This window comes from Lithobates pipiens, unplaced genomic scaffold, assembly GCF_037356315.1.
Source record: "Lithobates pipiens isolate NorthernLeopardFrog02 unplaced genomic scaffold, aLitPip1_a1.2 Scaffold_19, whole genome shotgun sequence".
Lineage (NCBI taxonomy): Eukaryota > Metazoa > Chordata > Amphibia > Anura > Ranidae > Lithobates > Lithobates pipiens.
Genome location: NW_027507764.1, coordinates 593,721,778 through 593,843,673, shown reverse-complemented (window position 1 = coordinate 593,843,673; position 121,896 = coordinate 593,721,778). Strand labels below are relative to the sequence as shown.

Genomic DNA, 121,896 nt, shown 5'->3' with positions numbered 1-121,896 from the left:
TTAAGTAACCAAATGTCGACCTTCAAGGGCACGGAAACAATGGAAAGGTAGCACAAATAGTATTTATTGAAAAAAGTTCTTCATATATAACAGTGTACAAAGAAGATAAAAAAACATGAGAATGATACAGTTTGTACAATGAGCCCTTGTGTGTCTACGCGTTTCGCCGAAGGCTTCTTCAGGACGTGACCAAGGTTCAAAAGCATAACAAAAGAGAAAAAAAAAAGAGGGAATCTCACTATCTGAAATGAGATATATTCTAATTACAATCAAAAGTATTACATATACATATTATATGGTATTGCATTAAAAAGCATTAAAAAGCATACGCGACACTATCCAAGAGAGACCAAAAGAATCAGAGAGACGCCAACAAAAAGAAGAAGAGAGAAGATGATTGGTCCTCTTTGTAGTGTAGATATGATGTCATCTCCAAACTTTCTTAAAGGAGAAGTTCACCTTTAGTTACTAACTGAGCACCTCCCCCCCCACCCCTCTCAGTGATCTGGGGATCCTCTCCCCGCACCCGCTGTCACCCTGTGAAGAATGTGGCTGTCCTCTACGCCCCCGTCATTCATTCGCAGAGTCGGGAGAACTACAAGTACGGTGCGTCTTTGCCGCTGTCGGCTGATAGTTGTGAATGAAGTATGGGGGAGGGGATGAGCGCCGGCGTCTGCAGGAGATTACACCCGCCGCTGTCGGCTGGTCCCGGGTGCGACGCTCTGCCCCCCTACTAATAGAAAAATAAAAAAAATAAACGTGTTTTATCTGCACAAATATCTCCTTTGTTTATTTATTTGATGAAGGTGAACGCCTCCTTTGGGCGGGGCCACAGCACCGCTCTGCCAATCACGTCGGCTTCTGAGTGCGATCGTAAGAGAAATGTCGCGGCGCAGGGAAGTCTACGCGGGGCGATGGGGAATCGCATTGATGTGAACGGATATCAGAGGATAAAAATCACATCGGTCGTACACGGAGCGAGAATTGGTCGCAGTAGGCGGGGACTGAGCTGCAGCCAATAGCTGATCTGTTTATGGTGAGGGGGGCGGGGTGTGAAGAGGGGAAACCATTTTTATATGACTCCTCCCCCCACCAGGAGGGCGGCCTGTTATCATTGAGGACACACCCCCTGCCCCGCCCCCACCCCCCAACACATGCAGGATGAATACTGAGAGATGATTGGTCAGTCCCACAAATGTTACTTTTTCCTTCTGTAGAGGATGTAGAAATGTAACAAAGTATTCAGCAGAGAGGATTGGTGAGATCTGTGCTGGTCTATAGGGGCGGGGCCTCTGTGTGTCCCCTCCCCCTGATCGCCAATCTCACCCGTCTGTGTGCCCTGAGGAGTGCGCGGAACCCGGAGAGCGGAGATCCCCCCGGGGGACACACATCAGCGCTGCACACACACCACTTCCGGGGGGCGGGGCCGCGGGCGCCGACGGGAGATGTAGTCTGTGCCAGGCCCCGCCCCCTCCAGGCTCTGCTCCTCCCGGCGGACGGCGGGTGACCCGGAGCGGAGAAGACGGAGGACCCGGAGGTGGGCGTGACAGAGGGAGCGTCCCCGCCCACTTCCTGCCCGACCAACAACACAGAAACCCACCGAGGAGGCATGACGGGTGAGACCACCGACCGACCGGGTCACTTCTCCCCTCCCCCCCATCACCGACCGGGTCACCCCCTCCCCCATCACTGTACGATCCTGATTTGTGATTGTATGGCTGAAATAGGAGAACCCCCCCCCACACAGCTTTCCATCACATCACCCCCCTCCCCCGATACACCCATGATCGCCCCCCAACCTGACTAATCCCCCCCATCATCACCCCCCAACCTGACTAATCCCCCCCATCATCGCCCCCCAACCTGACTAATCCCCCCCATCATCACCCCCAAAATATCCTCAACCCCTCCAATTATTCCCATCATCTGACCCCTCCCCCGTCATCACCCCCCAAATATCCCCATAATCACCCCCTGATCCCCCAACCTGACCCCTCCCCCATCATCACCCCCCAAATATACCCATAATTACCCCCTGATCCCCCAACCTGACCCCTCCCCCATAATCACCCCCTGCTTACCCATCATTATGCCCACCCCCAAACCTGACCAATCCCCCCCCCCCATCACCACCACCACCATCACCCCTTCAAATATCCTCATCATCACAGATCCCCAACCCCCACCCCAAATATCCTCATTACCTCCAAAAAATCCCCATCACCCCCCCCCCCCCCCTTCATCATACCACCTAAACTCCAACACTCTACCGCCAACATCCCATCATCTCACCTCCAACTCTCCACCACCAAGTTCCATCACCATACCGCCAACATCCCATCATCTCACCTCCAACTCTCCACCACCAAGTTCCATCACCATACCACCAACATCCCATCATCTCACCTCCAACTCTCCACCACCAAGTTCCATCACCATACCGCCAACATCTCACCTCCAACTCTCCACCACCAAGTTCCATCACCATACCGCCAACATCCCAACATCTCACCTCCAACTCTCCACCACCAAGTTCCATCACCATACCGCCAACATCCCAACATCTCACCTCCAACTCTCCACCACCAAGTTCCATCACCATACCGCCAACATCCCAACATCTCACCTCCAACTCTCCACCACCAAGTTCCATCACCATACCGCCAACATCCCAACATCTCACCTCCAACTCTCCACCACCAAGTTCCATCACCATACCGCCAACATCCCAACATCTCACCTCCAACTCTCCACCACCAAGTTCCATCACCATACCACCAACATCCCAACATCTCACCTCCAACTCTCCACCACCAAGTTCCATCACCATACCGCCAACATCCCATCATCTCACCTCCAACTCTCCACCACCAAGTTCCATCACCATACCACCAACATCCCAACATCTCACCTCCAACTCTCCACCACCAAGTTCCATCACCATACCGCCAACATCCCATCATCTCACCATTCCAACTCTCCACCACCAAGTTCCATCACCATACCTCCAACGTCCCAACATCTCACCTCCAACTCTCCACCACCAAGTTCCATCACCATACCGCCAACATCCCATCATCTCACCACCAACTCTCCACCACCAAGTTCCATCACCATACCGCCAACATCCCATCATCTCACCACCAACTCTCCACCACCAAGTTCCATCACCATACCGCCAACATCCCATCATCTCACCTCCAACTCTCCACCACCAAGTTCCATCACCATACCGCCAACATCCCATCATCTCACTATTCCAACTCTCCACCACCAAGTTCCATCACCATACCGCCAACATCCCATCATCTCACCTCCAACTCTCCACCACCAAGTTCCATCACCATACCGCCAACATCCCATCATCTCACCATTCCAACTCTCCACCACCAAGTTCCATCACCATACCGCCAACATCCCAACATCTCACCTCCAACTCTCCACCACCAAGTTCCATCACCATACCGCCAACATCCCAACATCTCACCTCCAACTCTCCACCACCAAGTTCCATCACCATACCGCCAACATCCCATCATCTCACCATCTCACCATTCCAACTCTCCACCACCAAGTTCCATCACCATACCGCCAACATCCCATCATCTCACCTCCAACTCTCCACCACCAAGTTCCATCACCATACCGCCAACATCCCAACATCTCACCTCCAACTCTCCACCACCAAGTTCCATCACCATACCGCCAACATCCCATCATCTCACCTCCAACTCTCCACCACCAAGTTCCATCACCATACCACCAACATCCCAACATCTCACCTCCAACTCTCCACCACCAAGTTCCATCACCATACCGCCAACATCCCAACATCTCACCTCCAACTCTCCACCACCAAGTTCCATCACCATACCGCCAACATCCCATCATCTCACCTCCAACTCTCCACCACCAAGTTCCATCACCATACCACCACATCCCAACATCTCACCTCCAACTCTCCACCACCAAGTTCCATCACCATACCGCCAACATCCCAACATCTCACCTCCAACTCTCCACCACCAAGTTCCATCACCATACCGCCAACATCCCAACATCTCACCTCCAACTCTCCACCACCAAGTTCCATCACCATACCACCAACATCCCATCATCTCACCTCCAACTCTCCACCACCAAGTTCCATCACCATACCGCCAACATGCCATCATCTCACCTCCAACTCTCCACCACCAAGTTCCATCACCATACCACCAACATCTCACCTCCAACTCTCCACCACCAAGTTCCATCACCATACCGCCAACATCCCAACATCTCACCTCCAACTCTCCACCACCAAGTTCCATCACCATACCACCAACATCCCATCATCTCACCTCCAACTCTCCACCACCAAGTTCCATCACCATACCACCAACATCCCATCATCTCACCTCTAACTCTCCACCACCAAGTTCCATCACCATACCACCAACATCCCATCATCTCACCTCCAACTCTCCACCACCAAGTTCCATCACCATACCACCAACATCCCATCATCTCACCTCCAACTCTCCACCACCAAGTTCCATCACCATACCACCAACATCCCAACTCTCCACCACCAAGTTCCATCACCATACCGCCAACATCCCATCATCTCACCATCTCACCTCCAACTCTCCACCACCAAGTTCCATCACCATACCGCCAACATCCCATCATCTCACCATCTCACCTCCAACTCTCCACACCAAGTTCCATCACCATACCGCCAACATCCCATCATCTCACCGTCTCACCTCCAACTCTCCACCACCAAGTTCCTTCACCATACCGCCAACATCCCATCATCTCACCATTCCAACTCTCCACCACCAAGTTCCATCACCATACCGCCAACATCCCATCATCTCAACCTCCAACTCTCCACCACCAAGTTCCATCACCATACGCCAACATCCCAACTTCTCACCTCCAACTCACCACCACCAAGTTCCCTCACCATACCGCCAACATACCATCATCTCACCTCCAACTCTCCACCACCAAGTTCCATCATCATACCGCCAACATCCCATCATCTCACCTCCAACTCTCCACCACCAAGTTCCATCACCATACCGCCAACATCCCAACATCTCACCTCCAACTCTCCACCACCAAGTTCCATCACCATACCGCCAACATCCCATCATCTCACCTCCAACTCTCCACCACCAAGTTCCATCACCATACCGCCAACATCCCAACATCTCACCTCCAACTCTCCACCACCAAGTTCCATCACCATACCGCCAACATCCCAACATCTCACCTCCAACTCTCCACCACCAAGTTCCATCACCATACCGCCAACATCCCAACATCTCACCTCCAACTCTCCACCACCAAGTTCCATCACCATACCGCCAACATCCCAACATCTCACCTCCAACTCTCCACCACCAAGTTCCATCACCATACCGCCAACATCCCATCATCTCACCTCCAACTCTCCACCACCAAGTTCCATCGCCATACCGCCAACATCCCAACATCTCACCTCCAACTCTCCACCACCAAGTTCCATCACCATACCGCCAACATCCCAACATCTCACCTCCAACTCTCCACCACCAAGTTCCATCACCATACCGCCAACATCCCAACATCTCACCTCCAACTCTCCACCACCAAGTTCCATCACCATACCGCCAACATCCCAACATCTCACCTCCAACTCTCCACCACCAAGTTCCATCACCATACCGCCAACATCCCAACATCTCACCTCCAACTCTCCACCACCAAGTTCCATCACCATACCGCCAACATCCCAACATCTCACCTCCAACTCTCCACCACCAAGTTCCATCACCATACCGCCAACATCCCATCATCTCACCATTCCAACTCTCCACCACCAAGTTCCATCACCATACCACCAACATCCCATCATCTCACCATTCCAACTCTCCACCACCAAGTTCCATCACCATACCGCCAACATCCCATCATCTCACTATTCCAACTCTCCACCACCAAGTTCCATCATCATACCGCCAACATCTCACCTCCAACTCTCCACCACCAAGTTCCATCACCATACCGCCAACATCCCATCATCTCACTATTCCAACTCTCCACCACCAAGTTCCATCATCATACCGCCAACATCCCAACATCTCACCATTCCAACTCTCCACCACCAAGTTCCATCGCCATACCTCCAACGTCCCAACATCTCACCATCTCACCTCCAACTCTCCACCACCAAGTTCCATCACCATACCGCCAACATCCCATCATCTCATCATTCCAACTCTCCACCACCAAGTTCCATCGCCATACCTCCAACGTCCCAACATCTCATCATTCCAACTCTCCACCACCAAGTTCCATCACCATACCGCCAACATCCCATCATCTCACCATTCCAACTCTCCACCACCAAGTTCCATCACCATACCGCCAACATCCCATCATCTCACTATTCCAACTCTCCACCACCAAGTTCCATCACCATACCGCCAACATCCCATCATCTCACCTCCAACTCTCCACCACCAAGTTCCATCACCATACCGCCAACATCTCACCATCTCACCTCCAACGTTCCATCATCAACACTCCAGCACCAACATTTCAACACTCCATGCCTCCTCCACATTACCACCAATGATACCATACCACTAATACCCCATGATTCCACCACCAATAGCTTACAACAAAGACTTTACCACCAAACCTCACAAGTCTACAACCGGCACCTCAACAATAACATGCCACAAACACCCCACCACCCACAAATGCTGCAATTTACTGCGCCTTGAAAAAGTATTCATACCCCTTGAAATTCCCCACATTTTCTCATGATACAGCCAGAAAAACATAAATGTATTTTATTGGGATTTTATGTGATGGACCAACACAAAGTGTCACATAATTGTGAAGTGGAAGGAAAATGATAAATGATACAAATAGATATGTGAAAAGTGTGGGGGAGGGGCATTTGTATGGCGCCCCCCGGAGTCAATACTTTGTAGAACCCCCTTTCTCTACAAGTCTTTTTGGGGGTGTCTCTACCAGCTTTGCCCATCTAGAGAGGACATTTCTGCCCATTCTTCTTCTTTGTAAAATATCTCAAGCTCTGTCAGATTGGATGGAGAGCGTCTGTGATCAGCAATTTTCAAGTCTTGCCACAGATTCTCAATGGGATTTAGGTCTGGACTGTGACTGGGCCATTCTAACACATGAATATGCTTTGATGTAAACCATTCCATTGTAGCTCTGGCTGGATGTTTCGGGTCGTTGTCCTGCTGGAAGGGGTATCAGAGTAAAGGGGGCGCCATACAAATACCCCTCCCCCACACTTTTCACATATTTATTTGTATCATTTTCCTTCCACTTCACAATTATGTGACACTTTGTGTTGGTCCATCACATAAAATCCCCAATAAAATACATTTGTTTTCTGGTTGTAACACGACAAAAATGTGGAGAATGTCAAGGGGTATGAATACTTTTTCAATGCACTGTATAATAATAATAATGTGTGATTGTGGGGGAGGGGACATTAGAGTGTAAGCTCCTCTGTACAGAGACTGATGTGACTGTGGGGGGAGGGGACATTAGAGTGTAAGCTCTTCTGTACAGAGACTGATGTGACTGTGGGGGAGGGGAAATTAGAGTGTAAGCTCCTCTGTACAGAGACTGATGTGATGTGGGGGAGGGGACATTAGAGTGTAAGCTCCTCTGTACAGAGACTGATGTGACTGTGGGGGGGAGGGGACATTAGAGTGTAAGCTCTTCTGTACAGAGACTGATGTGACTGTGGGGGGAGGGGACATTAGAGCGTAAGCTCCTCTGTACAGAGACTGATGTGATGTGGGGGAGGGGACATTAGAGTGTAAGCTCTTCTGTACAGAGACTGATGTGACTGTGGGGGGAGGGGACATTAGAGTGTAAGCTCCTCTGTACAGAGACTGATGTGATGTGGGGGAGGGGACATTAGAGTGTAAGCTCCTCTGTACAGAGACTGATGTGATTGGGGGGGGAGGGGACATTAGAGTGTAAGCTCCTCTGTACAGAGATTGATGTAATTGGGGGGGAGGGGACATTAGAGTGTAAGCTCCTCTGTACAGAGACTGATGTGGGGGGGGGGGGGGGGCATTAGAGTGTAAGCTCCTCTGTACAGAGACTGATGTGACTGTGGGGGGAGGGGACATTAGAGTGTAAGCTCCTCTGTACAGAGACTGATGTGACTGTGGGGGAGGGGACATTAGAGTGTAAGCTCCTCTGTACAGAGACTGATGTGACTGTGGGGGAGGGGACATTAGAGTGTAAGCTCCTCTGTACAGAGACTGATGTGACTGTGGGGGAGGGGACATTAGAGTGTAAGCTCCTCTGTACAGAGACTGATGTGACTGTGGGGGGAGGGGACATTAGAGTGTAAGCTCCTCTGTACAGAGACTGATGTGACTGTGGGGGGAGGGGACATTAGAGTGTAAGCTCCTCTGTACAGAGACTGATGTGACTGTGGGGGAGGGGACATTAGAGTGTAAGCTCCTCTGTACAGAGACTGATGTGACTGTGGGGGGAGGGGACATTAGAGTGTAAGCTCCTCTGTACAGAGACTGATGTGACTGTGGGGGGAGGGGACATTAGAGTGTAAGCTCCTCTGTACAGAGACTGATGTGATTGGCTCAGTGATCTCTCTACAGCTCTGCGGTATATGTCAGAGCTATATAAATGTATAATAATAATAGAGTTGGGGGGGGGGGGGGGTGTCAGTCTTGTTGCCCCTCTAGAAGGGCGGTGTGGAGTAGATGAAGTGGGTGGTTGCGGAGTGAAGGATTGTGGGTCGGATTCTCGGCATTGTTCTAGAAGGATCCACATTCTTGTCAGTCCTGACATCTGTCAGCAGAGATCCCATCCATCATGGCAGTGCGGAGCGCGGGATGTCATTGTGCCGCTCCGCTGATTGATGACTGCGAGACTCGGACGTTCTAATGAAACGTGACTTCTATTGTGAGCGTTATATAATCTGATAATGTATACGGCGTATACAGTGCGGAGTATATACAATCAGACCGACAATTCCTGGGGGGGCCACTGCTATTGTTAGCGCCATTCCACTTCCTTCGCCATTTTCTTCTACCAACACAATTCTATAAAGATTTTATTTATATAGCTCTGACATATACCGCAGAGCTGTACTGACATCACTGAGCCAATCACATCAGTCTCTGTACAGAGGAGCTTACACTCTAATGTCCCCTCCCCCCCACAGTCACATCAGTCTCTGTACAGAGGAGCTTACACTCTAATGTCCCCTCCCCCCACAGTCACATCAGTCTCTGTACAGAGGAGCTTACACTCTAATGTCCCCTCCCCCACAGTCACATCAGTCTCTGTACCAGAGGAGCTTACACTCTAATGTCCCCTCCCCCACAGTCACATCAGTATCTGTACAGAGGAGCTTACACTCTAATGTCCCCTCCCCCCACAGTCACATCAGTATCTGTACAGAGGAGCTTACACTCTAATGTCCCCTCCCCCCACAGTCACATCAGTCTCTGTACCAGAGGAGCTTACACTCTAATGTCCCCTCCCCCACAGTCACATCAGTCTCTGTACAGAGGAGCTTACACTCTAATGTCCCCTCCCCCCCACAGTCACATCAGTCTCTGTACAGAGGAGCTTACACTCTAACGTCCCCTCCCCCCACAGTCACATCAGTCTCTGTACCAGAGGAGCTTACACTCTAATGTCCCCTCCCCCACAGTCACATCAGTCTCTGTACCAGAGGAGCTTACACTCTAATGTCCCCTCCCCCACAGTCGCACACTATTATTATTCTACATTTATATAGCTCTGACATATACTGCAGTGCTGTACAGACATATGACGACGACGTCCCATGAAGCCCTGACTCCTCTCTCCCCTCCCCCGCAGGTCCATGATGCCTCAGTGCCCGGCGGCCGGCAGCAGCAGTAATGACCCCGAAGTGACGGGCGGCTCCCGGGACAGATGGGTCGGTCTGTGTGATGGGACCCGGCCGGAACGCACTCTGCTCATTGATCACACAGAACATGGGACCGCCTCCCGCCACCCTGAGGAGGGGTCAGAGGGCACCGGGGGCGGGCCCAGCGAGAGCCGCCCTGTACAGGACGCAGCGCCGTCTCCGTTCCAGAGGAGCCCAGAACGGGGCGAGACCCGACACCATGAAACTCAGGTGAGAGGAAACTTCTGTCACTTTTTGTTCAGTCTATGAGCTCCTCAGGGGAGGGGTCTGTGGGACAGCTTCCTCCTCTGTACTCCTCCCACTGAGGTCAGCTGACTCCTGATGTGTTTCTTCCTCCTCCCCCTGGGAGCCCGGGGTCAGTCATATTGTTCTCGTAGGTCTCTGGTCAGTTTTCCCTGGAGGTCCTCTCTTGGATCTCCTGTAGGAGATGTTCATATGTGGAGTGAGTGTAGCCGAAAAGGGCCGTACAGATGGGAGGACATCGTCCAATCACATGGCCAGAAGACAATGTGCTTTGGTGACCAGTTCACTTTAAACCGGCTGTACACACCCCCTAGTCTCAGCTTTGGACTTCCTGGTCCCCCAACAAATAAATGTTTCCAGTTTTCCTGGTTCCTTAACAGGACATCTTTTCCAGTTTTCCCCATTTCCAGTCTTCAGGACACCCAATAGAACTTGTTTCCAGTCTTCCCGGAACCTTGTATAGAGTTCTTGTGTGTGTTTGTCACGTTTTTATGTTTGTGACTTTCACTGTGTGACGAGTAGGGTCGCAGGTCCCCGGGCTTTCACTGTGTGACGAGTAGGGTCGCAGGTCCCCGGGCTTTCACTGTGTGACGAGTAGGGTCGCAGGTCCTCGGGCTTTCACTGTGTGACGAGTAGGGTCGCAGGTCCCCGGGCTTACACTATGTGACGAGTAGGGTCGCAGGTCCCCGGGCTTACACTGTGTGACGAGTAGGGTCGCAGGTCCTCGGGCTTTCGCTGTGTGACGAGTAGGGTCGCAGGTCCTCGGGCTTTCGCTGTGTGACGAGTAGGGTCGCAGGTCCTCGGGCTTACACTGTGTGACGAGTAGGGTCGCAGGTCCTCGGGCTTTCGCTGTGTGACGAGTAGGGTCGCAGGTCCTCGGGCTTACACTGTGTGACGAGCTCGGGCTTACACTGTGTGACGAGCTCGGGCTTACACTGTGTGACGAGCTCGGGCTTACACTGTGTGACGAGCTCGGGCTTACACTGTGTGACGAGTAGGGTCGCAGGTCCCCGGGCTTACACTGTGTGACGAGTAGGGTCGCAGGTCCTCGGGCTTTCACTGTGTGATGAGTAGGGTCGCAGGTCCTCGGGCCTTCACTGTGTGACGAGTAGGGTCGCAGGTCCCCGGGCTTACACTGTGTGACGAGTAGGGTCGCAGGTCCTCGGGCCTTTACTGTGTGACGAGTAGGGGCGCAGGTCCTCGGGCCTTTACTGTGTGACGAGTAGGGGCGCAGGTCCTCGGGCCTTTACTGTGTGACGAGTAGGGGCGCAGGTCCTCGGGCCTTTACTGTGTGACGAGTAGGGGCGCAGGTCCTCGGGCTTTCACTGTGTGACGAGTAGGGTCGCAGGTCCTCGGGCTCCCACTGTGTGACAAGTAGGGTCGCAGGTCCTCGGGCTTTCACTGTGATGAGTAGGGTCGCAGGTCCTCGGGCTCCCACTGTGTGACAAGTAGGGTCGCAGGTCCTCGGGCCTTCGCTGTGTGACGAGTAGGGTCGCAGGTCCTCGGGCTTTCGCTGTGTGACAAGTAGGGTTGCAGGTCCTCGGGCCTTCACTGTGTGACGAGTAGGGTCGCAGGTCCCCGGGCTTACACTGTGTGACGAGTAGGGTCGCAGGTCCTCGGGCCTTTACTGTGTGACGAGTAGGGGCGCAGGTCCTCGGGCCTTTACTGTGTGACGAGTAGGGGCGCAGGTCCTCGGGCCTTTACTGTGTGACGAGTAGGGGCGCAGGTCCTCGGGCCTTTACTGTGTGACGAGTAGGGGCGCAGGTCCTCGGGCTTTCACTGTGTGACGAGTAGGGTCGCAGGTCCTCGGGCTCCCACTGTGTGACAAGTAGGGTCGCAGGTCCTCGGGCTTTCACTGTGATGAGTAGGGTCGCAGGTCCTCGGGCTCCCACTGTGTGACAAGTAGGGTCGCAGGTCCTCGGGCCTTCGCTGTGTGACGAGTAGGGTCGCAGGTCCTCGGGCTTTCGCTGTGTGACAAGTAGGGTTGCAGGTCCTCGGGCCTTCACTGTGTGACGAGTAGGGTCGCAGGTCCTCGGGCCTTCGCTGTGTGACGAGTAGGGTCGCAGGTCCTCGGGCCTTCACTGTGTGGCGAGTAGGGTCGCAGGTCCTCGGGCCTTCACTGTGTGATGAGTAGGGTCGCAGGTCCTCGGGCCTTCACTGTGTGATGAGTAGGGTCGCAGGTCCTCGGGCCTTCACTGTGTGATGAGTAGGGTCGCAGGTCCCAGGGCCTGTCCTAAAAACGCCTGGGGAGGGGGTGGACGTGGCCTTCTGGCTTAGTTCGCCCTCTCTCTTAGGGTTGGGGGTCTCCCTTCGAGGGGAGCCTCACCTAGTATTTGGGTGGGTCTGTTTCGGCAGACCTTCCAAAGAACGGGGTCTGCCTGGTTTCGGCCAGATGAACCAAGTTTTAACTGTCCTTGTCCCTGTCTGGAGCCCGAGGCCCTCTGATTTCAGAGGGCTTATGTACCCATCTGCACTTTTTTGTGTCACTCTTTATGTGTTTGCACATTTTTTTATGCACCGGGTGAAGTTTTTGAGTGTGTTTTGCACGCCGCAGGCTTTAAAAAAAAAACAGTCTGATATTTTGGGGGTATGAAGCTCACATGACCCTCCACATCTCCATTCCCAAAGCATCAAGCAAGAACCCATCATTGTGTGAGATTGGGGGGGGGGTCATGTGAGCTTTAGACCCCCAAAATATCAGACTGGTACCCCAGCTCTGCGGGAGGGTCATGTGATCTTCATACCTGGAAGTGTCCGGCTAGAACCCAGCAGTGCAGTGTTGGAGGCATGGAAGGGTCATGGGATTCCCACACCTGGAAATATCAGAAGGGTACCCTGCACTGCATTGCGGGAGGTGGGGGAAGAGTCACGTGATCTTCAGACCTGTACTCAGCACTGCATTGCAGGAGGAAAAGAAGGGTCATGTGATCTTCATACCTGGAAGTGTCCGGCTAGAACCCAGCACTGCATTGCGGGAGGAGCGGGAGGGTCATGTGATCTTCATACCTTGAAGTGTCCGGCTAGAACCCAGCACTGTATTGTGGGAGGAAAAGAAGGGTCATGTGATCTTCATACCTGGAAGTGTCCGGCTAGAACCCAGCACTGTATTGTGGGAGGAGCAGGAGGGTCATGTGATCTTCATACCTGGAAGTGTCCGGCTAGAACCCAGCACTGTATTGTGGGAGGAGCAGGAGGGTCATGTGATCTTCATACCTGGAAGTATCAAGCTAGAATCCAGCACTGCATTGTGGGAGGAGCAGGAGGGTCATGTGATCTTCATACCTGGAAGTATCAAGCTAGAACCCAGCACTGTATTGTGGGAGGAGCAGGAGGGTCTCCCACAATGCAGTGCTGGGTTCTAGCTTGATACTTCCGAGTATGAAGATCACATGACCCTCCCGCTCCTCCCACAATGCGGTGCTGGGTTAACATGCGTTGTGCCATCTTGTAAAACACAAATGCGTCACCTTGGTGCGTTGCGGTGGCGCTCACAATGCCGGGCTTGTTCCTGCAGTGCGGACATTAGATGGGCTCTTCCATTACATTTTTGATTTGTGTCAATCATATAAGGCTGTCACACCAAAGGTCTTGACTTTTTTATTTATTTATTTTTATTTATTTTTTTAGTAACACACCACAACCCCTGAGGGTCCATTTAGACTTCCACATTGTGGTAACATGTGCGTTACTCAACTTTTAGACCCCTCCCCCCCCCCAGCACAGTAGTGCCCCCCCCTCAGCAGGTCCCTGGCTCAGTGGTACCCCTAGCTCTTCTAACGCATCGGGGTGTTCAGCATGAATGAGTAGCACAGCAACGCATGTGATGTGTGTTGCCGTGCGTTAACACGTGCATTACGACCACGCAAGGATGTCGGGGGACCCGACATTCTACGGGGGGGCGACATTCTAGGGGGGTCCCCGACATTCTATGGGGGTCCCTGACATTCTACAGGGGGCAACATTCTGAGGGGGCCCCGACATTCTACGGGGGGTGACATTCTATGAGGGGGCCCCAACATTCTACGGGGGGTGACATTCTATGAGGGGGCCCCGACATTCTACGGGGGGTGACATTCTATGAGGGGGCCCCAACATTCTACGGGGGGGGGGGTGGTGGCTGCAACATAAAACACTTGGATTGCTGCTTGCAACTCAGAAACTTCCTCCAGGCGTACCGATTGCCCCCAACCTGCGCACCCCACCGCCCTTCTCCAGCCGACCTCTGCGTGTCATTGGAGAGACGCTGATAAATGGGCTCCATGATGGATGTGGTCACATGACCTCGGATAACAAAGAGGACCCGACTGACACCGACAGATGATGACGAATGACGCGGCCAGGTGTCGTCCGCCAGTCTGAGAGCGATGAAGAAAAACGTTTGGTGCATGCCTGACGGGTGGGTGTTGGGGGATGCTCGTTTAATCTTCACTCTCAGGAAAGTGACTCTTAAGATTTTCTGTATTCTGTGTTTCTTTTGTAGGATTTTATGGTTTTTGTGTTTGTGTTTATGTATGTGGTTTTTCTTTTTATTTATATTTAATGTATTTGATTTTGTTTTATATTTTTATGTTTTTTTATTTATACTTTTATGGCTTTTTTGTTTTGTTTTATATTTATTTTATATTTATATTGGGTTCTTAAATATTTTTATGAGAAGGGGGGGGGGGTATATATTATCCTTTTTTTAGTACACATGTATGGAACACTTTCAGATTAGTTCAAAACCTAGGGGACAAGGGTAGTGCTGTATAAAAGTATTTTTATTATATATATATATATATATATATATATATATATATATATATATATATATATATATATATATATATATATATATATATATATATATATATATATATACATATATATATATATAATATTTTAATTTCTTATGGCTTTTTTTGTTTTATATCTTGTGTGTTTATTTTTTTTATTGTATTTTTTTATTTTTTGTTTTTTTTAATGATTTTATATTTGTTTTGTTCTTTTGTATAATTTTTATGGCTTTTTGTTTTGGATTTTTGGTTACATTTTTTATTTTGTTTTTTAAATATGTTTTTCTGTTTTTTTGCTTTACCTATCGCCTGGGTTCACACTGTTGTGTTGCGGGAACCAGCGCGATTCCAGTACGGGTTCCTGCATCGCATCTCCCTGGCAGGCAGTTCACGCCGCCCTCTGCGAACTGTTGCGGGTGTCAATTCAAAGTTAAAGCGGAGGTCCACCCTAAAATGGACCTCCGCTCATCTGATCCCTCCCCCCCTCCGGCGCCACAATCGGCACCTTTCAGGGGGGAGGGGGGTGCAGTTACCTGGATAATCCAGGTAACTGCACCCACTTCCGGGCTAGCTGCCTGCGGAACGAGCGTAGGTTACGCCCCCGTTCCGCAAGCGCCCGCCCCCTTCAGGAAGTGCCCCGCTGCCTGCTGGGAAACACACAGCTCCCAGAGGCAGCGGGGACCGTCCGGATTGCGCCGCGCGGCTCGCGCATGCGCAGTAGGGAACCGGGAAATGAAGCCGAAAGGCTCCATTTCCTGATTCCCATACCCAAGATGGCGGCGGGACCCGGCCGCCGAGCGAGCGATCGGCTTCGGGTGCCGACATCGCGGGCGCGCTGGACAGGTAAGTGTCACTATTTAAAAGTCAGCAGCTGCAGTATTTGTAGCTGCTGGCTTTTAAAAAAAAAAAAAAAAAACGCGGAGTCCCGGTGGACTCCCGCTTTAATGACACCCACCCCCCGATCGATTTATTGTTTTTATTGTTTTTATTGTTTTATGTATTTTATATATCTTAGTTTATGTAAATTTATATAATAAAATATATAAATTAAAATAAAATACATACAATAAAATGAAATAAAAATAAAATACATTCAAAATGAAACACAAAATATTAAATAAAAAAACATATAAAAATTTAAATTAAAATGTATGTTTTTTTTTTTTAAATTTTAGATTGTCTTTTATTATTAATGTACTTTATTTTCATTTTCATTTTTTATGTATTTTATTTTAATTTGTATATTTTTATGTTTTTTTAATTTAATATTTTCGTATTTTATTTATTGATTTTATTGTATGGGGGTTATATTTTCAGTCCGGAGTTTATCTTTGCACTGGTTATGTGTGTGATGATGGGGTGGGGAGCGGATTTAAAAAGCGTGCTGCGCGTCCTGGAAATAAGCATCATCCAATCGGGTGCTCGCCTGCCTGCGACCATGGACTGATGCCGGGTGGGGGGGGATGGGAATATTTCCCAGCATCCTCCTGGCTGTGGATGATCCCGTTGGGTGAGTGAGAAGTCAGCGTTCGCCGTCTCCTCTCATCATTTCATCCTGCCTCTCTTGTTTCCATGGCGACCATCGGCCAGCCATCTTCCCCCGTATGACGGGACATGTCAGTGGCAGGCTGGTCACATTAGTGTCAGCGTCTCACAGCGGAGAGTGCGCCATGCTCGTCCCTGAACTCCCGTGTGCGCCGCCTCCACCGCGCCGCGCTGGGGTGAGACCGGCTGTCCGGGGAGGTGATCCCTGTGTGTGTGTCATGTTTATACAACGTGCTTCTGTCTTACAGGACGATGTCCCGTCAACGATCGAATATCCCCCGGAGTCACCGCACGCTCAGAGCGGACCGGCCCATCCCCCGGAGTCGCCACACGCTCGGACCGGACCTCCCCATCCCCCCGAGTCACAGCACGCTCGGACCGGGCCGGCCCATCCCCCGGAGTTACCGCACGCTCGGACCGGGCCAGCCCATCCCCCGGAGTCACCGCACGCTTGGACCGGACCTCCCCATCCCCCGGAGTCACAGCACGCTCGGACCGGACCGGCCCATCCCCCGGAGTCACCGCACGCACAGAGCTCGTGTCCCCGCCTACAGATCTCCGCACAGGTAAGTGGTTTTCCTGCTTGTAGTCTGTGTGCCGATTACTTTATTGAAAGTTGGAGTGTTTAAAATATTGTACCCCCGGCATCCCTCTAGATGTGACGATATTGTACCCCCGGCATCCCTCTAGATCTGCAGTGGAGAGGGAACCCAGTAGCCCCCTGGACAAGCAACAAGCACTCTATCCCCAGCATCTCCCTAGAGACGCAGATATTGCACCCCCAGCATCCCTCTAGACATGACTGTAGACAGTAGAAATTGTACCTGCGCCATCCCTGTAGAGAGTGTACCCCCGGCACCCCTCTGGACAGGCAGCGGAGGGCCCACCCCCGGCACCCCTCTGGACAGGCAGCTGAGGGCGTACCCCCGGCACCCCTCTGGACAGGCAGCGGAGGGCCCACCCCCGGCACCCCTCTGGACAGGCAGCGGAGGGCCCACCCCCGGCACCCCTCTGGACAGGCAGCGGAGGGCCTACCCCCGGCACCCCTCTGGACAGGCAGCGGAGGGCCTACCCCCGGCACCCCTCTGGACAGGCAGCGGAGGGCCTACCCCCGGCACCCCTCTGGACAGGCAGCGGAGGGCCTACCCCCGGCACCCCTCTGGACAGGCAGCGGAGGGCCTACCCCCGGCACCCCTCTGGACAGGCAGCGGGGGGGTGCACCCCTGTGGACAGGCAGCGGGGGGTGCACCCCCGTGGACAGGCAGCGGGGGGGAGCACCCCCGTGGACAGGCAGCGGGGGGGGTGCACCCCCGTGGACAGGCAGCGGGGGGGAGCACCCCCGTGGACAGGCAGCGGGGGGGGCGCACCCCCGTGGACAGGCAGCGGGGGGGGGCGCACCCCCGTGGACAGGCAGCGGGGGGGGCGCACCCCCGTGGACAGGCAGCGGGGGGGGCGCACCCCCGTGGACAGGCAGCGGGGGGGGCGCACCCCCGTGGACAGGCAGCGGGGGGGCGCACCCCCGTGGACAGGCAGCGGGGGGGCGCACCCCGTGGACAGGCAGCGGGGGGGCGCACCCCCGTGGACAGGCAGCGGGGGGGCGCACCCCCGTGGACAGGCAGCGGGGGGGCGCACCCCCGTGGACAGGCAGCGGGGGGGCGCACCCCCGTGGACAGGCAGCGGGGGGGGCGCACCCCCGTGGACAGGCAGCGGGGGGGCGCACCCCCGTGGACAGGCAGCGGGGGCTCACCCCGGCACCCCCGTGGACATGCAGCATAGAGCGTGCCCGCGGCATCCCCGTGGCCATGCAGCAGAGAGCGTACCCCCGGCATCCCCGTAGCCATGCAGCAGAGAGCGTACCCCCGGCATCCCCGTAGCCATGCAGCAGAGAGCGTACCCCCGGCATCCCCGTAGCCATGCAGCAGAGAGCGTACCCCCGGCATCCCCGTAGCCATGCAGCAGAGAGCGTACCCCCGGCATCCCCGTAGCCATGCAATAGGGATTATTTTTGTGGCATCTCTGTAGACGTGCTATAGAGATTGTACCCCCGGTATCCCTTTAGTGAGCCTGTCTCAGAGCAGGGAGAGGAGGATTATGGGATACCCTGTCTACATAGAGAGTACTGTTGCCATGGCTGCAAGAAAAAGATTCATTTTTAGTCTGTACTGAACTGAAATTTACTGATTGTTCCCCAGCCCCCATAGTAAAATGCTGACTACAGTTCATGGTTGTGTCTCTGCAGGCTGTGGACCCCCAAAAAACGACCTGTCCTCTCTCATCTGCCACCCTCTCTCCACATGTGTCTCCATGCAGCTCACAGACCGCGGTTGTCACTCCGCAGCCAGGAGTCAGTCAGGTGAGTGTTCAGCATGGGTTATAATGGTGGTTGGTGAACACCGAGAAGGTGATGATGATGGTGGTTGGTTAATACTGAGAAGGTGATGATGATGGTGGTTGGTGGTTGGTGAACACTGAGAAGGGGGTGATGGTGGTTGGTGAACACTGAGAAGGTGATGATGATGGTGGTGGTTGGCGAACACTGAGAAGGGGATGATGGTGGTTGGTGAACACTGAGAAGGGGATGATGGTGGTTGGTGAACACTGAGAAGGGGATGATGGTGGTTGGTGAACACTGAGAAGGGGATGATGGTGGTTGGTGAACACTGAGAAGGGGATGATGGTGGTTGGTGAACACTGAGAAGGGGATGATGGTGGTTGGTGAACACTGAGAAGGGGATGATGATGGTGGTTAGCGAACACTGAGAAGGTGATGATGATGGTGGTGGTTGGCGAACACTGAGAAGGTGTTGATGATGATGGTGATGGTGGTTGGCGAACACTGAGAAGGTGATGATGATGATGGTGGTGGTTGGCGAACACTGAGAAGGGGATTATGATGGTGGTTAGCGAACACTGAGAAGGTGATGATGATGGTGGTGGTTGGCGAACACTGAGAAGGTGTTGATGATGATGGTGATGGTGGTTGGCGAACACTGAGAAGGTGATGATGATGGTGGTTGGCGAACACTGAGAAGGTGATGATGATGGTGGTGGTTGGCGAACACTGAGAAGGTGATGATGATGGTGGTGGTTGGCGAACACTGAGAAGGTGTTGATGATGATGGTGGTTGGCGAACACTGAGAAGGTGATGATGATGGTGGTGGTTGGCGAACACTGAGAAGGTGATGATGATGGTGGTTGGCGAACACTGAGAAGGTGATGATGGTGGTGGTTGGCGAACACTGAGAAGGTGATGATGATGGTGGTTGGCGAACACTGAGAAGGTGATGATGGTGGTGGTTGGCGAACACTGAGAAGATGATGATGATGGTGGTTGGCGAACACTGAGAAGGTGATGATGATGGTGGTTGGTGAACACTGAGAAGGTGATGATGATGGTGGTTGGTGAGCACTGAGAAGACCATGGTGGTGGTGGTTGGTGAACATTGAGAAGATGATGATGATGATGGTGGTTGGTGAACATTTGAGAAGATGATGATGGTGGTTGGTGAACATTGAGAAGGTGTTGATGGTTGGTTGGTGAACACTGAGAGGGTTATGGTGGTGGTTGGTGAACAATGGTAAGGTTATGATGATGGTGGTTGGTGAACACTGGTAAGGTTATGATGATGGTGGTTGGCGAACACTGGTAAGGTTATGATGATGGTGGTTGGCGAACACTGAGAAGGTGATGATGGTGGTTGGCGAACACTGAGAAGGTGATGATGATGGTGGTTGGCGAACACTGAGAAGGTGATGATGGTGGTTGGCGAACACTGAGAAGGTGATGATGGTGGTTGGCGAACACTGAGAAGGTGATGATGATGGTGGTTGGCGAACACTGAGAAGGTGATGATGATGATGGTGGTTTGGTGGTTGGCGAACACTGAGAAGGTGATGATGATGGTGGTGGTTGGCGAACACTGAGAAGGTGATGATAATGGTGGTTGGCGAACACTGAGAAGGTGATGATGATGGTGGTGGGCGAACACTGAGTAGGTGATGATGGTGGTTGGTGAGCACTGAGAAGACCATGGTGGTGGTGGTTGGTGAACATTGAGAAGATGATGATGATGATGGTGGTTGGTGAACATTTGAGAAGATGATGATGGTGATGATGGTGGTTGGTGAACATTTGAGAAGATGATGATGATGATGATGATGGTGGTTGGTGAACATTTGAGAAGATGATGATGGTGGTTGGTGAACACTGAGAAGGTGATGATGGTATTTGGTGAACATTGAGAAGGTGTTGATGGTTGGTTGGTGAACACTGAGAAGGTGATGATGGTGGTTGGTGAACACTGGTAAGGTTATGATGATGGTGGTTGGTGAACGTTGAGCGAGGTGATGATGGTGGTTGGTGAACGTTGAGCGAGGTGATGATGGTGGTGGTTTGCGAACACTGAGAAGATAACGACTTTTTTGTGATATGCAGTTGACTGGCCTTTACTTCACGCTGATGTCTCTGTGTTTGCTTCACCGTGTTTTTTTTATATGAGGATCTCTGATACTTTTTGTTCATTTCCAGCAGATTGTCTTGAACTTCCGGGAGCAGGGAGATGGACTCACACTGGACGGTGTGCCCCCTGAAGCTGTGTCTCAGTGTCATGTTGGATGCCACGTATCGCACAGGGTGGCCAAGCAGGTACGGGGTCACAGATGGGGAGTGGGGAATTTATGTGGTTCAGCCTGATCATTTCATGTAGTGGAGGCTTCTAGGGGACCACGAAGAGTAAAGGGGAAATCCGATTCCTTTAGGCCAGATAACCATGGGCGCCTGAGGTCATACAATGTTATTTTCAGGTGTAATTTCGTTCCCTGAAGACACCGCTGCAACCATCAAATAGTAGCTGTATGCAGGTACACTCTGTACTAGGGGGAAAGGGGGAGGTGGGTCATTCCCAACCATTCAGAGAGGAGCAGTGCTACATTTTCGGCACCTGATCTGTTCAGTTATTGGGATTGTATTGTATGGTGGTGGAGTAGCCGGGTAGATATTTGGATGGCCTCTCAGGTTTTAATTTTAGTTTATTTTACCACTTTTTCAGATTGTTCTCATCTTTGTGAATCAGCCGTGTGCGTCAGCCAAGCAAACGTGTTCCAGGGCATGTGAAGGTCCCGCCTGTACCGTGAACGCCAGTACCCAGACCATGGGCGGCATGTGTCATCCGCGTTCTGACAGACGTTCTCCACCCAAGTCACCTCATCGGTTTGTTCAGAATCAGAGCTGCGGCACACAGACTGAGTGGGATAGAATACCTGAAATACCTGAACGTTTCCCCGTCCATGTGAATGTCTCAACCATGTCACATCTGGTGTCCCAGCGGACATCCAACTCCACTCAGACTGAATGTGCATACAGAGTACCGGTACTCCCTTCAACTTCATGTTATGCACAAACGATATTTCAGGAGGAGGAGGGAGCACCGGGCCTGGCCTTTGTACGGGGGCAGGGAATACCAACACCTTCCTGCAGTCTATATTATTCTTCTGAGTCGTGTCTTGGCCCTGCGGACACACTGACTAATAGCTGGGCAGACAAGACCTCTCCACTCCCAGTCCTGGGGGGACAGGACCCACCACACCACTGCCTGGATTATGACCGATCTTCACTCTTCAGCTGTCAGACCAAAGTTTCCAATGGATCAAGGGATCTCACCGATTCTCCCTCTGACGTCTCTACCTCCTGTCCACCTGCACCATGTAAAGAGACACAATTGTCTAGCAAGGAGCCCATGAAAACAATGACCTCTGATGGCCAGACTGTTGGAAGGCGTGGCAACCTGGACCAACAACCATCTATTGAGAAACCCATGGAAACCACCATGTCTGATGAAGAAACTTCTATAATACACGGAGAACTGAACCATCAACCGTCTATTGAGAAACCCATGGAAACCACCACCTCTGATGGCCAAACTGCTGGAAGACATAGCGACCTGAACCAACAACAGTCTATTGAGAAACCCATGGAAACCACCACCTCTGATGGCCAAAATGCTGGAAGACATGGCGACCTAAACCATCAACCATCTATTGAAAAACCCACGGAACCCACCACCTCTGAAGAAGAAACTTTTATAATGCATGGAGAACTGATCCAGCAACCATCTATCAAGAAACCCATGGAAACCACAACCTCTGATGGCCAAACTGCTGGAAGACACAGCGATCTGAACCAACAACCCATGGAAACCACCAGCTCTGAAGAAGAAACTTTTAGAATACATGGAGAACTGAACCAACAACCATCTTTTGAGAAACCCACGGAAACCACCACCTCTGATGAAGAAACTACTAGAATACATGGCAACCTGAACCAACAACCTTTTAGTGAGGAAGCCATGGAAAACCCATCATTTGATGTCCAAACTGCTCAGAAACACGGCAACCATCTCTTGGATACATCCCCCCACATACCCTGCTCACACACCCAGACTGACCAATCCAAGGAGTGTCCATGTGTCCCTGGAAAAAGGCCTCCAGGCTTAAGGGAAGAAAAGCCAAAGGTAAGAGTTTATATCTACCAGGCTGCTTCGCGTTCCTGGGGATATGTGTAGATGAGCTGGATGGGGAGATGCTTTGAGCAAAAGAGGTGGGGGGGGGGGGGGGTTGCGGCAGGCAGGTAGACGAGTGTTGACTGTGAGGTGCTGTGGGTCACAGGAGCTGATGTGACAGGAGGGAAAGAAGGCTCGGCTTTGTCTCGCCGGTTGAGGATTGTTGTAGTTGTTTGCTGCTCTAAAACGTGCTCCCGGGTATATTTCTATATGACATATGAGTTGTGCTGAATTCCAGATTATGGATGACCCCACGTTGAAGAGCCTCGATGGACATGAACCAGAACACCCTTCCTGTTCCTCTCCATCCAATCGCAGCCAGAAGTCGCCTGGAACTTCCTGTCTATCGCCATCTTTAAGCCAGGTATCCGAGCTCCTATCCTCAATCATGGTGGAGTCCAAATCCCAGCTTTTTTGTTTAGTTTTGTGTAGAGCGGGGAAGGGTTGGAGCCTCTGTCAGGTGTCCCTTTCAGGAATATTCCTCTTGGCCTCTATCAGGACAGGAAGTGAGAGTAAATCTCTCCAATGGGGGTCTTAGAAATACCTGACATACATTTTAACTCTTCCTTATGCTATCCAAATAATTTGGTTGAATTTTAGGCTCTGAATAGTTTGCATATTTTTATTCCTGTGTGGCACAAAACCTCATGGGTCTTCAGTGAACCCTACCCGTTGAAGGTCCCTTTAGTAGAAGGCTTTCATCACTGACCATCGTCTCCATTCTCTTTCCAGTATTTGGATAACCTGCTGGAACAGCACAGGATGTCTCTGAATGAACATGTGCATCACCAGAAGAGCCCATCCCCCTCTTCTTTCCCAGGTTCCTGTGCTCCACCTCAGCCTCATGTCCGACAGGTGAGTCCTCTCTGCCCATCTCTGTTCTAAACCCTTCGATGGTCCTCCCTGAGTCTCCGTGCTAGTTCTCAGCCGCATGTCTGACGGGTGAGCCCCCGCTGTTAGTCTATCTATTATTGACCCTCCCATGTTCCTCCCTGAGTCACTATGCTCCACCCTAGCCTCATGTCCGACAGGTGAGTCGCCTCTGCTGAAGACCCTCCCTTGCTCCTCCCCATTTCCATTTGTTCCACCCCAGGCTCATGTCTGACAGGTGAGTCACCTCTGCTGAAGACCCTCCCTTGCTCCTCCCCATTTCCATTTGTTCCACCCCAGGCTCATGCCCGACAGGTGAGTCCCCTTTGCTGAAGACCCTCCCGTGATTTTCCCTATTTGTTATCTCCACCCCAGCTTTATGTCTGACAGGTGAGTCTCCTCTACCGTCGACCCTCCCGTGCGCCTCTTCGTTTTCCATTTGCTCCACCCCAGCCTTGTGTCTGACAGGCGAGTTCCCTCTGCTCATCCCTCCACTGTAGACCCTCCCATGCCCTTTCCCTTTTCTCTGTGCTCCATCCCAGCCTCATGTCTGACAGGCATCTCCTCTTTGCCCTTCACTATGCTTCAGAACCTTCCCAGTATCTGAGTGACTCCATTTTTTTTTTTTTTTTTTTTTTTTTTTTAGATCATATTGAATTTCCTGGAGAAAGAGAGCAGGCCAGTCGATGCAGATGTCTCCAATCCCAGCATTTCTAGCAGAACATCATCTTCATTAAAGATCATGGCAGGAGATCAGAATATCTCCCACCCAGCTAGTGACCGGTCATCCTCATTAATGAGCATGCCAGAGAGTCAGAACGTGTCCAGCCTTGGCACATCCTTAATAACATGCATGCCTGGCGATCAGCATGTGAATAAACCTGGCAATTCTGAAGACTTGCTATCCTCAGTATTAACACACAAAGCCCCCGAGCCAAGCAACGGGAGAGACATGCCCTCTTCTGAACAAATAACAAGCAAGCCATTGAGTCAGGATGTCGGCGGTCCTGGCACTGCACGCGATGCGTTATCTTTATTAATAACCAGCATGGCTGTGAATCAGGATGTCCTTGAACATGATAGCAGTAAAAACTCACCTTCAGCGTTCTTGAGCGAGGCAGCTAGTCAGGATGTCCCCGGGCTCAGCACTGCCAGCTCCTCGCCATTGTCTGAATTAACACACAAACTGGAGAATCCTGATGTAGCTGCTCCCGTCACCTCCAGTATCCCCTCCTCTTCTGCCTTAATGAATGACATGCCAGTTCATCGGGATGTCCCCGGGACCCGGCATGTGCCATCCACTGCAGCATTAAGCAAGCCAGAGCATCAGGATTTTCTCAGTTCTGGCACAGCTAGCGACTCTTCTTTACAAACGACAAGCATGTCAGTGACTCAGGATGTCTCCAGGACTGGTACACCCAGTGACATCACAGCTTCTGACTCGCCTTCAGTATTAACTAGCAGGCCGGTGATTCAGGATATCTCTGGTACTGACTCTATTAGTGACTCTATAACGCGCTCGCCATTGACTCAGGATGTTTCCAGGTCTGACGCCTTTGCACACACAGGATCTTGTCATATAATAAACATACCAGGCGGTAAGGATGTCCCCGAGACCGGCGTATCATCTTCTGTTTTAATAAGGAGCCAACCCAAGGAAGCTCAGGTCAGTCTGCATGTTGGGGTGTTCTGCCGTGAATTGCATCCCTGTGTTAGAAGCCTCTGATGGAAACTGTGATTGGGTTTCGGTGACACCTTTTGTGGTTGATTTACAGGTTGGCTATGAGGCTCCAGAGGAGGTAACGAAGTCCAAAGGCAGGCTTGAAAATCCATCGTGCCAGCCGCAGAGACCCCCGAAGAGCCACAGCTGCCCGCCTCTGGTATTAGAAGCTGTGACACAGGTGAGACCATTACCCAAGGTACATGTGATGTCACCTTCAGGAACCTGTTAAAGTAGAACTCCGCCCACAGTGTTTGGAGAAGTGGAGGAAAAGGGTTGGCACCTCTGTCAGAATTCATCATCCGTGTTTCTGCTGGGGAGGTTTTCCCGCCCCGTCCTGTTTCGGTGAGAGTGTCACCGATTTGACGTAAGTGAGGGGAGGGATCTAATCCCCTCGCACTAATAACACTGTTTTCGTGGCCACTGGGGTCAAGAAATTTAAAGCGGAACTCCTGCAATTCAGCTGCTTTGTGAAATGTGAAGCCACACTGTGAGTCAAGTCCAACCTGATGCACGCCGTCATTGGGCACGTCACACAGTCATTGAACGGCTTAACTCCAATGTAAAAATGCATACAAAAGCAAAGGAGAAGGCCTTCAAAAAATACAAGGTTGAGGGATCATCATCAGCATTCGGACTTTGTAAGGAATGCAACAAGAAATGTAAGGGTGCAATTAGGGCAGCTAAGATAGACCACGAAAGACACATAGCGGAGGAGAGCAAAAAAATCCCAAGAAATTCTTTAAAGGGGTTGTAAAGGTTTATTTAAAAAAATAAAAATAAAATAACAAACATGTCAATACTTACCTCCACTGTGCAGTTTGTTTTGCACAGAGTGGCCCTGATCCTCGTCTTCTGGTGTCCCTGGGCGGCTGTCTCGGCTCCTCCCCGCAAGAGCTAACCCCCCTCTGGGAAGAGCTCTCCCAAGGGGGTTAGCTTGCGGGCGCGCTCCCGTGTGATACAGTTGGCGACCTTAGCCGCCGAGTGTATCACTTGGGCCCCCCCCCCCCTGCGTGCTGTGTCATTGATTTGATTGACAGCAGTGGGAGCCAATTGCTACGCTGCTATTAGTCATCCAATGAAGAGCCCACAAGAGCTGGGGGGAAAGCAACGCGGGATCGCGCCCACAGAGGTTTGGGGCTCAGGTAAGTAAAACGGGGGGGGGGGGGGGCGGGAGAGTGCAAGGTGTTTTTTTTAACCTTAATGCATAGGATGCATTAAGGTGAAAAAACACGAAGCTTTACAACCCCTTTAAAGCGGACCTCCACCCTAAAGTGGAAGGTCCGCTCATCGGAAACCCCCCCCCCCCACCTGTATAATCCAGGTATCTGCACCCACTTCCGGGACAAGCTAGCCACAGATGCAAAAGCCCCCCCCCCCCCCCCGTTGTGTTCTAGGAAACACATAGTTCCCAGGACACAGCGGGGACCAGTGGAGACGCTTCACTTCCCGATTCCCTGACAGAGGATGATGGTGGGGGCAGCTGAGAGATGAGCGATTGCTCGTCATCTGCTGCCGACATCACTGAACCCAGGTAAGTGAACAGATAAGTGTCCATTTACTAAAAGTCAGCAGCTGCAGTATTTTTTTTACTGTTTACATACTTAAAGAGGAGGTGCAGCTCCTCTTTAAGTATATAAACAGTAAAAAAAGGAAGGACAGACCATATTGGGCCCATAAAGAATGAGGAAGGACATCTGGTTACAAAGGATGGGGAGATGGTGAAGGTATGGAATTTATTCTTCTCCTCAGTCTTCATGAGGGAATCGGGGGGCTTCAGTAACCAAAACTGCAGTGTTTATCCTCATAACACATCACAGGAAGCACCTCCATGATTAACAGAGGACAGAATTAAAATTAGGCTTGGAAAATTTAACATTAATAAATCACCGGGACCAGATGGCTTGCACCCGAGGGTACTTGGGGAATTCAGTCAAGTAATTTGCAGACCATTGTTCCTAATTTTTACTGACAGTCTACTGACTGGAATGGTACCAGCTGATTGGAGAAAAGCCAATGTAGCACCAATATTTAAAAAGGGCCCAAAATACATCCCTGGGAATTAGACCAGTTAGCCTAACATCAGTAGTATGTAAACTCTTGGAGGGGATGATAAGGGACTATATACAAGATTTTAGTAATGAGAACGGTATCATTAGCAGTAATCAGCATGAATTCATGAAGAATCATTCTTACCAAACCAATCTACTAAACTTCTATGAGGAGGTGAGTTGCCAGCTAGGTAAAGTAAGGCCCGTAGACGTGGTGTATCTAGATAAAGGAAGGCCCATAGACGTGGTGTATCTAGATAAAGGAAGGCCCATAGATGTGGTGTATCTGGATCAAGGAAGGCCCGTAGACGTGGTGTATCTAGATAAAGGAAGGCCCGTAGATGTGGCGTATCTAGATAAAGGAAGGCCCATAGACGTGGTGTATCTGGATAAAGGAAGGCCCATAGATGTGGTGTATCTGGATAAAGGAAGGCCCGTAGACGTGGTGTATCTAGATAAAGGAAGGCCCGTAGATGTGGTGTATCTAGATAAAGGAAGGCCCATAGACGTGGTGTATCTGGATAAAGGAAGGCCCGTAGACGTGGTGTATCTGGATAAAGGAAGGCCCGTAGATGTGGTGTATCTAGATAAAGGAAGGCCCGTAGACGTGCTGTATCTGGATAAAGGAAGGTCCGTAGACGTGGTGTATCTAGATAAAGGAAGGCCCATAGACGTGGTGTATATTGATAAAGGAAGGCCCGTAGACGTGGTGTATCTGGATAAAGGAAGGCCCATAGATGTGGTGTATCTGGATAAAGGAAGGCCCGTAGACGTGGTGTATCTGGATAAAGGAAGGCCCGTAGACGTGGTGTATCTAGATAAAGGAAGGCCCGTAGACGTGGTGTATCTAGATAAAGGAAGGCCCGTAGATGTGGTGTATCTAGATAAAGGAAGGTCCGTAGATGTGGTGTATCTAGATAAAGGAAGGCCCGTAGACGTGGTGTATCTGGATAAAGGAAGGCCCGTAGACATGGTGTATCTGGATAAAGGAAGGCCCGTAGACGTGGTGTATCTGGATAAAGGAAGGTCCGTAGATGTGGTGTATCTAGATAAAGGAAGGCCCGTAGATGTGGTGTATCTAGATAAAGGAAGGCCCGTAGACGTGGTGTATCTGGATAAAGGAAGGCCCGTAGACGTGGTGTATCTGGATAAAGGAAGGCCCGTAGACGTGGTGTATCTGGATAAAGGAAGGTCCGTAGACGTGGTGTATCTAGATAAAGGAAGGCCCGTAGACGTGGTGTATCTGGATAAAGGAAGGCCCGTAGACGTGGTGTATCTGGATAAAGGAAGGTCCGTAGACGTGGTGTATCTAGATAAAGGAAGGCCCGTAGACGTGGTGTATCTAGATAAAGGAAGACCCGTAGACGTGGTGTATCTGGATAAAGGAAGGCCCATAGATGTGGTGTATGTGTATAAAGGGAGGCCCGTAGACATGGTGTATGTGTATAAAGGAAGGCCCGTAGACGTGGTGTATCTGGATAAAGGAAGGTCCGTAGACGTGGTGTATCTAGATAAAGGAAGGCCCGTAGATGTGGTGTATCTAGATAAAGGAAGGCCCGTAGACGTGGTGTATCTGGATAAAGGAAGGCCCGTAGACGTGGTGTATCTGGATAAAGGAAGGCCCGTAGACGTGGTGTATCTAGATAAAGGAAGACCCGTAGACGTGGTGTATCTGGATAAAGGAAGGCCCATAGATGTGGTGTATGTGTATAAAGGAAGGCCCGTAGACGTGGTGTATGTGTATAAAGGGAGGCCCGTAGACGTGGTGTATGTGTATAAAGGAAGGTCCGTAGACATGGTGTATCTAGTTAAAGGAAGGCCCGTAGACGTGGTGTATCTAGATAAAGGAAGGCCCGTAGATGTGGTGTATCTAGATAAAGGAAGGCCCGTAGACGTGGTTTATCTGGATTTTTCAAAAGCATTTGACACAGTTGCCCATAAAAGTTTACTGTACAAAATAAGGTGCGTTGGCATGGACCATTGGGTGAGTACATGGATTTAAAACTGGCTACAAGGACGAGTTCAGAGGGTGGTGATAAACGGGGAGTACTCGGAATGGTCGGGGGTGGGTAGTGGGGTCCCCCAGGGTTCTGTGCTGGGACCAATCCTATTTAATTTGTTCATAAATGACCTGGAGGAGGGGGATGGGGGAAACAGCTCAATCTCTGTATTTGCGGACGATAATAAGCTAAGCAGGGCAATAACTTCTCCGCAGGATGTGGAAACCTTCCAAGAAGATCTGAACAAATGAATGGGGGAGGGGCAACTACATGGCAAATGAGGTTTAACCACTTGAGGACCGCCGTATTGCCAATGTACGTCAGCACAATGGCACAGGCAGGCACAATCACGTACATCTACGTGATTGCCTTCCAGCGGGTGGGGGGTCCGATCGGACCCCCTCCCGCTGGTTACGGCGGTCCGATTCGGTCCAGGAGCGCTCCGTGATGAGGGGATGGCCGTTGGTTTTCGGCCACCCCCTCTGGATCGCTCCTGGCCAATGAGAAGCTTCCTCCCCTGTGTATTGTTTACACAGGAAGGAGGAAGTGATGTCATTCTCCTCGGGGCGGTCTTTTTGACCGGACTACGAGGAGAAGAGTAAAAGTAAGTGTGCACCAACACTACACTGACATGTAGGTACACACAGGCACACAAACCCCCCCCCCCCGATCGCCCCCCGATCCCCCCCCGCCCCCCCTCCCCCCCCAGTCACAGTGTCACTGATTGCATTGATCATTTCTTTACTGATCAATGCATTCAGTGTCAGTTGTGACAGTAAAAACTGTCAGGACAGTTAGTGTTAGGTCCAGGGTAGCCCCCTATCACCCCCCAATAAAGATTTAACCCCCTGATTGCCCCTAGAGTTAACCCTTTCACCCCCTTTTGCCAGTGTCACTAAGCGATCATTTTTCTGATCGCTGCATGTGTCGCTAGGTAGCTAGTTATTTTTTTAGGTTCACCGCCAGGTTTTTATATCGCTAGGTACCCCGATATACTACCCAATAATGGGTTTAACCCCCTGATTGCCGCTAGTTAACCCTTTCACCCCCTTTTGCCAGTGTCACTAAGCGATCGTTTTTCTGATCGCTGCATTAGTGTCGCTACAGTCGCTAGGTAGCTAGTTATTTTTTTAGGTTCACCGCCAGGTTTTTATAGCGCTAGGTACCCCGATATACTACCCAATAATGGTTTTAACCCCCTGATTGCTGCTAGTTAACCCTTTCACCCCCTTTCACCAGCGATCACAGTATAAGTGTCACTGGTGACGCTGGTTAGCCAGTTAGTTATTTAGGTTCCCCGTCAGGTTTTTATATAGCGCCAGGGACCCCCATATACTACCTAATAAAAATTTGAACCCCCTGATTGCTCCTAGTTAACCCTTTCACCACTGATCACCGTATAAGTGTTACGGGTGACTCTGGTTAGTTTGTTTTTTATAGCATCAGGGCACCCACCATTTATTACCCAATAAAGGTTTAACCCCCTGATCACCCGGCGGGTGATATCAATTAGGTTTTAGGGTCAGGGTCTGCGTCGCCCCAGGCAGCGCTAGGTTAGTGCCAGTACCGCTAACACCCACACGCAAAGCATAAACCTCCCGTAGTGCTATAGAATCTGAACAGATCAATATGTGAGCTGATAAGATCTATACTAGCGTCCCCAGCAGTTTAGGGTTCCAAAAAAACGCATTGTTAGCGGGATCAGCCCAAATACCTGCTGGCACCTGCGTTTTGCCCCTCTGCCCAGCCCACCCAAGTGCAGTATCGATCGATCACTGTCACTTACAAAACACTAAACACATAACTGCAGCGATCGCAGAGTCAGGCCTGATCCCTGCCATCGCTAACAGGTTTTTTGGTAGCATTTTATATTCAAATCCGGAAGGCAGTGCTTGGTTTTCGGGGTCCCGTACGTGGCTAGGCTCCCAAAAAGTCCCCCACATGTGGTATCCCCGTACTCGGGAGAAGCAGCAGAATTTATTTTGGGGTGTAATTTGACTTCTGCCCATAGCATGTGTGAGCAATATATCATTTAGTGACAACTTTGTGCAAAAAAAAAAAAGTTTGTAATATTCCCGCAACTTTTGGCAAAATATAAAATATTCCATGGACTCAACATGCCTCTCAGTAAATAGCTTGGGGTGTCTACTTTCCAAAATGGGGTCATTTGGGGGGGTTTTGTGCTATTTTGGCATTTTATGGCCTTCGAAACTGTGATAGGTAGTGAGGAGTTAAATCAAAAATTTGCACCCTTAGAAATCCTGAAGGTGGTGATTGGTTTTCGGGGTGCCGTGCGCGACTAGACTCCCAAAAAGTCCCACACATGTGGTATCCCCATACTCGGGAGAAGTAGCGGAATATATTTTGGGGTGCAATTCCACATATAACCATGGCATGTGTGAGCAATATATCATTTAGTGACAACTTTTTGTAAAAAAAAATTTTTTTTTTTTTTTTTGTCATTATTCAATCCCTTAGGACAAAAAAAATAAATATTCAATGGGCTCAACATACCCATCAGCAATTTCCTTGGGGTGTCTACTTTCCAAAATGGGGTCATTTGGGGGGGGGGTTGTACTGCCCTGCCATTTTAGCATCTCAAGAAATGAGATCGGCAGTCATAAATTAAAAGCTGTGTAAATTCCAGAAAATGTACTCTAGTTTGTAGACGCTATAACTTTTGCGCAAACCAAAAAATATACGCTTATTGACATTTTTTTTTACTAAAGACATGTGGCTGAATAAATTTTGCCCTCAATGTATGACTAAAATTTAGTTTATTCGATTTTTCTTATAACAAAAAGAAGAAAATATCTTTTTTTTTCAAAATTTTCGCTCTTTTTCCATTTATATCGCAAAAAAAAAAAAATCGCAGAGGCAATCAAATACCATCAAAAGAAAGCTCTATTTGTGGGAAGAAAAGGACGCAAATTTCGTTTGGGTGCAACATTGCATGACTGCGCAATTACCAGTTAAAGCAGCGCAGTGCGAAATTGCAAAAAGACCTCTGGTCCTTAAGGTATTTATTGGTCCGGAGCTGAAGTGGTTAATGTAGAAAAATGTAAAATAATGCATTTGGGTGGCAAAAATCTGAATGTAATCTATAGACTGGGGGGAGGGGAACCTCTGGGGGAATGTAGGATGGAAAAGGACCTGGGGGTCCTAGTAGATGATGGGCTCAGCAATGCCAAGCTGCTGCTAACAAAGCAAACAGAATATTGGCATTAACCGCTTAAGGACCGCCTCCTGCACATTTACGTCAGCAGAATGGCACAGCCCGGGGCAGCCATGGGTCGTGCACGCACCGCCACCGGCTCGTGACCCGGTCCTGAACTGTGTGACCGTGGCTGCGGGACTTGCAGACCCGATCGCCGCTGGTGTCCTGCGATCGGGTCACAGAGCTGAAAAACGAGGAGAGATCTGTGTAAACAAACCTCTCCCCATGCTTCCTAGTGTGGCTGTCACCGATCGTCTGTTCCCTGTTATAGGGAAAGACGATCAGTGACATCACATGCCAAGCCACGCCCCCAACAGTAAAAAAACAAACACACATCACACTTAACCCCTCCCCGCCCCGTAGTGGTTAACTCCTTCACTGCCAGTGTTTTTTACACAGGAATTGGTGCATTTAAATAGCACTGATTGCTGTATAAATGACAATGGTCCCAAAAATGTGTCTACAATGTCCGATGTGTCCGCCATAATGTCGCAGTCACAATAAAAATCGCTGATCGCCGCCATTACTAGTAAAAAAAAAAATTAATAAAAATCCTATAAAACTATCCCCTATTTTGTAAACGCTATAACTTTTGCACAAAAATATGTTTGAAGAATACGTATCGGCCTAAACTGAGGGAAAAAATGTTTTTTTAGATATTTTATTATAGCAAAATGTAAAAAATATTGTTTTTTTTTTTCAAAATTTCGCTCTATTTTTGTTTATAGCGCAAAAAAAGAAAAACTGCAGAGGTGATCAAATACCACCAAAAGAAAGCTCTATTTGTGGGGAAAAAAGGATGCCAATTTTGTTTGGGAGCCACGTCGCACGACCACGCAATTGTCAGTTAAAGGCCTGGTCCTTTTGTCTGCAAATGGGCTTAAGTGGTTAAAAAGGGGATCACCTCCAGAGATAAAACGATAATTCTCCCACTCTACAAGTATTTCTCCCTATTGAGGGGTCACCAGTCCGGTATTTATATATTGTGGGGTCACCAGTCCGGTATTTATATATTGTGGGGTCACCAGTCTGGTATTTATATATTGTGGGGTCAACAGTCCAGTATTTATATATTGTGGGGTCACCAGTACGGTATTTATATATTGTGGGGTCACCAGTCCAGTATTTATATATTGTGGGGTCACCAGTCCAGTATTTATATATTGTGGGGTCACCAGTCCGGTATTTATATAATGTGGGGTCACCAGTCCAGTATTTATATATTGTGGGGTCACCAGTACGGTATTTATATATTGTGGGGTCACCAGTCCAGTATTTATATATTGTGGGGTCACCAGTCCAGTATTTATATATTGTGGGGTCACCAGTCCAGTATTTATATATTGTGGGGTTACCAGTCCAGTATTTATATATTGTGGGGTCACCAGTCCAGTATTTCTATATTGTGGGGTCACCAGTACGGTATTTATATAATGTGGGGTCACCAGTCCGGTATTTATATAATGTGGGGTCACCAGTCCGGTATTTATATATTGTGGGGTCACCAGTACGGTATTTATATAATGTGGGGTCACCAGTCCGGTATTTATATATTGTGGGGTCACCAGTCCGGTATTTATATATTGTGGGGTCACCAGTCCGGTATTTATATATTGTGGGGTCACCAGTCCGGTATTTATATATTGTGGGGTCACCAGTCTGGTATTTATATATTGTGGGGTCACCAGTCCGGTATTTATATAATGAAATCATATCCCCTCTCAGGCGTCTCTTCTCCAGAGAGAATAAGTTCAGAGCTCACAACCTTTCCTCATAACTAATATCCTCCAGACCCTTTATTAGCTTTGTTGCCCTTCTTTGTAGTCGCTCCATTTCCAGTACATCCTTCCTGAGGACTGGTGCCCAGAACTGGACAGTATACTCCAGGTGCGGCCGGACCAGAGTCTTGTAGAGGGGAGAATTATCCTTTTATCTCTGGAGTTTATCTCCTTTTTAATGCCAATATTCTGTTTGCTTTGTTAGCAGCAGCTTGGCATTGCTGAGCCCATCATCTACTAGGACCCCCAGGTCCTCCTCCATCCTAGATCCCCCCAGAGGTTCCCCTCCCCCCACATCCTCCTCCATCCTAGATCCCCCCCCCAGAGGTTCTCCCCCCAGTCTATAGATTGCATTCAGATTTTTGCCACCCAAATGAATTATTTTAAATTTTTCTACATTAAAAAGTAGAAAAATCAGTCAGTGATCTGTATTAATACTCCATTATGATTTCCCTGTAAGGCCCCCACATATCATCCACATCGCATAATATAGTACATGGTGTCAGGAACTGGGGAGAATTATTTAATTGCTCCAATTGTGTGTTCCCCAGATTCTGTAAACCCCAGGTACAGGTGGGTAATACCCAATATAAACACCAAGGTGCCCCATGCTGGACCTTTTTTCTAACGTTTTTCTGTTTTCTACCAGGAGATGGAGCTCCGGCTCCCATCGACTGATCATCAAGAGCTGGTGGAACCTCTGCGGAGATATTCTGGGGTAGAAAATGAGGTAAAGCGTCACTCCGCCTCTTCTGTTCTTTGTGTTATACGGGGTGGAGCTCTGTGGTCGTCATTCATATCTGAGATATCAGTTGCTCCTCTTGCCCAGAAGTTGTGTTGCTGAGCTGACTCCCCCCGCTCTCCATCTCTTCTCTCTGCAGCTGACCTTCGATGATATTGCGGTGTATTTCTCCAAGGAGGAGTGGGAGGTTCTGGAGGGTCCTCAGAAAGGTCTCTACTGCCAGGTCATGATGGACAATTATCGCTCGCTGGACTCTCTCGGTAAGTTCTGAATCCAACAAATATCCAGCGTGCTGCAATGTCTCCCTGGACACAACCTTTCATTTATATAGACTGGGGGATAGATAGATATTGCAGAGGTTCTGTCTGTTAGTTACCCCCCCCAGATAGATTCATACTCGCTCCTTGTGGAGATCGGAACCACTGTGTCCCCCAGTAGACCAAGTGCATGGAGTCGTTACTCCCATCTTTCTTTCTGGTTGTAGCTCCACCCCAGGCTGAAGCCCAATTTATGGGCATTATTCCCATTAGTGGATCTACAGCACAGGACTGGTGTCGGCCCCCCTTCATTGTCACTGATCCTCTATCCTACCCGGGCGGCATGCTCTGTGATCACAGAGTTCTTCGGACTCGGCTGATCACAGAACAGGGTAAAGGGCCAATCACAGCGGCCCTTTACCACATGATTAGCTGTCAGCCAATGAAAGCGTCCCTTCAACTCTCCACCCCCAACACTTTTTGACTTCCTGAGGAATTACAGCCGGCACCCGTATCCAAAATGGTCAGTGACCCTCTGCAGTAAGAAAAACCAGCTGCAGGAAGATGGCGCTGGAGTCTGGACTCCCAGGACACTGGTAAGTACTGTTTAAAGGTCAGAAGTTACTGTATTTGTATCAACTAACTTTTTATTTTTTTAACCCCTTCAATACCGGACACCCCCCCCCCCCCCTTCCTGCCCAGGCCACTTTTCAGCTTTCAGCGCTGTCGCATTTTAAATGACAAATTATGCGGTCACATGACACTGTACCCAAACAACATTTTTATCATTTTGTTCACACAAATAGAACTTTCTTTTGGTGGTATTTCATCACCTCTGCGGTTTTTTTATTTTTTGCTAAACAAATTTAAAAAAGACCGAAATGTTGAAAAAATAATAATTCTTATGTTTGTTATAAAATGTTGTAAATAAGTATATTTTTCTCCTCCACTGATGGGGACTGATGAGGTGGCACTGATAATAGGCACTAATATGCGGCATTGATATGCACCATTGATGGGGTGGCACTGATGGGTGGCACCGATATGCAGCACTGATGGGTGGCACTGATGGGTGTCACTGATATGCACCATTGATGGGCAGCACTGGTATGCAGCACTGATGGGCGGCACTGATGGGTGTCACTGATATGCACCATTGATGGGCGGCACTGATGGGTGTCACTGATATGCACCATTGATGGGCAGCACTGGTATGCAGCACTGATGGGCGGCACTGATGGGTGTCACTGATATGCACCATTGAGGGGCGGCACTCATAGGTGGCACTGATGGGCACTCATAGGTGGCACTGATATGTAGCACTGGGCGCTCATAGGTGGCACTGATATGCAGCACTGATGGTCATTGATGGGTGGCACTGATATGCAGCACTAATGGGCGCGGAAAGGCCGACCTGATGGGTAATTATACGTGGCACTGATAGGCAGCACTGATGAGGAGGCACCAACGATCACCGTGCTGCAAGCCCCCCCTCCCCCCCCCCCCCTTATCCTGCTGGACCTCATATGACACCCAGTGAGGATAATGAAACCACTTTCTGGCCGCCATTCTGCTATATGGCGGGCAGGAAGTGGTTAAAGGAAAAACTGAAGTCTCCCTTTTTAATATTGTGATTTCCTATGATTGTCAGCACCATCTAGTGGTCATAATGTGGTATTTTTCCTGGAAAAATCTTAATTGGGAAAATACCATATAATGACCACTAGGAAATTAACGTAATAAGCAAAAAAAGTCAACATTTTGATGGTTCTGTGAATACTTGTGACACTCGGCCATCTGATTCTTTATAAATGAACCCCTAAATGTCACTCTGATGATGTGTCATCCTCCCCCTGTATGTTGTGTGGCAGCATTGTATGTACTCATTGTAAATTCCTGTTAAGTCAGAATTGTATGTGTGTGAGGGGGAGAGTCTTCATATCATTCCCCTTGTTCCAGGATTCCTATTGGATAAGCCTGGTCTGATATCGCGGATAGAGGATGAAGAGGCGGAGCTCTGGGAGGACAGCGGCGCTCTCGGCAGGTTCACTATCGGCGGTGAGTGCTCTCGGATTCTCCAGCACACCGGCAGGTTGTGTTAATGTGAGCTGCCTGATCATCACACTTTGTCCTGATTTCAGAAGGGGATCCCCTGCCTTTGCAAGCCCGGTGTACCACTGATGCCCCATCTCTAGACAAGGATAAGGAGACTCCGGGGTCTGTGGGAGGAGGTGAGGCACACCTGACTGTTGTGCATGTAAACGTTTTTATCTCTGTATAGTATGATGCTAGGAGGTTGGGTTATCCCAGCTCTTCACTCAACGAGTCATAGAAGTCCTCTGGAGGGTTCCCGGAATGTGATCTGGGTGGCCATTGTCGCTTTCCTTATCCTATATCATAGGGAAAACCACAGTCCCTTTCCTTATCCTATATCATAGGGATGGCCATGGTCCCTCTCCTTATCCTATGTCATAGGGACGGCCATGGTCCCTCTCCTTATCCTATATCATAGGGACGGCCATGGTCCCTCTCCTTATCCTATATCATAGGGACGGCCATGGTCCCTCTCCTTATCCTATATCATAGGGACGGCCATGGTTCCTCTCCTTATCCTATATCATAGGGACGGCCATGGTCCCTCTCCTTATCCTATATCATAGGGACGGCCATGGTCCCTCTCCTTATCCTATATCATAGGGACGGCCATGGTCCCTCTCCTTATCCTATATCATAGGGACGGCCATGGTACCTCTCCTTGTCCTATATCATAGGGACGGCCATGGCTCCTCTCCTTATCCTATATCATAGGGACGGCCATGGTCCCTCTCCTTATCCTATATCATAGGGACAGACTTCTGTACAGCCATTGTCCCTCTTTTTATCATATATCATTGGGACATACTCCTGTACAGCCATTGGTCCCTCTCCTTATCCTATATCATAGGGACAGGCACCTGTACAACTATTGTCCCTCTTCTTATCCTATATCAGAGATATGCAATTAACGGATCTCCAGCTGTTGCAGAACTACAAATCCCATGAGGCATAGCAAGATTGACAGCCACAAGCATGCCACCCAGAGGCATGATGAGACTTGTAGTTTTGCAACAGCCAAAGGTCCGGTAATTGCATAGCCTGTCCTATATCATAGGGACAGACTCCTGTATGGCCACTGTCCCTCTCCTCATCCTATATCATAGGGACAGGCTCCTGTACAGCCATTGTTCCTCTTCTTCTCTTATATCATAGGGACATATTTAATTGTGGGGAAGACGTTTTGTTCGGAGTTCCTCCTTATCTTGGTCTTTTACTTACTCTTCTTGTTTGCTAGAGTCGGCTAAGAGCAGCAGTCACCTGGGGGCCCTGATGAGGCTGGTAAATGAAATCCCGGGCTTCCTGCTGGGTGGTTCCTCTCCTGGCCAGAATATGGAGGACACTGATAACCTCGGATCGTGTTCTGAAGGTGCGTCATTGACCACATTTACCACATAGAGGTCTGTATCCCTAGACTGATACCAGGATGGCCTCTTTAGTCAGTTGAAGTTGTAACGGGTACATCCTTTCTGCTCTGGTTCCTTCTTCCTTTGAAGCTGTGATGTGGATTATAGATGAGACATTGCAGTGGTAAAGTGTACCTGTCACCTATGCTGGCTCTCCCTGTGTTCCACCCTCCCTAGCGGTGAAAAGTACAGTCGTGTATGGGAAGCGGGGAGAATATACCGGCCTTCTGCCGATCTCCAATATAATGAACATAAATGACTAATGAGGGATGGTATAATGTTGTCCTGTATTGTTTGCTCAAATTTTTTTCTGCACCACAACAATCTGTAATTCTTATTTATCCAGTGAAAACCGAGGAGAGCTCTCCATCCTGCACCCCAGCATCTGTTCACACTCAGCGAATCGGAGAGACCCCCGAATCTTCCAGTCCCAGAGCCCCCTGGGGTGTAGAGAAGAGCAACCCCCCGGCCTCATCCAAAGCAGAAGAAGGTAATTTTTTGCATGTCCAGCTATGGCTGTTGTCCCATCGCCGCTCTCCGTACCTGGGGTGGGAGTGCTCAGATATAAGGACTATAGACGGCAGGGACAGGGTGGACCTGGAGACATTGTCCCACCAAAAGCACAGCTCCACCTTCTGTCTGTACTCGCCTCCCAGGTACTCACTATACAGCAGGGGTCTCCACAGGGTGGGCTTGCCCTTCCAGACTTTTTTAAATACTTTATAGCGGGGAAAATGGTGGTCGCAAGACGCTGGTTGTTACACGATGTTGGGGATGCAGCAAATATGTTGGAAGCGGCTTATGTGGGCTCATATGAGAGCTTGTTTTTTCTGATGCACAGAGGAGCCGCAGCATCGCCATCTCTGACTGGCTCAATGTGCGTTACGATTCACGCATGGGACAGAGCACAGGTGCTGATAAAATCTGAGATAGGTGTTCCCTTGCACTCCCTTGTTGTTTAACCCCAGGCTACCTCATTTAGGCACGATACCAGACCCTGTTATTTGGGCTTGGGTGGGCATAAAACAACTTAAACTTATAGTCGAGAGTAGGAAATTACTCGCTTTTAACCAACTTAACCAGTTCCAGACCAGCGCACACCGATATACGTCGGCAGAATGGCACGGGCAGGCAAACTGGCGCACAGGTACGTCCAGTTGAATTTGCCGTCCCTGCCATCGCGTGCGTGCCAGTCGGGACCCCCGTGAGTCCGGTCGCGGGTCCCACAGACTCGATCGCCGAGGGGATACCCGCGATCGTCTTTCACGGGGAGGGAGAACGACGAGATGCCGTTGTAAACAGCATCTCCCCGTTCTGCCTAGCAACAAGTGACACTGATCTCTGCTTCCTGTGATTGGAGCAGAGATTGGAGCACAGCCACACCCCCCCCCCCCCCCCCCCCCCCACAGCTAGTAACATGCCCCTAGGACACACTTCACTCCTACACTGCCACACACTGGTTAACCCCTTCACTGCCAGTGTCATTTACACAGGAATCGCTGTATTTGTATAGCACTGATTGCTGTATAAATGACAATGGTCCCAAAAATGTGTCAAAACTGTCCAATGTGTCCGCCACAATGTCGCAGTCACAATAAAAATCGCTGATCACCGCTGTTACTAGTAACAAAAAAAAATTATTAAAAATGCCATAAAACTGTCCTCTATTTTTGTAAACACTATAAATTTTGCGCAAACCAATCAATAATCGCTTATTGCGATTTTTTTTATTTATTTTTTTACCAAAAAATATGTAGAATAATAAGTATCGGCCTAAACTGAGGGAAAAAAGTGTTTTTTTTTATATATTTTTGAGGGTTATTTATTATAGCAAAAAGTAAAAAATGTGTTTTTCTTCAATTTGTCACACTTTTTTTTTTGTTTATAGCGCAAAAAATAAAAACCACAGGGGTGATCAAATACCACCAAAAGAAAGCGCTATTTGTGGGGGGGGGGGGGGGGAAGCACGTCAATTTTGTTTGGGAGCCACGTCGCACGACCGCACAATTGTCAGTTAAAGCAACGCAGTGCCGAATCACAAAAAAGTGCTCTGGTCTTTGACCAGCAAAATGGTCCAGTCTGAAAATGGTTAAGGATAAGCACGGGCTACCTAACTGGTGGTACTTCTTGCGTTACTTACAACTAAGACACGCGTTTAGGTCACAGTTTGGATCAGATACTCTGGAACTAGGGACATCTACTCTGGAGTCTTTATTACTTTGAAAAAAATCAGAAGTATATAAAGATTTGTTTGTAGAAAGACCTAAAATGTTTAGCAAGTGCAAAGATACATGGAGTAATCGAATACCCGATTTCGGGGGAGATGACTGGGACGATATGTGGGACCATCCGTTTGCAACTCTAGTGTCGGGCAGAGATAGGCTCATCCAATTTAAGCTGCTGCATAGGGAATACTATACCCCGGCTAGGATAGCCAGCATATATGGTTCACGGGAGGGAGGGGGTTGGTGTACATTTTTTGTATGTGTTGTACTGTATGTTTAAAAATGTTCAATAAACATATTTAAAAAAAAACAAAAAAAACAGCAGGGGTCTGAAACCCCTCCAGCTGTTGCGAAACGACAAGTCCCGTCAGGCTTGCAATGGCCTCCTGGGACTTGTAGTTTAACAACAGCTGGAGGGGCCGTCAGTTTGAGACCCCCTGCTATACGGTATATGTACACTGGGCAAATAAGCAAATATTCTGCATTAGACTATAAACTCTACATCTAGACAAGGATCTTGTACTTTACCGACTGAGATTCTGATATTAGAAGTTCTCTTTGTTTTTCTTAGTGGAGATTCCAATCCATCCGCCCTACAGACAGAGCCAACCTGTCCGACACCCCCACCTACCTCATATCAAGAGTGAGCCCGGCGCCTGCACTGGGGCCTCGCCGCCCAGACAGCTGCAGATTAAACCAAGGTACTAATTGTGCTGGAGAGGAAGTCTCGTTTTATTTTTTGCTTTCTTTCTCTCCTACTTACTGTCTCTTTCTCCTTCTCTCCCTCTTTCTTTCTCTCCCTCTTTCTTTCTTCTCTCTCTCTCTCTCTCTCTCTCTCTCTCCTCTCTCTCTCTCTCTCCTCCCTCTTCCTCTCCCCCCTCTTTCCTTCCCTTTCTCCCCCCTCTCCCTTTCTCCCCCTTTCTCACCCCTCTCCTCTCCCTCTCTCACCCCTCTCCTCTCCCTCTCTCACCCCTCTCCTCTCCCTCTCTCACCCCTCTCCTCTCCCACCCTCTCCCTCTCCCTCTCTCACCCCTCTCCTCTCCCTCTCTCACCCTCTCCTCTCCCTCTCTCACCCCTCTCCTCTCCCTTTCTCACCCCTCTCCCTTCCCTTTCTCACCCCTCTCCTCTCCCTTCCCTTCTGCCCCCTCTCCTCTCCCTTCCCTTCTCCTCCTCTCCCTTCCCCTCTCCCCCCCTCCCTCTCCCTTCCCTCCTCTCTCCCTCCCTCCCCTCTCTCTCCCTCCCCCTTCTCCTCTCTCCCTCCCCTCTCCTCTCTCCCTTTCCCTCTCTGCCCTCCCTCTCTCCTCTCTCTTCCTTTTCCCTCTCCCTCCCTCCCCCCTCTCCCTCCCTCCCGCCTCTTCCTCCCTCTCCCCTCCCTCTCTTCCCCCCCTCCTCTCCCTCTCCCTTCCCCCCCCCCCTCCTCTCCCCCTCCCCCCTCCTCTCTCTCTCCCTTCCCCCCCTCCTCTCTCTCTCCCTTCCCCCCCTCCTCTCCCTCTCCCTTCCCCCCCCCCTCCCTCTCCCTTCCCCCCCCCTCCCTCTCCCTTCCCCCCCCCCTCCTCTCCCCCTCCCCCCTCCTCTCCCTCTCCCTTCCCCCCCCCTCCTCTCCCTTCCCTCCTCTCTCTCTCCCTTCCCCCCCCTCCTCTCCCTCTCCCTTCCCCCCCCTCCTCCTCTCCCTCTCCCTTCCCCCCCTCCTCCTCTCCCTCTCCCTCCCCCCCCCCTTCTCTCCCTCTCCCTCCCCCCCCCTTCTCTCCCTCTCCCTCCCCCCCCCTCCTCTCCCTCTCCCTCTCTCCCCTCCCTCTCCCTCTCCCTTCCTCTCGCCTCTCCCTCTCTCCTCTCTCTTCCTTTTCCCTCCTCCCCTCTTCCTCCCTCTCCCTCCCCCCTCTCCTCTCCCTCCCCCCTCTCCTCTCCCTCCCCCCTCTCCTCTCCCTCCCCCCCTCCTCTCCCTCTCCCTTCCCCCCTCCTCTCCCTCTCCCTTCCCCCCCTCTCCTCTGCTTTCCCCTCCCTCTCTCTCTCTATCAGTGAAAGTCCTTGTGTTTCTAAGCTTATATTTGATTGTTTTTCACTTATTGAACCTGTCTGGGTGGCCATCTTGATTCCAGTGCAGCTTTCTTGCTGGACTCTCGTATTCATGCTTTCTTGCTGGACTCTCGTATTCATCACATGCAATGCCATATTATCTGCAGAAAAAGCACCACATAGGTCAGGCTGGGGCAGCTTTCATGCTGTATGGAAGCCTCAGATCTGCCAGGTGACCTCTATTATGACAGGTTCTCTTTAGGAAAAATGCTGAATATTGTATTCCCCTGTCAGAGGAGCTCCCTGTGACCTGCAGCCCGGCCGGTGGTGTCCCTGGAAAGCAGAGCGATGTCCCACTCATAAAGATCAGGTCATCCCTCGTATACAAGCACCCTGCGCCTGGATCCTGGGAGTGTCGCCCCGCAGACATCGGCAGGCAAGCCTGCCCCGCAGGTGAGGGGGTGGGGTGTGCAATGGACATGTCCTGTTTCTGGTTTGTGAATGGATGCAGGTTAGGGCTGGTATATCACTCACCTCTCCCTTCCATTATAGACGAGGAGAATAGATGGCCTTCTCTTCCACCATCCCTTCCAGCCGGATCCTTTCCCCGGAATATCACTGCATCGCCAACTTCTCTGTCGGATGGCGCCAGCAGCATGGCTCTGAAGGATCTGCATATAAAGATTAAACAAGGTCAGTGGCCGGTACCGCTCTGCTTCATGGTGTGCCCGGCAGGACAGGGAAACCAGCTATTCAGGGGAAGAGGTCCAGCACATTGTAATGCCATGGACAGAGCAACGTTTGTCAGTGGCAGCACTTCTCTTTATATTAAAGCCTAAGTGTAGTTTAAAATAAAAAAACAGAAAAATCTGCACAAGGGACATAACTTTCAGTCGGTAGGAGGTGTCCCTTGTGTTGATTCAGCTTTATTTAGTTCAAATCTTCCTCTATCCCGACTGGAGTCACAATGATACTCCAGGGTCACTGTGTGACACAACATACACAGAGGACACTGGAGAGCACAGGAATCATCAAGGACATGGGAACCTTAGGGGTCACCAGTGCACCTGAAGGTACATAAATGGTGGGGATTGCCTGGGGAGACAGAATTGCTAGGGTCACTGGAGTTCAGGGGTTACTGGAGTTGCAGAGTATCTAAAGACACAAGGGTCATAGAGGACACAAGAGCCATGGGGGTCACAGGGGACAAAGGCGTTATGCGGGTCACAGAGTACCTAAAGGTGAAGGAATGCTGGGGTCCCTGGAGACATAGTAGTGCTGAGGTTACACAAGTGAACAGGTGTCAAAGAGGCACAGGAGTGCAGGGGCTACTGGAGACACTGGGGTTGAAGAGTCTCTGAAGGCACAGCAGTCTCAGAGTACGCAGGGGGTCACGGAGGGTGTGGGAGTCTTGGGGTCATGGAGGGTGCAGGAGTCTTGGGAATCACGGAGGGAGTGGAGGTACAGAGGGCGTGGGAGTCTTGGGTGGTCACAGAGGGCATGGGAGTCTTGGGTGGTCACAGAGGGCATGGGAGTCTTGGGTGGTCACAGAGGGCATGGGAGTCTTGGGTGGTCACAGAGGGCATGGGAGTCTTGGGTGGTCACAGAGGGCATGGGAGTCTTGGGTGGTCACAGAGGGCATGGGAGTCTTGGGTGGTCACAGAGGGCATGGGGGTCTTGGGTGGTCACAGAGGGCGTGGGGGTCTTGGGAGGGCATGAGGGTCTTGGGAGGGTGCAGGGGTCTTGGGTGGTCACAGAGTTGCAGGGGTCTTGGGTGGTCACAGAGTTGCAGGGGTCTTGGGTGGTCACAGAGTTGCAGGGGTCTTGGGTGGTCACAGAGTTGCAGGGGTCTTGGGTGGTCACAGAGTTGCAGGGGTCTTGGGTGGTCACGGAGGGTGCGGGGGTCTTGGGTGGTCACGGAGGGTGCGGGGGTCTTGGGTGGTCACGGAGGGTGCGGGGGTCTTGGGTGGTCACGGAGGGTGCGGGGGTCTTGGGTGGTCACGGAGGGTGCGGGGGTCTTGGGTGGTCACGGAGGGTGCGGGGGTCTTGGGTGGTCACGGAGGGTGCGGGGGTCTTGGGTGGTCACGGAGGGTGCGGGGGTCTTGGGTGGTCACGGAGGGTGCGGGGGTCTTGGGTGGTCACGGAGGGTGTGGGGGTCTTGGGTGGTCACGGAGGGTGCGGGGGTCTTGGGTGGTCACGGAGGGTGCGGGGGTCTTGGGTGGTCACGGAGGGTGCGGGGGTCTTGGGTGGTCACGGAGGGCGCGAGGGTCTTGGGTGGTCACGGAGGGCACGAGGGTCTTGAGTGGTCACGGAGGGCACGAGGGTCTTGGGTGGTCACGGAGGGCACGAGGGTCTTGGGTGGTCACGGAGGGCACTGGAGCCTTGACAGTCACGGGAGTCTTGGGGGTCATGGAAGACACTAGTAGAAGCTGGATGCACTGGGCACTGGATTTATCAAGGTCACTAGAAACAGAGGGGTCACAGTGTGCACACGGGTCAGCAGAGTACCAGAAGGCACAGGAATGTTAGGGTCACTAGAGACACAGTTGTACTGGGGTCACAGGGTTGAAGTTTAGAAGCCGCTGAAGGCCCAGGAATGCAGGGATCACAGAATACACAGGAATCTTGGGGTGTCCTGGAGGACACAGGATTCTCAGGGTCCTGGAAGACACTGGAGTTGGGGGTGGTTCATGGAGGAGACAGGTAGGTGCTAGAGGCATGGGGGTGGCTTGACTTTAGCCTCAAACACGTTGCTCAATTGCCAAGCAATGTTGGCAGAGCACTGGCTTGCTGTAATTTTCGGCATTCCAAGTGCCGATAGCTGTGTGCCGGAGAGAAGACCCGGCACTGGATCAGGGACGAGGGGAGGGCGACACCAGATTTCAGCTTAACATTTTATTAAACTTTTAATGTACAAGTTTGTGGCTTCAGGTAATCCAGTGTTTACATTTCATGTTCTTTTCAATTGCAGAGGATTCTGGGAGTGAGCGGGACCCGACGGAATCGCCAATTTGTGGCAGAAAAGTCCCCAGCTCTCCGATGGCTCCATCTCCTGGCATGTTGGAACACCTTAGACTGGGAGCCTCGCCCAGGAGGTCCACCGCGGATAGGAAGAGTCCCCGCCCCCAAGGTTCGGCCCATTGGTGGTTTTGTTAGTCCTCACTTCTGATTGCTAGTTGTATGGCCAAGCCATGAAAATGTCTTAACAAAGTTCTACACCTTGAAATCTGGACATGCCATCCTCTTCATTCAGGGGTTTGTGAATCACAAGACTTGCTGAACAGAATATATTTTGGCAGGTAATATTCATTTCATTTATTTTCCAGAAATCTCACCTGGGAAGTCGCACCTGCACGGTCTGGTGAATTGCCTAAAAGAGATCTCGGCTAGTCGCCCGTGGGCACAACCCCATGCCCCGCACCCTGCAGGTCAGTCTCTGGTACAAAGCTTAGGTGAAGGAGGGGCATCGGGCATGTATTTCAGTTGGTCACATGTTATAGCCACGCCCCCTGTGATATCACACGTTTCTGCTTGTCGCGTTATAGCCACACCCCCTTCTGGTGATGTCACAAATTGCTTGTCACCGCTAATAGCCACACCCCCATGTCTTCACACATTATTTCTTGTCACCTCTAGTAGCCACGCCCCCTCATTACCCCATACAAATCCTGTTCCCGGATCCCTGTCTGTGTTGCAGATCCTTCCCGTGGGATGAAGAGGGCGGCTCTGGACTCTTCCAGCCCCTCCCGCGTGGTCAGTGTCTTGTGGAGACCCCCGGATGAGATTCTGAAGGATGGTGAGTGTTGTGTGTGGGTGACCGGGGGGGGGGGGGGCAGGCGCCATCAGAGTGTACTGATTGCAGAACAGAGAAGCCGAGCGATTGCTTGTACAGAAGATCGGTCTTTTTAAATCTGTCAGTTTAATTAAAATAAAGCGTCCTGTTATAAGGTGACAACGCTGTGTCCTTGTCTCACATTTGTGCTCCTGTGTTGTCACATTGCTTCCAGTGGAGACTTAACCACTTGCTTAACGGGCATTTGTACCCCTTCCTGCCCAGACCAATTTTCAGCTTTCAGCACTTTCACACTTTGTTAATTGCGCAGTCATGTAACACTGTACACACATAACATTTTTATCATTTTTTTTATCACACAAATACAGCTTTCCTTGGGTGGTATTTAATCACAAAAAGCCCAAAAATGTAAAAAAAAAATCATATTTCATAGTCTGTTATAAAATTTTGCAAACAGGTAATTTTTCTTCACTGATGTGCTCTGATGAGGCGGCAGTGGTGGGCACTGATGAGGCTGCACTGATGAGGCTGCACTGGTGGGCCCTGACGAGGCGGCAGTGGTGAGCACTGAGGCAGCAGTGGTGGCCACCAATGCTGCACTGACGAGGCGGCAGTGGTGGCCACTGATGCTGCACTGGTGGGCCCTGACGAGGTGGCAGTGGTGGGCCCTGACGAGGTGGCAGTGGTGGGCCCTGACGAGGTGGCAGTGGAGGGCCCTGACAAGGTGGCAGTGGAGGGCCCTGACAAGGTGGCAGTGGAGGGCCCTGACGAGGTGGCAGTGGAGGGCCCTGACGAGGTGGCAGTGGAGGGCCCTGACGAGGTGGCAGTGGTGGGCCCTGACGAGGTGGCAGTGGTGGGTACTGACGAGGCGGCAGTGGTGGCCACTGATGCTGCACCAGTGGGCCCTGACGAGGCGGCAGTGGTGGGCCCTGACGAGGCGGCATTGGTGGGCCCTGACGAGGCGGCAGTGGAGGGCCCCGGCAGTGGTGGGCACTGACGAGGCGGCAGTGGTGGCCACTGATGCTGCACTGGTGGGCCCTGACGAGGCCGGCAGTGGTGGGCCCTGACGAGGCCGGCAGTGGTGGGCACTAATAAGGCTGCACTGATGAGGCGACACTGGTGGGGGCAATCTTAAGACCAATGTCCCTGTAACAGAAATCGGTCACCGGCTTTCTTTTCTCATGTTCTCAGCGCAAGGAGAAAAAAGCCGATAACCGGCTTCTGAATACTTCCGTGATCCGCTGATCACGTGGTAAAGGGCTGCTGTGATTGGCCCTTTACCCTGATTTGTGACCTGTGATCGCCCCTTTACCCCGATCTGTGATCATCGGAGTGCAATCATGGGAGGATGTCTATGGACGCCCCCCCTGGCACAGGAAACCCGCACTTGTACTCCCTCTTTCGGCTATGGTGCGGGTGGAAAGTGGTTGAATTATGATGAGTATGGTGAAGCTGTTGTCCCAAAATGCTTTGCTGCTCAGTAACATAAGCCTCCATTGGCTAAGTGAACCAAGCTGTGAAATGTTCGTCCATCCGCCATCTTTTCCAGGACTAAACCTCCGACTCCTCTCTCACCAGAACCGTATACTACAACCGGCGGGTCACCCAATCCCTTCACCGTGGCTGTGACCAATGGATCCGCTCGAAAGAAAGTCGCCGAGGCCAAGATGGCGGAATCTGTCAGATCAAGAGTTGGTGAGTGCATCCATTATACTGTGTACCTGAGGGCCCCCGGGGGCCCAACCTGCATTATACCGGGTAGTGGGAGGGGTTATCTTGTGCTAAAATTTTAAATTTTTGGGTAAAAATCCTAGTTTTTTTTTTTCATTTGCAACAGTGAAAAGGCGAACGTATTGTGGTACAGAGACCAGTGTAGGGGGTTCGGGGTGTCGCCTTGTCTCTGAAAACGTCCAGCAGATCTGATAGTGTGTGTTGTATTACAGCAGAGCCACCAGCAGGCGGCGCCCTGATCTCAATGAAATGTCCGGATCGGGTCCATACATGGCCCCCTGGGGGGCAGAATGTGGGCGGCGGCGGCGGATTCCTGAAAACGGAGGAGCCGCGCAGGGTGGAACTAGGGGTGAAGAGAACGCACTCTGACGGTAAGATGGATCCCATACTGCAATTAAAAAGTTCCTAAAAAAATGTTTAAAGAAAAAAAAAAAATATTCCCTGCAAAGAGTTAACGATTTCCCCTTCTGCTGCCGCTGAACTTCGTTGTCCTTGAGCCCCACAATGGATACCCCTCCTCTGTACTGTGTGGTACCTTCCCTACCCCTATGGACACAGTACAGCAGTGGTCCCCAACCTTTTTGGCACCGGGGACCGGCGTAGTTGAAGAAAATTGTGCCAAGGCCCAGGGGGGTGTATGCGGCTTTTCACGGGCAATTTATCGGGGCGATGGCTGGCGTTGGCGCTTCAATCATCTCGGCACCATCATTGATATGATGTCAGGATGATTGAAGCGCATTATTTCTATTATTACATTGTAATATATAATGAAATAGTTCAACTCACCATAACGCAGAATGTGCCAGAGTGTCACTTGCCACGTCGCCTGTCACCAGATGCAGATTGTCACTTGCCACGTCGCCTGTCACCAGATGCAGATTGTCACTTTCCACGTCGCCTGTCTTCAGATGCAGCTTGTCACTTGCCACGTCGCTTGTCACCAGAAGCATTTTGTCCCTTGCCATGTCGCCTGCCACCAGATTCAATTTGTCCCTTGCCACGTCACCTACCACCAGATGCAGATTGTCACTTGCCACGTCACCTGCCACCAGATTTGGATTGTCACTTGCCACGTCCCCTGCCATCAGATGCAGCTTGTCATTTGCCACGTCGCCTGCCACCAAATGTGGATTGTCACCTGCCACCACATGACGGTTGTCACTGCAGTGGTGGCTGCACAGGTGTGCACATTAGTTCAGAGGCAAGCCTGGACTAGTGGGTAGTAAGGAAGAACAGCGGTAATGGCGGGGGGGGGGGCGGTAGTGAGAGATGATCGATGACAGTGTATCAGTGTTCTGCCGCACTGTGTCGGCAGAGGTGCAGTAAAGTGGGCGGGGCAGTGAGAGATGATCTCATCTCTCTGTTCCCCCACCTCAGCTCCAGCATTATAGCATCCCCGCTGTGAGCGCGAAAGAGCGGCGATGCAGGCGGGCGGTTGGAGATGATCTCATCTCTCTGGCCTCCGTATAGTGGCCCCGCTGTGAGCACGGAACAGCGGTGATGCGGGCGGGCGGTGAGAGATGATGTCATCTCTCTGCCTGCTCCGCCGCCGCTCATCAGAGACAGTGCAGCCTTCGCGGCCCGGCTGCAAGCAGGCCACGGCCCAGGGATTGATGACCCCTGCAGTACAGGACTCGCAGTGACCTAGGGGGTCAGTGGAAGAAACCACAGTGTGCAGAGGGGGGACCAGACATTCAGGTGGGGTAGGGTCAGGATTAACCCTTTTCTTTTCAGAGCAGAATTTAAAGGTTAACTCCACTATACTATATAATATATATATATATATATATATATATATATATATATATATATATATATATATATATATACACACATATATATATATATATATATACATACAGTATAAGATCCTTGCCACACCCCCAGTGACATCACCTGTATTTCTGCATGTCATCTTCTATGGCCCCGCCCCATGCCTCCATACTACTTTAGCGCTGTGTGTGGAATGTTTGTCCCCCCCCCCCCCCCGGGTGGCCCTAGTTGAGTTGTTTGGAAGGGAGAGCTCCGTCCCGTCCTTCCAGTACTTTCTCTCTCTGTGTTCCAGATCCCTCCTGCCTGTCGGTGAAGAGGCCGGCCCTGGACCCCACCAGCCCCTCTCGTGTTGTCGGCACGTTGTGGATCCCTCCAGACGGTAAGCGTTGTGTTGAGTTTCTGCACATTGTGGGGGGAATGTAGAGTAGGAGGATGCAGCCATATTGGTTGTGGGAAGATATTGAGTCTGTCCGTCCTCTTGGGGAGGGGGGTGCCGTGTGTCACATGACCGTGCCACATGTCTGTAGATGTTCTGCTCCTCCATGGATGAAGGATGATGGTCACCTGATCTGGACTTTGCCGTGGGGTCGGCAGTTTTTAGCCGGTCGCCCATTTCCCTTCATATAAGGGCGGTTGTCGTGGAGCGTCAGGTGGTCTCCTTTTGCAGGGTTCACCATCATACATGGACGCCATTCTTTTACTATTGTGATGGGAGGAGCTTCACCCCGGGAATCGCTCCATGTCATTCATTGGACGGGTATGTGTTCAATTAGCCGGAGTTTGAAAAGATGGCGCCAGATAAGTCTGAAGATAGGAAGAGCTTCTCCATATGTCCACCACAGCAGTCGCTACACCAATATAATTCAATTCACTTCACTTCATCCATTCACCCAATAAAAATCCCCGGCTCCTCTCCTGCACTGAAACGGCTTCCTCTGATTTCTATGCACACTGTGAGCTTCTCACAATGTGCATTAGGAGCTGTAGCAAGTCAGATAGAGCCCCACCTAATTTCTTGGCTGGAGGACATCCAGCATCATCTAGTCTTTTCCTCCCCAGCCTAACTGTCCCTGGCTCCACCTCCTTCATTCATTGGGTCTCGGCTTTTTCAGTCATGGAGGCTCGGCATCACATGTGGGTGTTATTGAGGGCCTACTCAGAAATGCTCATTGCTTGAAAGGTTGGTGGGAGAGTTTTTTTTTAAATGGAGTTCCAGAAATTAAACAATGAAAAATAGGGTACCTCCGTCCTATCAAAATGGAGAGGTTTGTAGTTTGAGGCTAGTGGACTTGGGCTAGTGGTACCATAACAACTGAGATACAGAACGTGGAGGGGATGGGCGGGAAGGACGGGAGAGAGCAGAAGAGTGGAGAGGATGGGCGGGAAGGACGGGAGAGAGCAGAAGAGTGGAGAGGATGGTCGGGGGAGAGTGAAGCAGAGTGTAGAGGATGGCAAAAGAGGGTAGCAGTGGGGAGCACAGCAAGAAAGGGGAGCAAAGTGGGAGAAGATGGCGGGAGAGGGGAGCGGAGTTGACAGGACAGCAGGAGAGTGGAGGGGAGAGGACAGCGGGAGAGGGGAGCTGAGTGGGGTAGACGGTGAGAGAGGGGGGATAGGTGGTGGGAGAGGGGAGCAGAGTGGAGAGGGCGGTGGGAGAGGGGAGCAGAGTGAAGAGGATGCTGTGAGAGAGGGGAGAAGACAAGATGGCTGGAGAGAGGGGAGTGGAGAGGACAGCGGCAGAGCGGACAGGATGGCAGGAGAGGAGTGGAGAAAATGGTGGGAGAGGGGAGGGGAGCGGAGTGAGCACGGTGGGAAAGGGGAGCCGAGTGGGCAGGACAGTGGGAGAGGGGAGCAGAGTGGACGGGATGGTGGGAGAGGAGTGGAGAGGATGGTGGGAGAGGGGAGTGGATTGGAGGGGGAGGGAAGTGAAGAGACTGGTGGGAGAGAGGAGCGGATTGGAGGGGAGAAGATGGTGGGAGAGAGGAGCAGATTGTAGGAGAGCAAAGTGGAGGGTACGGCGGGAGAGGTTGGTGGGAGAGGGGAGGGGAGGTGAGTGGAGATGACGGCGAGAGAGGGGAGAGGATGGTGGGAGAAGGGAAGGGAGTGGAGAGGATGGCGGGAGAGGGGAGGAGAGTGGAGAGGATGGCAGGAGAGGGGAGCAGATTGGAGGAGAGCAAAGTGGAGGGTACGGCGGGAGAGGGGAGCGGAGTGGAGAGGCTGGTGGGAGAGGGGAGGGTAGGTGAGTGGAGACGATGGTGGGAGAGGAGTGGAGATGGCGGCGAGAGAGGGGAGAGGATGGTGGGAGAGAGGAGTGGTGAGGACGGTGGGAGAAGGGAAGGGAGTGCAGAGGATGGCGGGAAAGGGGAGGGGAGGAGAGTGGAGAGGATGGCGGGAAAGGGGAGGGGAGGAGAGTGGAGAGGATGGAGGGGAGGAGAGTGGAGAGGATGGCGGGAGAGGGGAGGGGAGGAGAGTGGAGAGGATGGCGGGGGAGGGGAGGAGAGGGGAGGGGACGGTGGGGGGGCCACATAAGAATATTCATAGTTAGGTTCCTATCAATAAATCTATGTTGTTGGTGGTCGGGTCGCTCCTCTCTGATGGCCATTGTGGCTCAATAAGAGTTTTGTCTGCAGATGGAAAATGTCCTCTGATGAGCGTGAGAAACTGTGTGAGGAAGATCCCCAGCTGCTGGGCACCCCCTCCTCCTGTACGTGGCCCTGCCCCCACCTCCACTGTCCCTGAGCCCTGCCACACCCGCATCGGCACACAAGGTGGGTACCAACTGTTCCTGTGTAGAGTAGTCATGATCCCGGGTGGTTGATGGAGATCCCCCAGCACTCAGCCCCGAGAGCCCTCAAACCATCCAAACTGGCTGCTAACACTGAAATAAAAGCCTCGCTCTCTCGTTTCTCGTTCCTCGCTCTCTCGTTCCTCGCTCTCTCGTTCCTCGCTCTCTTGTTCCTCGCTCTCTCGTTCCTCGCTCTCTTGTTCCTCGCTCTCTCGTTCCTCGCTCTCTCGTTCCTCGCTCTCACATTCCTTGCTCTCACATTCCTTGCTCTCACATTCCTCACTCTCGTTCTTTGCTCTCACATTCCTTGCTCTCACATATCTTGCTCTCACATTCCTCGCTCTCACGTTCCTCGCTCTCACATTCCTCACTCTCGTTCCTCGCTCTCACATTCCTTGCTCTCACATTCCTTGCTCTCACATATCTTGCTCTCACATATCTTGCTCTCACATATCTTGCTCTCACATATCTTGCTCTCACATATCTTGCTCTCACATATCTTGCTCTCACATATCTTGCTCTCACATATCTTGCTCTCACATTCTTTGCTCTCACGTTCCTCACTCTCACATTCCTCGCTCTCACGTTCCTCGCTCTGGTGCCCCTATCTGTGGGATGTATGAACTGGAATGTCATGATGGGTCCCCTCCAGGCTGATTTTAGTATTCCTGTAGATGATCCCAGTGTGAGAGCTCCTATAGACTGGGATACAACTGCACTTTATGAAAACACTACAATAATTAATCCCGCCCATGTGACCGCCCCCGAGGGTTCTGGTTCTGTTAAGCTGCCAGTTAGACTCGTCATGTAATCTGATTTATCACATTGTGTGCAGGTGGCGGTATGTCGGGGAAGGTAGTAGAGGTGAAGGAAGAGAATAGTCCGAGCCCCATTCCTACACCCACCAGACAATGGGCCCCGCCCACTGGGAGCCCCACCAGTCCTGACCAATCAGGTGAGAAACGATTTCAACTTTCCTGTAAGCCGTATTATTATTTTACCATAATTAGGACCATCAATTCCTCCCACAGAGAATACAGCGAATGATCTTTTATTTCTTCAGTCCACAGAGTTGAACTAATAGATTGGACTCATTGATCCCCAAATTCCCTCAATACGATCTTCCTTCTAATAACAATAATTGCTCCAAAAATAAAATGATTCTCATTAAAGACGTCCCACAAGGATTTATTGACATAGTGCTGTGATTTACCTTTTGTCTGGAATCCTTCCAGAAAAATAGATCACTTCCTGTGCCTAGGCACTCCTGATATCTGGGCGCTTCCTGTGCCTTGGCACTCATGATATCAGGGCACTTCCTGTGTTCCTGTGTCTTGGCACTCCTGATATCAGGGCGCTTCCTGTGCCTTGGCACTCCTGATATCAGGGCGCTTCCTGTGCCTTGGCACTCCTGATATCAGGGCGCTTCCTGTGCCTTGGCATTCTTGATATCAGGGCGCTTCCTGTGCCTTGGCATTCTTGATATCAGGGGCGCTTCCTGCGCCTAGGCAGTCCTGATACCAGGGCATGTCCTGCGCCTAGGCACTCCTGACACCAGGGCACATTCTGAGCCTAGGCACTCCTGATATCAGAGTACTTCCTGTGCCTAGGCACTCCTGACACCACGGCATGTCCTGAGCCTAGGCACTCCTGTCACTTGTATATCTGCAGTGTGAGATCATCTAAGGCACTGCTGTCTCTGACTTCTGGACTCTCAAGATTTGGAGTGAGATTTTGGTGATGTCTCTAGTGTTCTCCTTGCTGGAGGCTGACATTAAAAGGAAAGATGGCCGCCTCCACACAAAACCCCAGTGCAGAACAAGACGCGGTAAGTTGTCAGTAATGGGGGAAAAGATCAGCTGCAGGAAGACCGCAGGCAATACTAGTGACAAATTCTTCATCCTTTGCCTGCTGTTTATGGGCGCAGCTTACAGACACAGCTCCTCCTCCTAACCCCCAAAGTCAAATCTCCTGCAAATAAGATTTATAAATAAAGTTATTGCAAATAAATAAAAAGAATACATAGTCCAGGCTTCTGATGCTTCTGGGTGGTGTCACTGCTACCTCGCGGGATAGCTGGGTGCTTGGAATCCTGCGAGATTATTCCCCTGCAATGGGCTGCAGGGTATTCTTGGCGCGCAGAAGCCACTTGCAGCCTGTAGATGGCAGTGTGTCCCTGCATAATATTATAATGGTCTGATACAATTACAGTATTTAACAAAAACTATTCATGGAGTTACATAGTAACCAATGCAATGCTGATACTACTAAACCTTATTTGGGTGTCCAGGATTCACTTACCTCTGGGCACAGAAGGGTTAAATATTGTGACAGTGCCGTATGAAGTATTCATTGTGAAATATTTTGTCATTGCTTGTGTATGGAGCTAGTACTCAATACCAGAAAATGGGGGTGGGGGGGAGACAAGAGGTCCTAGTAGTTAAAGAATATCCATATATATGATGGGATTGGTGATGTATAGAGCCATCTTCTTGATTGGTTAAGTTCTGGATACCCCCTCTGGAAGTTCCTCCCCCCCCTGTGTGATCACTCTGCCCTTGTCTGTGTAGGAACACCGTCTACAAACGTCCATCTCAGTGGCCTTAGGAGACTCATGGAGGAGATCCCGGTGGCGGAATCCAGCAGCTCTTCCCGTGCTATGTACAACATCGCCATCGGACACTCCATGATGAGGAGACACGACAGAACCAACTTCCTGTCCTACTACAACGGTGCGTTCAGGGTGGTGGAGACCTTTAGAGCAGGTAGTCCTCAAGTACCCCCAACAGGTCATGTCTTCGGGATTTCCTTTACCTCTCCACAGGTGTTTTACACCAATAGCAAGGGCTTGCTATTTATTACAGCTATTTCATCCCCAAACATGGCCTGTTGGGGGGTACTTTGAGGGCCGAGGTTGGGAACCACTGATTTAGAGGTTCCAAGTTGTGGGATAAGCTCCCCTTCAATCACACAGGTGGCCACAAGTGACTGGAGATACTTACACAATGACCTCCACGACCAACCCTTCCCATTTTCCTTAGCCACCTTTCGAAAGGTAAGTGATATTCAGAGGTTCTGAGCCTCCTTTACCAACACTTAAGGGCCAATTGTAGACATTTGTGTACCCAGACATAAGACAGCTGTGTGTACCAGAACCTCCTAACGCCCCTCCCCCGTGTCAATCTGGCCAAACTGCTGACAGGTCCTCTTTGTTTTGTATAATGGAGTTTTCAGAGCCATGTGATATTCGGGGGTGACCACTGATGATCCCCCATCTTCTTCCCTTTTGCAGATGATGGCATCTTCCAGGCCGAGCTGAACGATAACACGGTGGCGTCTGTGGATTCGGTGTACAGTGATGATACCAGCTTGTCCTCTGAGAACTGTGAGATCCGTTCGTCTTTGAACAGTTATGGGGGGAATATACTGAGCATCACATATCACCCCGACACCCCGGTGTGGGGGGGGGGGGGTGCGTGGGTATTTAGAGACTCCCAGGCTCAGTGACCCAACAAGTACTGGAGCCAGAGATGGACAGGGCAGAGGTCTCTCAGCTTGTCAATCATGATGTGATGTCATGGAGGGCGGGACAAAGCAGAAGTCTCCCCCTATCAATCGTGTGATGTCATGGAGAGCAGGACAGAGCAGAAGTCTCCTGGCCTGTCAATGGTGGTGTGATGTCATGGGGGCGGGACCAAGCAGTAGTCTTCCAACCTGTCAATCGTGGTGTGATGTCATTGTGGGCATGGCAGCAGAAATCTCCCCCCCTGTCAATCGTGTAATGTCGTGGAGGGCAGTGCAGAAGTCTCCTGGCCTGTCAATCATGATGTGATGCCATGGGGGGGGGGGGGGGGGGGGGCGGGACAAAACAGTAGTCTCCCAACCTGTCAATCGTGGTGTGATGTCATGGTGAGCAGGATAAAAAAAAACAGAAGTCTCCCGGCCTGTCCATCATAGTGTGATGTATTGGTGGGCAGGACAGAGCAGAAGTCTCCCAGCCTGTCAATCTTGTGATGACATGATGGGCGGGACAATGCAGAAGTCTCCCCCCTGTCAATCGTGTGATGTCATGGAGGGCGGGACAAAGCAGAAGTATCCCAGCCTTTCAAGGTCATGGGGAGCGGGACAGAGCAGTAGTCAATCATGGTGTGATGTCATGGTAGGCAGGAAAGAGCAGAAGTCTCCTGGCCTGTCAATCGTGGTGTGATGTCATGGGGGCGGGACAAAGCAGTAATCTTCCAACCTGTCAATCATGGTGTGATGTCATGGTGGGCATGACAAAGCAGACGTCTCCCGGCCTTTCAATTGGGATGTGATGCCATGGGAGGCGGGACAAAGCAGTAGTCTTTCCAGCCTGTCAATCGTGGTGTGATGTCATGGTGGGCGTAAGAAAGCAGAAGTCTCCCGGCCTTTCAATCTTGGTGTGATGTCATGGTGGGCAGGATAAAAAAACAGAAGTCTCCCGGCCTGTCCATCATGGTGTGATGTATTGGTGGGCAGGACAGAGCAGAAGTCTCCCAGCCTGTCAATCGTGTGATGACATGATGAGCAGGACAAAGCAGAAGCCTCCCCCCTGTCAATCGTGTGATGTCATGGAGGGCGGGACAAAGCAGAAGGCTCACAGCCTTTCAAGGTCATGGTGTGATGTCATGGTGGGCGGGTCAGAGCAGGAGTTTGAGATGCCCAAGCTCGCACAGGTTTACTGGCTTGTGATTGGCTCGGTGCTGTCATGTGATCCTCCATACCTGGATGTATCAGGTCCTTTCTTTGTTGCTGGCCGTGGAACTGAGTGGTGGGCGATGAGAAGGGTGGCATTAACGGGTACCTTCATATATTTTTTTTTTTTTTTTTTACACCTTCTAATTTTTGGGGGGACCTTCACCCCAAAATACCTATTCTGCTGGTCACAGGGGGGATGGAATGGACAAATCACAGCTATGCTGTGTGTTCCCCTTTAAGAATGTCTCCTTTAAGGACTCTCTCTTCTCCAATGATGATCTTCAGAGACTGTTCATGGTAACATTGGCATTTTCTGTACTTCACTTCCTCAGTGGATCCCTCATATTCAGCGATCGGTGGGCTGCAGCGGGTGGTGAGTGAGTTTGCAGAGCTGGGTTCGGTCAGTCCTTTGGTGGCAGTTTCCGTACCGCCGTCCACCGGCGCCCAGGAAGGACACGGACTGAAGGCCAAGGAGCCGGCACCCGGTGAGTGCAAAATGTTGGCGTTCTCCCGGTCCCCTGACCCTGCACGGCCGGTACTAATGTCTATCCTTCTCCGCAGGTTCCGCTCCTCGTCTGAACGATGGCGGGAGGGGGTCACAGAGGGGCATGCTGGTGAACACGGCGAGCGCCTGTTCAACTGAGAATGGTAAGATCCGCAGACCAATCAGAGCTCTTCTTGATGTGACCCGTGATCCTGATTTGTATTATCCACGTGGCTCGTCTTCTCTGCAGGGGAGGCTGCGTACGCGGCGCTGTGCGGATTACAGAAGGTCGTCCGCGGCTTCAATGAGCAGGAATGTGTGAGCCCCTTCACAGCGGTGCGGAGCGCCCCCCATCATGGCGGCTTGAGGGAGAGTCTGACCAAGAGAAGCTTCACCCAGGAGGAGGAAGGTGATGAGCAGCATTGGGGTTGTGTCTGAATGGGGAGGGGTGCACTTGGGTCCCAATTTTTTCTCCGGGATCCATGATTGGTGTTTTTACATGTAGTGGGGGAGGGGTCTGAACTGTGGGCCCCTCATTGACGTGACCCCCCCCCCCCCACTAACAGCTCGTTCTTTTCTCTGTGTCTCCAGGGGAATCTCCACAGCTTCCGGATTCTTCTCCAGCGCTGGCCACTCGCTTCCTGTGTGAGGGGTCCTGGCTCCCCAATGCTGGTGAGATGCTGGGAATGGCAGGAGGTGTGCAGAACCTCTCTGGTTAAAGCGCCCCCTCCATGTCCTTAGTTATAGCGCCCCCTCCATGTCTCCAATTATAGCGCCCCCTCCATGTCTCCAATTATAGCGCCCCCACCATGTCTCCAGTTACAGCGCCCCCACCATGTCTCCAGTTACAGCGCCCCCACCATGTCTCCAGTTACAGCGCCCCCACCATGTCTCCAGTTACAGCGCCCCCACCATGTCTCCAGTTACAGCGCCCCCACCATGTCTCCAGTTACAGCGCCCCCACCATGTCTCCAGTTACAGCGCCCCCACCATGTCTCCAGTTACAGCGCCCCCACCATGTCTCCAGTTACAGCGCCCCCACCATGTCTCCAGTTACAGCGCCCCCACCATGTCTCCAGTTACAGCGCCCCCACCATGTCTCCAGTTACAGCGCCCCCACCATGTCTCCAGTTACAGCGCCCCCACCATGTCTCCAGTTACAGCGCCCCCACCATGTCTCCAGTTACAGCGCCCCCACCATGTCTCCAGTTACAGCGCCCCCACCATGTCTCCAGTTACAGCGCCCCCACCATGTCTCCAGTTACAGCGCCCCCACCATGTCTCCAGTTACAGCGCCCCCACCATGTCTCCAGTTACAGCGCCCCCACCATGTCTCCAGTTACAGCGCCCCCACCATGTCTCCAGTTACAGCTCCCCCACCATGTCTCCAGTTACAGCGCCCCCACCATGTCTCCAGTTACAGCGCCCCCACCATGTCTCCAGTTATAGTGTCCCCACCATATCTCTGATACCATGTTTCCAGCTATAGCGCCCCCTCCATGTCTCCAGCTATAGCGCCCCCTCCACGTCTCCAGCTATAGCGCCCCCTCCACGTCTCCAGCTATAGCGCCCCCTCCACGTCTCCAGCTATAGCGCCCCCTCCACGTCTCCAGCTATAGCGGCCCCTCCACGTCTCCAGCTATAGCGGCCCCTCCACGTCTCCAGCTATAGCGGCCCCTCCACGTCTCCAGCTATAGCGGCCCCTCCATGTCTCCAGCTATAGCGGCCCCTCCATGTCTCCAGCTATAGCGGCCCCTCCATGTCTCCAGCTATGGTGCCCCCTTCCACGTCTCCAGTTTTAGGGCCCTTACCGTGTCTCTGATCTATCCTCTCTCCCCTCAGACTCCTCATACTCTGCCCTCAGCGGACTACAGAAGGTGGTGAATGGCTTCTCTGATCTCGGTTGTGTCAGTCCATTCTCAGCAGTCAGCACGTCCGCCAGTGAAAGCGCCATAGAAATTTGCTCCCGGAAAAAGAGCGAACAGCCGGCACTGGGTGAGGAGATTGTAACCTATCCACCTCCTGTAAATTTCCCCCGGAAAGTTCACCATTTCTCAGAAAATCCTGACTGAAGGTGTCCTTAACACTAATACCGTTTAACACTTAACTATTTGTCGACATTGTCTCGGTACTTTGGGCCCCGACCTGCGTCCTTTATAAGTACAGTGGCAGTCCTGGTCTCAGTAGATTGGGCCCCAGCCTGGGTCTTTTATAAGTATGGGGACAGTCCTTGTCCCTATATGCCGGGCTTCAGACTGGGTCCTTTATAATTATGGTGACAGTCCTTGTCTCGGTACGCTGGGCCCCCGGTGACAATCCCTGCCATGGTACACTGGCCCTCCCAGTGATGGGACTTGTCTCGGTATGACGCCACCCAAACCCCCCATGACGGTCCTTGTCTTGGTACGATGACCCCTCTGTGCCAGTCCTTGTCTTGGTACGATGACCCCCCTGTGCCGGTCCTTGTCTTGGTACGATGACCCCTCTGTGCCGGTCCTTGTCTTGGTACGATGACCCCCCTGTGCCGGTCCTTGTCTTGGTACGATGACCCCCCTGTGCCGGTCCTTGTCTTGGTACGATGACCCCCCTGTGCCGGTCCTTGTCTTGGTACGATGACCCCCCTGTGCCGGTCCTTGTCTTGGTACGATGACCCCCCTGTGCCGGTCCTTGTCTTGGTACGATGACCCCCCTGTGCCGGTCCTTGTCTTGGTACGATGACCCCCCTGTGCCGGTCCTTGCCTTGGTACGATGATCCCCCCCGGTGACGGTCCTTGTCTCGGTACGCTGACCCCCCGATGACAGTCCTTGTCTCGGTACGCTGACCCCCCGGTGACGGTCCTTGTCTGGGTATGCTGACACCCCCGTGACAGTTCTTGTCTCGGGTACGCCGGGCACCGGATGGGTTGTTGCTATTATTCTGTGTTAGAAGATGTGTGTGAATGATGTGTTCTCTCCTGTACAGATGCCTCCTGTTCTGCTCTCTGTGGGCTGAAGAAGGTGATTAATGGTGTCCCCGACAGCAGCTGTGTGAGCCCGGCCACAGTGTCCAGTAACCCTTCCAGTGTCGGAGAGCCGGACCCCGGTGTGAGGAGGAGATATGAGCAAAGCGAAGGTCAGTCGGGTCATTTCCAAGCCAAAATCCTCCATATAATGACACGTGCCAACCGCATGCTGCATGATAAATGGGCCTCCTATCCTGTGTATTGGGGGGGAGGGGGGAAATTACTTTATCGGTTGTCTGTGTCCAGCTTGGGTCTCATTCTATATATCTATGTCTTCCAGTCCACAGTGACTCTGCACGCTCTCATGGACCATCCAATAATCCGCAAAGGAATCCTCCCCGACCCAGCGGTCAGTGTATCGACCTGACACAGGAAGAGGAGACAGCAGGCGCTAAAGCCAGAACACCCAATCAGGAGAAGCAGAGCTTCAGGAATGGTAAATGCTTCCTCCATCTACAGGACAGTGTTTGTACCTCCTGGGTTGTCTTTCTTTATGGAACATGTCCAAGGGTGGTCCTTCTCTATGGAGCATGGTCAAGGGTGGTCCTTCTCTATGGAGCATGTCCAAGGGTGGTCCTTCTCTATGGAGCATGTCCAAGGGTGGTCCTTCTCTATGGAGCATGTCCAAGGGTGGTCCTTCTCTATGGAGCATGTCCAAGGGTGGTCCTTCTCTATGGAGCATGTCCAAGGGTGGTCCTTCTCTATGGAGCATGTCCAAGGGTGGTCCTTCTCTATGGAGCATGTCCAAGGGTGGTCCTTCTCTATGGAGCATGTCCAAGGGTGGTCCTTCTCTATGGAGCATGTCCAAGGGTGGTCCTTCTCTATGGAGCATGTCCAAGAATTCAAGGGTGGTCCTTTTCTGTGGAGCATATTCAAGGGTGGTCCTTTTCTGTGGAGCATATTCAAGGGTGGTCCTTTTCTGTGGAGCATATTCAAGGGTGGTCCTTCTCTATTGAACATGTTCAAGGGTGGTCCTTCTCTATTGAACATGTTCAAGGGTGGTTCTTCTCTATGGAGCATGTCTATGGGTGGTCCTTCTCTATGGAGCATGTTCAAGGGTTGTCCGTCTCTATGTAGCATGTCCAAGGGTGGTCCTTCTCTATGGAGCATGTCCAAGGGTGGTCCTTCTCTATGGAGCATGTCCAAGGGTGGTCCTTCTCTATGGAGCATGTCCAAGGGTGGTCCTTCTCTATGGAGCATGTCCAAGGGTGGTCCTTCTCTATGGAGCATGTCCAAGGGCGGTCCTTCTCTATGGAGCATGTCCAAGGGCGGTCCTTTTCTGTGGAGCATGTCCAAGGGTGGTCCTTTTCTGTGGAGCATATTCAAGGGTGGTCCTCCTCTATTGAACATGTCTATGGGTAGTCCTTCTCTATGGAGCATGTTCATGGGTTGTCCGTCTCCATGGAGCATGGTCAACAGTGGTCCTTCTCTGTGTAGCATGTTATATGTATTATAAAGCTTTAAGAGATCCAGAACAATCTGTACTGTAATGAAAAGGACTTTCTTGTAACAGACCGAACCCCAGAATCGTCCAGTGACCAGGCCACAAAGCCAATGGGGGAGCGGACCAGACCCCCTGCCAGCTCCCAGTTCATCGATCTGACGGAAGAGGAGGAGGCGCCGGTCAGGCACAAAGTACCGAGCTCAGAGGCTGGCAGGAAATCACATTCTGGTAAGAGGACAGGGAATGGAAATCTGAAGATGGTGGGACTGTTCAGTCCCGCTGTCCCTCAGCAGCGGCCAATCCCTGAATAGGATGACAAAAATGAAACTCATACCTTTGTGAACCCCCAATATAACTTGCAGCCATAGTCACACTGGTGACCTCTTGCAAGCTTGCTGGGTCTTTTGGAGGAATGCCTTCTGATCACAGACCTGGAAGTGGAGTCATAGGTCACGTGGTGCATTTACCCAGAAGCCCCCTCTTTCCAGGAAACGAAATTCACATTCTCCATTCTTGGTTTTAGGGCTCATTTAAACTTGCTTGGACTTTAACACACATTTTTTTTGATACTTGGGTAAAGCTTTAATAAAGCTTGGCAAATGCCCGGTGTGTGTTGATTTTCTATTTGTTTTAAACGTAGTAGAACCCCAGCTCAGTACTACCCCTGTTCAGCAAATCTCCAGCTTATTAGTACCCTTGTTCAGCAGAACCCCTGCTAAGTAGTAACCCCTAGCCTTGCTGATCCCCCACTCAGTAGTAACCCCTAGCCTTGCTGTTCCCCCACTCAGTAGTAACCCCGAGCTCTGCTGATCCCCCCACTCAGTAGTAACCCTGAGCTCTGCTGACCCCCCACTCAGTAGTAACCCCTAGCCTTGCTGATCCCCCACTCAGTAGTAACCCCGATCTCTGCTGATATCCCACTCAGTAGTAACCCCGAGCTCTGCTGATCCCCCACTCAGTAGTAACCCTGAGCTCTGCTGATCCCCCACTCAGTAGTAACCTCTAGCCTTGCTGATCCCTCACTCAGTAGTAACCCCGAGCTCTGCTGATATCCCACTCAGTATTAACCCCGAGCTCTGCTGATATCCCACTCAGTAGTAACTCCGAGCTCTGCTGATCCCCCACTCAGTAGTAACCCTGAGCTCTGCTGATCCCCCCACTCAGTAGTAACCCTGAGCTCTGCTGATCCCCCACTCAGTAGTAACCTCTAGCCGTGCTGATCCCTCACTCAGTAGTAACCCCGAGCTCTGCTGATATCCCACTCAGTAGTAACCCCGAGCTCTGCTGATATCCCACTCAGTATTAACCCCGAGCTCTGCTGATTCCCCCACTCAGTAGTAACCCTGAGCTCTGCTGATCCCCCACTCAGTAGTAATCCCGAGCTCTGCTGATCCTCCTCTCTCTGGTCCCCACTCACCTCCCATGCTGCTCACCATGTGTGACATCCTGCTGATCCTCCTCTCTCTGGTCCCCACTCACCTCCCATGCTGCTCACCATGTGTGACATCTGATAGTTTCTCCTGCTGATCCTCTTCCACTCAGTCCTTCTTCTCTCCAGTCCCCCACTCTATAGCGATCCCATGTTGCACCTCGTGTGCCGTCTGCTAGTTGCTTTGCTCGGTTTCCGTCCCCTCTCACCTTCCCGCTGCTCCACCCTGCACACCAGATGTGACGTCTGCATCGGACACTCCCAGAATATATACACATGACTGATGACGTCTTTCCGGTTCGCTTGTTGGTTCCCTGGTGCATCCTTCGGCTATATCATACCTTGCACTACCTCCAAAACAAAGCGAAGCCAACGCTAAATAAAAACCCTGCAAAAGCTGCAGGTGCTATTAGTGAGCATTGTCAGACTTCTGTGGAGGCTTTGGAGATGATTTGAAGCACCATGAAAGTGACACGGGGGATCCTGTTTTAAGCAAAGCAAACACAACGTGTGACCAGGGCTATAAGGAATCATTTTATTTAGTGGAAAGAGCTTTGATTGGCATTCAGAGTGCTTTAAAAAAAAAAATGTTGGATTCCACTTTTTGAAGCAAGTGTAAATGAAGCCTTAGGGTTCCGTATTATCTCTCGTATCCTCTAATATGTCTTTCTTTGCTCTCAGCCAGTCAACATAAAGCCACTTCAGACAGGAAGCACAGATCCCCCATCACTGCAGCCAGGACACGGAGGGTTGGTGCAGACAGGCCCCTGGACCCGGGGCCCTCCGGAGCCCGTAGAGGAGGTGAGGGTGATATTAGTGTGCGGATGGTCTGCCGGTGTGTGTGTGGCTGCCGTCATCTCACATCCCCGTATGATTGTGTCTTCTCCAGGAATCCCCACCGTAAATGAACACATCAGCGGCCTGGAGAAGCTGCTGAAAGGAGTGCCAACGTTTACCCCACCGAATACCCCCAGCGGGCAGAGGCGTAGCGGGAGCTGGTGGTTTAAAAGCACGTCCCCTCATGGTAATGTATAGGAGAGCAAGGCTGACTCTTCCCATTTGGCACCACCCATTAAAATAGTGTAAACTGTCTGTATTGTTTGTACAGGCCAATCAGATTGCAGCTGTCCTTCTCCAGACTGTCAGTTACATTGTTTCCATCTTTCTCTGTGAACTACAGAATCCCCTCCTCCATGTTGTAGAGGCAACGGGAAGGTGTTTTGTAGTCCTGTCCTAGGGGGACAATGCTGCTCCTCCATAGATACAGTAGACTGAGCCTTGCCATCCTAGAACAGGAAATGACTGGAAAAGGACAGATTGGACTGTAATTGTGATTTAGGGAAATGGTGTATGGAGTGGGCAGAACTGGGAGCTCTCGGATTTAGGCTCAATTTCTACTCTTGTCCTTCAGAGACGTGAATGGCCGCAGTGATCACCGTTGCTGGACATGAAGGGCGAGGGAATGGGCGTGATTATGACCTCACAAAAGCATTTTATTGTAAGAGACAGAACATTAAGGGGGGATCCTGCCTATCACATGGATCTGAAGATCTCACAACACCGGGAGGAAATCACTGACAATCTCAGAGGGTTTACAGACATTACCAATAACCTGGAGAGACGCCGGCCGGGGGCCACAATGACCAGACGCAGATAAGGGAGGGTAGCGTTGGATGTCCAAAGTGTTGGTGAGTACCTGTGCTGCAAGCGGACAGAGTTCACGTCTGAGGAACGTGAAACCTACTGGATTGCTGTGTCATTTGCCTGAATTCTTGTTGCCTTATCTCCACAGGGGGCGCTGCTACATGAACACGATTCCAATAGAAGGCCACCAGTGTGGCAGACAAGGCTTCAGATACGCCATCTATAATCTGCGTCACTCAGAGCAGCTAAGACATGGCGGACGAACTGCTTATGGTATGTATACACACTCATTGGGGGAAGGGTGTATTAAATGGATCAGATACTTTTTATTAGTATTTATACTATATGGCCAAAAGTAAGTGGACCCCCCTCCAAATGAGGGAGTTCAGGTGTCTCCAGTGAAGGGTACTGGTAAATCTCCATCATAAAAAGACATTGTAGACAATTATTTTCTGCCAACCTTGCGGTAACAGATTAGTGAAGACCAGTTCTGTTCCAGCATGACTGTGCCATTCCCCCCGTGTACAAAGCCAGCTCCATAAAGACATGATGTGACCAGTTTGGACCAGCTCCATAAGGACATGGTTTAACCAGTTTGGACCAGCTCCATAAGGACATGGTTTAACCAGTTTGGACCAGCTCCATAAGGACATGGTTTAACCAGTTTGGACCAGCTCCATAAGGACATGGTTTAACCAGTTTGGACCAGCTCCATAAGGACATGGTTTAACCAGTTTGGACCAGCTCCATAAGGACATGGTTTAACCAGTTTGGACCAGCTCCATAAGGACATGGTTTAACCAGTTTGGACCAGCTCCATAAGGACATGGATTGACCAGTTTTGACTATCTCCATAAACACATGTGTTGAGCAGTTTTGACCAGCTCCATAAAGACATAGGTTAACTAGTTTTGACCAGCTCCATAAAGACATGGGTTGACCAGTTTGAACCAGCTCCATAAAGACATGGATTGGCCAGTTTGGACCAGCTCAATAACATGGATTGACCAGTTTGGACCAGCACCATAACGACACGAATTGACCAGTTTGGTGTGCATACCTGAGTTGTCAATGACATCCAGGATTGAGAGCCCCCAGCTGTGCATACCTGAGCCGTCAATGACAACCGACATTGAGAACCACCAGACGTACATACCTGAGCTGTCAATGGCAACCAGCATTGAAAACCCCCAGCTGTGCATACCTGAGCTGTCAATGATGGGATTGAAAGCCCCCAGCCGTGCATACCTTAGGTGTTAATGTTGGGATTGAGAAGCCCCCAGCTGTGCATACCTGAGCTGTCAATGTCGGGGATTGAGAGCCCCCAGCTGTGCACACCTGAGCTGTCCGTGTCGGGATTGAGAGCCCCCAGCCATGCATACCTGAGCTGTCAATGTCGGGATTGAGAGCCGCAGTTGTGCATACCTGAGCTGAAATTGATGGGATTGAGAGCCCCCAGCCGTGCATACCTGAGCTGTCAATGTCGGGATTGAGAGCCGCAGTTGTGCATACCTGAGCTGTCAATGTCGGGATTGAGAGCCGCAGTTGTGCATACCTGAGCTGAAATTGATGGGACTGAGAGCCCCCAGCTGTGCATACCTGAAGGAGGTGTCAATCACAACTGGCATTGAGAGCCACCAGCCGTGCAAAGAGCTGTTCTAAACGTGGGTTGCTTAGAAATGTTAATGAACAGATTGTGGGTGGCAAGGGGTTAAATATCAACTGGTGTATGTAATCCTTCTAACTGATAAAATCCTCCCCCCCCCCCCCCCCTTTTTTTTTTGGTCACAGGGCCCGCCTTTCTCTTCACCCCATCACATGATTCTTGACCATCATTGGACTCTCATGATGTCATCTCCTTCCCTGCTGTTTCTTGAACTGGTCTGAGCTACGAGGTACGAAGACTCATTATGCAGATGGCGCAGTTTGCAGAAAAGCACAGGATCCTCCGGCCTCGCTCCTGTACCTGGCTCCGGATCCTCCGGCCTCGCTCCTGCACCTGGCTTCCGGATCCTCCGGCCTAGCTCCTGTACCTGGCTTCCGGATCCTCCGGCCTCGCTCCTGCACCTGGCTTCTGGATCCTCCGGCCTCGCTCCTGCACCTGGCTTCCGGATCCTCTGGCCTCGCTCCTGCACCTGGCTTCCGGATCCTCCGGCCTCGCTCCTGCACCTGGCTTCCGGATTCTCCGGCCTCGCTCCTGCACCTGGCTCCGGATCTGCCACAGCTCACCCTCACCCCCCCACTATCAGCACTCTACCATAAACACGTTGCAGGCCAGACGGCTTCAGAACTGTTACAGAAATGTCTATTTTTCTACAAGTCACTTTATGTACATAGAAGGAACGTCTGACTGTGAGAATCTGTACAGATGTATAGAACTTCATCCCACGGAATAACAGGGTCTACCGCTACAGAGACTGAATCTTACCGTGTATAGATTATTTTGTGTGTTCCTGTTTTTTTTATAGTCCCGACCGAAAAGTTTCTTATATTTTACACCCAACATATTTGGTCATATCTGGCCAGTAAACGCAGATTAGAGGGCGGCTCATGCAGACGAGTTATATGTGACGTTCAGCATTACATAAAGGACAAGATATTATTATACCACAAATAACCGATGAACCCCGCGCTCAAAATTATTTTCACAAGTGTTCTCCAAAAGAAATATAATGTGCAATTGCTGCCTCTTTACCATATAAAACTGTGACAACCCCCCCCCCCCCCCCCCCCCAACAGATAGCGCAATTGTTGATAATGTAACCCCTTCAACGCCGGGCACTTTCACCCCTTTTCTGCCCGGCCAATTTTCAGCGCTGTCGCACTTTGAATGACAATTGCGCGGTCATGCTACACTGTACCCCTCTGACATTTTTATCATTTTTTTCCCCCCACAAATAGAGCTTTCTTTTGGTGGTATTTAATCACAAGGCCCGCAAGGATTTGCCCTCTTAATGACCAGGCCATTTTTTGCGATATGGCACTGCATTACTTTAACTGACAATTGTTTTTTTTTTTTTTTTTGCGATCTAAACAAAAAAAAAAAGACAGACAATTTAGAAAATAAAAAAAACAATATTTTTTACTTTTTGCTATAATAAATATCCAAAAAACGAATTTCTTTTCCTCAGTTTAGGCCAATATCTATTCTTCTACATATTTTTGGTTGAAAAAAAAAATCGTAATAAGCGTATATTGATACGCGCAAAAGTTCCCACATCTACAAACTATGGGATAGGCTCGCGCACCGCCTATCGCTCTTAAAGCGGAGGTCCACCCTAAAGTGGAACTTCCGCTCATTGGAATCCCCCCCCCCCTCCGGCGCCACAATTGGCACCTTTCAGGGGGGAGGGGGGGTGCAGATACCTGTACAGTACAGGTATCTGCACCCACTTCCGGCATAGCTATCTGCGGAAAGGGGCGTAGATTACGCCCCTTTCCAAAGGTCCCCCCGCTGTCTGCTGGGAAACGCACAGATCCCAGAGGCAGCGGGGTCCATCCTTATTGCGCAGCGCGATTCGCGCATGCGCAGTAGGGAACCGGAAAATGAAGCCGCAAGGCTCCACTTCCTGATTCCCATACCCAAGATGGCGGCGGCAGCACCCGAAAGACGATCGAGAGATCGGCTTCGGGTGCCGACATCGCGGGCACGCTGGGCGGGTAAGTGTCCTTATTTTAAAAGTCAGCAGCTGCAGTATTTGTAGCTGCTGGCTTTTAAAAAAAAAAAAAAAATGGCGGACTCCCGCTTTAAAGCGGCAACGTACACCTATGGCGATTCACGCAGGGGAGCCAACATGCTGCACTATTATGATGGCCACTGGTCGGCAAGCGGTTAATTACCACTGGGGTTTTTATTTTTTGCTAAATAAACTTAAACAAGACTAAAAATTTTGAAGAAAAAATAAGTTTTTTCTTAGTTTCTGCGGCTGCACTGACGGTCGCTGACGCGGCTGCACTGATAACCAGTGCACCAATTATCAGTGTAAATGCTGTACTCGCTGTGCCCTGTCAGATCTCACACGCTGTCTCTAGAAAGGAGAGCCGATAACCGGCAGGACTGGTTATACGTGACCAGCTGTGGTTGGACACAGCTGATTACGTGGTAAAGGGCCACTGTGATTGGCCCTTTACCCAGATCTGTGATCTGCTGTGTCCAAAGGACACAGCAATCACAGATACTTCCTGATGCACACCCCCAGGGGGCACGAGTGAGGCGCATTCTTGGGAGGAAGTCCAGGAACACCCCCCCGCCCACCAAACTGGAAAGCCACGCTGTAGCTGTACACTTTATATAATAATATAATATTTTGTAGCTGTACACTTTATATAATCAATAAACATTAATACAAGCCATTCAAAAATAAAGTGTCCATCAGTGCAAAGTTCATATAAACAATCTCACAGATCACAAAGTGGCCAATGGTATCTTCCCACTTTATACAAAACGCACTGAAATCTTCCATCTTCCACACCACCATGCACTAGAAGTGATATCCTGTGCTCAGGATCCCCTTATACTGGATCCTCCAATCTGCACTCATAACGTCACTGGGACTCAGAAGAAAATAAACTTCCATAGCGTTCTACCGTAAGTACCTCTTTAATCAAACCCAACTTTAGTTAAAATGACACTCAAAAACATAATAAAAAATTAGGCCCTTAAGGCGAAATGCGTCAGCAGAAATGATCATAGACCATCCAAATTTGTTATCTGGTCCACGATTGGTCCCTCTTGTTCTAATTTTAGCATATGACTCCTATCAATATTCCCTACTTTTTCAACAGTTTCATCAATATCCCTTTCCTGATAACCCTTTTCCAGAGACCTTGATCTCAGCACTTGAGCCTGTTGATGGTAATCAGAAATATCAGTGCAGTTACACCTGATGCGTTGAAATTGGCCTCTGGGAACTGCATTTAACCATGATACACGGTGGCAACTGGATAGGGGAATGTAAGCATTACGATCGGTCTCCTTAAAGTATGTGGTAGTGGTCAGACGCCCGTCTTTACCCATGATATTAAGATCAAGGAAATGAATCTGGGAGATGAATCGCCTCATAATGTAAGGAGATGCCTCATATTCTGATTGAGTCTTGAAAATAACGCTTCAAGGGAGGGTAGGTCCCCATCCCACAGGAGGGGGACATCGTCGATGTACCTCCTCCAAAGGCGTAACTCTCTTGGGGGATCCGTATCAATCATCTCTTTCTCCCAAAGGGCAATAAACAAATTATCTAAGCTGGGCGCAAATTTTGCGCCCATAGCCGCTCCACTGGTTGGAAGGAAACAGTCACTAAGCTGGGCGCAAATTTTGCGCCCATAGCCACTCCACTGGTTTGAAGGAAACAGTCACCCCCAAACCAGAAGTAATTATGACCCATTTCTCTACCTCAGTCTCTCCCTACTCCATTCTCTAATATGACCATACCTCCATCCCTACAAGCTAGAGGGAATACTATGAATGAATAGAGGGGGGTATGCCCCTCTAAATTACAAGAGAGGTTCTACTACCTCTAAACCGAAATATAATAATAAAAATAATGGTACAAAACCCCATCCATCCGGTGGTTTTCAGAAGACCCATCAGAGAGGTTCAGTCCATAAAGGACACGTTTATCCATCGCAAAGGGCCCCCCACAGAGAGAATTGTAATCCTCAGGGATGTTGGGACCGTAGGGGAGACCCCAGAGACTACAGAAATGAATATGGGTCAGGTCTAAGTGGGCAGACTCCCAGGGATAATCAAATTCCTCTTCAGAACAGATTTGCCCCACTCTCATGCCATGGGGATGAGAATTTTGAGGCAGGACATGTTCATACTAGGCACCCAAATCAATATACTGATTACCCAATACCACAGAGGATTATTTTGGAAGAATGGAGCAGCTTTTTTCACTTGAAAAATGTTATCATTTTGCTACGTCACTAGCGCTGCATCTATTTTGTATATATTCTTATAATGCTTGTGAGTTTTATTTTAACTGAAGTTCGGTTTTAATAATTCTGGTATCACAGCATAAATGTGGGGTGCCCAGAACCGGTCGGACTGGTGGATGCAGGGTCTTATCTGGTCACGTTCCTTTCCGCTCTACCTTAACTTCTGGTTGCCTTGCAGCCCCGTCCCGACGTGTTTCGTCATAAGAGCTTATTTGTGAGTTTGGTTTTTACTGAAGTTGAGTTTGACTAAACTTAATTACGGTATCACGCTATGTAAGTTTCTTTTCTTCTGAATTTCAGTGCTAAGAGCGATTTAAAGGAGGTGCAATTTGGGAGGAGCTACTAGTATAAGGGGATCCTAAGGAGAGTGTTGTTTTTTTTTTTTTTTTTTTTTTTTTTTTTTCCGATTATGAAAATGAGAGACAAATGGGGGAGTTTGGTGATCTGTGGGGAGAAGATATCAATTCTAGTGCACGATGGTGTGGAAGTTGGAAGATTTCAGTGCTTTTGCATAATTTTGTGAAGATTGGACGCTTTGTGATCTATGAGATTGTTTATCTGACCTTTGCACTGATGGACACTCCATTTTTCACTGGGTGTTATTAATGTTTATTGATTATCTTAAGTTATTAACAATTGCGCTACCTGTTGGGGGAATCTCACTCTGCTTATGGATTGTTTAAGATATAACATGCACAGTCGGCTTCCTTTTCAGTACTCGTAGAGGAATACCACCGTTGTCATTTGCCTTCTTTACCCTTAATTGGCTGATTTGAGAAGGTGCCGCGGCGTTCTGGAGATATATTGAATAATAAATCTGTATTTCTCTTCCGTGCATTGAAGGATGCAGCCAGTCTTCACGATGAAGGTGTCCATGTCCTGGTGGCTTTGCTGTCCCCTCCTCCTGCCCAGGAAGTCCTTTTTCTCCTGTTGAATTGGCTCGACACGGCCAATCCTATTTACTGGAATGCCCTCCCATTCCATTCTCCACAACAGACAGAGAATGAGCTTCAAGAAGAGAAAAAGCGTAGATCAGGGAGTACCTGTCCCATAAAGCAACCAGAGATTCCGCCCAAGGATTGCTGGTCATGGCCATAGACCTAGCAACCTTCCAGTTGAGCGCATCTGCCCAGGAATCCTTGGTTAATGGGAATAAACCTGTGAGCCCTTATGCCCAGGAATCCCTGGTCATGGCCATAAAGCAGAGAACATTCCAGTTGAGCACTTTCACACAGGGATTTCTGCTCATTGCCATAAACCTGGGAACCTTCCAGTTGATAGCATCTACTCAGGTATCCCCCAGTCATGGCCATAAACCTGGGAACCTTTCTTTGAGAGCTTCAACCCGGGGCCCCCAAAATATGGCCATAAACCTGGGAACTTTCCAGTTGAGTGCTTCTGCCCGGGGACACCCGGTCAAAGCTGTAAACCTAGGAGTCTTCTAGTTGAGCGATTCTGCCCAGGATCCCCAGTCATGGCCATAAACCTTGGAACCTTTCTTTGAGAGCTTCAACCCGGGGCCCCCAAAATATGGCCATAAACCTGGGAACCTTCCAGTTGATAGCATCTACTCAGGTATCCCCCAGTCATGGCCATAAACCTGGGAACCTTCCAGTTGATAGCATCTACTCAGGTATCCCCCAGTCATGGCCATAAACCTGGGAACCTTTCTTTGAGAGCTTCAACCCGGGGGCCCCCAAAATATGGCCATAAACCTGGGAACTTTCCAGTTGAGTGCTTCTGCCCGTGGATCCCCCCAGTCAAAGCTGTAAACCTGGGAGTCTTCTAGTTTAGCGATTCTGCCCAGGATCCCCAGTCATGGCCATAAACCTGGGAACCTTTCTTTGAGAGCTTCAACCCGGGGCCCTCAAAATATGGCCATAAACCTGGGAACTTTCCTTTTGGGTGCTTCTGCCCGTGGATCCCCCAGTCAAAGCTGTAAACCTGGGAGTCTTCTAGTTGAGCGATTCTGCCTAGGATCCCCAGTCATGGCCATAAACCTTGGAACCTTCCAGTTGAGTGCATCTACTCAGGTATCCCCCAGTCATGGCCATAAACCTGGGAACCTTCCAGTTGATAGCATCTACTCAGGTATCCCCCAGTCATGGCCATAAACCTGGGAACCTTTCTTTGAGAGCTTCAACCCGGGGCCCCCAAAATATGGCCATAAACCTGGGAACTTTCCAGTTGAGTGCTTCTGCCCGGGGACGCCCGGTCAAAGCTGTAAACCTGGGAGTCTTCTAGTTGAGCGATTCTGCCCAGGATCCCCAGTCATGGCCATAAACCTTGGAACCTTTCTGTGAGAGCTTCAACCCGGGGCCCCCAAAATATGGCCATAAACCTGGGAACTTTCCAGTTGAGTGCTTCTGCCCGGGGACGCCCGGTCAAAGCTGTAAACCTGAGAGTCTTCTAGTTGAGCGATTCTGCCCAGGATCCCCAGTCATGGCCATTAACCTGGAAACATTCCAGTGTAGCCTGTATGAGAGAAGATCCAGGTATGACGTGCCCCCAGAGAGGACAAGTTTGTTGGAATATCTCCTGGTGTAGAGACCATTCCCCCCCCTGTGACACCTGAAATAGCCTGCTTGCCAGTTATCCACCCCAACTACTGATAGGGAAGGGACACGAAGTTTCATCCAACCAAGAATCTAAGATGCCTCCAGGCCCACAACTGAGCTTCTGGTGATTTATGTAAGACCCAGACATGGCGTGATTAGACAGACCTCTCAAAGTGCTGACAATGGCAAGAAGGTGGCATCCGTAGTGACGATCTGCCCATTCCATGGGAGGAAGGACTTCCCCGGACAGGAGGAAGGGAGAGTGAAGCTACACAGACTTTCATGCCTTCGCTGTGAAGGTTGGCTGTGTCCTTCAACAAACTCGGAGAAAAGGATTTTATGGTAAGTGTAAAATTATAATTGTTTTGGTTTACTGGTCTTCTAATAGAGGGGCCGCCCATTTCTATCCCTCAGGATCTGAGGGTTGGGGAGACGCGGGTTGCCCCGTAGGGGGGCTCGGTTCACCTCACTAACAGGGTCATTCTAGAAGCTGATTGTATCTGGAGAAATACGTTTCACAAATAAATGCTTTCTACCTCATCGGTGGCTTTGGATGTGTGAGAATAAGATGAGAATGTGGGGTGCCCAGGGTCAGTTGGTCATTACCAGCCCCAAATTCATCACAGACGTGGCCATTGACCATGCTGACGTGTTTTTGAAGGGTGTGGGCTCCTCATCCGCCGTTGACCACTTGGTGATTTGCTGGTTCTCAATTTGGCTTTAGTGAAGCAGCACAAGCAACTGTCTGCCTAACAAAGGGGACCCTCCATGACCCCAAAACCTAGAACACGGCATCTACTGGTGTCATTACAATAAATAAAGAAAAAAGCATATCTAAACACAAAGTAGACGCGGCGTTCAACATTTTGGGGCCATGGAGGGTCTTCTCCTTCGTTACTAAAGCCAGATTGAAGTTCAAAGATCAAAACTGTATTGCACCTTACCAGTGCTGAATTATGGTAACTGCATTCGTTTTCTCTTTTCAGCCTAAGAACATCTTAACCACTTAAGGACCACCACATGGCAATGTACGTCGGCACAATGGCACTGACAGGCACAAGCACGTACATGTACGTGCTCGCCTTCCAGCGGGTGGGGGGGGTCCGATCGGACTCCCTCCCGCTAGCTGCGGCGGTCCGTTTCGCTTCAGGAGCGATCCGGGATGAGGGGGGGATGGCCGTTGGCTTCTGGCTATCCCCTCTCGATCGCTCCTGGCGAAAGAGAAGCTTCCCCCACCTGTGTAGTGTAAACACAGGCAGGGAGGAAGTGATGTCATTCTCCTCGGGGGCGGTACATTTTGATCCTGCCAAAAATGCTGTGTCAGGCTGCACTCACACCTCAGTGTCCCATTTTTTTTCGTGCGTTTTTATGCATTGCATTTTTAAAGTGTTCTTTAGCTTTGCCATTTTTTTTTTTTAGCCAATAGAGAAAAATATTCATTTCATTTACTTTTATTTATTTTTTTTATTGATTTTTTTTGGGTTAGGATTTAATTTATTATTTATGATTATATTTTATGTATTATTTATTTTATTATTGCCTTTGAGCAGAAAACACTCAAAAAACTTGCAAATTGTGCGTTTCAATTCATTTCTATGAGGGGAAAAAAAAACGCGCTTCAGAATCTCACCAATCTGTCCAAATAGGGGTTGGGGGTTTAATATATTTTTATTTATGATTTATTTATCGGATTTTATTATTGCGTTTGAGCAGAAAACCCTCCAAAACGTTTCAATGCATTTTTATGAGAAAAAAAAAAAAACAGCGCTTCAGAATTGCAGCAATCCAAATAGGGATTTGAGGTTTCATTTATTTATCAATATTATTTTTTTATTATTGCGTTTGAGCAGAAAATGCGTGAAAACGCTCAAACCGTGTGTTTCAGTGCATTTCTATATGGGGAAAAAAAAACACAAGTGCTTCTAAAATGCACCAATCTGTATAAATCGGGGTTTCATTTATTTTATTAATAATATTTATGATTATTTTTTTTATTTATTTTGTTATTGCATTTGAGCAGAAAACCCTCAAAAAAAAAAAAAGTGCAAATCGTGCTTTTTAATGCATTTCTATTAAGGGAAAAAAAAGCACTTTAGAATCGCACCAAATATAGCTCCTCCCATGTACAGAGGTATCACAGGCTCCTCCCATGTACAGAGGTATCACAGGCTCCTCCCATGTACAGAGGTATCACAGGCTCCTCCCATGTACAGAGGTATCACAGGCTCCTCCCCCGTACAGAAGTATCACAGGCTCCTCCCACGCACAGAGGTATCACAGGCTCCTCCCATGCACAGAAGTATCACAGGCTCCTCCCACGCACAGAAGTATCACAGGCTCCTCCCACGTACAGAAGTATCACAGGCTCCTCCCACGTACAGAAGTATCACAGGCTCCTCCCACGTACAGAAGTATCACAGGCTCCTCCCACGTACAGAGGTATCACAGGCTCCTCCCACGTACAGAGGTATCACAGGCTCCTCCCACGTACATAAGTATCACAGGCTCCTCCCACGCACAGAAGTATCACAGGCTCCTCCCACGCACAGAAGTATCACAGGCTCCTCCCATGCACATAAGTATCACAGGCTCCTCCCATGCACAGAAGTATCACAGGCTCCTCCCATGCACAGAAGTATCACAGGCTCCTCCCATGTACAGAGGTATCACAGGCTCCTCCCATGCACAGATGTATCACAGGCTCCTCCCATGTACAGAGGTATCACAGGCTCCTCCCATGCACAGAAGTATCACAGGCTCCTCCCATGCACAGAAGTATCACAGGCTCCTCTCCTGTACAGAAGTATCACAGGCTCCTCCCATGTACAGAAGTATCACAGGCTCCTCCCATGTACAGAAGTATCACAGGCTCCTCCCATGTACAGAGGTATCACAGGCTCCTCCCATGTACATAAGTATCACAGGCTCCTCCCAGGTACAGAGGTATCACAGGCTCCTCCCATGTACATAAGTATCACAGGCTCCTCCCATGCACAGAAGTATCACAGGCTCCTCCCATGCACATAAGTATCACAGGCTCCTCCCATGTACAGAAGTATCACAGGCTCCTCCCATGTACAGAAGTATCACAGGCTCCTCCCATGTACAGAAGTATCACAGGCTCCTCCCATGCACAGAAGTATCACAGGCTCCTCCCTTGTACAGAGGTATCACAGGCTCCTCCCATGCACAGAAGTATCACAGGCTCCTCCCATGTACAGAAGTATCACAGGCTCCTCCCACGTACAGAAGTATCACAGGCTCCTCCCACGTACAGAGGTATCACAGGCTCCTCCCATGTACAGAGGTATCACAGGCTCCTCCCATGTACATAAGTATCACAGGCTCCTCCCATGCACAGAAGTATCACAGGCTCCTCCCATGCACAGAAGTATCACAGGCTCCTCCCATGCACAGAAGTATCACAGGCTCCTCCCATGCACAGAAGTATCACAGGCTCCTCCCATGTACAGAAGTATCACAGGCTCCTCCCATGCACATAAGTATCACAGGCTCCTCCCATGTACAGAAGTATCACAGGCTCCTCCCATGTACAGAAGTATCACAGGCTCCTCCCATGCACAGAAGTATCACAGGCTCCTCCCATGTACAGAGGTATCACAGGCTCCTCCCATGCACAGAAGTATCACAGGCTCCTCCCATGTACAGAAGTATCACAGGCTCCTCCCACGTACAGAAGTATCACAGGCTCCTCCCACGTACAGAGGTATCACAGGCTCCTCCCATGTACAGAGGTATCACACGCTCCTCCCATGTACATAAGTATCACAGGCTCCTCCCATGCACAGAAGTATCACAGGCTCCTCCCATGCACAGAAGTATCACAGGCTCCTCCCATGCACAGAAGTATCACAGGCTCCTCCCATGCACAGAAGTATCACAGGCTCCTCCCATGTACAGAAGTATCACAGGCTCCTCCCATGTACAGATGTATCACAGGCTCCTCCCATGTACAGAGGTATCACAGGCTCCTCCCATGCACAGAAGTATCACAGGCTCCTCCCATGCACAGAAGTATCACAGGCTCCTCCCATGTACAGAAGTATCACAGGCTCCTCCCATGTACAGAAGTATCACAGGCTCCTCCCACATACAGAAGTATCACAGGCTCCTCCCACGTACAGAGGTATCACAGGCTCCTCCCATGTACATAAGTATCACAGGCTCCTCCCATGCACAGAAGTATCACAGGCTCCTCCCATGCACAGAAGTATCACAGGCTCCTCCCATGCACAGAAGTATCACAGGCTCCTCCCATGCACAGAAGTATCACAGGCTCCTCCCATGTACAGAAGTATCACAGGCCCCTCCCATGCACATAAGTATCACAGGCTCCTCCCATGTACAGAAGTATCACAGGCTCCTCCCATGTACAGAAGTATCACAGGCTCCTCCCATGCACAGAAGTATCACAGGCTCCTCCCATGTACAGAGGTATCACAGGCTCCTCCCATGCACAGAAGTATCACAGGCTCCTCCCATGTACAGAGGTATCACAGGCTCCTCCCATGCACAGAAGTATCACAGGCTCCTCCCACGCACAGAAGTATCACAGGCTCCTCCCACGTACAGAAGTATCACAGGCTCCTCCCACGTACAGAAGTATCACAGGCTCCTCCCACGTACAGAAGTATCACAGGCTCCTCCCACGTACAGAGGTATCACAGGCTCCTCCCACGTACAGAGGTATCACAGGCTCCTCCCACGTACATAAGTATCACAGGCTCCTCCCACGCACAGAAGTATCACAGGCTCCTCCCATGCACAGAAGTATCACAGGCTCCTCCCATGCACAGAAGTATCACAGGCTCCTCCCATGCACAGAAGTATCACAGGCTCCTCCCATGCACAGAAGTATCACAGGCTCCTCCCATGTACAGAGGTATCACAGGCTCCTCCCATGCACAGATGTATCACAGGCTCCTCCCATGTACAGAGGTATCACAGGCTCCTCCCATGCACAGAAGTATCACAGGCTCCTCCCATGCACAGAAGTATCACAGGCTCCTCTCCTGTACAGAAGTATCACAGGCTCCTCCCATGTACAGAAGTATCACAGGCTCCTCCCATGTACAGAAGTATCACAGGCTCCTCCCATGTACAGAGGTATCACAGGCTCCTCCCATGTACATAAGTATCACAGGCTCCTCCCATGTACAGAGGTATCACAGGCTCCTTCCATGTACATAAGTATCACAGGCTCCTCCCATGCACATAAGTATCACAGGCTCCTCCCATGCACATAAGTATCACAGGCTCCTCCCATGTACAGAAGTATCACAGGCTCCTCCCATGTACAGAAGTATCACAGGCTCCTCCCATGTACAGAAGTATCACAGGCTCCTCCCATGCACAGAAGTATCACAGGCTCCTCCCTTGTACAGAGGTATCACAGGCTCCTCCCATGCACAGAAGTATCACAGGCTCCTCCCATGTACAGAAGTATCACAGGCTCCTCCCATGTACAGAAGTATCACAGGCTCCTCCCACGTACAGAAGTATCACAGGCTCCTCCCACGTACAGAGGTATCACAGGCTCCTCCCATGTACAGAGGTATCACAGGCTCCTCCCATGTACATAAGTATCACAGGCTCCTCCCATGCACAGAAGTATCACAGGCTCCTCCCATGCACAGAAGTATCACAGGCTCCTCCCATGCACAGAAGTATCACAGGCTCCTCCCATGCACAGAAGTATCACAGGCTCCTCCCATGTACAGAAGTATCACAGGCTCCTCCCATGCACATAAGTATCACAGGCTCCTCCCATGTACAGAAGTATCACAGGCTCCTCCCATGTACAGAAGTATCACAGGCTCCTCCCATGCACAGAAGTATCACAGGCTCCTCCCATGTACAGAGGTATCACAGGCTCCTCCCATGCACAGAAGTATCACAGGCTCCTCCCATGTACAGAAGTATCACAGGCTCCTCCCACATACAGAAGTATCACAGGCTCCTCCCACGTACAGAGGTATCACAGGCTCCTCCCATGTACAGAGGTATCACACGCTCCTCCCACGTACAGAGGTATCACAGGCTCCTCCCATGTACAGAGGTATCACACGCTCCTCCCATGTACATAAGTAGCACAGGCTCCTCCCATGCACAGAAGTATCACAGGCTCCTCCCATGCACAGAAGTATCACAGGCTCCTCCCATGCACAGAAGTATCACAGGCTCCTCCCATGTACAGAAGTATCACAGGCTCCTCCCATGTACAGATGTATCACAGGCTCCTCCCATGTACAGAGGTATCACAGGCTCCTCCCATGCACAGAAGTATCACAGGCTCCTCCCATGCACAGAAGTATCACAGGCTCCTCCCATGTACAGAAGTATCACAGGCTCCTCCCATGTACAGAAGTATCACAGGCTCCTCCCACATACAGAAGTATCACAGGCTCCTCCCACGTACAGAGGTATCACAGGCTCCTCCCATGTACAGAGGTATCACAGGCTCCTCCCATGTACATAAGTATCACAGGCTCCTCCCATGCACAGAAGTATCACAGGCTCCTCCCATGCACAGAAGTATCACAGGCTCCTCCCATGCACAGAAGTATCACAGGCTCCTCCCATGCACAGAAGTATCACAGGCTCCTCCCATGTACAGAAGTATCACAGGCCCCTCCCATGCACATAAGTATCACAGGCTCCTCCCATGTACAGAAGTATCACAGGCTCCTCCCATGTACAGAAGTATCACAGGCTCCTCCCATGCACAGAAGTATCACAGGCTCCTCCCATGTACAGAGGTATCACAGGCTCCTCCCATGCACAGAAGTATCACAGGCTCCTCCCATGTACAGAAGTATCACAGGCTCCTCCCACATACAGAAGTATCACAGGCTCCTCCCACGTACAGAGGTATCACAGGCTCCTCCCATGTACAGAGGTATCACACGCTCCTCCCACGTACAGAGGTATCACAGGCTCCTCCCATGTACAGAGGTATCACACGCTCCTCCCATGTACATAAGTATCACAGGCTCCTCCCATGCACAGAAGTATCACAGGCTCCTCCCATGCACAGAAGTATCACAGGCTCCTCCCATGCACAGAAGTATCACAGGCTCCTCCCATGCACAGAAGTATCACAGGCTCCTCCCATGTACAGAAGTATCACAGGCTCCTCCCATGTACAGATGTATCACAGGCTCCTCCCATGTACAGAGGTATCACAGGCTCCTCCCATGCACAGAAGTATCACAGGCTCCTCCCATGCACAGAAGTATCACAGGCTCCTCCCATGTACAGAAGTATCACAGGCTCCTCCCATGTACAGAAGTATCACAGGCTCCTCCCATGTACAGAAGTATCACAGGCTCCTCCCATGTACAGAAGTATCACATGCTCCTTCCATGTACAGAGGTATCACAGGCTCCTCCCATGTACAGAAGTATCACAGGCTCCTCCCATGTACATAAGTATCACAGGCTCCTCCCATGTACAGAAGTATCACAGCCTCTGCTCAATACTTTGGTGAAGCTCCTTTGGTACCAATTACAGCCTCCAGTCTTGGTGAGTATGATGTATGATGAGTATGATGTATGATGAGTATGATGAGTATGATGTATGATGAGTATGATGTATGATGAGTATGATGAGTATGATGAGTATGATGAGTATGATGTATGATGAGTATGATATATGATGAGTATGATGCTACAAGCTCGGCACTCCTATTTTTGGGCAGTTTCTCCCATTCTTATTTGCAGAACCTCTCAAGCTCCATCAGGTTGGATGGGGAGCATTGGTGCACAGCTATCTTCAGATCTCTCTAGAGATGTTCAAGTCCGGGCTCTGGCTGGGCCACACAAGGACATTCACAGAGTTGTCCCAAAGCCACTCCTGTGTTATCTTGGCTGTGTGCTTAGGGTCGGGTCCTGTTGGAAGATAAACTTTTGCCCCAGTCTGAGGTCCAGAGCGCTCTGGAGCAGTTTTTCATTAAGGATGTCTCTGTACATTGCTGCATTCATCTTTCCCTCAATACTGACTAGTCTCCCAGTTCCTGCCACTGAAAAACATCCCCACAGCATGATGCTGCCACCACCATGCTTCACAGTAGGGATGGTATTGGCCAGGTGATGAGCAGTGCCTGGTTTCCTCCAGACATGACGTTTGCCATTCAGGCCAAAGAGTTCAAACTTTGTTTCATCAGACTAGAGAATTTTGTTTCTCGTGGTCTGAGAGTCCTTCAGGTTCCTTTTGATAAACTCCAGGTGGGCGGTCATGTGCCTTTTACTGAGGAGTGACTTCCGTCTGGCCGCTCTACCATACAGGCCTGATTGGTGGAGAGCTGCAGAGATGGTCGTTCTTCTGGAATTTTCTCCTCTCTCCACAGAGAAACACTGGAGCTGTCAGAGTGACCATCGGGTTCTTGGTCACCTCCCTGGCTAAGGCCCTTCTCCCCCAATTGCTAGTTTGGCCGGGTGGCCGCTCTAGGAAGAGTCCTGGTGGTTCAAATTTTCTTCCATTTATGGATGATGGAGGCCACTGGGATCATTGGGACCTTCAATGCTGCAGAAATGTTTCTGTACCCTTCCCCCGATCTGTGCCTCCATACAATCCTGTCTCCGAGGTCTACAGACAATTTCTTGGACTTCATGGCTTGGATTGTGCTCTGACATGCACTGTTACCTGTGGGACCTTCTATAGACAGGTGTGTGCCTTTCCAAATCATGTCCAATCACCTGAATTTACCACAGGTGACCTCCAATCACGTTGTAGAAACATCTCAAGGATGATAAGTGGAAACAGGAGGAACCTGAGATCAATTCTGAGTGTCATGGGAGGAGCCTGTGATACTTATGTACATGGGAGGAGCCTATGATAATTATGTACATGGGAGGAGCCTGTGATACTTATGTACATGGGAGGAGCCTATGATAATTATGTACATGGGAGGAGCCTGTGATACTTATGTGCATGGGAGGAGCCTGTGATACTTATGTACATGGGAGGAGCCTGTGATACTTATGTACATGGGAGGAGCCTATGATAATTATGTGCATGGGAGGAGCCTGTGATACTTATGTGCATGGGAGGAGCCTGTGATACTTATGTGCATGGGAGGAGCCTGTGATACTTATGTGCATGGGAGGAGCCTGTGATACTTATGTGCATGGGAGGAGCCTGTGATACTTATGTACATGGGAGGAGCCTATGATAATTATGTACATGGGAGGAGCCTATGATACTTATGTGCATGGGAGGAGCCTGTGATACTTATGTGCATGGGAGGAGCCTGTGATACTTATGTGCATGGGAGGAGCCTGTGATACTTATGTGCATGGGAGGAGCCTGTGATACTTATGTGCATGGGAGGAGCCTGTGATACTTATGTACATGGGAGGAGCCTGTGATGCTTATGTACATGGGAGGAGCCTGTGATGCTTATGTGCATGGGAGGAGCCTGTGATACTTATGTACATGGGAGGAGCCTGTGATACTTATGTGCATGGGAGGAGCCTGTGATACTTATGTGCATGGGAGGAGCCTGTGATACTTATGTACATGGGAGGAGCCTGTGATACTTATGTACATGAGAGGAGCCTGTGATACTTATGTGCATGGGAGGAGCCTGTGATACTTATGTACATGGGAGGAGCCTGTGATACTTATGTACATGGGAGGAGCCTGTGATACTTATGTGCATGGGAGGAGCCTGTGATACTTATGTGCATGGGAGGAGCCTGTGATACTTATGGACATGGGAATTTTTATTTTGTATACATGTTCAAAGATTTCAAACAAACGTCTTTCGTGTTGTCATTATGGGGGGTTGTTAGTAGAGTTTTAAGGAAAATAATGAATTTAATCAATTTTGGAATAAGGCTGTAACGTAACACAATGTCGAAAAAGTGAAGCTCTGTGAATACTTTCTATAGGTCGCTGGTACTGTCTGAGGTGCACCTGGAACTTCCATTTTCTTTGGCTGACCCCCCAAACAGACACTTCTGAGGCTTCCAGGTCCTCGATTCACCCGGCTTGTGCAGAGCCGAAAAAAATGACACAGATGTGGGTGCGAAGAACTGATGTCGCTGGGGACACAAGTAATCTCTGGTGGGATAATTTATGTAAAGCTTCCCAATGGGGACACAATTTGCGAAAGTCTTATAGAAAACGTGTCCAAAGAGGAGATCCTAAAGACTCCACATCACCTATGACCATTGTTCCATTACAGCCTATTGTTGATCAAACACATACCAAATTTTAACCCAACCTTAACCACAAAAATAATCAAATGACTGCAGCTTACACTAGATCAAAAGTCTTGTGGACCCCCCCCCCCCCCCCCCCTCCAAATTACTGCGTTAAGGTGTAGGGATAAAACTATTTTTGCAGAAGGGAGTTTAACAAGACTCGTGGCCACTCATTAAAATTAGAAGAAAAGAGGTTTAACCTTAAACTATGTAGAGGGTTCTTTACTGTAAGAGCGGCAAGGATGTGGAATTCCCTTCCACAGTCGGTGGTCTCAGCGCGCGCGGGGGGGGGGGGGCATTGATAGTTTCAAGAAGCTATTAGATAAGCACCTGAACGACCACAACATAGTTACATAGTTAGTAAGGTTGAATAAAGACACCAGTCCATCCAGTTCAACCTGAGTGAGTGTCTACAATTGTTCCTATCCCTGTACATTGCACACTCACATCCCTACCCTCAAGGAGCCACAATCCAAGGTCCCCATTCATATACTAGGGGCCAATTTTGGACAGAAGCCAATTAACCTACCTGCATGTCTTTGGAGTGTGGGAGGAAACCGGAGTACCCGGAGGAAACCCATGCAGGCACAGGGAGAACATGCAAACTCCACACAGGTAGTGTTATGGTTGGGATTCGAACCAGTGACCCTTTTTACTGCTAGGCGAGAGTGCTAACCACTACACCACTGTGCCACTGTGCCGCCCTTGACAACATACATGATATACAATGTAATACTGACATATAATCACACAACATACATGATATACAATGTAATACTGACATATAATCACACAACATAGTAGGTGAGGTTTAAAAAAAAGACACAAGTCCATCCTATGTAACTATGTTTCCAGCGAAGGGTCCTGGTCAAACACCATCATACAAAGACATTGTAGACAATTGTGCACCCCCAACCTTGTGGTAACAGTTTGGTGCGGACCCTTTTCTGTTCCACCTGACCTCAACCCTACTGCACACCTTTGGGATGAATGGGAACACTGATAATGAACCAGGTCTTCTCATCCAACATCAGTACCTGACCGCACCAATGGGCACAAATTTCCACAGACAGCCTCCAAAATCTAGCAGAAAGTCTTTCCAGAAGAGTGGAGAATGTTCTAGAACCAAGTGGTGGGGCAACTCCATATTAATGGCCATAGTTTAGGAAAGTGGGGAACTTTATATTAACGTCAATGGGTTTTGAATGGTGGGGGGGGGGGGGGAGATTCTATATAATGGCCATGGTTTTGGAATGGTGGGGTGTGGGGGGGTGGGGGAGATTCTATATAATGGCCATGGTTTTGGAATGGTGGGGTGTGGGGGGGATTCTATATAATGGCCATGGTTTTGGAATGGTGGGGTGGGGTGTGGGATTCTATATAATGGCCATGGTTTTGGAATGGTGGGGTGTGGGGGGGGGGGGAGATTCTATATAATGGCCATGGTTTTGGAATGGTGGGGTGTGGGGGGGATTCTATATAATGGCCATGGTTTTGGAATGGTGGGGTGTGGGGGAGATTCTATATAATGGCCATGGTTTTGGAATGGTGGGGTGTGGGGGGATTCTATATAATGGCCATGGTTTTGGAATGGTGGGGTGTGGGGGGGGGGGAGATTCTATATAATGGCCATGGTTTTGGAATAGGAGGTCCAACAGCTCAACCTTGTGGTAACAGTTTAATGAAGACCCTTTTCTTTTCCAGCATGACCGTGTACACAGTCAGCTCCATAAAGACATGGTTTGACCGGTTCGCTGTGGAGGAACTTGAATCTCCTGCACAGAGCCCTGCGCTCAACCCTACTGACCACCCATTGGGATGTTGATGGTGAGCCAGGTTTTCTCATCCAACATCAGTACCTGACTTCACAAATTCCCACAGACACCCTCCAAAACCTTGCAGAAAGTCTTACCAGATAAGTGGAGGATGTTCTAGAACCAAAGGGGTGGGGCAACTCCATATGAAAGTCGGTAATTTTGGAATGGAGGGGAATTCTATATTAATGGCTATGGTTTTGGAATAGGATGTCCAATAGCCCAACCTTTGTGGTAACAGTTTTGGTGAACACCCTTTACTGTTCTCCACCATGACTGTGCCCCTGTGTTCAAAGCCAGCTCCATAAAAAGACATGGTGTGACCAGTTTTATAAAAAGGACCTCGAGTGTCGTGTACAGGGTCCTGACTTCATCCCTACTGAACACCTTTGGGGTGAATTGGAATGCTGATTATGAACAAACGGTACAAATTCCCACAAATACACTCCAAAATATCATGGGAATATACCTACAAAGGAGGACAAAAGTCATATCGATGGCCATGGTGTTGGAATGGGACGTCCAACAAGCCCATATAGAGGTATGATGGTCAGGTTTCCACAGACTTTTGGCTATGTAGTATTGCTAACAAAACTTCTAATGGTCTCGTTGTTAGCCCCCCTGTACACACGGGTCGGAGATTTCCACAACCAAATCCGTCGGATTTTGCCTGTCGGATCTTGTCTGAAACTGTTGCATACACACGGTCCGACAAAGTTGGCGAAAAATCCGATCTTTCAGAACGTGATGACATAATTTTGTTATGACGGGACTACGTTCAGGCTAGTAGCCAATAGCTTTGATGTAGGAATTTGATCTGAGCATGCGTGGCACTTGGTCCGATCAAAATGCTCTACACATGATCGGAGTATGTCCGATCGGCCCAGTTGGTCGGGAAATATTTCCAACATGTTGGAAAATTGGGTCAGACGGAGATTCCAACGGAATCAGTCCGATGCATTCCACACACAGTCAGATTATCCGACAACACGGTCCGATAAGACACATTCCGACGGATTCTCCGGCCGTGTGTACAAGGGCTTAGAGGTTCGTTGCCTTCATCCATTTTGGTGGAAATTGAATAAAACTGCCACGTTTGGTCAGCAAGAGAAATTGAAGTCCTCCATTGACTGTATCATTCCCTTATAGCCTAAAGATCACTTGACACGTCACAATCTGGTTGTATTATTCAAGGTACCCCCCCTCCCCCCCATACAAGAGACAGCAATAAAAAAAAAAAAAGACAGACAAATCTTTATTCGAACATTTTAATCTTGGTGAACCAATTTGCACCATCAGTAGTCGATAAACAGCTACAACTTCTACAAACTCGCATCTTCAGTTTTTCAAGCAATATGGAATTTGTTAATAAAGTATATTTCTTTTTCAACAACCAGTAGAGCCAACCCCCCCCCCCCCGGAGGATTCTAGTAAAGGAGTTGTAAAGGTTAGTTTTTTTATTTTCTAAATAGGTTCCTTTAAGCTAGTGCATTGTTGGTTCACTTACCTTTTCCTTCGATTTCCCTTCTAAATGTTTTTTTTTTCTTTGTCTGAATTTCTCACTTCCTGTTTCTCCTCAGTAAACTTTACACCGTCATCCGAGCGGTGTCTGGTCGGCCAGAACAGCCTACTGAGGAGGAACAGGAAGTGAGAAATTCAGACAAAGAAAAAAAAACATTTAGAAGGGAAATTGAAGGAAAAGGTAAATGAACCAACAATTAGACATGTGCAAAAGGAAAAAATTTGTTTAGTTTCATTTCGTTTTAATTCGTTAATTCATTAATTTCGTTTAGTTATATTCGTTAACTTCCTTAAATTAGTTTTTCGGATTTCGTTTAGTTTTCTACCGAATTCGAAAAATCGGCCACATTCGAAAATATTTCAACCAAATTCGAAAATATTTCAACCAAATTCGAAAATATTTCTACCGCATTCGAAATTATTTCAACATGATTCGACATTATTTCAACCGCATTCGAAAATATTTTGTGACCCGACTTTAGGGCCATGTATCTCGGGGTCACTTGGTGCTAGAAACTCCAAATTTGGATATGTTGTAGTGCTAGTATTGTGTTTGCATACCAAATGTGGGGTTTCTAGCTATAAGTGACCCTAAGATATGTGGCCCCAAAATCGGGTCGCAAAATGTTATTCTCTACTCTAATAACTAATAACATTTTGCGACCCAAATTTTGGGACCACATATCTCAGGGTCACTTATAGCTAGAAACCCCAAATTTGGTATGCAAACACATTAATGCTAGCAATACAACATATCCAAATTTGAAGTGTCTAGCACCAAGTGACCCCGAGATACGTGGCCCTAAAGTCGGGTCACAAAATATTTTCGAATGCGGTTGAAATAATGTCGAATCATGTCAAATTCATTCGTTATATTTCTTTCGTATTCGTTGTAATTTGTTATTTTTTTATTGCAAAATTCGGCCGAATTTCGATTCGTTACAAACTAACTGCACAAGCCTACCAACAATGCACTAGCCTAAAGGAACCTATTTAGAAAATAAAAAATGAACCTTTACAACCCCTTTAAATAAGTGTCTTCTCCCTTTTCACTTCAGACCACTAATTCTACCCACCATTGCCCTATTATTAGGACCATTCATGAAGATGAACATTTCCTTCAACTTTTACACCGATTATAACAGATGTAATTCATCGTCATCGGTGGGGGGAGGAATGTTCTATATTACAAATCTTCTTTTATTTTTCTACCGTTATCTCTTTTTCCCTATTCATTTTACAATTTTAATTTTGGAGAATTATAAACTGCAAGGAAGAGAAAAAAAAAAAAAAGCAGCAAAACTAGACCCAGTGATGGTGGTGTTCTTTATAAATAGCCCTGGAAATATGGAGTCTGCCGGTTCGGTTGCAACCAGAAGTCGAGATGAAAGAAGGAGTACGCATTCTAGGTAGTAACTGTCGCATTCAAGCTGACTTCTGTAATGTGAAGACGTCTCACCGCTCATCCAACTGTCCTCAGTTCTGCTAACCATAAGGAACATACCCCATGATGTCAGGAACGTACCCAGTTATTTATACCTTCCTATACCAGGAACATACCCCCCATTATTTATATGGCGCTATGCCAGGATTGTACGCCATTATTTATACCCTACGATACCAGGAACATTACCCCGTTATTTATACCAGGATGTGCCCCATTATTTTTATCCTACTATATCAAGAATGTTTCCCAGTACTTATACCATACTATACTTACCCCAGTATTTATACCTTACTATAGCTGGAATATACCCCATTATACCAGGAACATACTCTAGGACAGGGGTGCTCAACCTGTGGCTCTCCAGCTGATGCGGAACTACAAGTCCCATGAGGCATAGCAAGACTCCAACAGCCACAAGCATGACACCCAGAGTCAGAGGCATGATGGGACTTGTAGTTTTGCAACAGCTGGAGAGCCACGGGTTGAGCACCCCTGCTCTAGGACAGTGATGGTGAACCTTGGCACTCCAGATGTTTTGGAACTACATTTCCCATGATGCTCAACTACACTGCAGAATGCATGAGCATCATGGGAAATGTAGTTCCAAAATATCTGGGATGCCAAGGTTTGCCATCACTGCTCTTGGATTTATACTCTACTCTACTCTACTATATATATATATATATAACCCCACTATACCAGGAACACACCCCAGCTTTTATACCCTACTCCAGGGGTCTCCAAACTTTCTAAAGAAAGGACCAGTTTACTATCCTTAAGCCCTTATACACACGGGTCGGACATTCTGACAACCAAATCCGTTGGATTTTGTCCAACGGATTTTGTCCGAAACTGTTGCATACACACGGCCGGACAAAGTTGTCGGAAAATCCGATTGTACATGACACGATGACGTTATTTTCGTTGCGACGGGACTACGTTCAGGCCAATAGCTTTGGTCTAGGAATTTGATCTGAGCATGCGTGGCACTTTGTCCGTTGGAGTAGGTTACACATGATCGGAGTATGTCCGATCGGAGCATTTGGACGGAAAATTTTACGGACAAGTTGGAAAACTTGGTCCGTCGGATACTCTGATGGAAACAGTCCGATGGAGACCTCACACAGTCGGCAACAAGAGGAATAGACAAAATTCCAGAAAGACGTAACAGTCCTTTCAATATACCACCGGAAATAAATACATAACAATAGGGTTAAAACCTAAAAAAAAGTATTTCTATTGTGTACAAGAGCTGTTCTTAAAATTACAAAAATAGAACAATAGCTAAAACACTGCAGCTATACGGGGAGTATACAATCAAGGATGTTAGAAAATTGATACAGTCCAGGCATGTACTGGCCATCGGGACTACAGGGAGTTTCCCGGTGGGCCGATGGCTCAGTGGGACACTCTGATGTAAGGGGGCTGGTGATGGGACACTCTGATGTAAGGGGGCTGGTGATGGGACACTCTGATGTAAGGGGGCTGGTGATGGGACACTCTGATGTAAGGGGGCTGGTGATGGGACACTCTGATGTAAGGGGGCTGCCGATGGGACACTCTGATGTAAGGGGACTGGTAATGGGACACTCTGATGTAAGGGGACTGGTAATGGGAGACTCTGATGTAAGGGGGCTGGTAATGGGACACTCTGATGTAAGGGGGCTGGTAATGGGACACTCTGATGTAAGGGGGCTGGTAATGGGACACTCTGATGTAAGGGGGCTGGTAATGGGACACTCTGATGTAAGGGGGCTGGTAATGGGACACTCTGATGTAAGGGGGCTGGTAATGGGACACTCTGATGTAAGGGGGCTGGTAATGGGACACTCTGATGTAAGGGGGCTGGTAATGGGACACTCTGATGTAAGGGGGCTGGTAATGGGACACTCTGATGTAAGGGGGCTGGTAATGGGACACTCTGATGTAAGGGGGCTGCCGATGGGACACTCAAAATGTAAGTGGGCCGGTCTGGATGAAGTCCAGGGCCAAATTTCTGTCCCTGTCCAGCCCTGATACAGTCAAAACGTTTCGCTGAGAACTCCGCTTCCTCTGGACCCTGTATGCCTTGAATGAAGAAATTACACTTGTGCTGAAATATAAAATCAGATACACGATGGAACCAAAAGATAATATTAAGAGAATTCAGCCAATATCTACAAAAGAAGCACACAATCAAGAAAAAGTCCAAGAAAACAAGAGACAAAAACAAAAAAAAAACAACTGTAATTATACAGGTGTATGTATACAAAGAGGTTAGAAAATTCATAGTCTGCGTGTTTCGTGGAGAACTCCACTTCCTCAGGATCCTGTACACGCCTTTTGAATGAAGAAATCTTCAGAGAAGCCTAGCTCACCCCCAACCCAACTGTACATTTATTTTGCCCATCAGCCCACCAGTTATTACCTTTTGGATCACTTGACCTTCTTTTAAAAAAATTATAAGCTCTAATGAGCAGGGCCCTGTGATCCTCTTGTATTGAATCTGTACTATTTACCCTCCCATTATAAAGCGCTGCACAAACTGTTGGCGCTCTATAAAAATGATACCATTGCAATGAAATATAAAAATCAGATACAGTGGGGCAAAAATGTATTTAGTCAGCCACCAATTGTGTTCTCCCACTTAAAAAGATGAGAGAGGCCTGTAATTGTCATCATAGGTGTCACCTCAACTATGAGAGACAAAATGTGGAAACAAATCCAATCACATTGTCCGATTTTTGAAAGAATTTATTTGCAAATTATGGTGGAAAATAAGTATTTGGTCAATATCAAAAGTTCATCTCAATACTTTGTTATATATCCTTTGTTGGCAATGACTGAGGTCAAACATTTTCTGTAAGTCTTCACAAGGTTGTCACACACTGTTGCTGGTATGGTGGCCTCCATGTAGATCTTCTCTAGCGCAGAGATGTTTTGGGGCTCTCTCTGGGCAACACGGACTTTCAACTCCCTCCAAAGGTTTTCTATGGGGTTGAGATCTGGAGACTGGCTAGGCCACTCCAGGACCTTGCAATGCTTCTGATGAAGCCACTCCTTTGTTGCCCCAGGCGGTGTGTTTGGCATCATTGTCATGCTGAAAGACCCAGCCACGTTTCATCTTCAATGCCTTTGCTGATGGGAGGAGGTTTGCACTCAAAAATCACACAATACATGGCCCCATTAATTCTTTCATGTACACATATTAGTCGTTCTGTTCACTTTGCAGAGAAACAGCCCCAAAGCATGATGTTGCCACCTCCATTCTTCACAGTAGGTATGGTGTTCTTTGGTTGCAACTCTACATTCTCTCTCCTCCAAACACAAGTTGTGTTTCTACCAAACAGTTCTACTTTGGTTTCATCTGATCATATGACATTCTCCCAATCCTCTTCTGGATCATCCAAATGCTCTCTAGCAAACCTCAGACGGGCCCCGGACATGTACTGGCTTAAGCAGGGGGACACGTCTGGGACTGTAGGATCCGAGTCCCTGGCGGCGTAGTGCGTTACTGATGGTAGCCTTTGTTACGTTGGTCCCAGCTCTCTGCAGGTCATTCAATAGGTCCCCCCGTGTGGTTCTGGGATTATTGCTCACCGTTCTTGTGATCATTTTGACCCCACGGGGTGAGATCTTGCGTGGAGCCCCAGATGGAGGGAGATCATCAGTGGTCTTGTATGTCTTCGTTTTCTAATTATTGCTCCCACAGTTGATTTCTTCACACCAAGCTGCTTGCCTATTGCAGATTCAGTCTTCCCGGCCTGGAGCAGGTCTACCATTTTGTTTCTGGTGTCCTTCGACAGCTCTTTGGTCTTCACCATAGTGGAGTTCGGAGTGTTTGAGGTTGTGGACAGGTGTCTTTTATACTGATAACAAGTTCAGACAGGTGCCATTAATACCGGTAATGAGCGGAGGACAGGGGAGCCTCTTATAGAAGAAGATACAGGTTTGTGAGAGACAGAAATCTTGCTCGTTTGTAGGCGACCAAATACTTATTTTCCACCATAAAATTTGCAAATAAATTCTTTCAAAAATCAGAAAAATTTAATTGTCTGGATTTGTTTCCACATTTTGTCTCTCATAGTTGAGGTGATACCTATGATGACAATTCCAGGCCTCTCTCATCTTTTTTTAAGTGGGAGAACTTGCACAATTGGTAGCTGACTAAATACTTTTTTGCCCCACTGTACATGATGGAACCAAGCTAATATAAAGAGAATCAATAACCGCAAAAGAAGCACACAATCAAGAAACGGTCCAAGAAAGCAAGATACAAAAAAATAAATAAAAATGATACAGGTGTATACAAACAAGGCTGGATACAGTCTACGCATTTTGCGGAGAACTCTTCTTCGTTCAAGGAGTACAGGGTCCTGAGGAAGCAAAGTTCTCAGCGAAACACGTAGAGCATATCAATTTTCCAACTTTCTTGTTTGTATATGCCTGTATAATATCAGTTTTTTAGTCTCTTGCTTCTTTTGCAGTTATTGGTTGGCTTCTGTTTATATTATCGTGGTTCCATCATGCATCCATTTGATTTTGTAATGCAAGGCATACAGGGTTCGGGAGGAAGCAATTACTAAATATCAATCAAAATAGATACATGGTGAAACCAACATAATATAAATAGAAGCCAACAAATAAAACTACAAAAGAAGCACATAAGACCCACTCCAATGAATAAATAAAAAACAAAACAAATGGGGGGGTATTGGAAGAGATAAAACCCTTCATAGCGATGTGGATGGAACCCCCCACCTATTATCTTGGTTCCATCGTGTATTGATTTGATTTATTTCAGCACAAGTGTAATTTCCTCATTCATGAGGTACAGGGTCCTGAGGAAGCAGAGTTCTCCGTGAAACACGTAGACCATATCAATTTCGAACATCCTTGTTTGTATACACCTGTATAAACTACATTGTGTTTGTTATTATTTTTGTCCTTCCAAGCCATTTATCAAAGCCGATAAGTCTCTAAGCTGTACAAAGTGTTTGAAGTGGCATGGTCAGTGTAGGACCCCTCAGAAGTGTAGAGCAGTGGACTGTCCTCCTTGACGGCCATATTGCACACATGTTGGTGCTTCAGAGAAGCAGCATGGGACCTAAACGTCTTGCCACATAACTGGCAGAAATACGGACATTCTCCCGTGTGCGTCCTCAAGTGCTTCACCAAATCCGACTTCTGTACAAAGCCCCTCGTGCATTCTTCGCACTTGTATGGCCGCTCCCCGCTGTGCGTCCTCGAGTGTTTTACTACCGCCGAGCGGTCGATGAACCGCTTGTCGCAGAAGTCGCATTTGTAGGGTTTTTCGCCCGTGTGGGTGCGGAGATGCTTCACCAGGTCGGAGTTCTGGATGAATCCCTTCTGGCAGACGAGGCACCGGTAAGGCTTGTCGCCGGTGTGCGACCGCATGTGTTTGACCAGCGCCGACCGCTGGCTGACCACCTTGCCGCACACGGTACAAGTATGAGGCTGCTGGGCTCTGTGAGTCGCCTTGTGGACCCGGAAAGTGGAGTTGTCGGTGAAAGTTTGATCGCAGTGCAGACAAGCATACACTTTAGTCTTCTTGACTGCCATCTTGCACTCCCCTGAAGATGAGAGGATGCTCTTTAAGCTGCCGAAAGGCCTGGCCACCACAGAACCCGCATGGAACTTTGGTACTAAACTTCCGGGGTCATCCTCGGACTCTCCCCAATACGTGACCGGCTGGTGCACATTGGAGGGAACAGAGAGAGCGCTTCCCTTCATTTCGGTCCCAGGAGGAGTAAGGTGCTTTTGCTGGTGTTTAGCCAAGCTGGACTTCTCAATGAAGCTTCTACCGCAGTCGCTGCAGCTATACGGGCGTTCTCCGGTGTGCGTACGGTAATGTTTTACGAGATCCGAATTCTGGATGAAGCCTTTATTGCACACATTACAGACATAAGGCCGTTCCCCTGTATGAATACGTAAATGTTTAACGAGCACCGACCGGTGGCCGAAGGTCTTCCCGCACTCACTACATGGAAACGACCTCGCTCTGCTAACTTCCGCCGTGCGCTGGTTCGGTGGTAGAGCTTCTTCACCATTTTTGTCATCGTGACCAACGGTGATTATAGATATCCCTTCTAAAAATTCAGAGCTCTGCTGTTTTTGGTCGACGTGCCATTTCAGGTGTCTATGAAGGTTGGAGCTGCAGCTGAAGCCCTTTCCACACTCGCTGCACGGATACGGCTGGACTCTGTTGTGAATCCTCCGGTGTTTGGCCAACGAGGACGCCTCAGTAAAACTCTTGTAACACTCGGGGCACTGGAAAGGCTTTTCACCGGAGTGAATCCTTTGGTGCTTCACCAGGTCCGACCTCTGGATGAAACCCTTGTTGCACTCTGTACATTGGTATGGGCGAACCCCTGTGTGGGTTCGAAGATGTTTCACCAAATCGGAAGTTTGGAAGAAGCTCTTGGGACATCGGTCGCACAAGTACTGTCTCTCCGTGTTGTGGGTTCGGAGATGTTTTTTAAGGCTGGTTTTGTTGGGGAAGGTTTTGTCACATTCCGGGCACTGGTGCAGAAGGCTTTTCTGCTCAGTGGTGTTGGGTTTAACGGGGTCCATGAGGACAATCTCATGGAAGGCGGTAGCGGCGGGAGGGGTCTCTGTAGAGTGGACCTCGAGGTGCTTGACCAAATCCAAACTTTGTTTGAAGGTTCTTTTGCAATGCGGACAGTGGTACGGCCTCTGCCCGGAGTGTGTCCTACGATGTTTGGCCAGCGACGAGCCTTCCGTGAACCTTTTATTACATTCGGGGCAGTGATAAGGCTTCTCACCACTGTGAATTCTTTGGTGTTTGACCAGGTCAGAGTTTTGGATGAAGCTTTTCCTGCACTGGTCACAGGGATAAGGTTTTTGCCCCATGTGAGTCCTCATGTGCTTGTTTAAGGAAGAACGATGGATGAAGGCTTTCTCACAGACGTTGCACTGGTATGCCCTTTCCCCCGTGTGCCATCTAATGTGTTTAATGATAGTAGACCTCCCTGTGAAGGTCTTACCACAGTATTGGCACGAGTAAGGGCTCTGTCCATCGTGAGTCCTCCAGTGTTTTTGGAGGTCGCTTTTCCGTTCGAAACTCTTTTGGCACAAGACACAACAATGGTGTCTCTCTGCGCGGTGGCTCCGGCAATGTCTCAAAAATGTGGACTTCTGAATAAAGCTAATGTTGCAGTCTAGGCACCGAAAGAGCTGGTCATTGCAGTGCAGCTTTTTGTGCTTTAAAAACCTTGACAACTGGTTGAAGGTCTGACTGCACTCACATTCGTAAGAGAGAGAAACGCCATCCGCCGAGCTGTTCGTAGCCGTGCTCTGTTGTCTAACATGGACTCTCTGGTGTTTCAGAAGATCCGACTTCTGCATGAAGCGCCGACTGCACTGAAGACAGGAAAATGGCCGTTCCCCGGTGTGGCTCCTCTGATGTAATATTAAGGTTGACCTTTGGATGAAGCCTTTCCCGCATTCGGTACACTTGTGGGGTTTATCTTTGCTATGGACCTTCTGGTGTTTGGATAAAGCTGACTTTTCGGCAAACGTCTTCTGGCAGAGCGTGCACGGATAGGGTCGTTCCCCTGTGTGCGTCCGATGATGCTTCACCAGGTCTGACCTTTGAATAAACCCTTTGTGGCACTCCTGGCACTGGAAAGGCCGCTCTCCAGAGTGGGTCCACATATGCTTTTTCAGGTCCGAGTTTTGGATGAAGGCCTTCTCACACTGCAGACACTGGAAGGATCTCTGCCTCGAGTGCACCTGTTGGTGCCGAACAAACGACGTCCGATGCCTGAAAGACTTTCCACAATGAGCGCAGGTGAAAGGAGAATCTTTTGGGGGAATTTGTTCTTGCTTGGGCTTCTGTTCTGCTCTGCTTCGCACTTTGTCAGAAAACTTTGTATGAACCGTCATGTGTCTAACAAGGACGGTCTTGGAGGTGAAGCTTCTCGGGCACTCGGCGCAATGGTAAGGGCGATCGCCATTGTGCGTCCTCTTGTGTTTCATCAAAGAGGAACTCTCCGCAAACCGTTTATCGCAAATGGAGCAGCTGTAAGGCTTTTCCCCAGTGTGGGTACGATGGTGTTTCACCAGGTCCGAGTTTTGAATGAAAGACTTGCCGCAGACGGTACACCGATAAGGCCTGTGCCCGGTGTGCGTCCTGAGGTGCTTTGTTAAGGTGGACCTCTGAGTGTATGTTTTAGGGCACAGCAGGCACTTGTAAGGCCTATTGATATCAAGAGCCCGCTGGTGGCTGATCGGAGAGGACTGCCCCTGAGGAGACGGAGACTTGTGTTTTAGCAGGTCGGTGTTGTTTGTAGAGTTGCAGGAAGAGCTCCATCTGGGTCTCTTCATATTGCAGCAACTTTGATGCCTCTCAACTGTTTGGTAGCAGCTGAAGTTTTTCCCACAATGACAACAGATATGAGGTTTGTCTTCGGGGGTCACCTCAGACGTGATGCTATGATAGGGGGACTCAAGCGTCTCCTCTTCCACCTTTATCCCCGAAGGCGGGATGTTATCAGCCAGATCTTCATAATGAAGCATTTTGCCGAGCCCCGGATTATCACATCCATCTCCAGCTTCTTGCTTAATGGATCCACCTATCAGGAGAGACATTAAAAAGGATAATTATTATCCACGATAATTGTTTATTCTGTGATAGCAACAAAAAGGTCACAAACAAAATTAAAATCTGAAAACAAATACAATTTTGCCCCCCCCCCCATTTTGAAAACAGAAGGGAATAGCAACAACCCTGTCAGATGTGTTTTTTTGCCCTCCGAATTAGGAAATTTGTCTTCACTTCCTGTCCATGAGTGAGAGGAAACCTCTCCATAATGAAGGAGAGTCCCCTTCTCAGATAACCGGCCATCGGGAAGAGAGTCCCCTTCTCAGATAAGCGGCCATCGGGAGGAGAGTCCCCTTCTCAGATAACCGGCCATCGGGAGGAGAGTCCCCTTCTCAGATAAGCGGCCATCGGGAGGAGAGTCCCCTTCTCAGATAACCAGCCATCGGAGGAGAGCCCCCTTCTCAGATAACCGGCCATCGGAGGAGAGCCCCCTTCTCAGATAACCGGCCATCGGGAAGAGAGTCCCCTTCTCAGATAACCGGCCATCGGGAGGAGAGTCCCCTTCTCAGATAACGACCATCGGAGGAGAGTCCCCCTCTCAGATAACCGGCCATCGGGAGGAGAGTCCCCCTCTCAGATAAGCGGCCATCGGGAGGAGAGTCCCCTTCTCAGATAACCGGCCATCGGAAGGAGAGTCCCCTTCTCAGATAACCGGCCATCGGGAGGAGAGTCCCCTTCTCAGATAACCGGCCATCGGGAGGAGAGTCCCCTTCTCAGATAACCGGCCATCGGGAGGAGAGTCCCCTTCTCAGATAACCGGCCATCGGGAGGAGAGTCCCCTTCTCAGATAACCGGCCATCGGGAGGAGAGTCCCCTTCTCAGATAACCGGCCATCGGGAGGAGAGTCCTCTTCTCAGATAACCGGCCATCGGGAGGAGAGTCCCCTTCTCAGATAACCGGCCATCGGGAGGAGAGTCCCCTTCTCAGATAACCGGCCATCGGGAGGAGAGTCCCCTTCTCAGATAACCGGCCATCGGAGGAGAGTCCCCTTCTCAGATAACCGGCCATCGGGAGGAGAGTCCCCTTCTCAGATAACCGGCCATCGGGAGGAGAGTCCCCTTCTCAGATAACCGGCCATCGGGAGGAGAGTCCCCTTCTCAGATAACCGGCCATCGGGAGGAGAGTCCCCTTCTCAGATAACCGGCCATCGGAAGGAGAGTCCCCTTCTCAGATAACCGGCCATCGGGAGGAGAGTCCCCTTCTCAGATAACCGGCCATCGGGAGGAGAGTCCCCTTCTCAGATAACCGGCCATCGGGAGGAGAGTCCCCTTCTCAGATAACCGGCCATCGGGAGGAGAGTCCCCTTCTCAGATAACCGGCCATCGGGAGGAGAGTCCCCTTCTCAGATAACCGGCCATCGGGAGGAGAGTCCCCTTCTCAGATAACCGGCCATCGGAGGAGAGTCCCCTTCTCAGATAACCGGCCATCGGGAGGAGAGTCCCCTTCTCAGATAACCGGCCATCGGGAGGAGAGTCCCCTTCTCAGATAACCGGCCATCGGGAGGAGAGTCCCCTTCTCAGATAACCGGCCATCGGGAGGAGAGTCCCCTTCTCAGATAACCGGCCATCGGGAGGAGAGTCCCCTTCTCAGATAACCGGCCATCGGGAGGAGAGTCCCCTTCTCAGATAACCGGCCATCGGAGGAGAGTCCCCTTCTCAGATAACCGGCCATCGGGAGGAGAGTCCCCTTCTTAGATAACCGGCCATCGGGAGGAGAGTCCCCTTCTCAGATAACCCGGCCATCGGGAGGAGAGTCCCCTTCTCAGATAACCGGCCATCGGAAGGAGAGTCCCCTTCTCAGATAACCGGCCATCGGAAGGAGAGTCCCCTTCTCAGATAACCCGGCCATCGGGAGGAGAGTCCCCTTCTCAGATAACCAGCCATCGGGAGGAGAGTCCCCTTCTCAGATAACCAGCCATCGGGAGGAGAGTCCCCTTCTCAGATAACCCGCCATCGGGAGGAGAGTCCCCTTCTCAGATAACCGGCCATCGGAAGGAGAGTCCCCTTCTCAGATAAAAAGGACACTGGAACTGATGTCCTTGTTGAAATATTTCCCCTCACTTTTTCTCCTGGAGACAAATCAAAATTTTGTGATTCCTCACCACTTTCTGTTACAGTAACAATAGTCAACTGGACTACTAGGACAGAGACACCAAAATAAACCCGCCAGAGCTTCAAACCCTTTCAAAACGAAACATATAGATTTTTTGTACTTCGTGTGAAAACTTTTTTTTTTTTTCCATTGAAGGAGACAGGAATACAGATAGTGTTGGGTTATACTGCTACCTATAGGGGCATCTGACACTGGGCAAAAAAAATAAAAAATTAACCAGCCCAGGGTAACCCCTCCTCTAGACCAAAAAAAAACCTCCTGTGCTTGAGTTGTGGTGCTTAAGGACCTGGGTCTGAAGTGGTTAAGGACCTGATGGAGTCTCCACTTAAATCGGCTTACAGGTACAGTGCAAAGCGTCTTGCTGCCCCCCCAGGACTGTGGGTATCCTTTCATATACTAGTAAACACCAACAAAGAGGATGAACCGACCTAAGCGCAATAACATTACACATTTTGTTTTTTGTTTTTTTAATAAAAAGGGACAAGTAATATACTCACAAAACGCATGACATGCACAGGCGAGAATGACCTCAAAGCATCCAAAATGGCTTAAACGTTTCGAGGGTCAAGCCCCCTGGCTCTGAGGAAAGGGGGTTTGACCCCCAAAATGTGCAAGCCCTTTTGGATGCCTTGAGGTCTTCCCATGCCATCACCTGAGCTCTGTGGACTTGGAGGAGGTCTCATTTGCATCTTGTGATATGCTTGTGCAGGTCATGCGTTTGAGTATATTACTTGTCACTTTTATTTAATAAAAATTGTGGTAATGTGCTAGATCGGGGGGGACCCTCTTTTTGTTGTTTTATAATCCCTCCTCTACCCAGCATGTCTCAATTAGCAGCAAGCAGTACCAAGAGTATGAATCAAACAGACGGGGTGGGGACCTGTGTCCCTCAATAGACAGGATTTTAGGGTTTGTATAAAAATTCAATTTTCTCATCTGTTGAGGAATACAGGAATCCAAAATACAGTCGAGATGTCCAAAAGCAGTTCAAAAGGAGAGAGAGAGTAAGCAACTCGGCAACAACCACTAACAGGCAACAACTAAACAGAACTGGGGGTGATCTGCATTCCATAAGCCACCTAAAAAAACACAACAATGCCCAAATCTGTTACCAAATGATGCCAAACCCCCTTCAGGTATGGTAACCTGCCAAGATGGCCAAAGAGAGGACATGGAAATAAATGGGAGGCTCATGACCGATATTGAAAAAGCCACCACCAGAGAGGGAGGAATGGCTCCACATGGAAGAGAGCACCGAAATCTAGAGTAAGTCAGAAGCTGATTGCGATTGACCAGAACACACCAAAATAGGTGGAACAAGCTGGTATGTAGGGAAGAAAAGACCCAAAATCTGAAGGTAGTCAACAAGGAATGGAGCCAAGCACCTTAAAAGGAACAGACCCTGCAAGGTAACCTAAGGCCGCGTACACACGGGCGGACTGTTCGCCCAACTTAGTTTGTCAAACAATCCGACAAACAGTCCGCTCAAAATTTGCATGAGCGGACTTGACCACACACGATGAACGAACAGTCCGCTGAAAGCGTGCGCGATGACGTGTACAGCACGTACGACGGGACGAAAAATACGACGTCCAATACACTGCAATGCAACCTTCGCCGTGTAAATCCTTTCTGAGCATGCGCGAAACTTAGTTTGTCGAACTAGCCTACACACGAGCGGACTGTCCGCTGAAACCAAGTTTCAGCGGACTGTCTTACGGAAATTCCGAAAAACTTTATTCGTCAGACTGTCCGCTGAAGCCCACACACGAGCGGACTGTCCGCTGAAACACTGTTCAGCGGACAAAGTTGGGCGAACAGTCCGCCCGTGTGTACGCGGCCTAAGACAAAACAGGTTCCGGTGAGAAGACCAGCAGATCTAAGTGGGAGGGCCCTAAGCCTTTACATACCTGACCTCCTGGGATCAAGAAGTCAGGTGTCTAAAGAGATTGTCTGTCCAGACAACTAGGCAAGACTCACCAGGGAATCCCCTGAATCACCTTCAAGGGGTGCGGTGACTCCTAATAGTACCAGAGAATTTAGCAATTTCAATCCCATGAAGCCATCATGACTGAAAGAGTAGAGCGCATGAAAGCACCCCCCGTGGGGGTAGGCAGGAGATTAGAGGTGGGCCTTAGTCTCAGACTAGCAGGATGGGTACAACCAGATGATCCGAATACATCCTCTCTTGTATGCGATAGGCGACTCTGGGCAAGCCCAGAGAGAACCTACTGCAACAAAACCCAACTTTCTCTGGCCTCAAATCATAGGTCCACAATGCTCTTAACCCCCCCCCCCAAATCCAGCAAAGAGAGTCAGCATTCCTGGGGCTAGGGAGAGGAATTTTAGTAAATTTGTATTTTTGAAGGGAAAAACTAAGGATAGGGTTTAAACAAGAAGGACCTTCTTCAAGAGGCTGCAAATCCGCCAAGAAAGAAGAACCTTGTACCTGAACATAGCACACCCCTGAACGTACCGCAACCCGGACACAACTGGCCCTAATCCCAGGTTGACTGGTTCCCCAAAAAACAGTAAGGGCCAGTTCACACAGCGATGCGCGGCGAGGCGTCTCCGACTTACCTCGCCGCGACCTGCGGGGAGCTCAGCGGCGACTTGCAGAGGACTTCTGTATAGAAGTCAATGCAAGTCGCCCCCGAAGTCGCCCCGAAGTAGTACAGGAACCTTTTTTCTGAGTCGGAGCGACTCGAGTCGCTCCTCTCAGAACGGTTCCATAGTACTGAATGGGGGCGACTTGCGGGAGCGAGGCGAGGCGAGCCGTGTCGCCTCGCCTCGCCTCGCTGTGTGAACCGGCCCTAAGAGTCCATTCACACAGGAGCAACTTTGGATCCGACTTGAAGTCGCCCCAAGTTGCCTCAAGTCGCGCAACATGATAAAATCAATGTAAGTGAATGAGAGCCGTCTTAATGCACACTACTGAAGTTGCTCCGACTTCAGAAAAGGTTCCTGTACGACTTCAATCCGACTTCTAGGCGACAGGTACCCATTGATTTCAATAGAAGTTGCCTCCAAGTCGGATCCCCGGTCTTAACTGAAGCAACTTTCCAGGAAGTAAAAATAGTTTTCTAGGCAAACCCCTCCCCCCCCCCCACAGAGCTGATTATTATGTGATTGGCCACTGGCAAAGTCTCCTCTCCTGGAAGCAACTTCAAGTTGCCTTGTAAGTTGCCTCAAGTCGTGCTGTGATTCATACTCAAGTCGTGTCCAAGTTGCCTCCCAAAGTCTCGATCAAAGTCGTGGTGCCCCTGTGTGAACGGACCCTTAGGGCCGGTTCACACAGCGGGCGAGGCGAGGCGACACGGCTCGCCTCGCCTCGCTCCCGCAAGTCGCCCCCGTTCTGTATAATGGAACCGTTCTGAGAGGAGCGACTCGAGTCGCTCCGACTCAGAAAAAAGGTTCCTGTACTACTTCTGGGCGACTTCGGGGGCGACTTGCATTGACTTCTATACAGAAGTCATCTGCAAGTCGCCGCTGAGGTCGCGGCGAGGCAAGTCGGAGACGCCTCGCCGCGCCTGCAGTGTGAACCGGCCCTAAGGCTTTCAATGGTCCTGTCAGTAGACTAGTGTGCTCTGCCTGCGGACAATCCAAGGAGGCACTAGGGGAGGGAGAAGCTTTGGGGTGCTTTAGGTAGCACGCCCCTAAACCGTGCACTCTGTCCGTAAAGAGCCCCCTAAACCATACACTTTGTACACATACACAGCCAGCAGCTAGATGGTGTCCAACGGAGTCCAAAACAGGGGTCCTGCATGAGAAGTGGGATCCAATGATGCAGAAGGAACCACTGGTTCTGGAGGTCCAGAAAGCAGCCCCAATCTTTGTTTGAATCGCTACCAGCCACACCAAAAACTCTGAATGACCACGCCAGAGACTATCTGCTCCATACAGGCAGACACGTTAGAAACGTTCAGAAACTTGGCATGCCAACAGCAAAGAAGGCAGTCGAAGTAGACTAGTATGCAGAAAAGGGGACATCTCTGAGAGGAAGGTCCCCCCAATGCTTCTACGAAGGTGGAAAACGGGGTCTCTCACTGTCAGATGACAAGGGTTCCAAAAAGGTAAACAACCTGCCGCCTTTAACCACTTCGCGCCGGAAGGACGTCCTGGGACGGCCTCAAATTTCGGGGGTTATATCTGAATGATGCCTGAGGCTACAGACATCATTCAGATATCGGCATTTTCAGCCGGCGATTCCCTGCACCACAAGAATGATCATAGCGGCTGTTCCGCCGCTTGATCGTTCTTACAGGTGGCGGGAAGGGACGTCCCCCCCCCCCCTCCTCCTCCTCCCGCCGCCCTCCGGTGCTTCTACCGACTCACTGCTTCCATCGGTGGGTCGGTCACAGGATCCGCCGCCCCCCCGGATGGTATTAAGAGAGATTTCCAGTGGATCAGATCGTCCCCGGAGTCTCTATGATCGTTCGGAGGCCGGGGCGCGATGTTATGACGTCACGCCCGGCCTCTGCATTCAAAATAACGGCGCCACCTTGGCTGGGAAGCCAGGATCGTTTATTTTATTATTATTTTTATTTATTTTTTTATTTCAGGCTTCCCAGCCTAGAGGCGAGATATGGGGTCTTATTGACCCCCCCCCATATCTCACTGTAAATAGGTCCGATCGTGCCATATTCCTATTACAAGGGATGTTTACATTCCTTGTAATAGGAATAAAAGTGATCAAATTTAAATTTATTTTTTATTTGTTTATTTTTTTTTTTATTGTTAATTTTACTTTTATTTTTTATTTTTTTGTTTGACACTTAGGAATAAAAGTAATCAAATTTAATTTTTTTTTTTTTTATTGTTAATTTTACTTTTTTTTTTGTTTGACACTTCAAAAAAAAAAAAAAAAAAAAAAAAAAATGTAAAATTAACAATAAAAAAATTAATTAAATTTGATTACTTTTATTCCAAAGTGTCAAAAAAAAATAAAAAAAAATTAAAGTAAAACAATAAAAAAAAAAAAAAAAAATGTAAGCGCCCCTGTCCCCGTGAGCTCGTACGCAGAAGCAAACGCATACGTAAGTCCCGCTCACATATGAAAACGGTGTGCAAACCCACATGTGAGGTATTGCTGCGAACGTTGGAGCGAGAGTAATAATTCTAGCACTAGACCCCCTCTGTAACTCAAAACATGTAACCAGTAAAAAAAAAAAAAAAAAAAAAAAAATTTTAACCACTTGACCACTGGGCACTTAAACACCCTTAATAACCAGACCAATTTTCAGCTTTCGGTGCTCTCACATTTTGAATGACAATTACTCAGTCATGCAACACTGGACCTATATGAAATTTTTGTCTTTTTTCACACAAATGGAGCTTTCTTTCGGTGGTATTTAATCACCGCTGAGTTTTTTATTTTTTGTGCTATAAAAGAAAAAATACAGAAAATTCTGTAAAAAAATTGATTTTTCTTCATTTCCGTTATAAAATTTAGCAGATTAGTAATTTTTTCTTCATAAATTTTGGCCAAAATTTATACCACTACATATCTTTGGTAAAAATAAGTACAAATTGGTGGATATTATTTGGTCTTTGTGAAAGTTATAGAGTCCACAAGCTGTGGTGCCAATATCTGAAAATTGATCACACCTGAAGTACTGACGGCCTATTTCAATTCTTGAGACCCCAACATGCCAGAAAAGTACAAATACCCCCCAAATGACCCCTTTTTGGAAAGAAGACATTCCAAGGTATTTAGTAAGAGGCATGATGAGTTTTTTGAAGTTGTCATTTTTTCCCATAATTCTTTGCAAAATCAAGATTTTTTTTCCTTTTTTTTTTTTTTTTTTTTTCCACAAAATTGTCATATTATCAGTTTATTTCTCACACAGCATATGCATACCACAAATTACACCCCAAAACACATTCTGCTATTACTCCCGAGTACGGCGATACCACATGTGTGAGACTTTTACACAGTGCGGCCACATACAGAGGCCCAACATGCAGGGAGCGCCATCAGGCGTTCTGGAGCACCCAGGACAATTCTGACATTTCTCTCCTACATGTAAAAATCATCATTTATTTGCTAGAAAATTACATAGAATCCCAAAACATTATATATGTTTTTTTAGCAAACACCCTGGAGAATACAATGGTGGTCGTTGCAACTTTTTATCTCGCACGGTATTTGCGCAGCAATTTTTCGAATGCTTTTTTTTGGAAAAAAAACTGTTTTGTGCTTAAAAAAAAAAAAAAAAAAAAACACAGTAAAGTTAGCCCAATTTTTGCATAATGTGAAAGATGAAGTTACGCTGAGTAAATCGATACCTAACATGTCACTCTTCAAAATTGCACAGGCTCGTGGAATGGCGCCAAACGTCGCTACTTGAAAATCCCCATAGGCGACGATTTTTTTTTTTTTTTTACTGGTTATATGTTTTGAGTTACAGAGGAGGTCTAGGGCTAGAATTATTGCTCTCGCTCCAACGTACGCAGCGATACCTCACATGTGTGGTTTGAACACCGTTTTCATATGTGGGCGGGACTTACGTATGCGTTCGCTTCTGCATGCGAGCACATGGGGACAGGGGAGCTTTAAAAAAAAAAAAAAAAAAAATGTTATTGTTCATTTTACTTTATTTATTTTAGTTTGACATTTTTTTCCCCAAAAATAAATTTTTTGATCACTTTTATTCCTATTACAAGGAATGTAAACATCCCTTGTAATAGGAATATGGCATGACAGGTCCTCTTTACAGTGAGATGTGGCGTCAATAAGACCCGCATCTCACCTCTAGGCTGGGAAGCCTGAAAAAAAAAAAAAAAAAAAAAAAAGGATTCTGGATTTGATAGTATTGGCGAGTTGGTAGAAGCACCGGAGGGCGGCGGGAGGGGGGGTGTCTATGGCTGGGTATTGCAGGGTATCACCGACTATGGCTGGGTATATCAGAGTATGGCGTTGCAGAGTATTGCGTTGCAGAGCATTGCAGGATATTGGAGGGTGTTGCAGAGCATTGCACGGTATTGGCGGGTGTTGCAGGGTATTGGTGGGTGTTGCAGAGCATTGCAGAGTGTTGCAGGGCATTGCAGAGCGTTGCAGAGCGTTGCAGGGTATTGCAGAGTAATGGCAGGGTATTGCAGAGTAATGCAGAGTAATGCAGAGTAATGCAGAGTAATGCAGAGTAATGCAGGGTAATGCAGAGTAATGCAGAGTAATGCAGGGTAATGCAGAGTAATGCAGGGTAATGCAGGGTAATGCAGGGTAATGCAGGGTAATGCAGGGTAATGCAGGGTAATGCAGGGTAATGCAGAGTAATGCAGAGTAATGCAGAGTAATGCAGAGTAATGGCAGGGAATTGAGGGGTTAATTTTCGGTAAGCAGCGATGTGAGCACTGCAGATGCAGTCCACATCGCTGCTGACACCGATCTCTTCCCCCTCCGCTGTTCCGATCGGTACAGAGAGGGGAGGGAGGAACCGGCGTCATAACATGACGCCGGTTTGTTTACAAGTGATCACTCCGTCATTTACCGTGATGCGCCGGGTCCTGTGGACCCGGCGGTCACGGATGCTCTCGAGTGCGCGCCCCAGGGGGCGCGCGAGAGCGGAATTCTGGGAGGACGTCATATGACGGCCTCCCACAGTTAAGAAACCGCCCTAAAGCCGTCATTCGGCTATAGGGCGGTTATTAAGTGGTTAAAGCGTCACCTATGGGGATTTTTAAAGTTTGGCGCCATTCCACGAGCGCGTCCAATTGGATATCTTTTTACTCGGCGTATCTTCATCCATCACATTATGCAAAAAAAAATGGGCTAACTTTACTGTTTTTTTTTTTTTTTTTTTTTTTTAAGCATGAAACTTTTTTTTTCTGAAAAAAATATGTTCGAAAAATTGCTGCGCAAATACCGTGCGAGATAACAAGTTGCAACAACCGCCATTGTATTCTCTAGGGTCTTTGCTAAAAAAAAACATATATAATGTTTGGGGGTTCTGTGTAATTTTCTAGCAAAAAAAAAAATGATGAATTTTACATGTAGGAGAGAAATGCCAGAATTGGCGTGGGCGCGAAGTGGTCAGCGAGGAATTTTGTTGGGTACCCTTGCCTACAGATGATAGTTTCCAATGTTGAAACCCGACAAAGCCAGACCTGGCCGGATCATTAGGCCCTTCTGGGAAATGTTGTCCACGAAGATCCACAACACCTAATCACCGAACCCTCATCACGGGTCAACAAAATTTGCCACAATGGGCTGCCAAGAAAAAGCACTGCGCCAAACACCAGTCAAAGGTCTTAGAAGCATCAGCCATGCCAGGCTGACAATGAGGATTCAGATCCCTATTCGGGGTACCAAGTACCATTCATACCTTTCATGCCCCGAGGCCAGGGAATCTTTGTGGAGGAAGGGAGTGGTGGCCTGGGTGAGGGAACAGCTACAAAAGGCTGAGCTGATACAAGGACAGGGTCCAGGGGTACAATGAACCCAAGGTGACCATGAAAGGGGCCCCGAGAGACAAGAAAGGAGAGGAGAGAGCAGCTGAAGAGAGTGCCAGGAGAGGCATGGGATTGACCTGTCAGCCTAAAGAGTCTGCTTAAATTCTTTTCATTTTTCAGTGTAAAAATTCTCCTTAAGGTGGCAGTATAAGCCAACATCTGAATTCCTGTGTCCCTCGATTGACAAAAAGGGAAAAAAAAAAAGTTTTGGATAACTCCCTGCTGCTGTGTACAGAGAAGAAGAGAGCGCGCAGCCCGCACCTCCTCCCTGCTGCTGTGTACAGAGAGGAAGAGAGAGCGCAGCCCGCACCTCCTCCCTGCTGCTGTGTACAGAGAGGAAGAGAGAGCGCAGCCCGCACCTCCTCCCTGCTGCTGTGTACAGAGAGGAAGAGAGAGCGCAGCCCGCACCTCCTCCCTGCTGCTGTGTACAGAGAGGAAGAGAGAGCGCAGCCCACACCTCCTCCCTGCTGCTGTGTACAGAGAGGAAGAGAGAGTGCAGCCCGCACCTCCTCCCTGCTGCTGTGTACAGAGAGGAAGAGAGAGCGCAGCCCACACCTCCTCCCTGCTGCTGTGTACAGAGAGGAAGAGAGAGTGCAGCCCGCACCTCCTCCCTGCTGCTGTGTACAGAGAGGAAGAGAGAGTGCAGCCCGCACCTCCTCCCTGCTGCTGTGTACAGAGCGGAAGAGAGAGCACAGCCCGCACCTCCTCCCTGCTGCTGTGTACAGAGAGGAAGAGAGTGCAGCCTGACCTCCTCCCTGCTGCTGTGTAGAGAGGAAGAAGGAACGCAGCCTGACCTCCTCCCTGCTGCGTACAGAGAGAAAGGAGCACAGTGCACACCTCCTCCATGCTGCTGTGTACAGAGAGGAAGAAGGGGCACAGCCTGCACCACCTCCCTGCTGCTGTGTACAGAGAAGAGAGCGCAGCCCGGACCTCCTCCTTGCTACTGCGTACAGAGAAGAGCACAGCCCGCGCCTTCTCCCCGCTGCTGCGTACAGAGAAGAAAAGAGCGCAGCCCTCACCTCCTCCCTGAGAGGAAGAGAGCGCAGCCTGCAGCAGCAGGAAGATGTCATCTCCTGCTGTCATTACTCTCCTGTAGTATTGAGGGGGGGGGGGGGATCTGAGAGGTATTTTGCCCGTGGTGGAGAGAGCACAGTCCACACCTCCTCCCAGCTCTGTCCTCCTGTCGAGAGAAAATGAGGGGAGACAAAATGTGTGCTGGGGGGGGGGGGGATTTTTTTGTTGTGCTGGGGGGTTATGCATTGTACTGGGGTGGGGGGTGGGGTAATTAATAACTTACAGATCACTGAACTCTGCCTCATGGACTATATTGTGGGGCTTGTTCAGACCAGGTGGAGAACATGTGTGAAATTGCGTGTTTTCCAGCACCGCCTTTTGCAGACACATGAGGGTGCCATTAATTGTTAAATGACACCCCCCCCCCCCCCCACACACACACATCTAGTAAATTCTCGCCTGCTGAAACGCACGGTGCCTCACTACCATTCATTTTGGTGCTGCACGATTTATAATAAAAAATAAAAAATTCCACCGGCTTAGAGCAGCCCATAAAAAAAAACAAAAAAACTGATGCAGCGGGAACGTACCGTATTTATCGGCGTATAACACGTGCCGGTGTATAACACGCACCCCAAGTTTAGGAGGGAATTTTAAGGAAAAAACTTTTAGGAGGGAAATTTAAAGAAAAAAAAAAAAAACTTACATTTAAATGCCCATCAATGCAGCCTTATCAGTGTCCATCTGCAGCCTTGTCATGCAGCCTGTCCGTCATTGCAGCCTGTCCGTCATTGCAGCCTGTCCGTCATTGCAGCCTGTCTGTCATTGCAGCCTTGTCATGCAACCTGTCCGTCATTGCAGCCTGTCCGTCATTGCAGCCTGTCCGTCATTGCAGCCTGTCCGTCATTGCAGCCTGTCCGTCATTGCAGCCTGTCCGTCATTGCAACCTTGTCATGCAACCTTGTCATGCAACCTGTCTGTCATTGCAGCCTTGTCATGCAGTTTGTCCGTCATTGCAGCCTTGGCATGCAGTTTGTCCGTCATTGCAGCCTTGGCATGCAGTTTGTCCGTCATTGCAGCCTGTCCATCATTGCAGCCTGTCCGTCATTGCAGCCTTGTCATGCAGTTTGTCATGCAGTTTGTCATGCAGTTTGTCATGCAGTTTGTCCGTCATTGCAGTTTGTCATGCAGCCTGTCCGTCATTGCAGCCTGTCCGTCATGCAACCTTGTCATGCAACCTGTCCGTCATTGCAGCCTTGTCATGCAGCCTGTCCGTCATTGCAGCCTTGTCATGCAGTTTGTCCGTCAATGCAGCCTGTCCGTCAATGCAGCCTGTCCGTCATGCAACCTTGTCATGCAACCTGTCTGTCATTGCAGCCTTGTCATGCAGCCTGTCCGTCATTGCAGCCTTGTCATGCAGTTTGTCCGTCAATGCAGCCTGTCCGTCAATGCAGCCTGTCCGTCATGCAACCTTGTCATGCAACCTGTCTGTCATTGCAGCCTTGTCATGCAGTTTGTCCGTCATTGTAGCCTTGTGCATCAGTGATGTCAGCTTATGTTTTTAAAAATGGCGCCGCCGAGATGTCCCGTTTATCTCGGCCGGTGCCCGGAAGTTCTCGGCGGCTTTCGGCCGTGGAGAAGGGCCGAAGGCGGCTAAAAAGCCGCCCAGAGCCCAAAAAAAATTGTGCGGAAATCGCGGAGGATCGGCGTATAACACGCACCCGCGATTTTCCCCTGATTTTAAGGGGAAAAAGGTGCGTGTCATACGTCGATAAATACGGTACATAACAACGTGCAACCCCCGAGGACACACCTCCCGGTATGAACAAGCCGCCAAGAATGGTGCGCCCCGAGATTGCGCACAATTCTTTTCTGAACATAAAAAAAATAAAAAGGATTGGACACCCCACCTCTAAACAGTCTTTCCGCTCGGTACATTTCACTACTGCGGGGGGGGGCATAAGAACCGCCAAGAGCGTTGCAGGTTGTCCACACGATGCCAGTGGGTGGAGTCTGAGGTAACCGCGTCGGGTTGTATCTCAGCACAGGCTTATAGAACGACCCGCTTTGCTCACAGTGTAGAAGAGAAGAGTCGTCCCCTCCCCCCCCCCCCCCACCTCAGTAGGACACGCGGGCGACGGCAACGTGTCTACTTTGTGGACATCAATATGAAGTCTAAGGAAGAAGAAGATCCGCCCTCACCTAGACCAGAGACGTCCTCGCTCTCCTCCCGATCTTCTGCCAACCACGGCTCTCCGCCATCTTCTAGACGACAGAGAATTTCTGGCTTCTGTATGGAGCACCCTGAGGGGGAAGAAGGAGCAGAGCGGCTCAGGACGGGAAAAGTAATCATTATGCAAAAAATAAATAAATAAATAAATAAGAACCCAGTAGTAGGCCCCGGGGGCCACAGCAGCCACGTGTACTAAGGAGCATGTCCATGGAAGGATCCTAGAATGGTCACAAAGTCCTCCTGCACAGACCAAGGGAAATACAGGAGAAGAACACAAGAGGGCGCTCCTGAGTGCAATAGAAAACCTTGTTTTATGCTGCACTTAGAAGCGCCCCCTTTTCGCGTTCTTCTCGGGAAGGGAAAAAACTTGATTTAATCAAAAGGGCCAGAAACAGAAAGTGCCGGGTCTAGAGGAGGACTAGAGGAGGACTAGAGGAGGACTAGAGGAGGACTAGAGGAGGACTAGGTCAGCTGCAGGATCTGGTGGAGGAGCTTTGTCCACCTCTCTGCTACCGACTGCTGAGACAAGGTGGGGGTGGAGAAAAGGGGGTGCAAGGGCTACATGAAATGACCTGGCGAGCCGAAATCCAGCCCACAGGCCTTGTGTTTGACACAGGTGCTTCCCCTTCACCCCCTCACATCACTCTAATTTCCGGACCATCACCCCTCACCCCAATTCTTGCCCCTTCACCCCTCACATCACCCCAATTCCTGCACCTTCACCCCAATTCTTACCCCTTCACCCCTCACATCACCCCAATTGCTGGACCCAGATGCTGTCACTCCCTGGCCAATAAGAGTGATCTCTGTGACAAGAATGGGAGGTTCTCATTGGACAGCTGACAGTCCTAAACTCAACCAGCTTCAGAGATCTCCACAGGGGAGGAGAACATTCCTGGATGCACAACCCGACCACAGGCACAGCGCAGGGGGCGGAGCTCCTTACCTGTGGATAGTAAACATTGGTAGTTGTCTTTCATGACGGCCCGGTACAGATCCTGCTGGGAGGAGCTCAGAGTCATCCATTCATCACGAGAGAAATAAACCGCCACCTCATCAAACGTCAGGACCGCCTGGGGGGGGGGAGGAGAAAGAGGAGCCGTTACCCCTCACCCCAACACAAGGAGGACCCCTCACCCTGCCACAAGGGGCCCCTCACCCCTCAACAAGGAGGACCCCTCACCCTGCCACAAGGGGACCCCTCACCCCTCCAGGAGGACCCCTCACCCCGACACAGGGGGGGCCCCTCACCTCCCCTCCACAAGGAGGACCCCTCACCTCTTCTCACCCCTCAACAAGGAGGACCCCTCACCTCCTCTTACCCCTCCACAAGGAGGACCCCTCACCTCCTCTTACCCCTCCACAAGGAGGACCCCTCACCTCTTCTCACCCCTCAACAAGGAGGACCCCTCACCTCTTCTCACCCCTCAACAAGGAGGACCCCTCACCTCCTCTTACCCCTCAACAAGGAGGACCCCTCACCTCCTCTTACCCCTCAACAAGGAGGACCCCTCACCTCCTCTTACCCCTCAACAAGGAGGACCCCTCACCTCCTCTCACCCCTCAACAAGGAGGACCCCTCACCTCCTCTCACCCCTCAACAAGGAGGACCCCTCACCTCCTCTCACCCCTCAACAAGGAGGACCCCTCACCTCCTCTCACCCCTCAACAAGGAGGACCCCTCACCCTGCCACAAGGGGCCCCTCACCCCTCAACAAGGAGGACCCCTCACCCTGCCACAAGGGACCCCTCACCCCTCAACAAGGAGGACCCCTCACCCCTCGAGGAGGACCCCCCACCTCCCCTCCACAAGGAGGACCCCTCACCTCCTCTCACCCCTCAACAAGGAGGACCCCTCACCCTGCCACAAGGGGACCCCTCACCCCTCGAGGAGGACCCCTCACCCCGCCACAAAGGGACCCCTCACCCCGACACAGGGGGGGGCCCTCACCTCCCCTCCACAAGGAGGACCCCTCACCTCCTCTCACCCCTCAACAAGGAGGACCCCTCACCTCCTCTCACCCCTCAACAAGGAGGACCCCTCACCTCCTCTCACCCCTCAACAAGGAGGACCCCTCACCTCCTCTTACCCCTCAACAAGGAGGACCCCTCACCTCCTCTCACCCCCTCCACAAGGAGGACCCCTCACCTCCTCTCACCCCCTCCACAAGGAGGACCCCTCACCTCCTCTCACCCCCTCCACAAGGAGGACCCCTCACCTCCTCTCACCCCCTCCACAAGGAGGACCCCTCACCTCCTCTCACCCCCTCCACAAGGAGGACCCCTCACCTCCTCTCACCCCCTCCACAAGGAGGACCCCTCACCTCCTCTCACCCCCTCCACAAGGAGGACCCCTCACCTCCTCTCACCCCCTCCACAAGGAGGACCCCTCACCTCCTCTCACCCCCTCCACAAGGAGGACCCCTCACCTCCTCTCACCCCCTCCACAAGGAGGACCCCTCACCTCCTCTCACCCCTCCACAAGGAGGACCCCTCACCTCCTCTCACCCCTCAACAAGGAGGACCCCTCACCTCCTCTCACCCCTCCACAAGGAGGACCCCTCACCTCCTCTCACCCCCTCCACAAGGAGGACCCCTCACCTCCTCTCACTCCCTCCACAAGGAGGACCCCTCACCTCCTCTCACCCCTCAACAAGGAGGACCCCTCACCTCCTCTCACCCCTCCACAAGGAGGACCCCTCACCTCCTCTCACCCCTCCACAAGGAGGACCCCCTCACCTCCTCTCACCCCTCCACAAGGAGGACCCCTCACCTCCTCTCACCCCTCAACAAGGAGGACCCCTCACCTCCTCTCACCCCTCCACAAGGAGGACCCCTCACCTCCTCTCACCCCTCCACAAGGAGGACCCCTCACCTCCTCTCACCCCTCAACAAGGAGGACCCCTCACCTCCTCTTACCCCTCAACAAGGAGGACCCCTCACCTCCTCTTACCCCTCAACAAGGAGGACCCCTCACCTCCTCTTACCCCTCAACAAGGAGGACCCCTCACCTCCTCTTACCCCTCAACAAGGAGGACCCCTCACCTCCTCTTACCCCTCAACAAGGAGGACCCCTCACCTCCTCTCACCCCTCAACAAGGAGGACCCCTCACCTCCTCTCACCCCTCAACAAGGAGGACCCCTCACCTCCTCTCACCCCTCAACAAGGAGGACCCCTCACCCTGCCACAAGGGGCCCCTCACCCCTCAACAAGGAGGACCCCTCACCCTGCCACAAGGGACCCCTCACCCCTCAACAAGGAGGACCCCTCACCCCTCGAGGAGGACCCCCCACCTCCCCTCCACAAGGAGGACCCCTCACCTCCTCTCACCCCTCAACAAGGAGGACCCCTCACCCTGCCACAAGGGGACCCCTCACCCCTCGAGGAGGACCCCTCACCCCGCCACAAAGGGACCCCTCACCCCGACACAGGGGGGGGGCCCTCACCTCCCCTCCACAAGGAGGACCCCTCACCTCCTCTCACCCCTCAACAAGGAGGACCCCTCACCTCCTCTCACCCCTCAACAAGGAGGACCCCTCACCTCCTCTCACCCCTCAACAAGGAGGACCCCTCACCTCCTCTCACCCCTCAACAAGGAGGACCCCTCACCTCCTCTCACCCCTCAACAAGGAGGACCCCTCACCTCCTCTCACCCCTCAACAAGGAGGACCCCTCACCTCCTCTTACCCCTCAACAAGGAGGACCCCTCACCTCCTCTCACCCCTCAACAAGGAGGACCCCTCACCTCCTCTCACCCCTCCACAAGGAGGACCCCTCACCTCCTCTCACCCCCTCCACAAGGAGGACCCCTCACCTCCTCTCACCCCCTCCACAAGGAGGACCCCTCACCTCCTCTCACCCCCTCCACAAGGAGGACCCCTCACCTCCTCTCACCCCCTCCACAAGGAGGACCCCTCACCTCCTCTCACCCCCTCCACAAGGAGGACCCCTCACCTCCTCTCACCCCCTCCACAAGGAGGACCCCTCACCTCCTCTCACCCCCTCCACAAGGAGGACCCCTCACCTCCTCTCACCCCCTCCACAAGGAGGACCCCTCACCTCCTCTCACCCCCTCCACAAGGAGGACCCCTCACCTCCTCTCACCCCCTCCACAAGGAGGACCCCTCACCTCCTCTCACCCCCTCCACAAGGAGGACCCCTCACCTCCTCTCACCCCCTCCACAAGGAGGACCCCTCACCTCCTCTCACCCCCTCCACAAGGAGGACCCCTCACCTCCTCTCACCCCCTCCACAAGGAGGACCCCTCACCTCCTCTCACCCCCTCCACAAGGAGGACCCCTCACCTCCTCTCACCCCTCAACAAGGAGGACCCCTCACCTCCTCTCACCCCTCAACAAGGAGGACCCCTCACCTCCTCTCACCCCTCAACAAGGAGGACCCCTCACCTCCTCTCACCCCTCCACAAGGAGGACCCCTCACCTCCTCTCACCCCCTCCACAAGGAGGACCCCTCACCTCCTCTCACTCCCTCCACAAGGAGGACCCCTCACCTCCTCTCACCCCTCCACAAGGAGGACCCCTCACCTCCTCTCACCCCTCCACAAGGAGGACCCCTCACCTCCTCTCACCCCTCAACAAGGAGGACCCCTCACCTCCTCTCACCCCTCCACAAGGAGGACCCCTCACCTCCTCTCACCCCTCAACAAGGAGGACCCCTCACCTCCTCTCACCCCTCCACAAGGAGGACCCCTCACCTCCTCTCACCCCTCCACAAGGAGGACCCCTCACCTCCTCTCACCCCTCCACAAGGAGGACCCCTCACCTCCTCTCACCCCTCAACAAGGAGGACCCCTCACCTCCTCTCACCCCTCCACAAGGAGGACCCCTCACCTCCTCTCACCCCTCAACAAGGAGGACCCCTCACCTCCTCTTACCCCTCTACAAGGAGGACCCCTCACCTCCTCTCACCCCTCAACAAGGAGGGCCCCTCACCTCCTCTCACCCCTCAACAAGGAGGACCCCTCACCTCCTCTCACCCCTCCACAAGGAGGACCCCTCACCTCTCCATGTTTTGGGTTTTCTCCCACATGCATGGAATGTTTCTTGCTCTCCCCTCCCCCTATAGTCTTCTTCTATCCTCCGTCCCCCTCCCCCCGGGGTCTCTCACACACGGACAGTCCTTCCTTCTCTCTCACCCTACAAATCCTCTCCTCTTCTCCGGCCATTCTGCAGTCTCAGCAAAACCCGCCCCCTCCCGGCATGCACTTCACCAACAGCCAATCAACTTTTTCCGGAATGGGCGGAGCGCCAATGATGAGTCCCGCCCCCTCTCTACTGGATGATAGCTGGCCTAAGAGAGGAGCTCTCCGCCCACAGAGGAGGAGTCTGACCGCCGTGTACGGGGGTCACTATAGACACTGAGAGGGGGCGGGCCTACATAGACAGGCCACACCCACTCCCCCCGTACATAGCAACCATGCAAGGGGAGAGGGCTGGGCCTACGCAGACAGACCACACCCACCCCCGTACTGCGCAATCTTTCTATGACAGAAGGCGGGGACTACACAAACAAGCTACACCCACTCCCCCATAATTTGCAGATATTCAATAGGAGAGGGCGGGGCCTAAACTAACAGACTACACCCACTTCAAACTTTGCAACCTTAATATGAAAGAGGGCGGGACCTACACAAACATGCCACGCCCACTCCCCCGTATTTTGTGTCCTTACTATTGGAGAGGGCGGGGCTCTACTCAGACAGGTGGAGCTGTGTCTCTGCTCAGTGTCGGTGTCCAGATTCCGGGCTGGGAGCCGTTCTGTGTGGTGGACAGAAAGCCCGTATTACCGGGAGCTCAGTGATTGGGTGATACTGAAGAGGGTGTGTCCGAAAATGTGCTCTATAGTCTACTGTGTATCCATTGGAGGAAATAGTGCTCAGTCGGGCGGTCCTCCATCACCCCGCCCATCCCCACATCTCAACCAATCACCGTCTTACCTTGTGAAGAGGAGTCTAGCTATCCCCAGAGGAGCTGAGCACAATGACAGCCTATGGCAGTGAGGAAAGGTGTCTACTCCTCAGGGGCGGGGCTTCCCAATCCTTTTATTTCATTTCAGAGCAGAGAACTTTCCCTAAACCTGTGTTATCCCTCCCCCGCTCACATCACTCATCCTGAGTATTATCTGACCACACCTCCAATACCTCCTCACCCCGATCGTTCCTCGTCCATATCCCCATCCTTGTCCTCACCCCGAACCCTCCCTGTCCCCCCCCCAATCGTTCCTCGTCCATATCCCCATCCTCGTCCTCACCCCGATCCTTCCTCATCCTCACTCCGAACCCTCCCCGTCCTCACCCCGATCGTTCCTCGTCCATATCCCCATCCTTGTCCTCACCCCGAACCCTCCCTGTCCCCCCCCAATCGTTCCTCGTCCATATCCCCATCCTCGTCCTCACCCCGATCCTTCCTCATCCTCACTCCGAACCCTCCCCGTCCTCACCCCGATCGTTCCTCGTCCATATCCCCATCCTTGTCCTCACCCCGAACCCGCCCCCAATCGTTCCCCGTCCATATCCCCATCCTCGTCCTCACCCCGAACCCTCCCCGTCCTCACCCCGATCGCTCCTCATCCATATCCCCATCCTCGTCCTCACCCCAAACCCTCCCCGCCCCCCCCCAATCGTTCCTCGTCCATATCCCCATCCTCGTCCTCACCCCAATCGTTCCTCGTCCATATCCTCGTCCTCACCCCGATCCTTCCTCATCCATATCCCCATCCTCGTCCTCACTCCGAACCCTCCCCGTCCTCACCCCGATCGTTTCTCGTCCATATCCCCATCCTCGTCCTCACCCCGAACCCTCCCCGTCCTCACCTCGATCGTTCCTCATCCATATCCCCATCCTCGTCCTCACCCCAAACCCCCCCCCCAATTGTTCCTCGTCCATATCCCCATCCTCACCCCAATCGTTCCTCGGTCCATATCCCCATCCTCGTCCTCTCCCCAATCGTTCCTCGTCCATATCCCCATCCTCGTCCTCACCCCGATCCTTCCTCGTCCATATCCCCATCCTCATCCTCCCCCCGAATCTTCCTCGTCCATATCCCCATCCTCGTCCTCACCCCGAGCATTCCTCGTCCATATCCCCATCCTCACCCCGAGCATTCCTTGTCCATATCCCCATCCTTGTCCTCACCCCGAACCCTCCTCGTCCTCACCCCAAGCATTCCTCGTCCATATCCCCATCCTCACCCCGAGCATTCCTTGTCCATATCCCCATCCTTGTCCTCACCCCGAACCCTCCTCGTCCTCACCCCGAGCATTCCTCGTCCATATCCCCATCCTCACTACGAGCGTTCCTCATCCATATCCCCATCCTTGTCCTCATCCCTCACCCTCCCCCCGAGCATTCCTCGTCCATATCCCCATCCTCGTCCTCATCCCAAACCTTCTTCGTCCATATCCCCATCCTCGTCCTCATCCCGAACCGTTCATATCCCCATCCTCGTCCTCACCCGAAACTTCCATATCCCCATCCTTGTCCTCATCCTGAACCCTCCTCGTCCTCACCCCGAGCATTCCTCGTCCATATCCCCATCCTCATCCCGAGCGTTCCTCGTCCATATCCCCCTCCTTGTCCTCATCCCGAACCCTCCCTGTCCTCTCCCCAAGCATTCCTCGTCCATCTCCCCATCCTCGCCCCAGGTCCTCCTCATCACCGTCCTCATCCAAACCCTCCTCATCCTCACCCAAGCATTCCTTGTCCATATCCCCATCCCGAACCCCCCAATCCTCACCCAAGCATTCCTCGTCCATATCCCCATCCTCGTCCTCATCCCGAACCCTCCTCATCCTCACCCCGAACACTCCTCGTCCATATCCCTATCCTCGCCCCAGGTCCTCCTCATCCCCCTCCTCACCCCGAACCCTCCTCATCATCACCCGAGCATTCCTTGTCCATATCCCCATCCTCACCCCGAGCATTCCTCGCCCATATCCCCATCCTCGCCCTAGGTCCTCCTCATCCCCGTCCTCATCCCGAACCCTCCTCATCCTCACCCGAGCATTCCTTGTCCATATCCCCATCCGCATCCTCACCCCGAGCATTCTTCGTCCATATCCCCATCCTCTCCCCAAACCCTCCTCATCCTTGCCCCAAGCATTCCTCATCCCCTCCCTCACCCCCAAGCTCTTCTCATCCTTCCCCCGAACCCCCACATCCCCACCCTCTCATCATTGCTGCGAGCCCCCCTCATCCCCATCCCTGTCTTTGCCCCACCCCTGTCCTCGCCACGAACCGTCCTCATCCCTATCCCGAGCCCTCATCTTCGCACCGAACCCTCTTCATCCCTGTCCTCCCCCTGAGTCTTCCTCATCCCCATCCTCGCCCCGAACCCCCTTCAGCTTCACCCCAAACCCTTCTCATCCCTGTCCTCGCCCCAAACCCTCCTCATCCCCATCCTCGCCCTGAGTCCTCATCCCGAGCCCTTCTCACCCCCGTCTTCGCTCCCCTCATCGCCGTCCTCGCCATCCTCATCCTCGCCCCAAACCCTCCTCATCCCCATCCTCGCCCCAAACCCTCCTCATCCCCGTCCTCTCCCCAAACCCTCCCCATCATAACCCTCCTCACCCCATCCTCGCTCCTAACCCCAAACCCTCCTCATCCTCGCCTCAAACTCTCCTCATCTCCGTCCTTGCCCCGAGTCCTTATCATCACCGTCCTCACCCCAAACCCTCCTCATCCCATCCTCGCCCGAGTCCTCCTCATCCCCATCCTTGCCCCGAGTCTTTATCATCACCATCCTCACCCCGAACCCTCCTCATCCCCGTCCTCGCCCCAAACCCTCCTCATCCCCGTCCTCGCCACCGAACCCTCCTCATTCTCGCCCCAAACCCTCCTCATTCTCGCCCCAAACCCTCCTCATCACATCTTTGCCGCGATCCCTCCTCATCCCCGTCTTCGCCCCAAACCCTCCACATCCCCATCCTCGTCCCAAACCCTCTTCATCACCAAACCCTCTTCATCTTCGCCTGAACCCTCCTCATCCCTGTCCCACCCCTGTCCTCACCCCGAACCATCCTCATCCCTGTCCCGAGCCCTCCTCAACTTCCCACAAACCCTCTTTATCCCCGTCCTCGCCCTGAGTCTTCCTCATCCTCGCCCCAAATCCCCTTCAGCTTCACCCCAAACCCTCCTCATCCCTGTCCTCACCCCAAACCCTCCTCATCCCCATCCTCGCCCTGAGTCCTCATCCCGAGCCCTTCTCACCCCCCCTCATCGCCATCCTCACCGAGCCCTCCTCAACCCCGTCCTTGCCCCCAAACCCTCCTCGCCTGAAACCCTCCTCATCCCCGAGCCCTCCTCATCCCCATCCTTCTCATCCCCGTTCTCGCCCCAAACCCTCCTCATCCTCGTCCTCTCCCCAAACCCTCATCTCCGTCCTCACACCGAACCCACCTCATCCTCTCCCCGAACCCTCCTCATCCCCGTCCTCGCCCCAAGCCCTCCTCATCGCCATCCTCGCCCCGAACCCTCCTTAACCCCGTCCTTGCCCCCAAAACCTCCTCATCCCCGTCCTCGCCACCGAACCCTCCTCATTCTCGCCCCAAACTCTCCTCATCCCATCTTTGCCCCGAACCCTCCCCATCCCCGTCCTCACCTTTGCCCCCCCCCCATCATCCCAGACCTCACCCTCCTCGCCCCGAACCCACCTCATCCTTGCCCCCCCTCATCCCCCG

The 121,896-nt window shown here is 50.5% G+C and overlaps 2 protein-coding genes across 2 annotated transcripts; one reads left to right on the top strand and one right to left on the bottom strand.

The window, feature by feature from the left end:
* Positions 1-1,425: 1,425 nt before the first annotated feature.
* LOC143998141 (uncharacterized) lies at positions 1,426-69,370 on the top strand. The gene is made up of 42 exons (XM_077493882.1): positions 1,426-1,616; positions 9,889-10,168; positions 16,770-17,087; positions 18,761-18,874; positions 21,051-21,167; positions 21,571-23,031; positions 23,318-23,443; positions 23,812-23,934; positions 24,596-25,615; positions 25,725-25,850; positions 35,365-35,445; positions 35,597-35,717; positions 37,674-37,772; positions 37,856-37,945; positions 39,046-39,177; positions 39,561-39,704; positions 42,011-42,140; positions 43,715-43,905; positions 44,005-44,145; positions 46,424-46,582; positions 46,779-46,880; positions 47,150-47,248; positions 48,824-48,940; positions 49,189-49,347; positions 51,042-51,128; positions 53,377-53,514; positions 54,367-54,486; positions 56,102-56,263; positions 56,824-56,916; positions 58,583-58,735; positions 58,812-58,898; positions 58,985-59,143; positions 59,326-59,406; positions 60,577-60,729; positions 61,697-61,846; positions 62,017-62,172; positions 63,250-63,408; positions 65,291-65,410; positions 65,499-65,633; positions 66,021-66,297; positions 66,402-66,526; positions 68,045-69,370. Exons 2-40 carry the CDS (start codon positions 9,893-9,895, stop codon positions 66,026-66,028), a joined length of 7,407 nt encoding a protein of 2,468 aa, XP_077350008.1. The 5' UTR covers positions 1,426-1,616; positions 9,889-9,892; the 3' UTR covers positions 66,029-66,297; positions 66,402-66,526; positions 68,045-69,370.
* A 24,705-nt stretch (positions 69,371-94,075) lies between these two features.
* Positions 94,076-117,443, bottom strand: LOC143997795 (uncharacterized). The gene is made up of 4 exons (XM_077493600.1): positions 117,355-117,443; positions 113,145-113,271; positions 112,168-112,269; positions 94,076-98,359 (listed from the first exon to the last, which is right to left on the bottom strand). Exons 1-4 carry the CDS (start codon positions 117,382-117,384, stop codon positions 94,704-94,706), a joined length of 3,915 nt encoding a protein of 1,304 aa, XP_077349726.1. The 5' UTR covers positions 117,385-117,443; the 3' UTR covers positions 94,076-94,703.
* Between the last annotated feature and the right edge of the window lie 4,453 nt (positions 117,444-121,896).

Coding starts and splice junctions, on each gene's coding strand:
- LOC143998141 (XM_077493882.1), top strand. CDS start 9,893: ATGATGCCTCAGTGCCCGGCGGCCGGCAGCAGCAGTAATGACCCCGAA. Junction 39,178..39,560: donor CCTCGGATCGTGTTCTGAAG/GTGCGTCATTGA, acceptor TTATTTATCCAG/TGAAAACCGAGGAGAGCTCT. Junction 61,847..62,016: donor GAGATATGAGCAAAGCGAAG/GTCAGTCGGGTC, acceptor TATGTCTTCCAG/TCCACAGTGACTCTGCACGC.
- LOC143997795 (XM_077493600.1), bottom strand. CDS start 117,384: ATGGCCGGAGAAGAGGAGAGGATTTGTAGG. Junction 113,272..117,354: donor AAGAGGAGAGGATTTGTAGG/GTGAGAGAGAAG, acceptor CCCCCCCCCCAG/GCGGTCCTGACGTTTGATGA. Junction 98,360..112,167: donor CGAGGACGTCTCTGGTCTAG/GTGAGGGCGGAT, acceptor CTCTCCTGATAG/GTGGATCCATTAAGCAAGAA.